The sequence below is a fragment of the Miniopterus schreibersii genome, assembly GCF_964146895.1.
Source record: "Miniopterus schreibersii genome assembly, chromosome: 16".
In the NCBI taxonomy this organism is placed as follows: Eukaryota; Metazoa; Chordata; class Mammalia; order Chiroptera; family Miniopteridae; genus Miniopterus; species Miniopterus schreibersii.
In genome coordinates this window covers 23,599,121-23,709,995 of record NC_138116.1, presented here as the reverse complement: position 1 = coordinate 23,709,995, position 110,875 = coordinate 23,599,121, and the positions used below count along the sequence as shown (strand labels likewise).

At 47.2% G+C, this 110,875-nt stretch overlaps 2 protein-coding genes and 1 pseudogene across 17 annotated transcripts; 1 reads left to right on the top strand and 2 right to left on the bottom strand.

The window, feature by feature from the left end:
• Nucleotides 1–20,925: 20,925 nt before the first annotated feature.
• On the bottom strand, nucleotides 20,926–21,581 carry LOC308568811 (geminin pseudogene; annotated as a pseudogene). Its single transcript has one exon. The product of its transcript is annotated as a geminin pseudogene (transcript).
• A 25,381-nt stretch (nucleotides 21,582–46,962) lies between these two features.
• On the top strand, nucleotides 46,963–61,303 carry ETV4 (ETS variant transcription factor 4). Of its 15 annotated transcripts, none has more exons than XM_081161636.1 (13): nucleotides 46,963–47,050; nucleotides 47,562–47,672; nucleotides 47,853–47,946; nucleotides 48,169–48,216; nucleotides 54,769–54,822; nucleotides 56,052–56,175; nucleotides 56,660–56,803; nucleotides 57,021–57,280; nucleotides 59,079–59,153; nucleotides 59,305–59,373; nucleotides 59,550–59,722; nucleotides 59,992–60,093; nucleotides 60,424–61,302. In XM_081161636.1, exons 2-13 carry the CDS (start codon nucleotides 47,613–47,615, stop codon nucleotides 60,646–60,648), a joined length of 1,428 nt encoding a protein of 475 aa, XP_081017762.1. In that variant the 5' UTR covers nucleotides 46,963–47,050; nucleotides 47,562–47,612; the 3' UTR covers nucleotides 60,649–61,302. The 15 variants fall into 15 exon arrangements, with proteins under 15 accessions (XP_081017762.1, XP_081017758.1, XP_081017760.1 ...); XM_081161632.1 differs by having other exon boundaries at nucleotides 56,642–56,803; XM_081161634.1 differs by having other exon boundaries at nucleotides 56,049–56,175.
• A 1,073-nt stretch (nucleotides 61,304–62,376) lies between these two features.
• DHX8 (DEAH-box helicase 8) lies at nucleotides 62,377–90,261 on the bottom strand. The gene is made up of 23 exons (XM_081161623.1): nucleotides 90,062–90,261; nucleotides 88,374–88,459; nucleotides 87,893–87,965; nucleotides 87,346–87,431; nucleotides 86,167–86,276; nucleotides 85,410–85,775; nucleotides 84,846–84,990; nucleotides 84,549–84,752; nucleotides 83,776–83,863; nucleotides 82,008–82,105; nucleotides 80,869–81,016; nucleotides 79,664–79,845; nucleotides 78,319–78,513; nucleotides 77,823–78,008; nucleotides 77,476–77,686; nucleotides 76,953–77,134; nucleotides 74,676–74,816; nucleotides 71,306–71,461; nucleotides 68,361–68,498; nucleotides 67,570–67,698; nucleotides 67,197–67,393; nucleotides 66,373–66,552; nucleotides 62,377–65,629 (listed from the first exon to the last, which is right to left on the bottom strand). The coding sequence occupies exons 1-23, from the start codon at nucleotides 90,207–90,209 to the stop codon at nucleotides 65,410–65,412; spliced, it is 3,669 nt and encodes a 1,222-aa protein (XP_081017749.1). The 5' UTR covers nucleotides 90,210–90,261; the 3' UTR covers nucleotides 62,377–65,409.
• Between the last annotated feature and the right edge of the window lie 20,614 nt (nucleotides 90,262–110,875).

Genomic DNA, 110,875 nt, shown 5'->3' with positions numbered 1-110,875 from the left:
GACCCTCCGAGCTCTGCGGCAGAAACAAACCCCCTGCTGATGTAATTTAAAAGAATAACCTCCCATTTTCTCATCTCCCTTTGCTGGATACACCTTATCAAATGACAAGAGAAGCCAATGTTTGGCTAAATGGTTCAGAGGTTAATACTCAACAGATGGGAGATATTTTTGCCTTTCCCCCCTCCTTCCAAGAGATCTGGTTTGCTCCTCTTGCTGGATATATGAGGGGGACCCAGGGGTATTCTTCCATCGTGCCCTTTGAGAGAGCCCATTCCCTGCCCCCCCGCCAATCGCACAAGGGACCCTGGGGCACTGTATGGATTGCTCCGTCCAATGTGGTACCACTGGCCACATGAGACCACTAGTGTTTGAAATGTGACTAGTCCAATCAACATGTGCTTGTGAAATACACACCAATCCAAAGACCAAGTACAAAAAAATGCCTAATATTGCATCAATAATTTGTTTTATTGATTACACATTGAAATAATATTTTAGATATATTGTGTTTAATAAAATATATTATTAAAATTAATTTCACCAGTTTAGTTTTCTTTTTTTAATGTAGCTTCTAAAAAATTTAGAATTACATGTGACTACTTTTATTGGTCAGAGATAGTATAGACCATGACTGGGGGTTATCCCCCACAAACTCCAATTCAGAGCTCTGTTTCAGAAAATAGTGTTAAATCTAATAATACGAACGTTTAAATGTACAATATGATAACTATAGCTAACACTGCTGCATGGTATATTTCAAAGTGGGTGCTGGAGGAGAGCTCTGAGGATACCCTGGACCACCAGAAAGACAAACAAGTGGGTCCTAGAGCAAATTAAACCTGAAACGTGGCTGGAGGCAAAAATGATAAAACTGAAGCTGTCCTACTTCGGGCACATCAAGAGAAGGCAGGGCTCTTTGGGAAAACAACAATAATGCTGGGAAAGAGAGAAGGCATCAGGAAAAGAGGAAGACCAGATATGAGATGGATGGACTCTGTAACAGAAGCCACAGGCACGAGTCCACAGGAGCTGAGCTGAGGACGGGATGCTGTGGACATCACTCTTCACAGGGTCGCCTGGAATTGGAGCCAACTTAACAGCAGGTCGCTCACACACACACACACACACACACGCACACACGCACACACACACGCACACACGAGAGTAGATCCTAAAAGTTCTCATCACAAGGAAAAACATATTTCTTTCATTCCTTTTTTGCATCTATATGAAATGATGGACATTAACTAAACTTACTGTGGAAGTCATTTCACAGTATATGGAAGTCCAGTCACTGTGCTGTACACCTTAAACTTATACGGTGCTGAGTGAAGAGCTCTGCTCAAACCTCTTTTTGTTGTTGTTGTTGTTAATTCTCACCAGAGGATTTTTTTCCCATTGATTTTTTAGAGAAGGAAGGAGGGGGAGAGAGAGAAACATCAATTAGTTGCCTTTCACATGTACCCCAACTAGGGCCAGGGAAAGAACCCTTGACCCAGGTACATGCCCTTGATCAGAATCGAACCTGCAACCCTTCAGTCCGCACTGAGCCACTCTGGCCAGGGCTAGAATAACCTCTTATGTGTGCTCCCACTCCCTTTCCCAGCCACTGGCAAGTTTTAAAAGCATTTGCCCAAGCTACACCCTCAAGATGTTAAAATATGGGGAGAAAATGTTTTGAGGACAAATATGTTTATAAAATGCTGCCTAGCTAATCCCTTTCCTGGATTCAATACACACTGCACATCAGCTTATTAAAGGCCCTCAGAAGTCCTATGCCACTAGCTATTCAGAGTGTGGGAGGAAACTGGGGTTGTTTTTCCGATTTCCAACCAATCTGCTTTAGCTGAGCACTCACCCGTTTCCCCAGAGGTCCCCGAGGTCCCAAATGCCACCATTCGCAAAATTTAAGCAGTGAAAATCTGATTGGTTCTCAGCTTTCCCCATGGCTGATGTAAGACTGAGGGGGTTTTCTGTTGTGTATTGTTTCCTCTCCTGGTCTCCTTGTCCTTGTGGGTTTATGGTGTGTGTTTTTAAATCTGTTGTTTCAGTGGGATTTTGGGGTTGGGAGGAAACAAAAGCTGGTGTGCCTGCATTCATCTGCTACCTACATATGGAAGAAGGGCTCTGTGGTGGGGTCGTGTCAGGCAGCGGGGAGGACTGGGAGACAGTAAATGAGAGACCAAGGGGTTGGGAGTAGACGGCTTGCCTGGCTTCCCTAAAGCACACGGGATGGGGGGGGGGGGTAGGGCTGATTGGCCAAGGACTTTAGGCTAGAGCCGAGGAAGGCAAAGGTAAAAACATGGAAAAGCTCCCTCCCTCAAGGGCCTTAGTGTGTGAGAAATAAATGGATTTTTTTTTTAAGTGGTAAGTACGTGATAGAGATAAGCACAGAGGGCTATAGGAGCCCCTAAGAGAAGTGGTTGGTGCAGCCACAGAGGCAGAGCGAGAATGTGAGGGCTTCTGGGAGGGGCGAGAGGACGGCAGCCTAAGGGGTGGGGGTGGCTGACCCGGGCGGTGTCAGCAGGCACTGAGACTACTGAGGTCGAGAGAAGGCAAGGAGAGGACAGAGGGCCTTGAGCACCACACGGGGGCTTTGGCTTTATCCTGTGGGTGATGCAAAGCCACCGAGGGACGACCTGGGAGCTCACTTGGGCAGCTGAGTGAAGGATGGGCCCAAGGCAGACGGCGCTGGAGTCTGGGAGACCACTTAAGCAGCTGTTGCAAAACCCATGACAAATGATGAGGCCTGCACTCAGGCAGCAAGGGTGTCACGACAGATCTTTGGGGACACAGGTGAAATCAGTGGGGCGAAGAGATGAGAAGGACGGCCTCCTGGAAGTTTCCCAGGTTTCCAGCTCTTGTTGGCCTCCAGGGGAAGGGACTGGTTATCCCTACCAGCTCCCCTCCCTCCTGCCCAAAGACACCCCCCAGACCATGAAAAGAGTTCTGGCTCCCCTCCTGCCCCACCTTCCAACTGTTTTCCTGGAGTCCCTGGGGGAGAGAGAAGGAGATGAAATCATGGAACAAAGGGGATTAGAGCCGAATTTCTTCCCTTTGCTACAATGGAAAACTCCAAGTTTGTTGGGAGAGGGGAGACTTTAGGGGGGTTGGGGAGCTTGATGAGGTTATGGTTTTGAAATAGGAGCTGTCTGGAACCACCAATCTGACAGGGTTCTCATATTTCTTTCTTCTAAGTAGAAGCTCTTCTTGGTTGACCCCTTTAGAGCCTCCTCTGCTGGGGTGAGTCTGTCCTATTGTATTCTCAGCCTACATGTGCCCCCTTCCGCTTGGCTGACCATTGGGCCTGGCACCCACAGAAAAGCAAGTCACCATCGCTTAAAAGAGAGGGCCTCCCCACAGCAGGACGGGGGTCCAGGGAGTAGGACAAGCCAAACAAGGGGTTGGAGGGTTTGATTTCATGTCCAAGTCCTACCGCTTCCCAGCTATGCTGACTCAGGCAAGCGTCTTAATCTCTCTGAGGCTCGGAGCCTTCATTTGTAAGTGACAGTGATCAGACCCAGCTCATAGGATCACGGTGATGACTAGACAAGATCATGTCAGTGGGGAGATAAGGGGAGCTTTGGAAACCAGGTCCACTCCTAACAGTTGCAGGGCCTGTGGCAAGAATGGAGGTCCACCTGCATGTGTCTGAACACTTAAAGAGCTAAAAACCAAGTTTAACTCTTAAATGTGTTTCATCTGGGTAGGATGGATTCAGAAAAGAGACCATGCAGGTCCTGGAAGAAGACTTGGAAATTTCTGGATCCCACGTGGCATAGTTAGAAGGTAAGGCTTTGGCTCCAGGTGAGCTCATCCCCACACGTTGCTTGCCCCATGGAAAGGAATATGGTTGGAGGAAGCTGAGCACTCAGTTCAGGGGCCCCCTTTTGCTCTAAACTCTAAAGTGATGGTGAGTAGAGGGATTACTTTGGTTATTTCTCCCCCACACACACCTTGTCTCTCTGATTCTACTCTCTTTTCAATTTTCCTTGGGAAGAACTTAGGGCTCATTTACACACCAGCCAGTCAGAGAAGTGGGATGCCTTTGGGAACAGATGAACCAGGATGCCAGGAGCTCTTGGGAATGGCCCAAAGCCTCTTCTGGCCTCAGTGCTGCTAAGCATCTCCTTTCTCACGTCTCTGGAAGATTCAGAAGCTTGTAATTTATTGTCTGAAAACAGAGAATCCTTAGAACCTTAGACAAGAGCATGGACAAGAACCTGGGTGTGGGGGGAGAGTGCACGAAACACAATGAAAAATGGGCGAGGACATTTGGAGAGACATGGTGATGCCCACCTGGGCAGGAGATGCAGGTCCAAGGCTGGGCTCAAAGTCGTCTGTCCCACTTCCCACACCCGACGAGGTAGCACACCCCGGCCCTGGTGAGCCTGGAGTAGAGAGAAAGAGGCCACAGAGAGCAAGGCAGAGAGGACTGGAGTCTGGACTGAGGGTCAAGAATCAGGATCCTGGGCCTGGCTGAAGGGATGGTGAGATTTAGGGGCAAAGAACATGGATTCCAAGATCCCAGACCTATGACCAGCTCTACTAATCCCAGCTACCACCTGTCTGAGCTCAGGCAAAGCCCCCTTCCTCTCTGAGCCTCAATTTACTCATCCTTAAAATGGGGATAATGATGTTTTCCTCACAGAGCGGTGGTGATGCTTTAATTAGATAAAGTTCGAGATATGCTTCGCACTGCGCCCACCATGGAGCAAATGATGAATAAATGTTAACCATGCAATTGTTACTATGATCATGGTGCCTGGAAAACGTCAGTCAAATGCTAGTTGAACTTGCATGACCTTCAGGGCATAATGTCCCATTTAAGGGTCTCCGTTTTTTCATCTGAAGAGTTTCTTTTATTCTCTAGAAACATTTCACTGTCAATGCCCAGAGTTCCCCTGACACAAATAATAGCTAACATTGCAGAGCATGTGGGGGGGGGCTGTCCTTACACTTCACACATATGACATCACGTCATCCTCCCAGGCACCTTCGAGGCGCCTTCTCTTAGTCTCCATTTGGCAGGTGAGGAGCCCTGGATATAGAAGGCGTGGGGGATTTGCCCATGTCACACAGCAAGGCCCATCCTTCAACTTCGCACCCGTTATCCCTCTGTCCAGGGGGCCTTACCTCTCCTGGAGCCACCAGGAGGTGCGTTCTCACTGAACCCACTGGTCAGTCCACCGACTTTCCCCACACCGAACTAGTTATGAGGCCAAATTGGTCCTTTTGGCACTTGAGTCAATGATCCTGCCTCAACATGTTTAGATTTTCTGACAGTGACATGTCCCTCAGCCTCTGGGCCTGAATCAATGGTAGGAAATACTGATTTTGAATTAAAATGAGAAAACGACCATTCCTGAGATCACTGACATCATCTTAACCAAAGACGTTGGCCCACCTTGTCTCATGGGGTCGTTGCCATCACACAGAGAGATACACAGGTCTGAGACTGTCACCCCATTTCATAGATGAAGGAACCTAGCTAGGGGCAGAGAGTTGCCACCAGTTGCCTGGGATTACACAGCCTGCTGGCGGTGAGGGCAGAGGCAAGATTTGAACCCAGGGTTCTTGATGCCCAGGCCATTCTGCTGGTAACATCCTCAGCGGCCCGGAGCCCCTAAGGGTGGGAATCACTGCAAAGGGTGGGAACGGCTGCAGACCATTTGGCCGGGCCTCTGCCATTTGCTCTGCCTTTTGGCAGTGGTCTGCGGGGTACATTAAGTGTTCCTTTCTGAGTTGTTTGTGGGCAGGAGAAGCCTGGAAACTGCAAGGAACGAAGGCACCTGGCTCCCCGAGGACACTTTCAGAGTCCGTCTCCTCACCTTGTTTATTTGTAAAATGGGAACACAGACACAACGGCTGTATGTTTTACATTAAACCAAATAGGAACTTGTGGCATTTCTGTCTGCACTTGAGACATGTTTATACTGCTGGGTCCATTATGAATCTGTTTAATATCCTCTGAATTCTCCGAGTCCTTCCATCTCTGCAGCCAGGAAGTGGGTAATGTGCGCACAGGGAAGAAATTTCCAGGCGTTCAGACCTTTAGGTAAATTAGGACTTTTTTTTTTTAAGGGGGAAAAGCCTGTTGCAGAAAAATTAAATTCTTCCTGTTCAAAATGGTTTTTCCAATGATCATTTCCTTGTAGGAAATTGCTTAGGTCCTAGAGAGATGCCAAGGAAGCCAGAAGCTACAGGAGTCTGTGGCCCACACTGATCAAAGCAGTGTCCCTTTGCTTTGGAGAGCTGGGGATAGGGACATGGAGGTGAGTGACCCTCCAGGGCTGAGAAAGACTTCGGGGACCACAAGAAGATCAAGGTCACCTGAGGGCTGCCTTGCCTGCTGGGAGCTCCTAGGAAGCCGGGATCCGACAAATCCTGCCGGATTGGGAGCAGGCTTCCCACAGGACTGCTGGCAGGAATAGCTCTCTGCTTGCTGGCAGAACAGAGAGGTATTATTTTAGGGAGAAAAATGAGATTCTTGTTATTGCTTATTCCTCCTGCAGAAATGTTGGTGTGTCCCAGCCAGGGCCAAGATGAGAGGCGAGTCAGTGCCAACAAAAGAGTGAGCTCATCACATGTGGGGATGCGAGGTGTTTCCAGCAAGGCTGTGTGGAAAAAAAGCTCAGGCTCGGAATCCCAAACCCCTAGTCAAAGCAAAACCCTTTGACCTTCCCATCGCCTCCCCCCTCTATCAGCTAGTCCACCCGTCACCTTCGTTCTCCATCATTCCACTCCAACGTTATCTGAGCCCACTCCCATTTGTTCTTTCTACCTTCTTGCATCTCTGACCAAATACTCCTCTTCAGCACCCTTGAGTGTCTGTGTGTGTTCTTGCTTAGAGACTTCGTGAAGGGAAGAGCCCAGGCTTTGGAGTCTGAGAGGCCTCAGTTCAAATCCCAGCCCCACCACTTACTGGCTGTGTGGTGTTGGACAAGGGCCTTCACCTCTCTGGGCTCTGCGGTCTCGTCTTTATCATATTATCTTGCTGCTAGATGAGAAAGCAGATGGGGAAATACCTAGGGCACAGTAGATGCTCATTTAGTATTTCCTTCCTCCCTTCCTTCCTGTGGAAGCAAAAGATGTTGTATAATGAAGCAGTTGTAAGTCTTTGGGATTTACAAATGTCAAATTCCACAGGACTCTGGGAAATATGGGGTCACAGGTAATTTTTTGTGCTTATCACCAGAGTCCTGGCATGGCCTAGGGTTGACACAAGCCACTCTGAACTGAACCCAGAATTAAGAAGAGGGGTTCCAAGGAACTAGAGGAAACTTCCCTGGTCTTGTCCAAAAAAGAAATGGTGTGGCCAGGAGCCCAGGCCAGAGAGGGCAGGAAACAAGTTGATGCTAGTTGGACAGAAGCAGTCAGAGAGCTGGGGAGCAAGAAACTCCATAAAGTGGCCACAAAGTTGTACCAGTTGGAAATTCTGAAAGGTGAGGTGAGTAATGAGTCACCTATGGTAGGACCCAGAGCTCTAAATGGCATTTTGGCTGCCTCAGGCAAGGGCCTGGAACACACCCTCAAGCCGACTCTGATTTTCCATCTGTGAATCACGAAGAGGGTGTTATTAACAAGGGGCCTCTGGAAGCTTCCTATGGAAGAGCCAGATCCCTTTGTTTCTCTGTGGCTAAAGGAGTACTTGTGCGATCAGTATGTAAGTTTTGCAACATTTATAATTTTATCACTTTCTGGAATTATCTTTTTAAATTTCTCATCCTCTAAATTTCTAGTCCCATGGGCAAAAACCCCAGTGGGCCTGCCCTGGTCATGGCTGTGGTGGGGTGAGGTATCCCTGTGATAGAAACTGAACAGGTTTATGCTTAGCTTCCTGGATTTTACTTCTCCTTTGACTTCTCTTTGTAGTTCATGAAATCTTTTTTGTTTTCTTTCTTTTTTTTAAATCCATGCTGTCTCAGTTTTGTTAAGGAAAATTAAGAAAAGAGATTTGGACCCAAACTTTGGTGAATGAGGGACAAAGGGTGGACCAGAAGTCTTTAGGGGCTGGAGTGGGGGGTGACAAAGGGACCGTAAGCAAATGACCTTGTATGGGTTTAGGTACAAGCTAAGATGCTGCAACAAACAAAAGTACAGCAGAGGAGAGAGTTTCACTTTTCTCTAATGCTATGGACAAGGGCCAGACAAGAAGCCAGGGGAAACTCCAACAGCTTGTCTGGGTACCGAGATTCCTTCCACTGTGTGGTCCTGTCATTCCTCAGGGTCTTGTCATCCAGGTGACCCCACACTCCAGCCCAAGACACGGAGGACAGAGAAGGGAGGACAGGCAGCTTCCTCATACAGTCGTCATCAGAAAGTCCTGTAGCTCGGCCCTGGCAGGTTCGATTCCCCGTCAAGGCACATACCTAGGTTGCGGGTTCAATCTCCAGTTGGGGCGCGTATGGGAGGCAACTAATCGATGTTTCTCTCTCACATCAGTGCTTCTCTCTCTCTCCGTTTCTCTCTCTCTAAAACCAATAAAAAAACATGTCCTCAAGCGAAAATTAAAAAAAAAAAAGAATCAACCAATGAATGCATAAATAAGTGGAACAACAAATTGATCTCTCTTCTTTCCCCTCTCTCTCTAAAATCAATCAATAAAAATAATTTTAAAAAGTACTGTAGCTTCTCTGCTTCACCAGTTTGGCCTCGGCTTAGGCACAGGGCCACATCCAGCTGTGTAAGGTGCAGGAGAGGGGGAAGCTGAGCACAGGGCTGTGCAGAATGGGACGGCCAGGTCAGCTCTCCTCTGCTCCCCTTTGCTCCCAGCCCCCACCCCCAGCCCGCCTAGCCATCCAGAAACCGGAGGCCTGGTCCAGGGCGAGTGTTAGGCCCCAGGACATGCTACAGAAGCAGCTGTGAATCACAGTTACTGCACTTTCATAACAACCACCAATACTTACTGAGCACTTAGTAGGTGCTCCAGCACCAGAGGAAAGGCACAGTCTCCTGGAGACGACACTCAGCAGACAAGGGGTAATAACAATAAGACCCAACCTAAAAGTACATCTGTGACTCTGGACAAATCGGGTACCCACACTGAGCCTCAATGTCCTCATCTTTCAAATAACATCCATCTCACAGGGCTTGGGGAAGATTTGACTGGAGCAGATATGTAGCAAGTCTGGTACAGTGCCTGGCACAAAGTAAGCAGCAATCAATAGGAGGCGTCCTTAGCTCACCTAACTTGCGTGAGGCAAGTGGTAAAACCAGATGGAGGGTGCAGGGTTGTAGTGGGTAGTTGAAAGAGCTCAGGCTTAAAGCCCAGCTCTGCCCCCTGCCCATTGTGTAAACCTGGGCCAAGTGCCCACCAGGAGGAGCAATGGGACAGGGACAGGGCAGATGCTGATGATTTGCATTACTGGACTTTTAGGTTTTGCTAATTAGTGTCCCTACCATACCAATGGACACCTTTTATTTTTTAATATGTTTTTATTGATTTCAGAGAGGAAGGGAGAAAGGGAGAGATAGAAACATCAATGATGAGAATCATTGATTGGCTGCCTCCTGCACGCCCCCTACTGGGGCTCAAGCCCGAAACCTGGACACATGCCCTGACTGGGAATCAAACCTCCATCTGGATCGTAGGTTGATGCTCAACCACTGAGCCACGCTGGCCGGGTGGACACCTTGCCTGTTGACTTTTTTTTCTTTTGAATTATTTCCTTTTGGACAAATTCAAAACCCTTTCTCCAACCCTTTCTGCAGTTGTCAGATTCCAAAAAATAGGTAGCTGTAAATCCCACAGCGGCTGAGGCCCAGGAGCTGCCTGCAGTGGGTGACCCACAGCTGCACATTCTAGCTGAGGCCTGTGTGCCAGAGGTGACATCATCAGGAAGGATGGGTTCTCAGCAGCAGGGACAGGAGTGGTGGGAGTAGCAGGACTTCTTGTCTCTTGGGATTGCTACCTCATCCTGAGGGGGAGGAAAATAGATACAAATGCAGAAGGCAAGCTTGCCAAGTGGTCCTTTGAGAACAGTCCAGAAAAGTTCCATGGGGGCACACATATTACATCTCAGAGGAGTTAGAGGGAGCCGAGCATTAGGGTTAGGGCCTCAGCCTTGGACTCTGCTGTACGAAAAGTGCACAAATGAGTGTGGAGAAAGACTGGAGAAAGAGGCAGGCAGGGTCCAAGATGGGGCCTCTCCACTGCATGGGTTTCAGGGGACCCTGAATTCCCCAGAATTATATGCAATAGCTTGCATGTATAATCCAGAGGGAAGCCGGAGTCAGACCCTACAAGGCAGATCACACACTGTTCCAACAAGAAGTGTCCTCAGAGGTTTTCAAACCCTTTCAGCCTCAGCACCCTATGTTCAAACAAAATCTTACAGGAAAACAGACAAAAGGAGGCAAGGAAGGCGGCAGGGAGGAGGAGGGGGAGCTTTGACCTCGAAGACCCCAGAGAGGCCCTGAGGACGGTGAAGACCTTAAGACTCCAAAGTGTACACTTTGCAAAATCCCTGATCTAGCCTAAACAACTAACTTCACAGATGGGGGAAATGAGGCCCACAAAGAAGTGAGTTGCTCAAGTCGTCCAACTAGTTGTGACATCATCAGGACTAGAATGTAAGACTCTCAGGCTCCTGTGGCCAGGTCCGTACGCTTCTCTCTGCCTGGGAAAATGTGAAAACCATACACTCTGCCCCCAAACCTCAGAGTACTCAGTCCCTTCCACAGCCCACACACAGGGGCCTGGCTCTAGTCCTGTAAAACGCCCCCCATGCTAGCCCGGTGGCTCTTCTGGCCTTTCCGGGCAGGACACTGGGGATCTCCTCCGTCCAGGAGAGTATTGTGGAGGAGGAGCTGGAAAACACTGCCTCACTCAGCTGGCAACACGTGTCCCGGCTGCATGTCATCTATCAGGGTCCAAGGAGAAGCCAGTGTCAACCTGGGGCTCGGGGCAGAGTCCCAAGACATCTCACTTTACAAGGATGGAATTTCACAACTTGTGTATTTTAATTAAATTTTTATTTTTATGGAATTTTAGCTAAAGTCCCCCAGTCCTGCAGCTTACTCATTGTTATTAAAAACCATGACCAAATGAGAAAGAAAAAAAAAGCTGTCCAAGCGGGGAAAATGAAGCCACTTTTTAGAAACTATCTGACCGCATTGTACACGTGAAACCCACTCCCAGCCTTCAGATGCTGATTCCGCCCCCATGACTTCACAGATCAGATTTTAAGTCTGTGGCTTATTGCTTTCTGAGCCTCCTGGGGCTTATAGGATTATTCTGGATTTAATCCTTTAATAATTTTTCCTCCCTCCTGTCTGAGGCCTGGTTTTCCAGCTGAAATCAGCCTGGGCGGAACAGCTTGCTTCCAGACTTGATGGACGCCCCTCTCTAACTGCTGTCCACTGTTATTGTAAGAAAATTAAGGCAGGGGTTCTGCAGAAAGCTGACTGCTTCTGGGACTTACAAAGAGAAAGTTTCAGGGCCCTGTTCTGAAGCTCTAATGGAGAGGGGGAGGCAGCCATGCCAGGGCCTGTGCCAGAAGCCCAGCATACAATATCCTCTTTACTCCTTACGATGGCCTTGGAAGGAGGGTTATTTTCCCCATTTTACAGAATAAGAAACTGAGACTCGATGACAACAAATAACTTAAGTTGACCCAGGTGTTAAGAGGCAGACCAGGCTTCCAGCTCTCCCAGTAGACTCAGGAGTCCCTGCTCTCTGAGCCACACCAGCCCCTGAGCACTGTTCCCCTCCACCCCAACCTGTTATCTCTTCCAGCTGTGGCTAGTCAGGGACACCCCTAGAATGGGGGCTGGGGGAGGAAACCCCTCATTCACCCAAACAGCCCTGGTAATTAAAGTGTGAGTGGTGCCCCAAGCCGATCCCCCTCACCAACACACACTCCAAGATGAGCGGGTGCAACCCAGCTGAAAGCACCCTGACTGAGTGCCCACTGCAAACCAAGCCAGAGAACAGAGGCAGAGGAACCAATGAGGCTTCCCACCTGGGGCAGGAACCAAGCCCATAGCAAGCCATAGCAAGCCATAGCAAGCCATAGCAAGCCATAACATAACATAACATAACATAACATAACATAACATAACATAACGACAAACCATGATGTTGCTACCATATGGGAGCCCAGGGGAGCCAGTGAGACTCTGACCTGCACAGAGGTGGCCACATTTGGACTTAGCCTTGAATGGGTTCGTTGCATATTCATGAGCAGAGAAGGAACAGGCAAGCGCTGAGCAGAGGCAACAGCGTGAGCAAAGGTGAGGCGTGAAAGAGACGGTGCGTTTAAGAAACTATAGAAAATACAGTTCTAAGTGAGGACGGGAGGGGGCAGCCTCAGAGGTGATTAAGACACAGGAGGTGTCCTCACGGTTTAGGGCAGGGGGCGAGGTCTGGCCTGACTGTGCGGCTGGAGCGTAAGGTAACGGGAGAGGGGGCTGGGATTTTGACCTAGCTCAAGGGAAGGAACAGGGTCCCCAGTATCCTTTCATCATCTGACATTCACAGGTCTCAGAAGGAGAAAATCAAGCTAAAATCCCGGCTCCTCATTTCTACTTCTGGCGTCTCTGGCTGGCCGCTGAATCATGGGCCTCCTGTTTCAGGCTTTCTGGGAGACCTCCAGGGAGAAGGGTTTATGCACATTCACCTTGATCGGAGTGATCCCCGCACATGACCCTGAGAGCCCCAATAACCCGCCCTCCTGCCCAGCAGCCCCGCCCTGTGAAGATAGCAGCCAGGCCAAGGGCAGGCTCTGTCTGCTCCCTCCTCCCCTCAGTTGAGCTCTGCAACCAGCAAGTTGGTTCTACATCCACAGTTCATTCAATCAACAAACCTCCGGTGCACCACTTCACGGTACCATGTGCCATGCATGCACTGTGCTAAGCACTGGGATATAGAGATGAAAACTTCTACTGAGAGGGCTGGGACTGTCTGAAAGGACAAATAAACAGGTGATTGCAACCCAGCAGGGTAAGTTCTATCGATGGAGATGGTCACAAGGGGGTATAGTAGCATCAGTATTTCCGGGGACCCCTTAGAAATACAAATTTGCAGGTCCTGCTCCAGACCCACTGATTGGGAAACTGAGGGAGGGCCTAGCAATCTGTGTTATAACAAATCCTCCAGGTAATTCTGATGCAGGCTCATGTTTGAGAATCAATGAGCTGCAGGAATAAAAAAGAGAGGGTAGTACTTAACCCTGAATGGAGTGATGGAGAAGGTTTCCTGGAGGAAGAAACTCCTGCAGCGAATCTCAAGAACAAGGAGCCAGATGAAGGGGTAAAGAGTCCTCTAGGTGGATGAAACTGTGTTTGCAAGAGCACAAGGGAGGGGGCCTCTGGGTATTTTCAAAGAACTACAGGGGTGGAGAGTTGGCAGACCAGTCAGCAAGAGAAGCTGGAAAAGAGATAGGAAAAAATAAAAGATCTCAGAATTTCTGATAGAAGGAAAGCAAGGAAGAGAGTTGAGGTGCGCGGTGGCCCCCATGCAGTAAACAACCCATCCAGAGCAGCCATGCGGGACAGATAACTCCAAGGGCTTCCAGCCCCCCCTCGCCTCGGAAACCCTTTGGTTAACCAAAACGGCATGACCTCATGTGTTATGGCTGCAAAGGCACGGGGGAGGCCAAATCCGGTGTTTGTATTGAAATTAATTGGGGGCTTCGTGGATGATGAAGGCTCTGAGGAATGCACAGGCTCCCGATGCGATCCCGCGCACAATGGTGTCGCTTACGACCACCGAGGGCCCCCAGCGACTCACATCTGCACGTCCACAGCCCTTCCTGATGAAATAATAATCACAGACAGATATGAATATTTTAAATTCAAAGCAGATATCTACCAGACACTTGGGATGGGGAGGGCTCCGGTAAGCACCCCCAGAGCTATTTTTAGCCCAGGAAAGGGAGCCCCCATTTTACCAGGGCAGCCACTTGTCAATCAGGAAAATCCCAGGGCTCACCCCCAGCCCTGATTTATGGTGATTCAGAGGGGAGATGCTGCCAGGAACAGGGCTGGGGCCAGGAAAATTTCATCTGTCTGGAATCCGACAGGAAAAAAGAGGCCTGGAAATTTCAGAGGAAGCCGGGATCTGTGCCGGTTACAGCGCCTCTGTTTGTGTTCACTCAGCTGGCTCCTGTTAGCGAGTTAAGGGTCCGCTGAGGAAAAGCATCAGGCCAGGTTTTTCCATCACTGCAGAACCTTGAGCTTGATCCCCAGGCAGCGGCTGCTCTTGCGACCCCTGACCCCAAACAACAGGAGCCTTCACCAGGTTTCCCTTGGCCCCCAGTCCTGGGCTCTATCTTAAATCAACATCTTTGTCTTTTTCTTCTTTCTCTTACTTAAAAAAAAAAAAAAAAGCAAAGTGATTCTATCTTTTTTGTTGTTTGTTTAATCAGATTTTAGCACACTCAAAAAGCAGGGTTCAATATGAACACTAATTAATTCAATTTAGTTTTAATTTCCTCCCCTGGAGTGGCCGAGCTCTCCCAAAGTGGCCTTCTCATTTGTTCTCCCTGGTGCTGGAGCGCCACGAACCCCTAACTTCCAAGCCTGATGCTATGAGCTCTGCAATGAAGCCAGGGGTTAGGGCTCTGTTCAGAATCTTGCTGTGTGACAAAGTCTAAAGGGGCAAACAAGATTATGTATTTCCTATTCATGCATTTATTCGCTCAGAACCTATTCTGTGCCAGTCCCCATACTGGGGGTGTGGGGATGGGGCGGAGAGGGATGGACATAAAACAGGCATGACCCTCCCTGGAGCTCACAGTTTGGTTGGGACACTGCCCTGTAAATAACTACAGTGCAGAGGAACACACAGTATAACCAAGGTTAGCAGAGGAGAGTCATGAAGCAGAGAGAAGTCCCTTGGATTGGTCCAGAAGGTAGACAAGAGGGGACAAGGCATCCAAAGACGTGTGCAAAGGGTAGAGGGAAAGGGAAAGAAAGGGTACATACACACTCATATCCCGAAGAGGCTGGTATGCCTGGAGCATAGATAGGATCCAAGGGCTGGGCTGGCTCAGGAAAAGGGTTTGTTTAGAGTGTTGGGACTCACGTCCAGAGCCCTGGAGAGTTTATTTAGGGAACACTGGGGTCAGATGTGCATTTCGTGCAGGTGACTGTGTTGGCACTGTGGAATCTGGGATGCAAAGGGGTGAGGCTGGAGGCAGGAGGACCAGTCAAAAGAGAAGACAGGGGCTGATACTGCAGGGCAGTGGGGATGGAAGGGAGGGCAGGGTTTAGAAGACATTTAGAATCCCAATTCCGTTACCCTCAGTGGTGGGTCGATGGTAGCTGTTCAACAATGAAATACCAATGGGTGAGGGGAGACTTAGCTTCTGAAAGAACCCAGATTGAGGGAACCCACAATCTCTGAAGGGAAGGAAGTGTCCAGGCCTGCAGCTACTTCATGCAGGCTGCTTGAGACTCTGCTCAGCCAGGGACCCAGCAGAAATGAGCCCCAGGGGCCAGGCACTGACCTGCAGCTTGCCCATCTCAGAAGCCAAGTTTTCCAGGACACTGGAGAAAGCCCTGAGAGGCCAGTGAGGCACTTTCCTGGGGAACAAAATTTAAGGGGAGTCCCTAAAACTCAGAAATCAAGATAGATAATATTTTTATTGTTGACAGTATTAGATGCCCCCATTTCCTCCCCTTACCCCCCTCCACCCAGAAGATAATATTTTAATGCAGTATTTTAAGTCAAAATTAATGCAAAAACTCACAATGAACAAAATACACAAATTTCAAAAGAAACAAGATTGAACCTTCATTACTCAATGCCCTGCCTCATCCACCTCACCTTAATCCCAGCCCTGGTTCCAATAAAACTTTATTTTAAAAAGCAGACAGCCAGTGCATGGGCTATAGCTTACTGATTTTTTTAACACTGTGTTAAATTTTATTTCTCTTGATTACTGAGTTTTGTTGATGCCCCATTACATTTTGGGCCTGTGGCAAGTACCTCACTCCTCTCACCCTAGACTTGGGCCTGCCCCAGAGGGCCCCTTCCTGGAATACAAGCCTCATTGAAAAGACCTCTTGCCTGCAGAGAACATGCCTGTGTGAATTTGGCTTGAGAGAGCTCTGAACCTACGTGTATTGAGGGCTCCATGTGGTCAGCAACTCCTAACCAAGGGGCCCTGCAGACCCTGGCACCCTGGCACTTGGAAAACCTGATGATGCCATGCACCTGAGAACAGTTGTGCAAGCTCTTAAACTCAGTTGCCTCATCTGCAAAATGGGAAGAAGGATATTCATGTGTTGTTTTTCATTTCAAAGACATCTCAGTCGGCCTAACCCTGAACCTTTTCTACACCTAACCCTCCAACCCTCCGAGCCCACAGCATGTGCTGGGCACTGTCTCGGGGAGATGGAGATAAATAACACGTAAGAAATGTATTCCCAGCCCCTAGTCATCACTGCAGTTTATACCCACAGATTAGAAAGAGCTAGGTCCAAACAGACCAAAATCATTCATCCATTGTTTGTTCACTCATTCATTTCTTCAATAATAGACACCCACTGGATACCTATATATGCCAGGCGCTGCCAGGCATTGGGTGAATCAGATGTGCTCCTTGGCCTCAAGACCCTTATAACCTAGCAGAGTCAGATAGACATAGAAAAGTAACTGCCATCTGGAGTGATGTGTGCTCTTTAGAGACAAATAAATATGGGAATTTAGAGAGGACAACTATTTAAGTGACGGTAGGGGAAGGTTTTGCAGAGCATGGTCTTGAATTCCTTACAAATAAAATTGTGCCATGCAGACGGACTAGAACTTTTCCGGCAAGTTCTCATCTTAGTTTGTTCAGACTGCTATAACAAAAATACCATAGGCTAGGCAGGTGGCTTATGCACAACAGAAATTTATATCTCACAGTTCTGGAGGCTGAGAAGTACAAGATCAAGGTGTCACCAGACTTGGTGTCTGGAGAGGACCCACTCCCTGGTTCATAAATGGCTGTCTTTTACTATGTCCGGTTGTGGCCAAAGGAGCAAGGGAGCTCTCTGGGGGCTCATTTAAAAGGACACTAATCTCATCATGAGGGCATTGCCCTCATGACCTTATCACCTCCCAAAGGCTCCACTTCTAAACACTATGAAACTGGGGACTGGGATTTCAACATGAATTTTCAGGGACACAAATATTTAGCCCATAGCAGACTTGTATGTGCCAAGGCAGAGCATGAAAGAAGAGAGTGTGATTAGAAACCAGAAGAGGCATGGATGGCTGGGCAAAGCGTGCAAGAGAGGGAGCGTCCGGAGAAGGAAGTAGTAAGATAAACTTGGCACAGGCCAAGAAAAGCCCTGTATGCTAAGATAAAAATTTAGATTTTATTTTGTTGGCAATGGGAAGCCACTGGAAGCTTTCAGGCAGAAAATGGCATTTTCAGTCTGTTTTTAGAAAGAGAATGCTGGCAGCCATGGAGAGCAGGGATTAAAGCTGGAAGTATCTGGAAACCGAAAAGTCAGTTGGGGTATTTTGCAATAATCCAAGGGAGAAATGACAAAGGCCTAAACCAAGACTGTGTGGTAGGGATGCAAAGCAAGGACTGGAGTTAAAGAGATTTCTCATAAGAAGGTATATAAGTTGGTGGCTAGGTAGATGTACAAGGTGAGAGAGAGGGAGGAATCTAAGTTGATTTCCAGGTTTCTGATTTGGACAATTGTGCATCAGCAACAGCAAACAAAATAGGAAAGTACAGGAGCAGGGGCAAGTTGGGGAGCAGAGCATGTGCTCAACTTTGGACTTGACTCTGAGTGAATGGGAAATGTTCAGATGAAATGACCAGATGAGATACAATGGGATTGGGGATGAGAAAAAGTTTAGGCTGGAGATATTGCTGTGTAAGCAATATGGGCTCAGAGCTGAGCCAGAGAGAGGCTTTAGAGAGAAAAGAGAGCTGAAGATGAGAGGCCGGCAGAGGAAGGGTAGAAGGGACTGAGGAAGACCAGGGGCCATGAAGAAGATCTGGGAGGAGGAAGGGCAGGAGTGACATCCAGGGGACCAGGAATAAACTAAAGGAGGAGTAAGGGTCCCACACAGCAGAGCAGTAAGGGCATTAAGAGGGAACCAAACCGTAGTCTAAAGGCAAGGTCAGTGGTGACTTCAGTAAGAGCACCTTCAAAATCAACCCAAATCTCTGTCTCCTTTAAACCCGTGGGCTACCACATCTGCTTCCACGGAATGGTGGGAAGGACGTTGAGGAGTTCATGGGAGGGGAGGAAGTGGTCAGATCCTTCAAGAAAGTCTGGGGATGGAGAGAGAAGGTGGTGTGTGTGGGACAGGCAGAGTCTGAGTCAGTGAGAAAGTGAGTAGATCTAATAGAGATAGATTTGAGTAAGGATTTAGGATTAAGAGGAAAGGCAACAGAGAGAGAAGTGAGCCCGGCCGGGCGTGGCTCAGCAGTTGAGCATCGACCTAGGATCCAGGAGATCGAGGTTCAATTCCTGGTCAAGGCACATACCCAGGTTGGGGGCTCGATCCCCAGTCGGGGGCATGCAGGAGGCAGCTGATCAGAGATGACTCTCTCAACATTGATGTTTCTATCTCTATCTCTCTCTCTCTCTCCCTCTCCCTTCCTCTCTCTGAAATCAATAAAGATATTTTTTTTTTAAAAAGAGAGAGAGAGAGAAGTGATATCCCAACTGGGCTACACAGGAGTCCCATGCTCAGGCCCCAACCTTAGAGGCCTTTGTTCAACTGGTTGTTTCAAATTCAATACTCATTTTCCCATGTGGTGCTTAGGTTTCCCAACCAGACCCCCAAAACTTATTTCACCCACAATCCACCAATACAAGTTATGCATGAGAAACGCATTGCTTGTCCCAGCTCAGAGCTCTACAGAATATCTCACCATCTTAAGGATGCTAGAAGGAGGCAACTGGGCTCCCAGGAGTGGATAAGATGGACCTATCTTCTGGTGTGGCTCGTTTATCTGCAACGAACAGAGGCTCACTTAAGTCACTGTAAGAAAAGTGGAGTTTGTGGCAAAGCTACATGTAGTCAGAATGCAAATGGAAAAACCAGAGAGAAGGTGGCAGCATTTAGCCCCTGTCTTGTGGTGGCTCTATTTCTCCCTGGGCATCTGTTCCATTGTCTTTTCTCTCCCAGCCAGCTTCCTCCACTCTGGTTTTTAAGCTCCCTTCCAACTTTGGTTTGCATGAGGCTTTGGCTTTTTACCCCCAACCTCATGGAATCCCTACCAGCTGTTATCCCAGCCGCTACCATATCTAGCTTCTGTTTCCCAGCTGAGCTTCAAAACAGGGATCTGATTGGCACAGATCCTGGTTCGGGCAAGGCCTTGGATCCCTAGTTAGTCTATAATTGCCTGTCTTTGGGAGCAGTTATATTGCCAGTCACTGGGAGCAGTGGTCTGGGACCTAGGGACCCAGAACAGCTCCACTATTTAAACTGGCACTTCCTACAGAGACTGGCATGAGGGATGGGCAGACAAGCACCCCAAAACCCATCTAGCACAATAAATCTGTGCTCCTCTCTAAACCTGCTGATATGGCCTGAATTGGAGGAATGACTGGCGGGGGGGGGGGGGGGGAGAGGTTTCAAACCACCATTCAAAGGTTTTTAAGGCAGCGACCACCTACTAGGTACCTCTGAGGTTATCACATACAGACCAGGAAGTGGATCTGCAGCAGATAATTATGAATGGGGATGGTGGTGAATGCCCATGCTCCCTACACACCCAGAGATGAGAGGAGTTGCTCCCTTAATGCACTGGTGTCTGTGGGGTCAGGGGACCCCTGTGCCCAGTGCTCTCCTGCCTGCTGACTTGGTGCTGACCTTCTGCAGGCCTTTCCCTTCCAACAGTGAGAGGCCTTGGGAGACCTGGGGTGGAAGTCTGAGGGTGTGTCATGAACCTCTGACTGCAGGCCCACTCAGCAGGGTGTACTGTCCCCAACCGGGTGTGAAGGTCACTTAGGCTTTTCTGTCCATCCTAGCCTTCTCTTCCTCCCTCTCCTCCTACCTCCACCCAGCCCCTGACCAAAACAGACAGCATGCAGAGAGCTCTCCCCGAAGTCACTGGCTATCCTTTCAAAAATGGGAAGAACTCCAAAGCCAAATTCCAAATACCTTACCTCCCACATTCTCCCACAGCCCCACCAGCTTGTCCACCTCTTGGAGCAAAAGGAGTTAGAAACCCAAAGTGCAGAAAATGACATCAGCAGACATTGGTCAGAAACCTGCACACCAGAAGCGGAGCTGTTCGGTGGAGGGGCCAAAGAGCAGGGACCTTAACTGACCCGTGGTCCCGCCTGCATTCCAGCTTCTTTCTCCCCTGGCCCTTGGAGCCTCCAAAGCCTTAGCTGCACAGGAAGATCGTGTCTTCCTAAAGCAGGCAGAATGTTCACCTCTGCTATTAACAGAACATCCGGTAACATTTTAATTGAAAATTAACTCTAATTATTCCACCAGCTGACCAGGAATATAAGCAAAACCAAGACCAACTGTGACGCTGCAAATAGATACACACGTGGACAGATGGGGTGAGGGAGAGAGACAAAGACTGAGGACCAATAACCAGGGAACCCAGGACAATCCTCCTACTCTCAGCTCAAATATTGTGTTTCTGCCTCTCAAGAGACCCCAGGCTACCACCTGAGACCCCCAAACACACTCACGTACATCCTTTCCCACCTGCCCCTCTACTGTCCCCAGCCCTATGCGGGCCCAACGATCACTGTTTCTTGTTCAGATCAGACCTGCTGTCATAAGGGTTGTTGTTGTTGTTTCAATAGAAGATTGAAGTTTATTTATCATATACACAAGTCATGTCTGACATTTGAGAAAATGCTATCTGCACAAAACACCATAGATTAAAAATACATAGTATTTGCGTTTTAATGCAATAATAGGGCCCCAGGATTCAAATAAGGAAGTCGGACTTCAGGTCTGCAGTACATAGTTCCTCGCTCCGCTACAAAGAACTACAGTGGAGGGAAACTTTGCTGGTGTATTTCTCGAGTCAAATACTCATGAATCTCGTATGCGTCTGTGGAGGAAGATACAATTTCTTCAGCATGTGCTCCAGTTTCTGAACCTTGCACTTCAGGATCCTCACCAGTTCCCTCTTCAGAATCAAACTCCTGGGATCGGGTGACTTAAAGTTACCCAGAGGCTCTCCTCCGTCTCTCTGGCCTCCGCCACCTACTGTGCGCGCTGCTGCTCCTGCCAAACCTCGGTCTGCTTTTCCAGGCGGGCACTGTCACAGTCACATTCTTCTCGCGGTCTCCCATTTTTCTGAAGTGCTTCACAGGGAGCCTTCCTCCGTTTTTCCGCCTCTTCTTTCCAACATTGAGAGAATGGATTTTCCGTAACCATAAGATCAAATGCTTCTTGGGTAACTCCGCCAAGATCTTTATTTTCGCTGTGTGCTGGCGCGATAACTCCGGAGCTGGAAGTCTCAGATGTGAACTGGTCGTTCCAGCGTTTCCTCTTGGACAAGCCTTTAATCGACGCATTTGCTTTTCCCACAAGAGATCAGCTGCGGGAGGCTGATCGGTCGCAGAGTCCTTCTCGGGACAGGACTATTCTTCACGTGCCTTTGGGTCTCTTCTTGTTTCTGCTTCATACTGGGATTCATTGTGCGTGGGGACCCCACGGAGTCACCGGGGGACCGATTCCAACGAGAGGGAGCGTAGCGGCTGCCGGGCAGCCCCCGCTTCACCTCCTGCCACCGCTCTGGCTCGCTGGAGGGGACCGCTCGGGGACCGCTCGGGCCCCGCAGCAGCACCTGGCAAATCCCCCCCCACCGGCGCCTGTCCCCACCTCCCCAGCCAGTAGATTTTAATGTTGCGAATCCAGGAGATGACCCAAGACTGTCCTTCACTCCCCACAGGTATGCAGTAGGGCGCAGAAGAGCCTGAGAAGCCACAAGAAACAAATGTGATGACATTCATTTACTGGAATATTTGGCAGGAAGAACCTTTGTTCTCACATAAAATCAACCCAGATAAATTATGAGGAAGAAAGCGACACTTGCACACACTTTAAAATAAAACACCATTCTCAAAATCATGTGGGCCGACTACGATGTGGTATCCAGGATTAGATCCTGGGACAGGAAAAGGACATTAATAGAAAAACTGGCAGCGTACAAATAGACTAGAGGTTAATTACTAGTAAGGCACAATGTTAATTTTTCCATTTTGACAAAAATATGTTGGTTATACAAGATGTTAACACGAGGGGAAAGTGGGTAAATGGTGTACAGGAACTTTTACTATCGTTGCAACTTTTCTAAAAATATAAAATTATTCCAAAATAAAATGTTTACTTTTAAAAAAAAATCATGTGGCTGCTTCTGGCTTCCTGCCCCCCACCCCCCACCCTCCCACCGCCACCACCACCAGGCAGCATGAGTTCACATTGCTCCAGCAGATTTCCTTGAGTGGTGACCGCTGAGAACCGGGCAAGGATGGGCTGGGACCAGTGGCAGGATGTGTGGTCATGGGCAGGTCTGAGCCAGCTCCAACACTAGGGAATCAGTCTGCAGAACCACAGACAGACCAGAGCCCTGGAACTCCAGACCATTCCAGATCTCCAGGTCATTCGTTCATTTCATAAGTGTTTATCACAGCATGTGCCAAGCACCGTGCTGGGCTGCTGTGAGAACAGGAACGAGGGGGAAGAGGGTCCCCGGTGCAAAGATGAGTAAGACCCAGAGAAACACGCAGTCTCCTCCCTTAAGGAAGCAGTGAGGGAAACAGATGTGCTCCCCACACAGTGACAATACCCGGCAGTGACTGGAGGGCCGGGATATGCGCAGAGCCTTCTGGGGTGATCAGGGAAGGCTTCACAGAGGAGGTGATATAAGCTCCAGCAACTGTAGCCTAGTTGTTCCCTGTGACCCAAAGATAACCACACCTGATCCTCTGGCTTGGGCAACTGGAAAGAGGAGCCAAGAAGTAGGGTGTTGCTCTCTGCAAATATCAAGTGCTGCAGGCATCATAAAATCATCATCATCATCACCACCACCATCAGACTCTGACGGCCCAGCGGGAGGTCCAGGCCCTGAAAAGGGCCCCGGGTGAGGAGAGCACAGGCAAGGAGGAGGCCATTCCTACAGCTAGCAGGGCCACTTTGGGACAGCAGGGGCATGTTGACACAGCTGGGAAGAAAGTCTTCCTCTGCCTCATTAATCACTTCTGCACAGGAGCTCTGAGGGAGGGGCGCCCCAGGGGCACTGGGCTAGTTCTCACAGGGGCTCCTGGGGGTGGTGGGAGGGGGCCTGGCCTCAAGCCCAGAGCCAGAGGAAGGTTTGATGGGGCCAGGATGGCATGGAGAGAGGCTGCCAGGCCCCAGGGACCCCCAAGCCAGGGGATTTCCCAGCCAGGATGTTTGTCCAAAGAGCAGCAACCTTCCTGCCCGGAGGTTAAAACCACTTCCAGCCTGCGGCTGGTAACCCCCTAACAGGCAGGTCCCAGGAGAGGCATTTTTTCCCCTCTTATTTGGCCAAACCAATGTCAGCTGCTTGCCATGCAGTTCCTGACCCTTCCTAAACCCTGCCCAGGGTGTGTGTGTGTGTGTGTGTGTGTGTGTGTGTGTGTGTGTGTGTGTGAAAGAGACAGAGACAGAGAGAGAGAAAGAGAGAGAGAGAGAGAGAGAGAGAGAGAGAGAGAGAGGAAGAGTCGAAGGCATCAAGGATCACCAGCCTTTGCTGAGAATAGAGAGAAGATCTATTTGAACCAGAGGGCCGCTCTGAACGCGACAAGGGAGAAGATGGGGAACCGGCAGAACTGTTTCTTCATCCATTGTTCATTAGTCATTCCACAAACACTTGTGGAGCACCTACTATGTGCCTGGCCCCATTTTGGGTGTCCAGGAGACAGCAAAGAGCAGAGAGATGAGGTTGTGCTTTTCTGCAGCTTATCTTCTAAAGAGAAGGGCAGAGAGCAGAAAGCAGTGTGCTCACTGGAGTGGTCAGGGAGGCCAACACCCTGAGCTCAGACCTGGTGTCCAGAATGACTCTCCCTGGGCACCCCCTTCCCCTCTCCGGGCCCTCACAGAGGCCCCTCCCCAGCCTGAGCCTGGAGGCCTGAGGCTGGAGGACATGAGACCTGAGTTATTGGGCTCCCCTTAACCTGCGCCACCTGCCCGGCAGGGGAAATCGGGAAGGCAGTTTCGGGCACCTCCCCTCCAGTTTAATCTGAAACCCTCTAGACTAGCAGGTGGCCAAGTGGGCCAGGGCCTCAGCCCTCTCTTCCCGCCACCTTGGGGAGCCAAAGCGTGTGTACCCTCTGCCTCGGCCTCTCGCTCACTTCTTTCTCTTTCCCTCACGCAATTTTTCATTCTTTCCCCTCTTTTCTTCCCTCTCCTCTCTCCCCTCTCCCCACCCCCTGTTTTCTCTCCCCCCCGCCCCCTCCCCTTCTTCCTGTCTCACATTTTCCTGCCCAGGAATCTAGACCCCAGACAGTACCTAGGAAGTCTGCGGCCTTGCCTAATAGAACCGTAATAGTCCTCGGGGAGGCGTGATAATGACATCCTCCTTAAATACAAGGACTTAATGGAGATTTCCCAAATTTGAAAACCACATTTCCACTAGCAACCTATTCAGCAAGTGACTGCTCTGGAAAGGAGCTTGTGGGAAGCTGCAGTGGGAGGGGGAGAGAGGGAGGAGAGAAAGAGTATGCAAAGAACATTCTGCTTAGGTACTTCCAGTGGCAGGACGAAGGCCCTGGTCTGAGGACACAGGTCCTAAAGGTGGGCTGTCTCAATCCTCCCCCATCCTACTGGGCCAGCCCAGAAAAGAGCAGAAGCTCAGAATCTGGACGTCCCACGCGACCATGAGTGCGTTACTTCGCTCTCTGAGCCTCAGCTTCCTAAGCTGTGAGTTGGGTGTAACTATCCTCTCCCAGTGTCACCCAGTAAGGGTTGGGCCATTACCTAGCTCCTGACATGAAGCAGAGGCCAAAACAACAACAGGTGGAGCCTTAAACAAATACAGCGGGACCTGGTCCTCCTAAGCCAGAGTTGGGGCACCCATTCCCCCTGGATTTAAGAAAATGCCAGACTGCTGCAGGGGGAGGAGGGGAGAAATGGCTTTCTCATTGCCTCTGTCACTAGGGTACTAATTAACGCTAAGGGAGGTGCGGAATATGTAATTAAGATCTTGGAAAAATCTGGGCTCCCTAAATGTATTTCAGGTCATCATGTAAACCTTTTGGGGGGCTCCTGAAAACAACCAAAGGCTCTCAAGCCCACCTAATTTCCCCGCCCCCCACCTGAGTAGAAGAATAATGGGAAACAGCAGGATGACAGAGGTGTATTGAATGAATGAATCTGATCAGGAGTCCTCAATGGACCATGAACCCAGCTCTGCCACTGACTTGCTGTGTGACGTTGGGGGAAGCTCTTCCCCTCTCTGGGCCTCCACTTCCCAAGGTGTAGAATCATGGCATTAGGTGATCTCTAAGAGCGTCCCCATTCTAAAAATAATTTAAATGGGAAGTCAAGTTCTTCTGACTTTGGGCCTCTCTGCTGCGCACGGGAGGTGGTGTGTTTGCCAACACTGCCACCTTGTGGCAGAAATACATACCTCCTGTCTGAGGCCTCGACTTGGTGCCCTTGTGGTCAAAGCCACCAAGGTGGGAAGGGTCCTTGCAACCCACCCATCCTACCCTTATCCCACAGCGGAGACCATTCTTAGCATTCTTACCAACAATGATTCTGTTTCAAAAAAGTATTTCTCCTCACTTTGTATCTATCATTGGACATGTTGCAAATATGATCCTGTTTAGGAAAAGGAAAGTAACTACAATTTCCAAGCTCCTACTATGTGCCAGTTACCATGGTAAATATGTTGCACACACATTGTCCTGTGTGATCCTGAAAACAGTGCTGTGGGGAGGATATAATTGTCCTTCATTTCACAGGAGAAGAATCTGGGGCTCAGAAAGGTGAAGTGACTTGCCCAAAGTCGCACAGCTAGAAAGAGATGACCCCAAAACTCAGAGAAAGTTCAGTGGGCTCCAAAGCTCAGGCTACCTCTTCAGGAATAAGTAGTTGATTTTTCTCAGCTATTTCAGGCCCCATTTTCACAGGCCCCTTAAGCTGAAGGAGAAAGGAACGAGGTCTGTAAGGAATAGTTCTGCCCTTCTCCTGGGGTGGGAGTGGATGAACCCTTACCCAAGGCATGGGGCTCACTAGGCAGACTTGGGGCACATCAGAAGTTTTCAGAATGTTCCCTGAAATGCCAAAGAGAAACTTCCAGATCCTAAAGAGGGCATGAACCCATAATTCAGAGAAACCAGAAACTCCACTCATGTATCTGTGCATGTTTGTCTATTTATTCTGTCACCACTAATGGAAACCCCCTACCTCCCAGAGGCCATGGCCAACCTGAGGTGGCAAATGAAGACAAAGACCCATCCGGTCCTCATATGCTCAGGAAAAGTGATTCTCTTCTTGATGCATTCCTGTGCCTTGGGAACAGGACAAGCCCAGCTCCAAAAATTATAATTTCATAGAGTTGCTGATCAGTTACCTCCTCAAACACAGTAGAACATTTTTAACAATCCCCAGCAAATGTAATCACCTCCACTCCATAATGACTGACACCCCACAGCAATGTGGGCATCATCAGGAGAGACATAAGGAGAGGCTGCAAGGATGACCTTACCCCTAGTCTAAAGATATTGTCTATAATTGTCTCATCCAGTAATCTCATTTTATTTTTGTAGGCTTTTGACTCAAATAAACACCCACCCATGGACCCTGGAAATGTCCCAAATAGACCAAGACATGCCAATATCTCCTCTGATTCTGGGTGGCATGAATAATATGACTCTCTGACTCTACTCCTTCCAAAACAAGACTGCAAAACTCAAAGATTAAACAATAATAATAACATGTAAGAGATGCGTATAATCACTGGACAAGGAGTTAACCAGCAAAAGGCTCTGTCTAAAGGCAAATGAGAGGAGGCAGAACACAGCCAAGGTCTTTTTTTTTCCCCTCCCACACCCTCCTCACAGCCAAGGTCTTGCTCCCTGCAATCCGCCGCCACAGGCCAGTCCATATCTAGCTCACCCCAATTCTACATAAACATGTCCCCTTTAAACTTTAGCACTTTCACATTTCTTCATGATATTTCAGCACATCCAAATATCCTTTATCTATTGAGCATGATACGATGGTGGTGTTCCTTAACAGCAGCCCTCACTCCGTGAAACGTGCCCAGCAGCTGCATGCACACAGAGAGGATGCCAGCAGATCGGCACTGGTGGCAACATGGGTGTGGGACAAGGGCCTGGGGTGAGCTGTGCGACATTCCGGGACCCAGCACACACCATCCTGAGAGCTTCCCTCCTGCCCAAGCATTCCCGCATTTTTCTGGATTCAACACAGCTTTACCCTGAAACCCCAGCAGCCCACCACAATGGCCCCCATCCCCCACACTGCTTGATCACAGGGAGCCTGAAGAGTCCCTGGAGGCCTGTGCAGACCAGGCCAGTTTCTTGGGGATAGCTTTTGTTTCTTTGTAAGCTCCAGAGGAGTGAAGCCCTGCTAATTGGCAAGGTGGTGTCAGCAGGCCTGGCCCAGTTTGAGGCATTGCCCTCTGGCTCCCACACCCAGCCCAGAGCAGCTGTTGTAAATGAGGGAGCAGGGACCCCCCAGCTCCTTTCTCTATGGTCCAGGAAGGTGTCATCTCTAAGGGCAGCACCCCAGACAGAACCTCGGACCTGCTGACCATCTAACAGGGAACCCCCCCCCCCCCCAAAGGATCAGGCTTGACCGGGCAAGCAGCACAGAGCTCAGCATAGCTCGGGCTCCTGGATTCTACCGCCTGGGGAGACCTGGGCCAAGCGAAGCCACAGTAGCTGCAGCCCCTGCTGCTGTCTGAGTTGGGGCTGAGGCAACTCCGGCCTTGAGAGGGTTAAAAGCCCTCTCTCACTCCATGGCTCTGTTCCAAAGGGTCTCCGTTAACACCAGAGGTCTCCCGATATCTCACTCACTTTAATAGATTTTTCCCATTGACGTCTCAGTTTATTGACTATCATTTCCTTTTCTACAGGGGAGCTATTTTCTGGGTCACTGATCCAACCAACTTAAAAGGGGTTGCATTGATTAGGTTTTATTGGTGGTGACTTGCACAGAGATGAGCCGACTTGCTCCTACCTGCTAACAGCTCCTTTGTTCCCCCCTCCCAGCCCCCACCCATTCTGTTGACTTATGGGAGGGACAAAGTTGGAGCACTTAGGTGGTGAGCTTTATGGAGTGATGGGGAACTTCTGGCTGCACTGCCTCCAGCCTTAGGGTAAAGGCCGCTAGAACACACGCCCGCAGAGGATTCATGCCAGCAGAACTTGGGTAAAGGTGGAAACTAATCCAGAAAGTCACCCACTCATTTAGTGAGCATTTAGTGAGTACCTACTATGGGGGACAATCAAAAATAACGTCTTAGTAACATTTACAGCTTGCAAAACTCTTTTGAATTTATTATCTCACCTGATGTTCACAACTCTGAGCCATAAACAGGATGGTTATCCTGTCCTTTACCCTGCTTCAAGGATAAAGGACTGGAGCCAACAGGACCTGCCCTAAATCATACGGTTAGCTGGTGGCAAACTCAAAATTTTAACCTTCCATTCTCTGACTCCAGAGTCTCCATCCTCTCATATGGAGAGCCCAAGGGGATTCCAAGAGGTATCAGGCAAAGTTAATATTTAATGTAAGTATATGGTTATTTATGTGTGTGCAGTGCATGTGCCACTAATAGACAAAGAGGGGAGCGGAGTAAGAGCAGAACCGGAAAGGCTTCAGGAACCATTTAATTCAATACCCCGCCCCTCAACTTACAGGTGAGAAAATGTGAGTCCCGGGGACATCAAATAGCACGCCCTATTCATGCAATAAATTCATCCATTCATTCATTCATTCCTTTTTTGTGTGCCAGGTGCTTGGATGTGTTCTCACTAAAGCAGTACATCTGAGTGTAGAGGAAAGCAAGCCGGTTGCCTGTGGGAACACTCATCCATGCAGAGATAGCATCTGTCCAGGCCGCCTGTGATCCTTCTGTATTCTGGTTCACTGATCTAACTCTTTTCCCCACAGGCCTTCCCACCCCAGCCCATGATCACAGGCAGAGCAGCCCATCTCCGCCAGAGCCCCAAAGCACCAAGTCCCCCGACTTGGTCTTGGTCTCTTATCAGAATGTCCTTCCAGTTCCATCTTTCACTCTCATCTTGTGCTGTTTTAGACTCAGATAGGCCTTGTCTGAAAGGACGGCACTGCTACCAGGGGCCCTTCTGAAAGCAAAGTGCCAATTGTGCAAAACAAGAATTGAATTTAACACAGCAGCAGAGAGTTAGGGATGTGGAGCGTGTGTTTTCATGGGCAAATATTTTCGTGGTGACTTCTGCACATGAGGGCTGGCGTGGTGAGGGGCTGTGTACATGTCTGTGTGTCTGTGACTGAGGCCTGTGGAGTTTGTCCTGTCCGTTTCCCTGCTTGTGGGCTCATCCGTTCATTCAGGAAGCTTTTATACGCCCAGCATCTCCTCTGTGGCGAGCCTGCACTGGGATCTGGTGATTCAGAGATGAACAAGGCACAGTCTCTACCCAGGAGGAACTTGTGGCCGAATGTGGGAGAAAAATCCATGTGCAAAGAATTTTGGCTGCGTGTGGTGAGCATCCAGTCAAGATAGTAGCAAGGGAGAGGGGTCGGGAAAGCATCTCGTAAAACACAATGTCTGAGCGGAGTCAAGGGCAAACAAGGGTTCCCCAGGTAGGCCAAGGGTGAGGGAGGATTTGCAGGTAATAGAGAGAAACAAACTGGGGCATGGTGTGCTCTTGGAACTAGAAAAGTCAAGTTCAAGGGAGGGAGAGAGAGGTAGGCAGGGATGGATCAGGGCACTAGGGGAGCTCAGTGGGCAAGTGGGTCCAAGAGGGTGACAGTGGGTGGAAAAACAAGAATGTCCTTTCTCAGATCTGGCCAACGAGATCAGCTCTTTTTCACAGAAAGGCTGGGAAGCCAGGCCCTTACCCTTTTGGTCCAAGTGTGAAACTCCTTCCCGTGGAGAGAAGTTCCCTTCGAGCTCCAGCTGAACTCTCCCTCGTTCAGCCTTCTTCCTCGCTCCCTCTCTCTCCTTCAGGCTCCTATAATGCAAAATCTGTGTTTTGCTGCCTGTGAACGAGAAAATTAAATCATCTGATTTAAATAAATTAAATAAATTTCTTCTCTCAGGCAGGAAGCTTGGCACATTTCAGAGATTTCCTGCAAACCCTCCAGAAACAAATAGATGGCCTGAGATCCACCCAAATGAGCTACGGCTAAAAGGGTCGGTCAGTTACCAGAACCCATTTTCTCTGCATAAATCTGCAGCAATCCAGGGCCGTGCATTACGAAAACACATAACGGCCGTTTGCCGGAGGAGCAGCAGCGTGCTCCAGACACTCCACCAGAGAGATGAGTCCAGCACCTTCATGTGTGACACACACTACACGCATGTGTACACACGGGCCCCTGTTATGTCCCAAATCTCAACTCCAAAGGGAGAGAAGAGCTTCTGGGCCATGTGTAAAGTGGTGCTTGCACACTCACACACACACCAACATCTCACACTGACACAACACAGTCAGACTCATTTGTTCATACACCCACGTCTCACATATCACACCTATGTCATATACACATACACACTCACAATCACACCCATGCATAGGTACATACACACCACATCTCTCTCACACACACACACTTACAAACACAATCATACCCACCCACAGGTATACACATTTACACAATCATACACACACATCTCACAACACATATACTCACACATACATTCACAAATATTCCCACTCACACATACACCAACATCTCACACACTCACTCACACACCCCCACTCATGCACTCACAAACACAATCACAGCCACTTACACACCACAAACATCTCATGCCACACAGATACACACACACTCACGAGCACAGTCACGTCCACTCACACATGTTCACATGGCCACACACGCATACACTCACACATTTCCTGTGCCCGAGAAGCAAGACTAGTGCCTCCTGTGTTAAGGGAAAGATGTATAGGGGTCAGTGAACGTCTGGGCTCGTCCGCAGGCTTTTGCAGCCTGGTTTTTCGCTGCCAGCAGAGCGACAGGGCTCGGGTGACGCCAGCACTGCCCGCCTGTGCCCAAAACGAGACTCACCAAAAGTTCATTGTTTTGCTGAAGCGCCTTTGCAGCTATTTTATGTACAGTGTATTGGAGTAGAACATCTACACAGAAACGTGCCCGGATTGTAAGTGTAGATCCAATGCCTTTTCACAAAGATCATTCTCAGATCAAGAGGTAGAACATTTCCTGAACCCGGAGGCCCCCACGTGCCTCCTTCCTGGGGTAACCACTCCCCTGGCTTCTAACTGCACAGATTAGCTCTGCCTGGTTTTGAACTTTATAGAAATGCAATCAGAATTTCACTCTGACGCCCCGTAACACCCACATCAAGAACTTCATACCACTGACATTGAGACAAAAGAAGACTAGGAAACAGTGTAGAGTAGCAGGAGGGAGGGCCTTGAAGAACAAAAATGCACTCTGCAGATGCAAGGGGCTCTCTGATCCCTCAGGCGAAACTAGCCGCCCGGAGCCAAGCCAGACTTCTTGCTGCAAGATGGGAGTCCTGGAGCCCTGGAAAAGGGGACGTGAGATACAACCTGACTCTTCTCATTTGGGGCATTTTTCAAAGTGGGTTGAAATCACCACACTGAACACAGACTCAGGAGATCTGGGTTAGAGTCCCAGCTCTGCCACCTACTCCCTGGTGGCCCTGGGTAAGACATTTTGCCTCTCTGAACCTCTGCTTTCTCACCTGTACAGTGGGGGTCAGAGTGATAATATTGTTAAGCTTTCTTGAGCAGTTACTATGTGACGAGCACTGCTCCAACTCAGTTAATCCTCTAGCCAGGGGTCAGCAATCTATGGCCCTCGGGCTAATCCAGCCCCTACTCCCCCAGTTTCTGTATATCCTGCAAGTGAAGAGTCATTCTCATGTTTTTAAATGGTTTTGGGGGGAAATAATACTTTGTGACACATGGAAATTATGATATTCAAATTTCAATGTTTATAAATAAAGTTTTATTGGAACACAGCCATGCACATTCATTTACATCATGACTGCTTCCAGAGTAGCTGTGACAAAGACCTTATGGGCCGCAAGCTGAAAATCTCTGTTATCTGGCTCTTTATGTTAAAAGTTTGCTGACTCCCACTCCAAACCACCCTCACCCTGGCAACTCCTTTTATCATCCCCCTGTGGCAGACAAGGAAGCTGAGATCCAGAGAGGTTAAGAAAGCTGCCAGGGGGACCCTGCAGGGAGTGGGAGGTCTGGGCTAAGTGCAGGTGGCAGGTCCAGTCTACCCACCCCAGGGAGCTGCCCACCGTACAAGAGGCCCCCTAAGGAAGTGGGCATGGTGGCATTGCTTGGCAAGCTGCAGAAAAAGAGAAAGGCGAGACAGGTGCCTCCTCTGCCTCCTGGCAGGCGTCAGTGATTGAGTCTACACTCACCCCTCAGATCAAAATATCCCATCACCTCACACAAAGCACATCCAGCCCAAAGACCTCCTGATTAATTAACTAGTGAATTTCTGCAAACTTCTAACTCAGAGGCAGAGGGTTCAGTTAACCAATACTCTCCGTTTATGGCCTGTTATCATAATCAGTCTTTGCAGGGCCCTGCTCTCGGTTTTCATTCGTTCATTCATTCATTCATTCATTCATTCATTCATTCATTCTCTTTTATCCCCATAGCCTGTGTCCATATGACAGCGTCCTTTTGTTGGCTGAGCTCTTGCAGAATGGGTGGTGTTGTTTCATACGCATGTGGTCTTTTATTTACATAAATGGTAAATGGTGTCATATCTCCTTGTTCTCTACTCCCCCCCCCCCCCCCCGCAACATTTTTCACCCTGTACTCTCCTATTGAGGTATAATACACATAAAGTGTGGAATTGCAGTGGTCTTAAGTATAAACTCTGTGCTTTTTCTCTGTATGACACCTGTGTAATCACCACCGAGATCAAAATAGAACACATTTCCAGCACCCCAGAAAAGTCCCCTTGGGCCTCTTCCCAGTCAATAAACTATCCCTTCCCCCTTCCGCTGTCAGAGGCACTATTCCAGCTTCTGTCACCATCCATTATTAGTCCAGCTTGTTCTTGAACTTCATCTAAATGAAATCTTACAGTGGATTCTCTTTCAAGTCTTGCTTCTCTCATTCAACTTGTCTGAGAGATTCCCCCATGTGGTGTGGGCAGCAGCAGTTTGCTTTTTTTACTGCTGTGGAGCACTCAGTTTTTAAGATCTAGCCACATTACACCTGAAATAATACAAAATCATATTGAATGTAAACTGTAACCGAAAACATTTTTAACTTAAAAAAAATAATAATAATATGGAAAAGCTACCTAGCCACGTGGCTCTGCGTACATTCAGTCCTCTGCTCCTCGCTGCTGCTCAGTGGCATATCCACCCCATTTTACCTTTCCACTCTCCCTGCGAGGGACACTTAAGATGCCTTGGCAATCGCCCTCATCCATGTCCCCTTACACAGTTGTGAGGACACTTCTTTGGGATGAATACCTAGGAGTGGAATTGCTGGGGCACAGGGGCTGGGCAAACTGACACTGACAATTCTACCAAAGCAGAAGGAACCTGGAGAAGAGCTGCTCTGTTGATCCTTGACTGATCCCACTCTCCCCTCCCCCCTTCCCCTCCAGGAAAACCTTTCAGCTCCTCCTCCCTGTCCTCTTCCAGGACCCAGCTAAGCACCTCATTCGCTTCCTGAGTGTCACTACCTCCGTAGCAGCCAGCTCCATCCTGCTACATTATAACAAGACTATAATCAATGAACTGCTAACTCTATTGCAATAAAGGAGCGAGCCCAACCTTATATAATTCTTTTTAATTGTTTTCTCACATTACAAGGGTTTCTTTTCTCTTTCTTTCTTTCTTTTTTTTTTTTTTTTGCTAAACTTATTCCACCATAAGTTATGTCATTTAATTTCTCAAAGTGCTAATAATTTAATTGCTTCCTTCCTGCGCACAAAGTGCCTGTGCCGTCCTCCCTCCCTGGCGCAGAGATTATAAAACGGAGTTGGCAGGAATACCTAAGAGGGGAGTCTTTTGGCGGCAGGATTTGATGGGAAGCAGCTTTCTCAGAAGTCAGTGTGTGGGGCTGGGAACCTGGCTGGGGACTTCAAAGGGCCGTGGGGCCCAGCCAAGCCTGCCCACTGCAGGGGGGGGTGATAATCACAGGGGAGGGAGCAGGGAAGGGCCTGAGATTAGAGGGGCAGGATGAGGTTAGGGAGCGTCAGCGCAGAGCGGGCCCTGGCCCTGAAAGGCTGGCGGGAGCTGCGATCCCCCCGCAGCAGGAGGCGCTCAGGTCAGCTCGGCCAGTGCTCTGAGCTGCTGCCTGGGCCCGGGGCGGGGCGGCGACATCTAATAACAAGAACTAGCATTTGTTGAGCCTTTACTGACAGCCTGGCACGATGCCCCCTATAGCATCTCATTTGATCTTCCCCCCCAACTCTCTGAGGTAGGTACTATTATCGCTGCTTTTTTTACAGATGAGGAAACTGAGGCAAGGAGAGGTTAACTTGCTCAAGTCCCCGCGGCTTGTTGGTGGCAGAGCAAGAAGAGTCAGCCCGAGACCGCGTTCTTTATCGGCCACTCGGCAGTGCCTCTGCCGTCTGTCTGTGTTAAATGATGGCTTCGTGTCTTATATGGCAAGAGGTGGGGAAGTAAAGGCCTCGAGACACGGTCAGGGATGAGCTACTCTGGAAGATTCCAAGCCAGTGCCCTCCCTCCTTGCCTCCCTCTGCCCAAGTCTGCTTTAACACCCCCAACACCCACCCCACCCCGTGACTCCTGCTGTCTGTAGGACACAATCCAAGCTCCTAAATATGGTCTCCAAATGTCCACACTCCTCAGCCCCACCCTCAACACCCAAACTCATCACCACCCTGGGACACGTATTTCCTTTGGGGCTTCTAAGCCTTTGCAAATGCTGTTTCTTCAACCTGGAAACTTTTTTCCTCCCCCACAAATGAAATCTCACTCATCCTAACAAGGCCCCCTATCAAATGCTTCCTCCCCACTTCCCCAAGTGGAGCCCCCTCTCTCAGATCCCCCAGGACACTCAGAGTGCCCCTTTCAGAGAGAGAGACCTGCTCTGCTGAGCTGACTCATCTGCCTCCCCTCACCACTTACTAGCTCTGTGACTATGGGAAAGTTACTCAACTTCTCTGAGTCCCACATGTGTATGATATGGAAAAAGTAACACATGTAAAACACTTAGCCTGGCACGTGGGGAATGCCGAAAGAAAGATTTGCTGTTATTTTTGGCTGTCACTGACTATATATTCCCATCTCCTAACACAGTGCTTAGTATATAGCTCAATAAATGAGTAAAATGGATAAAATAACTAATTAATGAATTACCTTCCACCTCCTACCCCCACCCCAGCCCCCTACAGAAATGCTGCTGTTTGTCCAAGTTTGAGACCCCAGATGGAGCACCTACTTTCTGTTTCCATTAAGCCCGGTATTTTCTCTGGAAAACAGGGCTCCAAGGGTTCCAGGTAAATTAGCCCCTTGTCCCACCTGTACTCCACCCCAGGTAGCAGGCAGCAGAGGGCATCCTGAACCAGCAGCCCCCAGGCACAGAGCCTCGGCCAGGATGTCCTGCCTCCAGATGGGGAGATCACAGAACTTTGTCACCAGAACTTCCTTTTCACTTTCCTTGCTCTGGCTCTCATTTCCATCTCCTTCATCTGAAGCCAGGAGTCCTCAGTTGGGACTCTCTACCTCTTTGCCCTGCTCCTCGGGATGGGGGTGCCCCGGAAAGACAGGCCTCATGTCTCCTATTCTCAGTCCACTGACACAACGGAAAAAACACTGAACAGACAATCAGAGCAGTTCATGCTCCAACTGCCATTCCTGGCTATGTGACCTTGGGCAAGTCACTTAACCTCTCTGAGCCCGCAGGCTATAATATGATAATGTAGAGAGACGGGTAAGACTCAGCAATGTAAAGCCTCAAAGAGATTATTCTTTTTTGAAAATGTGTCTTTATTGTTGAAAGTATTACAGATGTTCCCTTTTATTTCCCACTGACCACCTCAAAGAGAACATACTGACTGGCCTGCTGCCCTGCGACAGCTGCCTGCCCTGGGACAGGGGAAAGGAAATGGGGTGAGCTCAGGGCTGAATGCCTTGCAGACCTCCAGGGTTTGAGATCCTGAGGAGACTGGGGAAGAGGGGTGGGAAACAGAGCCACCACCATTACCCTGGCCACAGAAAGGTGAATAATTTGGAGGGCATAAGCAGACAACCTGCCACCAGGGAGACCCAAGGCTCAAGGCTGCCATGTCTCCCCCTTCTAATGCAGTTGCTGGAACTGGATTTGAGCAAAAAGCACGACTCATTCCCCAGCACTGTCTGAGCAGAGAAAACAAGGTTTACTATCTCCTGGAGGGGGCCCAGGGGTGGACCCAAAGTCACCAAGTCCCCCCTCCCTCCACCTGCCCTATCAGTGTGTTTCTGGAGTCTCCATCCTGAGCAGAGAACAGTAGAGGCCAAATAGGGCCCCACACCCTGAACTGTGGGTATCAGGGGCACACACAGAAGGACCTCCAGGAATAGCCACTGTTGAGCAGGGCAGGGAGCTCAGAGTCTCTTTAAGCTAGAACTGGGGACACCCCCTCCAGGACTGGCTCCCCCACCCTTATGTTGACATGTACCTCGCCCAGGTTGCCTTTCGTGCCTTTGAGTTATGAAATCTGTTGTTATTAGTATACTATTACATGCCACTCCCCACCCACCTCTCTGACTAGACAGGAAGCCTCTGGCAGGCAGAGGCCTGTTTCCCACCTGCGTGGACAAACCCCTTCCCCCAGCACCCACTCAACTTCTTCCTTCATCCACAAGTATTTATTGAGCACTGATGTAGGTGCCAAGGACCTGGTTGGATGCCTGAGGCTCATTTTGGGGGGTGTCTGCTGCTAAATCTCCCATTGGGTCCCCCAACTTTGGTCTTCCAGGTTCCCCCACTCTACCCTAGAGGGAGGCAGTGGGTCCAGAGTGATTAGAAGCCACAAGCTGCATGCTTACAAAGTTCCCTCTTTCTTCTTTCCTATGGTATGACAGCCCCATGGGAAATTCACAGGCAGGATCTGGAATCTCAGCAGGGGAGCAAGCCCCGGCTCCAGGGGGGAAATCCCAGCACTCAGACCAGGCCTGAGCCCTGGGGAATGCGTTCAAGGCTCCGGGTTTGTGCAAGCCTGGGCAAGGTCAGGGCCCACCAGAGCCTCTCTTTCTCTCACACCGGCCTGGAATTTCTCACTCAGCTTTGTGGACAGTTAGCATAGACATCAGGCCTGAGGCCACAGAGCCAAGATTCCAAAAAGAAAATTCCAAGGCAAATAGCTCAGGTTTTTTAGTCTCCCCACAACCCCCTTTCATGACACCTGGAGTCTTCCTTCACCTATCTAACCTGTGCTTCCCTGACTCCTGCCTTTGGTCCTGATATCCCCTGAGCCTAGAATACCCTCCCCACAGCCCCATACCCAAATCCCACCACCTCTGTGCCGGCTCCATTGCCGCCTCCTCTGAGAAGTCTTCTCTGATCATCCCAGGGAGGAAGATCTCTCTCCCCTTTGAACACCCAAGTTCAGGCTGTGGTTAGGAATTTTGCTTTAGATGCTCCAGTGCTTGTCCATCCAGAGAGCATCCCCTGGTCATAAACTCAGTTCCAGGGGCCACACAAAGCCTCAGCAGGCAGACTGCAAAGCCTTGACTGTTGGGGGGGAGGCTAGGCACCAATGTGGGGTACAGAAAAGGAGTGAGCCACCCAGCTTGCCCCCAAGGAACTTCTAATCCAGTGAAGGGATCCAAGACAAATCTGAAGAGGATTCTAATACAAGGTCAAAGATGATCGACATCATGAGAGAGACCTTACCTTGTCCCTAGGGCAATAAATGTACCAAGGAAGATTTCAGGGCAGGAATGGTATTAGAGACAGACTTGAAGGAATAGGAACTCCAGGACTGAAGCTGCCACCCCAGCGTCTCTTCCTCCAGTGAGAGGGAGCCGCTGGCTTTTGCACAAATCATTGAGGATGTATAGGTTCTCCCCACCCCTACCCCCACAATCCCATGACCAGATGGTGGGCTCCTCCAGGCAGGGGTAGGGGCCTGACTCATTTCTGAGCCTCTGGACCCCAAGAACAAGTTTTTGCGCAAAGTATATTTTGGAAAAGGCTTGCTGAGGCTGAGTTGAAGTTGGGGTTATGGCAGAAGTTGACAAAGATTTCTGATGGAAACAATAAAATAGATTGGGTTTTCCTCTATTTTATCGGGCTCCCCAAGTCTCCGAAAGACATTTCCCACGGAATGTGCCAACTGTCTTGAGCACAACCTTAGAGTCTGTTAAAGGGGACTCCTCATCGGAAAAAATTACTGCAGCCTTCTGACTTCTTGGAAATGAGAAGTAAAGCAGTGACCATTATAACCTGTGTAGACACACACACAAGGACCCACAATCCTCCTTCCCTTGACAGACACCTCCTGCCTTTTATTTTTATTTTTTTATTTTTTTAAATATATTTTTATTGATTTCAGAGAGAGGAAAGGAGAGGAGAGAGAGACAGGCAGAAACATCAATGATGAGAGAGTCATCGGGGATCGAGCCTGCAGCCCGGGCATGTGCCCTGATTGGGAATCAAACCTCGATCTCCTGGATCCTAGGTCAATGCTCAACCTCTGAGCCACATCTGGCCGGGCCTGCCTTTTAATTAGAGTCCCACTTCTCTGCAGAATAAGGTGGGGCCCCTTGTCACTAGAAGCTTAGACACACCACCAGCCATTGCAGACTAGGCCCTGGGGGCCTTGAAGCCACCTCCCACAGAATTCACCAACACCCAGTATTGAGAGAGGCCACTGCCTCTAAGCTGGCACACCAGAACCATGACTAAGCAGGTGCCGAGGCTTCCCCAAGGGAGCAACAGGCAGAAGAAGGGAGTGAGAAAGTCAGGGCTGAGCTCCCCCACCCACGGGGGCCCTGCTCTCTCCTCACCCTGGCAACCTTGCCTGACTGATCTCCTGAGAGGAGCTCTCAGGTTACTGGGCCTCAGCCTCTGCCCCCATGGGTGCCTTTGATCCTGTAGCTAGCCCAGCACTGCCAACAAGACCTGACACCCCATCCGAACATCAGCCCCACACTCAGAGAGCAGAGACACCTAAAGTGGAGGAGGCAGTGAAGTGAGGATGTGCGAGGGGGAGGGGATGGGCGCAGAGACCTGCACGTGTGCACACACAAGTGCACACAGAGAGATTCAGAAGAGGCTCGTTCCTGTTAACTCGGCATTGACAACACATTATCCCTAGTCCCCTCACTCCTACGAGGCGACTGAAATCGAGAACCAAGGTAGATCTTGGCCCTGGCCGGGTGGTTGGTTAGAGCTTCGACCTGATAAACCAAGGTTGCGGGTTTGATGTCCGGTCAGGGTACATACGAGAATCAAGCAATTAATGCATAAATAAGTGGAACAACAGCCAATGTTTCTCTCTCTCTCTCTCCCTCTCTCTAAAATTAAAATTTTTAAAAAGAACCAAGGTAGATCTTATTGTCCCCATTGCACAGATGAGTAAGCTGGGGCTTAGAGTGATTAACTGACTCATCCAGATCACAGTTATTCAGAGGCACAAGCAGGATTTGGACCTGGGCTTATCTCCAAACCCATGCCAGGTAACCCCAGTCAGACCAAGATTGTGCTCAGGCCTCCATGAAAGTAGAGGCACCAATTTTTTTATTAAAACTTCAGTATTGGCATCAGGATGAAAATCCTGTCTGAACTTCCTCTAATTTAGTCGATGGCTTATATTGTCTTTGTTTTTAGTTTGTATGGGAGATGAGGGAGTGGGCACAACTATCCTAACAGTACATAGAACAACTTCCAGAAGTTCTAGTCCAGCTGCATACATGGCTTCTTGACCTATATGTTCTCTGGTTACACCAGGCTCAGTCAGGATGAGGTTCCTTTGGCTCTTGATACGTTCATGCCACAGTGCTCACAGTTCCACACCATTCGTGTAAACAAAGGAGAAAAAAGGACTGATGTGTGTGTGAGGTCTGTAATTGTTGTGTATGTATATATGGTCTACGTCACCAAGAATGCACAAGACTTTGCATATCTTGGCTCCCTCTGGGAAGTTCAAATAAAATTATACCGGAGATCATTATATGACATTTTATACCATGTGGCTGTCACTGCTGCTCAAGATGTTCACCTTTCTCAAATAAAGAAAATTTCACAACATTTACAGCCTTGCTTTTAACAAAAGCAGCACAAAATGTGAATTCAATAGCTCCTGTTTTCAACTGCAGACATAGCTGGGAGGAGAAAAACAAATGTCTGGTTACTACCTTGTAGTAAGGCAGAAAGAAAAAGAGAGAACCAAATACAATTTAAAATCTCACCAAATGAGAGCCACGCAGAATAAGAACCAGCCTGGGAAGCCACACAGGGTCAGAGGGAGGGAACTGGGTAGGGAATATCTGGGTACCGACTGGGGAGGTGGCGGAAGGGGCTCCAGAGACCAAGCCCCTCCCAATATGAGTTTGCACTGGGGGTTGGGGGAAGGGGGAGATATTTAAAGAGAGAGGAGAAGAGCCAAGTTATTCCTCCCTTGAGAGACAGCAGTAAGTTGAAGTGGGGAAGAACCAGTCCCTCGCACATCACTGGAACTTCCGGGGTCCCTCCCCCAATCTGAGACTCAGTTTCTTTGTCTATAAAATGAAGGGTTTGGCCCAGAAAGATCTCCAGGTGCCTCACGGCTCTAATATTCTCTGATTTGATGGCTGCAGCCTTCTGCAAACGTGCATAAAATAGATTAGTTTTAGCAGTAGTAAAAACAAAACTGAAAATCAGATTTATCATTTTAATTAAATATACTTTACATTCTCAATTTCTAGGGAGCAAAATGCTCCACTACCGCCACCCTCCCATCAGTTCTCCCTTTGTGGGAGACATTCACTTCTGATGTGCAATTTAAGAAAATGCCGAACCACCCCCTAAGAAGACACACAATTAACAAGACCCTAACAGGTATTTCTTAACAGGAAAGTGGGACTTGTAGATGGGGAAAAAAGAACATAAAAAGGGAGGGTCAGGTGGGGTGAGGCTATCAGAGGACTGGGGGTCAGGCTGGTAAGAACATGCGCTTTCATCTCTACTTGGCTCTCAGAAGTGGCTGCCCCTGGAGCTGATGAGCCCTGGAAAGGGGATCTGGAGGTAGTTTGGTCCCATCTCCTACTCCCCCACCCCTGGGTGACATCAGGCAAATTGCTCTCTGAACTTTAGAGCGCTTGCCTATAAAATGGAACTAAAAATACCTACTTGGAGGGATGCTGGGGAAATATAATAAGATAACATTATCTGCAGAGGCTTAGGGAAACAATCAAGTGTAAAGCATGCGTGCAGACACCTTATTTTGGAAACTACAATCGGGATACAGGATGCCTGACCCTCCTCTGCTCAGGTATTGTGTCCTCTCAGCATGCATCCCCCCAAAGTCCTTCCTTTCTGCCCCGTTCTTTCCCACCTAGGTGCTTGGTCCCCACGGAGTGGAAAGAAAGCCTCGCCCTCACCCAGGAGGAGCACCATTTCCTGGGGCCAGGGCTCCATGGCCCTGGCTCGTAAATTAACACCTGTGGCTGTAAATTACCAGATAAATCTGGGCTGGGGTCGCCAGCAAGACAGGTGAGAATCAACAGGAGAAGTAAATCTACACAGCAGCTCCCCAGGGGAAGCCCTGGAGCCTCAGGAGCAGTCAGGGGCTGGATGGGGGAGGGAGCAGACGGACAAAGGAGGGAAAAGAGTCTCTGTTTGGGGGGAAACAAAATACTCAGAAATAAAACCAGGGATCCCCATCCCCCCCCCCCCCCCCGTCATTCTCTGGTAAAAGAGTCCAGGATGAGTGACGTTCCCAGGCTTCTGCCAGCTATGGGGTTCCCTGCAGGTGCCTCAGTGAGCTGGGGCACCCACTCTATTGCCATTATTCGTGATGACAAGAGCAAATATAGACACTCTCAGGGAACTGAGGAGGGAAGAAATGGAGTCAACGGCATTTAATCTTCGAAGGGGAAAATCGCCTTCCTTTGGCAGAGCCCCGCCCAGGGGGAGCTGTGGTCCTCATAATTCAAGTCCGCACTTAATTAGAAAGGGGAGCATCCTGGACTCTGCCCAACTGGCTCCGACTCCATTCCAGTCCTTCAGTCGGCTGACATTTGTCTGTTTGTCTCTCTTTGACAGAAAGGGGAAAACCCCAAAAAGAAAAAGAAAATCCTATATCCTGCAGCTTTCAGAGAGGGCCTGTCCTTGAGCTGGGGTGCTCCGTCTAAAAAGAGGTTTGAAAGCCAAACCAATAAGGGAAGAAACAACAGGACAAGGGAGGCTTTGCACTTGGTGGTGTCCTGAGCTGCTGCAGGCAGCAAATATGAAAAGCTGAGGTCACCGGCATCCTCAAAAAATAACAATTGCTTTCTGAGGGGCGCCCTTGATCTCTCTCTGGCCTCATAGACTCTTTTCCCAGCATCAGGCTCAACCTTTCCTCCTGGGACAATATTCAAGATGGAAGGGGGACAAATCTATCTATTCAGCCTTGTTTTAAAATATTTTATTGCTCCTCATTGGATTTCTGGCAAGTTCCCACACAGCCCTCCAAAAGGTGACTCCCCAAAGAGAAATCCTACAGTCAGCCCAGGGGTTGGCTCGGCCCCACGTTGGTGTCATTGTGTCCATCACTCTCCTCCTGGGAATATCGTAGCTGTCAATCCAGATGAGGGACCAGAAGCTCCTGCCTCAGATTCCTGACTGCCCGCTCCATCTGCAGTAGATCCCTTGGGAGTCAGGCTGGGAGATCGTCTCCTCCTGGTTCTGCCAAGGTCCTTGAGGACGTCCCACCCCTACAACACAAGGGAAAGAGAAGCCCAGTCTCCATCCACAGCCTCATCTTTCGGTCTTTTCTCCTGAGACAGGTCTCCTCCACCAGGGTGCCCTCTGGTTGAGCAGGGCCCCGGCTTCCCCTGTACCTTCCCTCTCTAGCCCGACATGCTCCTGGCCAGCTGCCTGGAGGGAGGGCCCCCTTTTCCGTGGGATCCCAAGAGAGAGCTCAGGTTAAGTAGAAGGTGGAGAGGAACAAGGGAAACCATTGTTCTACCCTCCTCACAAGCACATTCTCCAAGGATTGCCTTGCCAACCTTTTTTTTTTAATTAATCCTCACCTGAGGATGTTTTCCATTAATTCTAGAGAGAGAAAGGGAGAGGAAGAGAGAGAAACATCGGTGTGAGAGAGAAACATCAATCGGTTGCCTCCCATACACTCCCAGACTGGGGATCAAACCGGAGACCTGGGTATGTGCCCTGACCGGGAATCAAAATGAGACCCTTCAGTGCATGAGATGTTGCTCAACCAACTGAGGCACACTGGCCAGGGCCAACCATTTCTAATAATATTGATAAGATCTATGATCTTGCAAAGCCATCTGTGATAAAAGACATAGAGCAGTGGTTCTTCACAGTCCTGCTCTGTGATGACCCATGACAGACCCTCTCCTCAGCAAATGCACTCACACACACACTCACACACACACACACACACACACACACACACACACACTGATGCAGGCAGTTGGTTTCAGGGGGCTACACATCCATTGTCGCTGGGTCCAAAACCGTGGCACTTCTCTTTTCTTGGTGGTCCTGATTCACCTGCCCATGTGAAGACCCCCTGTTCCTCCATCCCCACCGCCTGATCCTGTCCTCTGGTTCATTCCACCTGGTGATATTTTCAGTCTGGGAGATACTAAAGGATTTATAGGATATCACTTAACCCTGTTTATCTCATCCATCTGGCCTTACCAGCTGTCCCAGGGTTACCCTCTGAGCTCCACCCTTTAAGCCTTGCGACTCAGCTCTTCCAGACATCAAGGAAGCCAGGCCTTGGAAGACATTTCTGTCCTTCCTACACAGTCAGGTTGTGCAGATCACCCAGCCCCTTGCCACTACCCTATCTGAAGGCCCCCGGGGGAGAGCCTGCTACTCTAATGACTCCTGGGCCTCTGAGTCTGATCTGAGAGCCTCAAATAGCTTCCCCTTCCTTCACATCCCAGAGCTAAGCCTCAGGCTGCTTTGGCATGAACATCTGCATATCTGAAACCCACATTTACATTTTATAACTTAGACTCCTGGGAAACTGGTCAGAGTACAGCTCCAACATACTAGAGGGAAGGAAACATTTACCTATGCAACTCCCAACAAAGGTGTGATGGGAGGTGTCAGGTAGGCTGTTGTGTGTGTCCAGGAGGGTACCGTGAGCATCCTTAATCCAGGTGTGTCCTTGTTTACTCCCTGGCTCAGGCTTGTCTTCCATCTGACTTGTTGTGGGTTCCCTCAAAGTGTAGTCTTTGTGCCTGTGAACCGATTTGGGGTGTCCTCAGTCTGTTGAGTGGACCCTTGAGGTGAATGTGTGTTTTTGAGGCCTTCGTTTCCTCATTTATAAAATGGGGGTGACACCTCACAGGACTGCTGTGAAGGCTGCATAAGTTAATGCAGGGCCAGCCCTTGTAGCAGAGCATGGCAGGTAGGTGTTGGTCATTGTAATGTGACTTTCAACAGGAATCTCCAGCCTCTCTATTCCTTCTTCTCCCCAACTACCTCGAGTCCTGGAAGAAGCTCAGATGTTCTCCCTGGAGATGTCACTGTTCTGAGCCTGGGTGTTGCTGAATTGGAGGCCAGGTGACAGCAGTGGCCAGCATGCTGAGCCAGAGCCAGAGGAGGAGTTCCTGGATGGGAAGTGGGGAGGAGCAGTTACTCTCTAGGGAGCCAGGGGCCCTCTCTAAAAAGTAAGAACTCAGAACCAGCTGGGGAACCCTAAAGAGCCCCCAACTGGACAGCCTGCTCTGGGACCCACCAGAATTTTCTTCATTGTCATGGAAAAGATATCAGAGCTGCCTTCAGGAAGAATCCTGTCCTCCTCCCCCATTTCTCTTGGCCCAGAGACACAAACTAAACTAGTTCCATCCAGCCCAAAGCTGGGATTTGCTTGAACTTGTCTCTCCTCCCTTGGGCAGGGCTCCTGCTAAGTTACATTAGTTTCATCTTTCCTGTACCTATTCATCAAACAAGTATTCCATGGGACCCTCATAAACATGAAGCAGGCCGGGGGAAGAATTACAGAGACAAATGAGATCTCTTCCAGGTCCTGGAGAATTCTTCATATCTAGGGATGAGGCAGAATAAAAGACATCCACACCACAGATATAGGCAAGAATTTTGTGGGTCCTTAAGGAACTGATTCAGACTATCTGGAAGGCTTCCTGGAGGAGAGGGGCAGTAGACATGGGCCTTAAAGAACATTTCAGCAGAGAAGAGAGGGAAATTTATTTTCATTTGCCCAAGATGATCTCATGGAATGAGCCCTAAACAGGATGGAGGTTTGGTGTTTTAGTCCCAGCTCTGACCCTGACCAGTGGAAAGAGCTCATATGTATCATTTCCTTCTCTGAACCTCCACTGCCTCATCTGTAAACTGGGGTGTTAGATCAGATGGATCTGAAAGCACCCACTGCTGACGTGGGGTTTGGCCAGTCTCTTGTGTTTATCACAAGCAGGCAGCAAGCAAAATCAGGCTATCCTCAGGGAAGGGCATAAACGTTAGACCCAGAGAATTGTCTCAGAAAAAAAGCCGGGGGAATTTCATGTCCTGTGTGTCCCCATGGCTGCCACTTAAGCAACCCAACTCCCAAGTGCTTGTCTTGGTCACAGCTGCTTGCCTGGCACCCAGCACTGTGTCTGGCACAATAAATGTTTATTGAATAAAGTGAATAAATGAGGTGACAGAGATGATGACCAGCTTTTTGGCTAGAACTGAAACAAGTCCTGCCCTCAGATCTTCAGAATTACAGAGACAAGGAGCTTTTGCCCCTTAATACCCATATTTGCTCTCAGGATAAGAGGAAAGATGGCTGAGAGGAACTGTCCTTTCAGAGGTCCAAGCTGGGGCCTCTGCTGCAGTCAATAGAAAGTGGGTCACACAGCTGCTCTGCAGAGCACAGACCCTTGAGAAAAAGCCTGGATTCTGTGCCAGCTTACATTTGTTGAGTGTCTACTGTGTATTAGTTGTTGTCACATAGCTTTAATTCATTTAATTGTGGCCTCAAAGAGCCGTGCAGGAGAACGTGGGTGATCAGGAACTGTAAACCCCAGCAGCTGACTGAGTGACTTCAACCAAGTCACCGCCCCTCTCTGAGTGTTCATTTTCAATCTCTGAGAAAATGGAGACAATAGAGCCACTTCGCCAGGTTGTGGGAATTAAATGAGCACGCGGAAGAGGAGCGCTAGTTATTATTGTTCCTCTGGGCGCACAAGTCCGCTCACCTCCCCCCAGGGCGCGCACACAGACATGTTCACACTCCCACCTACATGCAGAGGCACAAAGAAGCGTGCAGACGCCGGCCGGAGGAGCTCGTCGAGCCTCAAACCCGGGGCCACCGCCGAGCCCACAGAGAAGCCATCGAGTCCTCGGCGTCCCTCCTTTTCTCTCAGCTCTTTCTGAATGAACTCCGGCCGCGAGTTTATTTTTTTATGAATGAGAGCCCAAGCAGTGAATGAAGCCAGGAAGCAGACCCTGCGTTCTGATTGGCCCCCGCCGCTGGGAAACTCCGCCCCCCGGCTTGGCCAAGCGAGTCTCCGGATTGGCGGGCGTGCCCGGCCCTGGGGTTTCATTCACAAAAGTCAATGAAACAAAGGGAATGGGGTTGGGGGGGTGGGGGGGTAAGAGAGCCTGGGCTGAGGCAAGGGAAATGCACCAATCAGCGGCTCCCCCGGGCTCACAACTGTCCACGGCGCCCGGAAAACTAGCTCGTGCGCTGGGGACCCGAGGCCACGGCCGCCCGGCTCCGGCCTAGCCCCGCGGCCCTCGCTGCGGCCCCAGGGCATGCTCAGGACCCCCTGCGTCTCCAGCCCAGAAGCCCCGGCCTCAGGTGAGGCTGCGGGAGGAAGAGGGAGGGAGAGTGCCCGCGATTCCCCGCCTCGCCTTCAGCACGCCCCACACTCTCACTGCCACCTCCGCAGATTCCAGGGCGGGGGTGGGAGGCGCTGAAATTCAGGGTTGGAGGGGGCGCGGGAGTTGTGGGCGTGCGAATGGTGCGCGCCTCTCCCGCTCCTCTGCGCGCGAGCGCACACACACACACACACACACACACACACACACACGTCTTATGTAACCGAGCTTGGGTAGAGCAGGGCTGCAGAAAGCAGCCGAAACGGCGAGCCCGGCTCCCAGGAGCAGGTGGGACCTCCTTTGGCGGGAGGGGAGTGGTGACGGCGCTCAGCTCAGAAAGCGAAACCCCACCATCGCCTGAGTGAGTCGGAGAAGTTTTGCCGTCGGACCCAAAGCCTGGGGACCGTCCCCTCCCCGTCGCCCTTACCCATCCCCACCCCGCCGCTTTCCCTGGACGGTGTGCGAACGCAGCCCCACCCCCCACCCCCCAGGTCTCTGCCCCCGCGCGGGGCCCGGGCCTTGCGGCCGGAGGGAGCGGCCGGATGGAGCGCAGGATGAAAGGCGGATACTTGGACCAGCAAGTGCCCTACACCTTCTGCAGCGTGAGCGCCGCGCTTGCCTCCACGCCCGCCCCCGCCCTGCACCCCGCCCCACAGCCCCTTCCCCGCGGCCCCAGTGGAGTCCAGGGTTGCCCGGCCCCTAAGTCACCCCGAGAACCCAGTCCCACCCCCTAGACCAGCTGGCCTCAGGGTGACTTCGGGCATTCTTCTCCTTCCCGGTAGAAATCGCCCGGAAATGGGAGCTTGCGCGAAGCGCTGATGGTCCCGCAGGGGAAGCTCATGGACCCGGGCTCCCTGCCGCCCCCCGACTCCGAAGGTAAAGAGCCGCAGAGAGAAACCGTGATCCTCCCCACCACACTCACCCGAAGGACGGATACTAGAGCCCCCACCCTTTTGCCAAAAAGACTCGCCCTCCAAGGGACTCTGATCATTCTCGGCCCCTGTCACCCCAAGGGGGGTCACCGGGCTCGCTGGGGCTCCCTCTCTCTCCACCATCACTTCCACCTCACCTTCTGCAATTCCATTATTTACCCCTCAGATCTCTTCCAGGATCTAAGTCACTTCCAGGAGACGTGGCTCGCTGAAGGTGAGTAGTTTTGTGACCTTTCCTATTACTGGAGTGGGGGGTGCTCTCTACCTCTGCCTTCCAGCCTAGCCCACTTCCTCTCTCCCTGGCCTCAAGAAGCTCTCCAAGGCCCCCTCCCCAAGTCCCCTGCCTCACTGCTCTCCCCAGCGCCTGGTATGGACACTTATATTGATATTTATTTTCTCTACCCTGAGCCGGGCTTGTGTAACTAGGCCTGGGGATGAATCAGACCATTGTGTGCGGTATTTGCTTATTTGAATGGAACTTGGCCCCAGGCCCGTTTTCCTGGTTGAAATTTTCATTTGCAAAGTTTGTTTGGCAGCAGCCACCAGGCTGAGGTGTGTGTTGGGGTGTTTGGGGGGAGGGGTGTGAGGAACAGGAAGATGAGTTGAAAGAGCAATTACTTTGTTACCTATCTTCAGGAGCTGCCAAAACATTGATTTTTACCTAAACCTTTGGTTTCTCTACTTCCCAACTCCCAGTGCCAAACAATTTCCTGTCTGAGCCAAAAGAACAACAAAAGTTTAAATAATTCTTTTTTGCAGCACTTTGTCAAAGAGAGCTTAGAGCTTCCCCCTCCCCCGAATAGCCTTGATTGTAATTCTGATGGCAACTGACCCTCCTCCTTTCCTCCTGAATTCCTCCACCCCAGGCAAATTCCCCCACTTGTTTGCCAGGCAGTTAGCTGTTAGCTGCAAGCTGGCTGAGGTGGGGTCAGTCGCTGGGCCTTGGCTCACTGGGGAAGCGTGTTCTGGGAGGTCTCTTGGTTGGATTCATCGGTGGGGCCTGAGGGTGTCGCTGGTGGGGCTGCAGGTAGGAGGCGAATGGTGTTTAGATAGTCTATGAGAGGGAAGGGTTAACACCCCCATCCTAGGGTCCCTTTATTTTAACACTCGGAAAGCCAAGAAACCACAAGAAATACCTTTTCGAAGGCATTTCTGTACCTTAGAATCTCCCCAACCCTCCACCTGGGTATCCTTGGTGATTTTTAAATTTTAAGCTCAAACCCAGCTCCTCTGGAACCCTCTATAACAGCATGGGGTAGAAGGGGAAGACCCCTGATTAGATCCTTGGAGTGAGACTAGATCTGTCTTGACCACTGTGGTATCCCCCCAAATATATATGTTAACAGAATGACTATTTAGCATAGAGCAAGTGCTCGAAACATTTTGTGGAATTCATGGCTCACCGGCTACTTGGGTGCTGGAGGGATCTGGGGGTTCTGGGGATATTGTGCACATCTTCCGGACTCTGTAAGCCCTGGGTGCCCAGCTCCGAGTCACAAGCAGAACTGTGCCCAGTCTGCCCATCCTCCCGAGGTTCCGGAGCTGGGCTGGAGCTGAGGAACGCAGAGGTGTCAGTTTCCACGTCTCTCAAAGACTTCCTTTCCCAAGGCCTGATTTCTGTCTGGCTCGCCAGGCTCCTTGTCTGTCAGCTGAGGGTCCCTGCACTCCCCACAGTGGGCAGCTCCCAGGGCTGGGATCTAGGAGTAGGCACAGAGGTTGGCATTTTGGCAGCAGCTGGTCCATTTGTGCCTGGGTTTGGAATGGGAAGGAGAGGAAAATGTTCTCATCTCCTCTCAACCTTGGAAGCCCCACCCCTTGGCGGTGGGGGTCTAGAGACTGTACGTGTGTCTATCTGCATGTGTCAGTGTGACAGCGAGTGTGTGTGTTTCATGCTGCTGCTAAGTCTCTGTAGATTTAAATCCAGTGGGTGGGGAGGTGGGGGTGGGGATCGCAAGACGGAGGGGGGGCAGCTAGGATCTTCTTGGTTCCCTCTCCTTCCTTCTGAGGGAGCAGCTCAGGTTCCCAGCTGGCGATGGATGGCCAGGCCTGAGGGGGGGATGCTGAGGCCGCTCGCTCCTTCTCACTCTCTCTGCGGAGACAGATGCAGCTGCCGGGGCCCTGTCCCCCTGCACCATCCCAGCACCACCCCATCCTCCTCTCCTGCCTCTTCCCACCAGGTCAGTGACCCCTGCAGCCCAGGGGGAGCTTTGGGGTGGCAGGGAGGGGCTGGCTCCTTTGGAAATTTGCCAGTAATGGGACACGCCAGTAGGAATGGGGGCTGGAGTCCAACTGCCCTTCTTCAGCTTGATTTTTTCCTAAAGCCCCAATTTGGAAAGAAGCAGCAGGTCCTTGTAGTGTGAGTATGTGGAGGTGGGGTGGGAGATTGTGAAAAATGCAATGGATGCCCAGGTTGGATCCAGACTGTTGTGATTGTGGGTTCAAGTCCGATGTCTGAGCATCATTGCAGGTGAGTGTGAGCGGAGCTCTGTAAGGGCAGGTAGTTCAGATATCCTTGGGGTTGGGGCTTTTCTAGACAGTGGAAGGGGACAAGGTGAGTCTAAGAGGACATGTCTGGTTTTGGGGTGCCTGGGATCTGTTGAGTTGCCGGAGAAAGGATATGAGTGCTGTAGAGAAAAGCAGACTCAGGAAGGCTGAACCCAAGCTGTGCCTAGCTACGGTAAAAGGTGTGCTGCTTCTGGTCCAGGGTTCCTTTCCTGGCTTGTGGGGAACCCTCAGGGACAATGACTTTGGTCTATTTGGTAGTAAGGAACATTGACTCTGGGCCATGTTTGTCCTTTGTGTGAGGCTGGGGTCTGTGGACACCCAGAAGCTCTGCAGATAGGTTGCAGGGGTCCTTGAGCCCTCTAACATTGCAAAATGTTGGGGTGCACCACACACAAAGGAATGTGGATTTTCTAGAAAGAGAATGATCCATACCTTTTATGAGATTCTCAAAGAGACAGGACTCTGCTCCCCTTTTCATAAGAATCGCGGCTTCCCAGTCCTCCTCCCAGGTCTCCAGTCCCCTTGCCCTTTGGTTTTCCCCGTTGTCTTTGTAAATCCAAAGGAGACCCTTTGTGTGAAGGGTGTGCATGGGGGCTGTGTTTCACTCGTGTGCTGCTGTGAAGTAAAAGGAATTAGGGGGGTGTGAATCCGTGTGTATGCCCGCCAGTGCCTCGGCATGTCTGCGGGGAGAGATGAGATTAATTCCGTCCCCCAGTCTTTTAGCTACAATACCTCCTCCATATTTTTGTTTCCTCCCCTTCTAGAAAGCTCTTGGGGACACTGTCTCCTCCATAGATAGAGAACTGGTTCCTTCCAGTGCAGAGGCTGCCAGGGTGGGGGTGGGGTAAGGGTAAGAGCTGAGGCCATTGGTGACACAATGGAGCAGAGGCTCTGGAGAATGGGTCCCTGCCTCACCACTAGGACTCCTTAAGAGGCCCATCACCCTTTGGTTGGACCCTAGGAAGGGGAGACGGAGATGGTGTCGGTGGGTGGCTGATCTGGGGTGGGCTTAGCTACTTGGCTGGCTTAACCTCCCAATCCTGTAGCCCTGCTTGGGAAGTCCCCAAGCCCCTCCTCTTCTATTAACCCCCACTCTCCTCTCCTTAGAGGAACATTCCCTAAAATTCTCTCTCTTTAGGCATTTTGCTGGCTTGCCACTTTTCCCATCCTTCATCACCTGCCATGTCCTCAGGCAGGGAAGCTCCACCTTAGTGCCAGGATGGAGTTGGGGGAAGACTGGCACCCTGGCTCGGCAGCCAAAACTCAGCCAAGTTAACAAATAAAGAGAGTAGCGTACACTCAAGACCAAACATGGTCATTAGAAATTCTGCTCTCCAGGAACATGAGGCACAATGTTACTGTTCCTATTTCTATCTTTGTTAACAGTTTCTGAGCGACTGAGGCCCTGTCCTGCCCTTTTGGGAGAAGCCAGTGTTCTGGGGAAGGGTTAATCAGGGACTGGGTTTTACAACACAGCCCATTTTTGCCTCCACTGATTTCCCCTGTCCCTGGGAGGATGGCACCACCTCTTCTGGGGCTTGGTCTGTGTGCTGGGGATGGCCTCCACTGGGACTGCGGTGGAGAGGAGGTCCTGGTCAAACCTTCAGACCTGAGGCAGAAAGGAAGGCAAGGTGACCCCTAGAGTTCTCTAGTGTCACTTGAACTGGCCTGTGACGCCAGCAGGAGATGCCCCCAGCCTATTACCTCAGTGGAAAGCAGCAGTTAATGAAGCCCCAGAAGGGGCTCAAGTGCGTCAGCCTCCCCACGGTCCACACCCCCAGCCCTCGGGACCTTCCTTGCCTAAGTAGCAGGGAGGGAAATGTTGTGCATCCTGCTCCCATCACCCCCTTCCAGCCACCTGTGTGGCTGGGCCAGAGGACACAGCATGGATGAACGCAGGCCTTGCACCCCTGGGAGTGTTTTCCCAAACCTGCCTATTCTTAAGGGCACTTGCTAAAAATAAAGACTCCTGCACCCCACCCCGGGCCTATGGAATGAGACTTGGGGGTGGCTGGGAATCCATGTTTTAACAGTGTCCACAGATTCTTGATCTGAGCCAGTTTGGGAATGGTTGTCTTTGTGCCTTAGAGGCGCTTCTGAGGAGATGAGTGCTGCCTGTGTGTTTTTGTTTGTTTTTGCAAAGGGATTTCATGCCCACTGCTTTATTTGATCACTTTGTTTTATGCTGATGTTTCATAAGTTCTTTAGCTGCTGGTGACTCCTGATTCTTAAACCCCCTCAGCCCAATCCCTCTGTCAAGAAGTCAGCTATCTATAAATGTATATTTTAAAACACTTGGTACCTCTAATATTTAAAGCAAGTTGGTGAAGAATTTTCCTACCACAGCCTAAAAAGTATCTCATGTAAGATGGGCTTTCCCCAGAAGATCTGCCTCTTTTGTTATCTGGTGGTGGAGACGGGAGCCCTCAGTGGGCAGGAAGGGCTGGTTGGTTGGGATCTCTTCAGTTCTGGCTCCCAGGCCCACCAGGCTGGCTCCCACCAGCCTGAGGACAGAGGCCATTGTATGTTATTCAGAGTCAGCAAATAATGCACTGAGTGTCTCTTCTGAGCCAGACCCTGTTCCTGGGGTGCTGGGGAATCAGATGAACAAGACAGATAAGCCCCTCCCTTAGCAAGCTTAACTTTCTGGTAGAGGAGATGGACAATAAACATGTAAACACAGTAAATTCAGGTAGCCGATCCATACATGCTGGGGAAGAAATAAAACGGATGTGAGAAAAGGCTGGGAGGGACCACTTTGGTCTGGGTGGTCAGAGAAGGCCTCTGAGGTGACAAAGTGAGTTAAGACTTCGATGACCTGAAAAAACAGGCAGGCAGAGAGCTGGGGAAGAGAGATCAAGCTGATCAGCTTTGAGGACCTGAAAGGAGACCAGAGCTCCAGAGAGTGAAGGGCCAGGAGAGGCAGGTCAAAGAGGTAAGCAGCATGAGCCTTGGAGGATCTCGGAGGATCACTCGGGATCTTGGAGGCCGAGGGGAAGAGTTTGGGATTCATGCTTTAAACAAGGGAGAGAAGTGATTTGACATGTTGCTCTGACAGCCATGTGAAGAAAAACTGACTATAGGAGGTGAGAGTAGAAGTAGGGAGTTCGGATCAGAGGCTGTGGCTGAAATCCAAGGAAGAAACTCTGGAGCCTTTGCCCAGGAGCAAAGCAGTAAAGCTCGGGGTGTGTATTTGTACAGGCTAGGATGAGTGGGGATGTTCTGCAGCTGTCTCCTGGGACCCTCACCAGTACCAGCCATTCCTAGTTCTGGTCATCTTATCCATCACCTTCCCCATTGTCTAATCTGAGAGTAGTCTCTTTGGGTTTTATCACCTCACCTTTGAGCCACTCTCTTCCTGGACTATCGGGAAGTTCTTCTTGGTGTCTACCCTTCCCCTTCCTGCTGTAATCTATTCTTGAGAGAGGGGCAAAAGTGGGCAAAGACTCTGGGATCAGGGGAGGTACTCAGCTGTAGACCCTGAAGGAGTTGGCGAGGCCAAGATAAGAACTCGAAATGAACCCAGATGTCCAGGTGGAGGCCATGGGTGAGCTTCTGTTCTATTTCAGTTTTGCTACCTAATCCCTAAACCCAGCTCCACCCACGCTGGCACCCTGGAAATGCTGCTCAGACTTCCAAGCTTGGGGAGTCCTCCTCTCTTCTAACTGCACATCAAAGAGATGAGGCACCTGACCCCCTAGTGTCCCCAGCCTCTTCCTGTCCCATTGCCATCCGTTTTTTTGTTTGTTTGTTTGTTTTTTACTTCTCTAGAACCACCCTCTTTTCTCCATTCTGTCTTCTTCCCCAGGATGTAAATCTCTAGATTTCACCTTGGAGGTTGTATGAAGTGCAGATTCCTGGGTCCAGCCCAGATTCAGAATCTCCCACGTGATTCAAAGTCCCCAGGATCCCACTCCTTGTAATGCTTGCCCATCCCAGATGTGACTGCTGTCGGCTTTGAGAGAGCTTTGTAAACTCTGAGGGGCAGGGCTGTCTTCACTTCAGAAAAATGGAGGGAATAAAAGACTGGAATCTGCTCAGACAGGTTCTGGGAATTTGCAGCCTCTCCTCTCCAGGGTCTTAATGGAGCCCGGAGATGGAGGGCACTAGGACCTGGTATGGAGTTGTCTTTATTCCTAGGAAGGCTGTTTTATTTTGGGGGCAGGTGCTAATCTGCTGGGCTGCCTTAATGGTATCTCCCTGCAACTGCCATCCAGGGCCCCACCCCCACCCCAGACTCACCTTTGACCTCTCTCCGCAGCTCAGGTACCAGATAGTGATGAACAGTTTGTTCCTGATTTCCATTCAGAAAACTGTGAGTAGAGGGCCCTGGGTAGAGGGAATGGGGACTGAGGGAGGGCAGGAAATGAGTCATAGGGACAGAGAATCACAAAAGATCAACTTGTTCTCTCCTAAAGAACGGGGTGAAGGGCAGGGCTCCCCATTCTTGGGTTTGGACTCAAAGACCAAGGCGGTAACTGGCAGATGAAGGCCTTGGTTCAAGTACGGGTTTTCTCCATCCTAGCTGTGTGACCTTGGAGCAGACACTGCAGCTCTCTCTGATCCTCCCATTTCCTTGTTTCTGAAATGGGGAGCTTGGACCAGTTCAGCAGGATCCAGTTCTACCATTCTAAGTTATTTTCATGCATCTTGGGGGCTATTCCCCCCACATGTGGCAGTGTTTGTAGACATTTTTGGTTGCCACACAAGGTGATGCTACTGGCATCTAGTGGGTAGAGGCCAGGGATGCTACCTAACGCCCTACAATACTCAGGATAGCCACCCCCCCCAACATAAAATTATCTGGCCCAAATGTCACTATGCTGCTGTTGAGAAACCTTGCTTTAATGTCAGATACTTTTCTCTCAACTGTCTTCCCCAATGAAATGAAACAGGGCACCCAAAATCGAAAACAGCAGATAACAGAATAGTTGATCACAGGCATTTGACCCAACTGCAGTAAGACAGAACCTCATTCTCTGCTGACTTGGACCCAACTCCTTGCTGCTCTGCCTGGTGGCTGGAGTTTGTGGACCCACTAGGGGCCACAGGAAAGGCCAGTGTTCTTCATAATTAGGAGCATGTGTATAATGTTCGTCAGCTGACATGCAAGTGGCTAATATCCAACCTTAACCAGAGAAAGAAAGATTCTTTATACCCCCAAATAAGAAAATATTTCTCTCCCTTGGAATTTTCCAGGGCACTCAGGAAAACCACAGGCCCTAGGTTGAAGGTGCTCACCCCCACAAAGGCGTTTTGCGGGGGGGGGGGGGGGGGGTGTAACATTAAACGTTGAACTTTAGACAGTTTCTTTGGTTAATATTAGACATTCGCCTGATGTATAAAACTAGACATAATGTAAACAGTCAAACTTCTTAAAATTGCCTGACTATGAATCTCTGAAAACTGTCACCCAGAGAGGGGATGAGTCTGTACCAGTCACCCAGCTGGTCCTCAGAGGAGAGCAGAAGGTGTTGGAAGCTCTTACTGCCTCTTCTGTGACACTCTCTGGTCCTGCTCTGCCTCCCCCAACCCCCGCAGTAGCTTTCCACAGCCCCACCACCAGGATCAAGAAGGAGCCCCAGAGTCCCCGCACAGACCCGGCCCTGTCCTGCAGCAGGAAGCCGCCACTCCCCTACCACCATGGCGAGCAGTGCCTTTATTCCAGGTAGGATGGAGGAGGGAGGGAGGCAGGCACTCACGAGCAGAGGCCGCAGTTGGGATGCAAGTGAAACAACAGAAAGGATTTCCGAGCTCCTGTAAGGGAGCAGTACAGCTCAGGATTTCCTGAGTAGTCAAGATGAAAAATGCAGCAGGGGATTCAAGGGATGTGTGTTAAGGCCCGGGATGGGTAGCAGCGAGTTTGTTTCTACTGAAGAAGCCACTGTCCCACCCTACCCAGTGGCTCTGGGCTGGGGAGAGGTGTTCGCAAGACTACACCCAGTTCCAGCATTTATGAAAGAAAAACAGTTCATCTGGGGCCGAGTCTGGCTTAGGCCATTCCTTTCCCAGCATCCTCTCCTCTTCCTTGTCATAATCCCTGTGCTCTCGCTTCTCTGGGGATGGATAAAGGGTTCAAAGATGTTCGCCCAGCTTCTTTGCCCCCCTCACCCCTGTCTCCCCCTCAACTCCAGTGCCTATGACCCCCCTAGACAAATCGCCATCAAGTCCCCAGCCCCTGGTGCCCCTGGACAGTCGCCCCTGCAGCCCTTTCCCCGGGCAGAACAACGGAGTTTCGTGAGATCCTCTGGCACCTCCCAGCCCCACCCTGGCCATGGGTACCTCGGCGAGCATAGGTAAGGAGATCCCCAGAAGTGGTCCCAGATCTCAGCACCTTTTCCTCAGTCCCTGAGTTTCCTCCACCTGCCCTTAGGAGACCTGGTGTAGGGGGAGGCAGGGAGGAAGGGATATTGACACTCACACCCACACTGGAGCCCACTCTGCAGCTCTGGGACGGGCAGGCAGGAGAACTTAATCTAATACTCTCTTCTTTCCCCACCTACCCTTACGCAGCTCCGTCTTCCAGCAGCCCTTGGATATTTGCCACTCCTTCACATCCTCTCAGGGAGGGGGCCGGGAACCCCTCCCAGCCCCCTACCAACACCAGCTGTCGGAGCCCTGCCCACCCTACCCCCAGCAGAGCTTCAAGCAGGAATACCTTGACCCCCTGTACGAACAGCTGGCCATGGGCCAGGGTGGGGTCAATGGGCACAGGTACCCAGGGGCGGGGGTGGTGATCAAACAAGAGCAGACGGACTTCGCCTATGACTCGGGTAAGAGACTTTTCAGGTGGGAGGCGTTGGGGTGAGATTGCTGGGTGGGGTGGCATGTGATAACCCCCAGAATGTCTTTCCACAAGTTTTTGACCTTTCTATCCTTTTACTAGTTCATAAATCCAACCCATTCATTTTTTTAATAGATTCAAAAGAATTGTCATTTTTTCCATCAGCAAACTTACATTCAGATCAAAGATAAATGGGATGTAGGTCCTTGCCCTCAGGCAGCATGCGACAAAATAGGGAAGTTAAGGCATTTCTTTCTACGTCTATTTAGCAGGTGTTTGGGGTTTTAATTACCTGTGGAGACCAAAGTACTGTTCAAGGAGCATGAGCGTGTGGGGTTGGAGGATACAAAGATGAATCGGTTGCTCTCTGTCCCCACAGACACTTAAAAATACGAAGGGATTTGAATGGAGAGAAACATGAATTTGAAACTAGCCAAGCTCATAGTTCCCAGTTGGGACTCGGGGTTAATGTGTGGTTTCCACAACCTGTTCAAGCTTAAAAGGTTGATGGATGACCCACCATCCTGGCCAGAGCTGGGCACCGGAAGTAGGGACTGCTGTGAATTCTAGTTCCACCGGTGTCCCACCTGAGTGAGTTGTGCTCAGCCGTATTGGTAAATAGCTGTAGTTCAAAGCCCCAAGTCAGAGGGAGGGCCCTTCTCAGTTAGGAAGGGCCCAGAAAACCTTGGCTTGTTACACTGTTACCATCCCCACATTTGAGTTTCTATGCAACCTTGCATGAGAAAAGTAAAATTCAGCAATTAGAGTAGGCTCAGAGCTGGCCAGAGCTTTGGAATTTCCCTTTTTCTGATGCCCAGTCTTTCAGGGGCAGGGGAATGAACCACAAACCCCCAGGCTGCCCGAGTGAGAACCAGAAGGGTGCACCTCTCCTCAACCCCAGGGCATAAGCCTGAGCCTTGCCTGGCCGAGAGATGCAGGAAAGAGGAGGGAGCCGCTCTTGCCGCTGACCTTCAAAGGATGTAGACCGGAGGAGATCGTGTTACATGCCCTTGAACTCCTGCCCCTCCCCCCTTCAGCTTCCTCTGAATGGAGTCAGGAATTCCATTCACAAAATGGATGCATGAATGAGCCCACTCTCCCGCCTCCTCCTCCTCCTGGAGGTGTCAGGTTTCACCATCTCATTTTTAGGTGGGAGGGGAAGGGGGTAGGGCAGAAGGGGCTGGAACTTGAACGGGTGACTTCACACAACCAACTGCCTCCAGGTGGAGTGGGGAGGTTTCAATCCTAGGGAATGAAATGAAACGGAGTGGAATGTGCTCTGCTGGCAGACCTGAGAAAAAACGGCCCAGTGCTCACTGCCTCTTCCACAGATACAGATACATGCGGTCTCTTCCCCCCGCCCTCCTTTTCCTCCATTCATTCCTCCCTCCCTCATATAACACACTAGGCAGGGAATCTGACCTGCTGACCGGAGGTTAGCCCATTCCAAGGGAGTCTTAGACATGGACACTGTACACTTTCCCCGGAGGTTCATCTCTATCCCTCCCTCCTCCCCCTAAACTCAGGAAACAGCTGCTCCCTGGAATCCTGGGCCTTGTGGAACAGCTTTACCCAGCCCCAGCTGCTACCATCCCTGCCCTCTGGCTCAGCCCTCAAGCTGAGGGGTTCCAGCCTCACATCCCCTCTGGGTGAACTTCCCCTGGGACTGGTGGTAGGCAGGCAGCTGGGAACAGAGCCGGAAAGCAGGCTGGCAGGAAGTTCTTAAATGTGTGTAGGCCTGCTGCCCCCAGCCACCTATAACATCATCCTTCTTTCTCTACCCCCAGATGTCCCTGGGTGTGCGTCAATGTACCTTCACACAGAGGGTTTCCCTGGACCCTCTCCAGGTGACGGGACTATGGGTAAGGCAGCCCCCTCCTCCCTGCCAAGTCCTCCAAGTTGGAAGAGGGTCCTGCCATGGGGGAGGGTCTCCTGGCCAGGAGTCCCTCTGGACACCCTGGGGTCTCATCAGTGAACCCCCAGATCTGAGTGACCCCCAACTTCCTCCTCAAGGCTATGGCTATGAGAAACCTGTGCGACCATTCCCAGATGATGTCTGTGTCGTCCCTGAGAAATTTGAAGGTCAGAGACGTGACTGTCCATGAGAGGGTCAGGGTTTTGTCCATGCCCTCTGACTGTGTCACCCGGGAATCACATGACATTTCATGAGGAAGGGCCTGGAAAGACCCCTGGGAGAGAAGGTTACCTGGGGGACCAGAAGGCACAAACCCTCCACTCCTGTTTCCTGTGTTCCCCAGGAGACATCAAGCAGGAAGGGGTTGGAGCATTCCGAGAGGGACCGCCCTACCAGCGCCGGGGTGCCTTGCAGCTGTGGCAGTTTCTGGTGGCCCTGCTAGATGACCCAACGAATGCTCACTTCATTGCCTGGACGGGCCGAGGGATGGAGTTCAAACTAATTGAGCCTGAGGAGGTGGGCCTCTCAGATGTCCCCATTTCTCCTTCCAAAATCTTTGGGGCCTGGAGATGAGAGAACCTGGGAACGGGTGGCGTGTGCCTTCACCAACATCATTGCTTTACCTAACCTGAATTCTTACCAAATCTGGGTCTGTGAGCTGGTGCTTATTTGCCTGACCAGCTTAGCATTTTGCATGAAGAATCTCAAGTGCTCTTTCTGACCTGTGCCCCATTTTTCCTCTGCTGAGTTAGCATCACTGTCCCAAAACTCTCCTGTTCCCCCAGGTCGCCAGGCTCTGGGGCATCCAGAAGAACCGGCCGGCCATGAATTATGACAAGCTGAGCCGCTCACTCCGATACTATTATGAGAAAGGCATCATGCAGAAGGTCAAGGGCTAAGGGTCCAGGGACAAGAGGGTGGGGGCAGGGGACAGAAGAGCATTCTCAGGAGTTTGTAGGAGCAGAAAATGAACCAATCAGAAGGGACAAGAAATTGTGGACAATCCCAAGATTACATTCTCCCAAAAAAGTGCTAAATAGTAACTGAGAAGCCCAAAGCATGGTGAGATTGAGATCAGAGGTGAACCCCAGAATAGACTTGCTGCTTAGAGGGACAAGGATGGGAGAGAAACATACCCCACACATCTGCCTGGACCCATTCCCCACCCCTACACTGACCTGGAGAGAGAGACTCACCCAGCCCCTCTCTTCCCACAGGTGGCTGGCGAGCGTTATGTGTACAAGTTTGTGTGTGAGCCTGAGGCCCTCTTCTCTCTGGCCTTCCCGGACAATCAGCGTCCAGCTCTCAAGGCCGAGTTTGACAGGCCGGTCAGTGAGGAAGACACAGTCCCTTTGTCCCACTTGGATGAGAGCCCTGCCTACCTCCCAGAGCTGGCTGGCCCTGCCCAGCCCTTTGGCCCCAAGGGTGGCTACTCCTACTAGCCCCTAGCAGCTGCTCCCTTGCCACCCAGGTACTGCCCTGTGTACATATAGATGAATCTGGTGTTGGGGAAACCCTCATTCTGAGACCCACAGATGTCTTTGGAGCAGATTTCCACTGGCCTGTCAGTCGCCCTGGCCCAGACTCTGAGCTGCTCACCAGAGTCCATGGGAAGGAAAAGTGGAGACACTGCAAGTGCAAAGGTGGAGTCTTAGAAAATCTTGGGGGTCTTCCTCTGGCCTCTTCCTAGGTCTACCTTAGAGGCCCAAGCCCTTCTCCCTCTCCCCCATCACACAGAACAAGAGTTTGTTCTGTTCTGGGGGACAAAGAAGGAGCATCCCCACTTTATCCTGGTGGGAGGATGCATTGAGCTCCCCATATCTCCCACTGTGGGGAGGCAGAAGCCTAGATCTTGCACTCCACTCCAAGCTGTGGCCCTGGAGGGTCCTGCTTGTCAGTTCTTGGTGCTCTGTGTTCCCAGAGGCAGGGGGAGGCTGGAGGAAGGAACCTGGGATGGGGGTGGGGTTGCTGGAGGAGACAGGGAGGGCTGGCTTCCTGCTCTGGGGGCCCTTTGCCCATTCCTAGGCCCAGGCCTGGGATCTCATCTCCACCTCCACCACATCTGCCAGACCCTAATAAAGGCCCCTGCTTCTCCTGTTCTGTGTCCTCTTTGCTGCCATGAGAGAAGGACCTGGGGTTGGAAAGAGCTCCACCTTGAAGCAGATGACCAGTTTGGGGCCTGACCCTGACACTTAAGTTACCAAATGGGTTCTTGGGAAAAGAGGTCACCTCTTTTACCTCTGAAAAATGGGCTCATGGGCTCAATGATGCCTGTTCTTCTCCCCTCCCAGGATTATTGTGTGAGGGTCCCGAAATAATGTACATGGGGTACTTCATAATCTAGACCACTGCTTCTTGGGCACCTGCAGCATGGTTCCTACAGCCATCTCCCTGTGGGGGTGAGGGGCGGGGGTAGGGCAGGTAGAGCTATGGAGCCTTGAGGCCTCCTGGGGCTTGCTCAGGCAGGGTTTGGCCTGTGGTTTCTGCAATTACTGTTGCTCCCGTGAGCTGCTACTCACATGTACCCTAACAGTGTGTCCCATCCACCCCCTCCTGCCGTGGCTCCAGGTTGCTGTTTCTACTGAAGTTGGAGACGAATTTGGAGAGGATTTGGAGAATGGGAAAAGGTACCCAGACAAGAAGGTGAAGGGAGAGGCTGGAACAAGCCCTGAGTTGTGGCCAGTTTAGGAAAAGGACACTAGATCTTTGGGGGAAGGGGAGTGGGGAATGGCTCAGATTCTCCTTGCCCAAACCTGGGGAAGACCAGAACCCTGGGGCCAAGTTTTCTGGGGGGGTGGGAAAGGCAAGGCTGGAAAAGTGGTGACACCTAGGGAGTGTGACAGAGTATGACAGGGATAGCTGTGGAGGTAAGAGGGCCATTGTAGACCAAGCCCCTTTGCAAACAGCTTCCCAGGAGCCAGGCACTCTCCAGTTAAATCAGAACCACAGCCATGCTGAGACTGGACTGCCCTACCCTCATAAATGCCTGCCCTACTTCCACAGATAGTCCCTGCCCAGTACTAATGCTAAGACCCAACAGCACAGGAAGGGATGCCTCTCAACCACTACCCACAAATAAAAAGCAACATTTTTTTCCCCTAGAAACAACATCGATATAGTGCTGTTTTTACAATTTAGAGCAAGGAAAAAATTTTTAAATACAACTTTTTAAAAATATATATGATTTAATTTCCATATTAAAGCCAGGTTATTAGGGTGAGAAGGTGTAAATTTTGAGCAGAAACAGATCCTGAGTACCACATATAAGAGACAGGGATTTAGGAGAAACAGCATCACGGAAACAAAACCGGAAACCGTCTCATAGGCTGACATGTGACCTCTGCCCTCTAAAATGTTCATTAACAAGCCACTCATCACGACTCTTTGTTCAAAGCCTTAAACTTGGAAGAGCACCGGTCAGAGGAGACAGCTACAACAGCCTCGGGAGGGAATTCTTTGGGCTGACAGAGAGGGAGCCAAAACCAAACCATGCTCCAGATTGGATGAAGGTGAACCCGGGCCGAGAAGCCTGACCTAGCAGTAGAGCTTACACATGCCCCATGGGGACGGTCCCCTCACATACACAAACAACTACAGACTCAGCACATGTGCAGGGGCAGGAAACTCCTGAGCTAGGCTCCCGCAGGAGTGCAGTGAACAGAAGACTTTAATGGCCAAGAAGATTCCAGCTCCCTGCATGAGACCCACATCCTTTCCTGGGCTGTCACTCAACCTCGGGTAATATTGGTTCAAGGAAGAGAAACAAGGGCCCCATTGTGTGGGAGCAGCAGGGGAGAGTGCTTCCGAATCTGGCAGGAAGCCCCCTTCTGTGCAGGCTGGGCAATGCGGCCTGTATGCTGGTTCCCAATGGACAGTCAGGTCAGACCCCACCATGTGACAGAAGTAACCCCAGCTCCCAGGGGAGATGTTCAAGAACACCCACAGAGCTAGGATCCTTTTATTTGCATACCAAACCCAGAAAGACAGCCAGTCCTGTCTCTCACCTTGGCCTGTTAAACATCCCCTTCTCAACCTGAGCTTAAATCCCAAAACTCCATCTTCAGGGACTATGATCTCAGAGGTGCCAACACATCAGAGCTTGTCACTCAGCTGGGACAGGTGGGCTGCAAAGCCCACATTTTGTTCCTGAACTGGGGAGACCTGGGCTGGAATTAAAATTGGGGAGTTGGGCCCTGGCCAGTGTTGCTAAGTGGTTAGAGCGTCAACCTTAGCACTGAAGGGTCACGGGTTCGATTCCCAGTCAAGGGCACGTACCTAGGTTGTGGGTTCGCTCCCCGTGCAGGAGGCAACTAGTGGATATGTCTCCCTCACAGTGATGTATCTCTCTCCCCTCATCTCCTACTCTCTGAAGAGCAATGAAAAAAATATCCTCGGGTGAGAACTAACAAGAAAAAGAGATTGGCGAGCTGGGCGCCCAGCCCCTGCTGCCCTTTTTGTTTCCTCTGCCAGCCCCTACACTCTTCTACCCATAGGCTTTAACTGTCAGCACACAAACACCTCCCTGCCCTTAATTACAGGCCCTGGCTTCCTGAGGAGCACACTCAAACAGAATCAGAGGCACACGCTCAGCTAGGAAAAAGGGGCAGGGACCTCAGTCGGCTGACTCCCAGGCCTGTATTCCTCTCCTCTGGATTCTCTGAATTGTCTTTAGGGTGATTTGTCTGCTGCCCAATGACAGTCTACATTCCTTCATTTCCTAGAATGCCGTATAGTCTCTTCTGGTGTCTGGTGTACAATTCTATGGTAGTTCTAGTACTTACATCACTTCAGAACTTACCAGAATGGGGTTGGGGAGACAGTGCAGGCAACATACAACGCGCCCAATTGCTCAGGAGCTTCTAAACAAACTCCATGTCCAGAGGAGCTTTCTAGACATCCCACAACCTGGCCTGGCAGCATCTGTCTGATGTTCTTCCTAGTTAAGAGCCTCCTCAAAAACCGTGAGAGGCCCTGGCCAGGTAGCTCAGTTGGTTAGAGCACTGTCTTGATACACCAAGGTTTCAGGTTCAAGCTCCAGTGAGGGCACATATAAGAAGCAACCAATGAATGCATAAATAAGTGGAACAAAAATCTATGTTTCTCTCTAAAAGATCAATAAGTAAAATTTTTTAAAAATAAAAAACTTTGGGCACTAGGAGGTGGTTATGGCTAGGAGAAAACCACCTAGTGTGAGACCCAGAGCACAGATGCTGGGCAGCACAAACCGGCTCTAAGGGGTATTATGCTGGTTTTCTGTTTGGGGCAGGGGAGGGGAGGCTTTGACCATAAAAAACCTTTGTTAAAGTTCATCGAGGACCTCAGGGGAAACAAAATAAAAGCTTTGTCGAATGTTTCAAAAGGAAATAGGACACGCTGCACATGGTGAGTGTGGTGGGAGGGAGGGAGCCAGGGACAGCCTCTGTATTCAATATGTGGCATCTGTAACCACTCAGGCACCCAGAACTGAGAGCCTGTGCAGTGGATGTGGTTAATCATGGGGCGATTCGCAGCAGGGCTGGCCTAGCGTGGGTGCTAAGACTGGAGGTCTGCACTGTGCATCACCTTTCAGCCTAAAGAGGCCCTAGGCTCTGGTTTCAGGAGACTCTCTATCACATGCACCAAAGACACAGATAATAAATCTCCCCACTGGTCCAGAGCAATATCCTAACCTTTCAGCTAAAAGAAACCTTCACAGAAAACCATTTTTGTTTCCTTAAGAAAAATAAATATTTTCAGGTCAAGGGAAAGTACAGGGAATGGACAGGAACAGGAAGTGGGGCCAACACTTTCAGTGAGTATCATGGCTTCCTCCTCCACAGAGTACCAGCCCAGGCATCAGGGTCCTCACCACGTCCATCTGTCTGCATGTCCAGGTGTAAGATACTTGTGGCCCATTTCCCATCCCAGTGCTGCATGAGTTGCCCCATTCTTGGAGACGATACAGTGGACCCCCGTGCTAGCTGTGAGCCCCAGGTGACTCCAGTGACTTGGGATACTGGGGACTGTAGGCTCTGGTCAAACCAGGCGTAAAAATCCCTGTTTCTATTTTACCACGAGAGAAGAAATGCAAATCAAGTTCGGAAAATGTCCAGTTAAGATACTCAGTCACTGGACAGCTGTATCCTCAGGGTCAGCTTTTCACCAATAAAAGGGAGTCCAAGCCCTGGGCCAATGCTGCAAGAGAGGCAAACAAGTCTTGCCTTTCAGCGCCTCCGGAAAGCCCGGGATATTCTCCAGGCATTGGGCTCCTCATAGCGGTTGTACAAGGGCTCAAGACGCTGCTGCTTCTTCTGCTTGCTTAACTTAGTTGGGTCGGAGACCTTGAAGAAGGCAGGGGCAAACTCCACAAGCCACCGGGGGTCGATGGTGGTGACCTCACGCATGTACTCCTTCGTGGTCAGCACCAGCTCATGGTACACCACCCTGAGAGGGGACAGAGACAGGATCAAGCCTCTGATACAGGCTCCACTCCAGTCACCCTGCTCCCTGGTGGCCCACAGCTGAGTTTGCATTTTACCCTCTTACCTCTCCTGCTTGAGCCCTCAGGAGACTACAGTCTCTCTTTACAACAACCACACTCCAATACTGAGGAGGCTGCACACTTCTAACCATAAGAAAACTGTCAGAATAATGTGTTCTAGACTTGGCTCTGGCTCCAACTAGTTAATTAACACAGAGTCAATCATACCACTTCTCTGGACCTGTTTCCTGCTCTGTGAAATGGGATGGTGGTTTTTCAGGCTGTTTCCACAGAACTCTAGGGCCCTGAAGAGGAGCCTCAGGGGCTGCCACAAGGAGATGGGGGAAAGCCAAGCAGGCAAGGCTCTACATCTCCAACTTTTCTACCATGGTGGCACAGCAGTTTTAAATCAGTATTATATTAGGGTAGGTAAGATTAAATTTTTAAATGCCACTTAAAAAAAAGTTTTTTTTTTAAACCACCTCACTAAATGATCTCTAAGAACCTTCCTAGCTCTTACTCCCATGATTTTTTTCTCTCAAAAGGGTCTGACTAGCCTAATTCAGGCTCCTGCTGCTCTAGAAATATAAGCAATGTTAGAATAAGAAGTGCTGGGGGTGGGTGAAGACACAAACACAAAGTACCAATAGATTTACAGGTTCCCTCTGCCCAGAACAGCTCCCAGACCTGAGGCCTGCCCACCTACCATTCTGGCTGTCTGTTGAAGAGAGCACTGGAAGGATGGATGTAGACCACTTGCTGGTCGATCAGTGTCCGGTAACCCTCCTGAGGGTCTTTCTTGGCAGCATTTCGGAAGAATCCACTGCAGATGGCCTTCTGTACTCGGACTGTGGACTTACCGCAGGAAACCACATCCAGCTTGTGTCTATCAGGAAAATAAATCAGGAGAGAACAAAAATGTGAGACAACTCTGCTTTCAGAGGTTCTATCTTCCAGAATGATGGCACCTAACACCCCTATCTTGGGTCCCCAGGGCCCTTCTTCCAGCCCTAAGTGTATTACGGGGGTAGCTCTGCCCAGTGGGCAAGATGGACACAATTAGAGCCAAAGACTTAATTTAATTTGACTAATAATGTTCCAGATACTTGTAAACAAAGAGTTTTTTAAAACAATTAATAAATCATCTTTGTCTCAGGAACTTTCTTTTCTTTTTAATTGATTCAAGAGAGAGAGTCACTGATGTGAGAGAGAAACACTGACTGGCTACCTCCTATATGCGTCCTAACTGATGATCGAACCTACAACCTGGGTATGTGCCGATTGAGAATCGAACCCATGACCCTAGGGTGCACGGATGACACTCCAACCAACTGAGCGACACCTGCCAGGGCTCTCAGGAACTCTCTGAAGTGATTCTCAGCTGTGTGGGGAGGAGTATAACAAAGGTGGAAAAGCTGGAGGAAAGGGTTATGCGAGGGGTCGAGAGCTCCACAAGTATATACAGAGATGAACAGACATGACATTCAAGGAAGTTCAACTCAAACATGGGGAAAAGACCCCAGATGTTACCTGTCCATTATGCCCAACATCTGCTTGCGAATGTCCTGGGCCCGGCGCAGAGAACGAGCCTGGATGAAGTTCTCATAGCACCATGGGTTGGAGAACTTGTTGTTCTTCCAAGAATTGTACACGGCCAGCAGCGTAAGGTGGTCTCCTTCAGTCTGGTGGAATTTGGCCTTCTTCTGATCAGCGAGGGCTTGTTTATCCTGCCAAACAGTGTGAAAGATCATCTTCCTTTTAGCAGCTACTAATTGAACACCGAGCAGTTCCAAGGAGCCCTACATGGTTCTGTCAAGCATCCACATTAAACACTGGAATGGCAATGGCTGATTTCATGCAGCTTCACCACATCCTCATATGAACGTGGGTCTGAATTCCCTACCTTGGGCCTGTAAAAGACGTTCTGCACAGACAGCATGGATACGATGGTCAGCATTTCCTCACTGCAGCCCAGATGCACAGACATGATCAGCATTTTGCACAGCATTGGTTCCAGAGGGAATTCTGCCATCTAGAGGGAGAAGAAGAAATTACACTTGCTTCCCCATGGAAGACCCATCTGGACTTGCCAACATGAGACTCTGGTCAGAGTGGTCAACAGACCATAGGAGGTTTACCAAAGCATGATGATGTGGGATGCTTGTCTCTACCAGAAGATGTTGGTTTTTTATTTCCCAAAGAAACTCCAACGAAATATATGTGACCAAGAACATAACGACTGTTGAGGTAGGTAGAAATTTGCAGACATCAAATTAAGGCTACACTCAATAATATATCCCAAGGTAAAATTGACTGTGGATAAAATTTATTTTTCTGTAAAGAAACAGTTTTAAGCCCTGGCCAGTGTGGCTCATTGGTTGGAGCATCATCCCGTGCACCAAAGGGTGATGGGTTCAATTCCCAGTCAGGGCACATAACCAGGTTGCAAGTTTGATCCCAGTTAGTGAGGCAGCCAATCAATGTTTCTCCCTCTTCCTCATTCTCCCTTCCTCTCTCTAAAGTCAATAAAAATAAGTAGTTTTAAGTGATAGTAAAAAATCCAGGTTAAAAAACGGGCATCTAGAATTGTACTCAAAACTTATCCAGGGTGTCGGAGCTTGATTTTGCACAAAGAGTATAGAAGATTGGCCGGAAATCTTCCCAAAAGCAATGGAAGTTAAGTGTGTCCCCTACCCTGCGGCCCAGGCGAGTAAGCAGGCCCTCATCATCCAGGGCCCCCAGTGTGTACAGCTGCTCCATGGCTGTGATCAAGGTTTCCATTGGTGGGGCATCCATGAAGTCAAAGGACAGCAGGTCATTAATGCCCATGGCCTAAAAGAGAAGGGAAGAAAGTGTGTGATGGGAGGGTCAATCTTGCCAGTGTTAACATGGAGAGAGACTACTTATTGCTTTCTTTCCTATTTCTTCAACTGCAATTAGGAAGCCATCAGCAAGATTAGCAGCAACCTCCAGGGCTGAGCCACACATAACTCAGACTAGTAGAAAGTATATAGTTTCTCAGAAAACTTTAAGAACACTCACTCAAAATGACAGTACATACAACTCAACAAAAAGACAATTAAAAAATGGGCAAAGGACTTGAATAGACATTTCTCCAAAGAAGACATAAAAATGGCCAAGAAGCACATGAAAAGATACTCAACACTAGTAATTAGGGAAATGCAAATGAAAACCACAATGAGATACTACTTCATACCACTAGTATGTCTATTTAAAAAATAATAGCAGCCCGGCTGGTGTGGCTCAGTGGCTGAGCATCGACCTATGATCCAGGAGATTGTGGTTAGATTCCTGGTCAGGGCACATGCCTGGGTTGCAGGCTCGATCCCTGGCAGGGGGATACAGGAGGCAGCCGATCAATGACTCCCTCTCATCACTGATGTTTCTATCTCTCTTTCCTTCTCCCTTCCTCTCTCTCTGAAATCAATAAAAATACTTTAAAATAATAATAAGCTCTATCCAGTTTGGCTCAGTGGTTAGAGTGTTGGCCTGCGAACTGAAGTGTCCCAGGTTCAATTCTGGCCAAGGCACGTACCTAGGCTGTAGGCCTGATCCCTGGCCCTGGTGGCTGGGGCGTGTGCAGGAGGCAACCAATAGATGTGTCTCTCTCACATTGATGTTTCTCTCTCTCCCTCCCTCTCCCTTCCACTCTCTCTGAAAAGCAATGGAAAAAATATCCTCGGGTGAGGATAAAAAAAAAGAAAAGAATAAGTGTTGGCAAGGATATGGAGAAATCGGAACCCTCATACATTACTCGTGGGAATGGAAAACAATTTGGTGATTCTTCCATAGTTAACCATAGAATCACCATATTATCTAGCACTTCCACTTCCAGATATATACTCAAATGAATTGCAAGCAGGGTCTCAAACAGATACTTGTACACTAATGTTCACAGGGGCATTATTCACAATAGCCAAAATGTAAAAACCACCCAGATATCCATTAATGGATGAATGGATAAACAAAACATGGTTTATACATACAATGGAATATTATTTGCCCTTAAAAAGGAATGAAATTCTAACACAAGCTACAACGTGATGAACCCTGAAAACCTTATGCCAAGTAAAATAAGCCAGATACAAAAGGACAAATATTGTTTGATTTCACTTACATGAGGTAAATTCATAGAGACAGAAAGTAGAATAATGATTACTAGAGGCTGCAGGGAGGGGAAAAGGGATAGTTTAGTTGAACGGTACAGAGTTTCTGTTTGGGATGATGAAAAAGTTTTGGAAATGGATAGTGGTGATGGCTGTACAACACTGTGAATGTAAATTTTACATTTTAAAAAGGTAACAATGGTAATGTGTTTTGTATTTCACCATAATTAAAAAAAATAAGACAATACACCAGCTTGTCCTGTCTCTTGCATACATTATTTCTACCGTGTATCTAGGAAGTGCCATCCATGTACCATATTCGGTGGCAGGGATATGAAGATGACTAGGAGGCTGCCCCTGCTCTCAAAGAGTTCATAATGGTGAGACACATGGACACAGAACCTCAACAACGCAACAGAATCTCAGTGCCTGGCACAGAGCAGCAATCAATACATTTGTTAGCTAATTTTATGAATAAAAGAAACAAATGAATGATGCATTAACCAAGTGTGTACACAGGGTGATGTGGTAGAACCTAAGCTTTCTGTGTCTTTCCCATAAACTGATTGTGACCATAAACACAGCAGGTGTTCAATAAATGTTTATTGTATGAATAATAACTATAAGAAATTATGTTAGCAATCAGTAAGCTAAGTGTGCCAAGTACCTTTACCTGCATTATCTCACTTATCTTCACAACAAATACTATTAACAGGACCCCCTTTTGAGAGAATACAGAACAGAGGGCTGAGCAGGTAAATTTGTCAAGAACACACAGCCTAGAGCAGAAGTTTGAGCCACAGATGCCTCTCTGTTCTCACTCTACAGACTGGAGCAAGTTATTTTCTGAAGCTCTGCTTTAGCCTCTCTTACAGGGAATGAATAATAAATTACAACAGAGCAGTCTGCACCAGTAAAGTGCCAGGGCTCCAGGGTAGCATCAGTGTCGGGGGAGGAGGGGTGCCATCATCTGGAAAATTACTCTTGCGGCTCCCCCTGCCAAAGGAGAATGAAGGTCCTCACTGGGGACTGAGAGAGGAAGAGCAATGATTCAGAATGAAAACCAAGCCCCCAGAGGGCCAGTCTGAAACCTCTACTGATAGCTCCCTCTGCAAAGTTTTTGGACTGGGAGTTTTGCTTCTGTTTTAAAAGAACAGAATTGGATCTGAAAGCTAAAGGGATGAATGAAGTGTGTTTGTTCACAGTTTGGCAATGATGAGATTTTTTCTAATGTCTTTTTAAAAAATGCTCTTAACTAAAATATTTTATAACCAAACATTATGCTGGTAATTATGGTAAGAAAAAAATGTGTGTTCACAGCAGACATGCCAGCTTAGCCCCAGACCCACAGTGGAAAGGCTGTTATCACAGCCATCTGCATTTCACTGAAACGGACTGGTTCTATGAGGTTACTAAAGTATTTAACAAGGTTCATAAAACTGAGATTCATTTACTAAGGCCATAGGATTGGGCTGTTCCACCAACCCATTCTAGTAAGACAGTGATTTCTACCTTGAGCGAGAGCACTGTGCTTGCTAAGTTGGTTCTCTGGATTTCTGGCACATTGGTGGTCAGCATTTCATCTCGGTAGGCACGTTCTGTGTACAGCCTGTAGCACTTCCCTGGGCCTGTTCTCCCAGCTCTGCCAGCTCGCTGCTTTGCCTGAGCCTAGAGGGGTGAGCACATAAAAGTAACATATCTGTTAAACATCGTCTAACAGCCTTACCCAGGAAATCTGTTAAAAGAGGGGCACTTAACTACTGGCAAAATCCAAAGTGGGGTTTATTTCACTTCCCTTAGGACCATTTCCAAGACTACCAATGTTATTATCATCCCCTCTCCAACACTCAACATTTCGGGAAAGTCTGTTCAAGTGAGGCAAATATAGAAAAAGGAGAATGTAAAAAATATTGTAAAGATCACAGAAATACACCTTCAAAATAGTATGACACAACATAAAAGACAAAGCATAAAACACGATGACAAAATGCTATCCCCAGTTACAGCCAAAAATGTAAGTGAACTATAAAACTGTTACTATACCAACAATGACTGTAGCCATTTTAAAAATCAGGTTTGAACTATGGAAAACAGTATAGAGGTTCCTCAAAAAATTAAAAATGGAGCTGCCTTTTGACCCAGTGATCCCACTTCTAGGAGTATATCCTAAGAATCCTGAAACACTAATCAGAAAGAATATATGTACCCCTATGTTCATAGCAGCACAATTTACAATACCTAAGATCTGGAAACAGCCCAAGTGCCCATCGGTAGATGAGTGGATAAAAAAGTTGTGGGACATTTACACCATGGAATACTATGCAGCTGTAGAGAAGGATCTTGTACCCTTTGGGAAAGTATGGATGGACCTGGATAAAATTATGCTAAGTGAAATAAGCCAGGCAGAGAAAGACAAACATCACATGATCTCACTTATATGTGGAATCTAAAGAACTTAATAAACTGATGAACAAAATAGATTCAATGACATAGAAGCATGGATCAGACTGACGAATGTCAGAGGGATGGAGGAGGGCAGATGGGTGGAGGGGGAGAGAGTAACCAAAGAATTTATATGCACATGTGCACAACCCAAGGACATGGACAATGGTGGGGAGAGGGACTGGGAGGGGGATGGGACAGGGTGGAATGGGGCGTTGGGGAGAAAAAGGGACATCTGTAATATTTTAAACAAAAATTTTTTTAAAAATTTCAGGTTTGAGATGCTCAATGCCAGAAGGAAATGTTCATTCACATAGGTGAAAAAGCAAGCTACAAAACAATATAATGCTGATTTTGTAAAAAAATCTTTATGATATAGTATAAACTACCAGAAGGAAAAAGCTGGGGAAAATACCCTAAAATGTTAACTGTGGCTAACTCTGACAATTGGCTTGCAGATGGGTTCTATTTTCAAGGTCCAATATTGAACACGTATTACCTTAATAATCAGGAAAATTAAATACTTAAACAAAAAGATATACAAAACATACTTACTAGGCTACTAGAATTATAATCATGAAAGAAACAAACATGAAAAAAAAGGGCAAGAAAAACATTAAAATAATGACTGGTGGTGGTAGGATTATGGGTAATTTAAATTTTTTCTATTTCTCAGAAATAATGTAATATTAATTCTGTTCTTAGGGGAGAGTGGTGCTAATTTTTGAAATTAAAAAAATTTATATGTAGTTTAGCCATAGGTTGCCAGGAAACATTGAATAGCAATCTGAAGAGGGCCATTTTTTGACAAAACCATCTGTCTTACAGATAGTATCAGGATTTACAAATTCCTATGCCAGCTCCAAACAAAGCATGTAGTATGAAAGGTCACTAACCACACAAAGGCAGGCAGCAATCACACAAGGTGGCAGACTCCACAGCATTCTAAGATATCTCTCCAGCCCTGGCCAGTGTTGTTCAGTGGTCAGAGCGTTGGCCCGCGCACTAGTGTCTTGGGTTGGATTCCCAGCCAAGGGCAGATACCTGGGTTTCAGGTCGATTCCCAGCCCTGGTCGGGGGGTGGAGGAGGCAACCAATCGATGTGTCTCTCTCGAATAGACACTTTCTCACTTTCTCAAAATCAATGGAAAAATATCCTCCAGTAAGGATAAACAAACAAAAAAAGGTACCTCTCTAAATCAGAGAAGGCAAGTGTAACTAATTCCTCGATCACTGTGAGTTGCCTGCACCACCCCAAGAAGTGGTACACACTCTGGGGCCAGACTGCCCAGGTTCAAATCCTGGCTCCACCAGCTGTGTGGCCTTAACCCCTCTGTGCCGCAGTCTCATCTGTGAAATGAGGGTAATCATGGTATCTACCATAAAGTATCAACACAAGAATGTAAAGAGTTCCTGTAAGTGAAAGTGCCCTACAAGTGTTAGCTACTATTACTTAAGTTTCCAAATGAAAATAGCCTCATGGCTTTTATAAATTATGAAAGTAATCCATGCCTTTTATAATACTAAAACAATATAATAGCATAAAGAAAAAAAACATACTTCACTGCATCAGCCCAGTAACCAGCAGCACCAGCAACTAATAACCTCAACTAACATTTCGACTACATGCTTTCAGGTCTCAGGCGGGTTCACACACACGATGCACAAGTGCACCCCATCTATTTTTAAACAAAAATTGGATTATACTACTCCTGCTATTTTGTAGCTCACTATTTTCAAATAATATATCAGTTATACGTTTAAGTCATTAAATATAGATACACACCACCACGTTAATGCCACATAACATTCTATGGCATGGATACATCATATTTTATTAAACTACTTCCCTTTTGAGGGAATTTTTCCAGGTTTCTTCTAATATAAACGGTCCTTCAGTGAACATCCTTTTGCATCAACTTTAGATATGTATTCAACCATTTCTACCTTTCAGATATATCAGAACTGTTAGGTTAAAGAGATGATCGTTTAAATTTTGGATACGTTGTGGCCAAACTGCCCTCAAAAACGATAATCAGGTTATTCATTTTAAAATATAATTTAGGCAGGAAATTACTCCATAGTTACCAAAAAAACCCCACACATTATCATCTCAAGAACTGTTACTATGTCAGATATCTCTGGCTAAGTATAATACTCATAAAATATGTTCTTACTACCTACATTAGATAATCTGTGGTGGATTCACACATTTAGGATTCAAACTTTTTTTTAAGTTTAAATTTTATGGTGCTTTTTAATGTTGAAACACTAAAGATTAAAAACAAACAACACAAAATCTTCCTTATCTCACGAAAGCACCCAGTATCTTAAAAGTTCATCTTTGAAACCAATAAAGTTCAAAATATAAAACCATACAAAATTTCTGAAAGGCCCTCAGCAGGATTTTCAAGAAAGCTGTTGGTAGAAGCTGCCATACCTGAGAAATAGGAGTCACCACAAGCTGGTCAATCCCTGTCTTGGAATTGTAAACTTTCTGCTTCACAAATCCAGGGTCCACCACATAGTAGATGCCGTCGATAGTCAGCGAAGTCTCTGCAATGTTGGTAGCAATCACAACCTGCAGATGAGAGGGACACAGCTGGATTGAGCTAACTAGATTCACCATGAGGTATGAAATAGGACCTCTGAACTCAAACATCTTCCCAAAGGAGTGTGCGGTAATCTTCCTCTCTAGAGGATTAGAGAGCACTTAATCTCAGTTTGGCTTCAAATGAGAGGAAGGGGAGGTGCCTTCCTCTTAAGGGTTAGCTTGGGATGGAGGGTAGGGTCCTACCTGAGAGGAAAAGTGGAACAGGAAAAAGCAAAGGCCACTCAAAGCCAATTTCATTTGGTGAAAATGGCTACATATCTCATTTTCTAGATCCAATGTTCATTACTACAATTTTAATTTTCTAGTACCCTGGGAAAGCAGACACTTCCTGGCATCACATGTGCCAGTGCAAAATGAGATTTTTCTTCCCCCACGGGGACATCTGGACTACAAAATGGGCTGTTTGTGTATGTGGAACAAGAGGGAGTTATTTTTTTTTCTAATCATAAAATGAACCACAAGGCAGCAGAGGAGTTTCACGGTTTGTGTGCATGCAGCAGTATCTGTGATCTAGAAGATTATTAGTCTCAGCTTGGCACTGCCACTGCTCTTCCACCCAGAGGTTCAGCTAATAAAACACAATTGCTTGGAAAAATCATTGCTAGGAGACACCAGAACATCTCACATCATGCCAGTACCTTACCGGCCCTGGGAGGCTTCTACCTGCCACAAGCTGCAGAAGCCTTCTCAAAAAGAAGTTTAATCATCAGGAACAGAACAGAGAGGGAATCACCATCTTTCCCCCCAAACCTGCTCCTCCTCCATGTTTCCCTCCTCAGCACCATCATCCATCTAATCCAGCTGCCCAAGCCAGAAACCTGGGAGTCATTCCTTACTTCTCCCCTGCCCTTCTCCCCTACACTTCCAGGCACCCACTACGTCTTATCTAGTCTAACTCTTTAATGTTATTCATACCCATCTGCCTTCCATTCTGAAAGAAATGAAAACATATGTCTATACAAAAACTTGTAAACAAATGTTCATAGCAGCATTATTCATAATAGTTAAAATGTGGAAATAACCCAAATGTCCATCAACTGATGAATGGATAAACAAAATGTGGTACATCTATATTTTGGATATAGAATAATATTCTACAATAGGATATTATTTGGCAATAAAAAGAAATGAAGTACTTATACATATTAGAACATGGACGAACCTCGAAAACATGCTACATCAAAGAAGCTAGTTACCAAATACCACATATTATATGATCCCATTTATATGAAATGTTCAGAATAAGCAAATCCATAGACAGAAAGTTGATTAGTGGTTTCCAGAGGCTGAGCAGAGGGGTGAATGGAGGGTGACTGCTAAAGGATATAAGGGTTTTTTTGGCGGGTGAGTTGATGAAATTCTTCTAAAATTATAGTGATTAACAGTTAACAATTACCATTAATAATGGTAACTAATGATTGCACAATTCTGTGAATACACTAAAAACCACTGAATTGCATACTTTAATGGGATAAACTGTATGGTACGTAAATTGTATCTCAAGAAAGCTGTTATTTTTTTAAAATCCACCTGTTTCCTTTCCTACTGCCATACACACACTCACATAATCAGTTCCAGCTACTGGAACTATACAACTCCCTGAAATGGCCACTCTCTCTCACCTCTGGGCTATCACAGGCTATTCTGTCTACTTAGAACACGTGCCCCCCTCCCCTCCTTGCTTAGATGAACACCCACGTGTTCTTCAAGACTAGCTTAGATCCTTACTTCCTGTAAGAATACTGGGTTGGGTGCTCCCTCTTTGGGTATCTAGAGGACCAGTAGCACTCTCACACTATACATTAAAGGCCTGTCCACTGGTGGATGCCTCACAGTAGAGAGAGGCCTGCCCTCAGACTGCCACCCTGGTTCTACCCCGAAGCCTGGGAGGTGCTCAAAAATATCTGTCCAATGATTAAGGAAAGAAGAGGAAGACAAGCAGGGGTCACATACAAAACTCACATTCCTTAACAAACTGGCTGGACCAGTCTCTAAAACATAACAAACAAGACTTACATACATCTAAGCAATCCCCATTAGGGCCAGCTGAATGCACCACACGGCTCCAGAGCACAAGGGAGCATCCTTTCTGCCCAGGGTTACCTTCCTGCTGCCGGGTGGAGCGGGGTCGAAGATTCGGGTCTGCATCTCACTGGGAAGAGCAGAGTACACAGGGAGGATAATCAACTCCGGGACGTCAGGCCCCAGGGATTTCATTCTTTCATACAGGATCTCACAGGCAGTGTCGATCTCTTCCTGACCAGTCAGGAAGACTAGGATGTCACCTAAGAAGCCAACAGGAGCATTAATTTACGTTCTGTGTGTGTTCTATCCAAAGACCATAGTGACATTAACAGAACTCCACTGACAGAAAACACACTCAAATTCTGGCCTCTAATAACTCAAGAGGCTTTCGCCTGTCCGTGTTTATTCTGTTTATTCATTTATAATTTGCGTCTGTGTTTACATAGGTGCATCAAACCCTGCACACCATTATTTACATTTTCAACACCATTTCAAACATGCAAGCCTGAGACACTATTTAAAAGGCATTTTTAGAAAGCTGACTGAAAAGATACCCTCATTAGGACTTTTGGACTAAGGAAAACATACTCTTTCCCCCTACCTGGTGGTTCTGTTAAATGGATCTGCATGACAGTGATCAAGCTGGCATCCAGATAATCTGTCTCAGGTTCCTTTGTGTACAGTATTTCCACTGGATATGTTCGACCGGGGATGGTGAAGATGGGAGCTTCATAGAAGTACTGAGAAAACTTCACTGCATCCAAGGTAGCAGAGGTGACAATCAGCTTCATGTCCTGCCGTTTCTGAACTGTCTAAAGGGAAGTGAGATGTGGCTTACTAAAAAGGACTACCCAAAAAAGGACTACTTACAAAAAAGGACTACTCAAATCCAATTCCCAGAATTCGGTTCCCAACAGCCAAAAGAGTCACCAAAGAGCACCCAGTTACCTTCTTCAACAATCCAAAGAGCACATCAGTGTGAATTGTTCTCTCGTGTGCCTCATCCAACATGATGATCGCGTACTGAGTGAGGTCGGGGTCAATCAGGCACTCTCGGAGCAACATCCCATCTGTCATGTATTTGATGACTGTTTCGGGGCTGGTACAATCCTCAAATCGAATGGTATAGCCCACCTAAAGCAGAACAGAAATCAAAACCTTAAAAACAAACCTCTCCTTTGTGCAATCACCAGGCAAGATTTCAGCCCAGTCAGACTGTTACCCATAATCTTAATAGACAAGAATTTAGTCAATATGTACAATGTTTTCCTCATAGTAAAATCAACCTTGGACTTGATCCTGAACAGATCAGTAATGACAATGAGAACCCTCTCTCCCTCAGGAGAAACCTGAAAAAAGGTTGCATTTTCCCATTTTATAGACAGAGATCTGGGCCTTTACCCATTCTTCAGGCATTTACAGAACAGCTTCACTACCCACTTACCTCTTGGCCTAAGCAACAGCCAAATTCCTCTGACACTCTTTTGGCCACCGACATGGCTGCCACTCTTCTGGGCTGGGTACATCCAATCTTGCCCCTGGAAGTGTAGCCTGCCTCTGCCAGGTACTGGGTGATCTGTGTTGTCTTCCCAGATCCTGTCTCTCCAATAACAATCAGGATCTGGTTGTCATGGACAGCCTGAAAGCAACAGAATACGAACACGGTTATTAAAATTTGCCACGCATTACTCTGGAGTAAAATAATTAATGCTTACATTCTAACACAAAAAAGGATACACAATAGCTAGTATACATATAGTAAGATTACAACCAAGGTTTAAATTGTTTTTAAATATGCACAGAAAAAATTACTAATGATTTGCCTACGAGCAATGCTCTTCCTTATTTTAATTGCATGTATAATCTAAATTAAAAATGTTAAACTTTATGGGTATTCTTTTTTTAACTGACTCAAATTTATTTTTTTTAATTTACTGGTTTTCTCAAATTCATAAAAACATAAAGAAGATGCTAAAAGCATAAACTATCACCCAGATCTCCCTTATACATACAATTTGTGTAAGTATTACATGCACATGGTTAAAGAGTTCAACACTAAATAAAAAGGTATATATAATATGCCTTTCTAATGTCACTCCCAAATCTCCAGTGCCCTACCCCCAATAGTCATCTTATTTCTACACTGTTTGTAACAGCAAAAGATTGCCATCAACCTATACATCTAGTAATACAGGACTAGTTAAATAAGCCGAGTACATCCACATAACAAAGCACTAAAAAAAAAAAAATAAGGAACAACTTCTGAGCTATAACATTAAAAGAAAAGCAAGATGCGGAACAGTGTATATAACACAGTAACACATAAAACATATGTCTGTATGTGTGTACACATACTTTTTTTTTTTGTACTTGCACATATACATATAAGATATTGTTGAAAGGATTCACTGGAAACTAGTAAACTCAGTTGCCTCGGGAAATTTGGTGGTCTGAAAATCAGATCTCCAGAAAATGGAAATAAGTACCTGAAGCAAAGTGTTGCCTCTATGGTCTATGCAACACAATACTCTAACCACTTGGAACTGCTCTAGGATCCCCCAGTTGAAACAGATTTATTTCCAAGTAAGAAAAAAAAAAAAAGTATAGACTAATATATATGTATTTTAAAGTACTTGGAAATGTTCTGGATTTCTTCCTATCCCCTTTGGAAAAGCGACTTTGAATGTATACATACCTGTCCAGCTAATTTCAATTAAAACATGTCACCCTTCTCTTAGAAAACACCCCTATTCCCCAACCAATAAATACATTATAAAGAGGCTTCTCACCTGGACCAGCTGCTCCTTCAGTTTGTAAATGGGCAGGCTCTCTCTCTGCTCAAGGATTGACATCTGGGTCTTTTTTCCATAAGAAGCTTTGTTGCCCCCAAAGGCATGTTTCTTCCACTCGGGAATGTCATTGGGCATCATCCCAATACCCCTCATGTTGGCAGCAATCTGCCTGCCTTCCGCTGCAAAGGAAACAAGTAACTTAGCATTGTCCTCAAGCTAGCCCGTTGCCCCCTCCTCCACATTCAACAAATCAGATTTCTCTAGTACATCCCTCCTCTCTGTTAGCTCTGTGTTCAAGCCACCATCCTCTCCCCTTTGAACTATTATTATAAAAGCCTCCCAATTCATCTCATGTATCTACTCCTGCCACTCCAATCCGTGCTGCAGGGTACCCTCAAAACCCTTTGGAAATGCAACTCTGACCATGCCACACCCCTGCTTAGAACTTTACATTTCCCAGTGACCTTCAAAATTGAGCCCTAATTCCCAATACCATCTACAGAGTCCTGGCCTCCCACCCTTCATCCCCCACCACTCATCCATACTCTCTGTATTCCAGCCACACAAGTCTTCTTTCCCACCTCACAGCCCCAGCAGAGGCTATTCCTCAGCCTAGAACACACTCCCTAACCCCCGCCCCATCCCCCTTAACAGACTTAATCCTATTTAACCTTCATTTCTCAACTTTCCCAGGGAAGTGACCCACCGCAGCCAACTATACTATCTGTACTTCTTCATATAGTACCGGTCATGATTTAGTTATTTGGTAATTATTTGACAAATATAATCTTCCCCACTACATTGTAAGCCTCATCAAAGCAGCGATGCCGTCTAATTCACAGCTGTATCCCCAGCTGCCTAACATAAATTAACAAAATACTTGTTATGACTATATCCAACAGTAGTTAATATTTACTGCACAAAGAATTATACGAAAAGAGAAGTTTCAAAGCTGTATTATTTTTTAGTTATTCAGAAGAAAAACCCAGCCAGTCTAATAATTTGACCAGGGTTACTAAAACATTTTTGATTTTAAACGTTTGTTTAAAAAACAAAACAGAAAACATGCTTTAACTGAAGGGAAAAAGCAAATCACCAAAGCCAAGGCTAAATCTTTGGTATGTGCTGGCAGTGCCCCCTCCCTGTGTACCTGAAGGGTCAGATTTTTTTTTAAAGTCCACACCTCCCTCATAGGGTCCTACCATCAGGCAGAGGATCAACCCAATGTTTGTTGAGTCCCATGGGAATAGAATCCATCTCAGCTTCCCGCTGGGCCTGCTTGAGTTCCCGTCTTTCTTTGGCCAAGGCACTCTGCATCATAGCTGCTTGGGAGAGGGAGCCATCTGGGTTCTAACGCAACAGAGGACAAAGCAACATTGAATGGGATCTCAGCATGCCTTAAATGTCCAGGAAATAAAATGCAGATTTGTTAAACCACTTGAATCTAAAGAATGAGACCCACAAGAAGGAAGTTCATACCAACATACCAGGCTACATGAAAGAAAGAAAGAAACTAGCAAATTCAGAGAAAATGAACAAGGACAGTGACAAATCACTGAAGGAATTAGGGATGTTGGCTTAAAGATGAGAACCCCAAGAGAGCTAGGACATATAAAAAAGGGATAAAAATTCTTCTGGATGGACCCAAAAACTAAAATGAAGACCAATGTGGGCACTCAGTGAGAGAGATTTCAGTTCCACCTAAAGAACTAATGATCAGATCCACCTGAAGACAGAATCAGTCTCCTTAAGGACTGGTGAATTTCCTATCACCAACAATATCAAGCAGATGAGAGATGACCACATGGAGGAACACTGTAGAAGGATACATGGGTGGATTACAAACACTGAATGGGTGGCTGAGCTGAGAGACCTTTAAGATAACCCTTTTCCAAACCTAAAATTTTACCTTAACTGTTCCATGAATTCCTCTCACAGCTCGGCCCTCCACAACACCCTGTGCTATCGCTGTCTGTTAGGGGCCAGCAGCAATTGGTCAAGTGAACCCTCCCAAATCGCCTTAGAATATGCAAGGTAATGAGTCAAGCCCTAAGGCCTGGGCAAAAGCATTGATGGTAGATCAAGCACATATCTTTATCTCTGCTTCCTCCCAAAAAACACTAAAATGAGCCAAAAGAATTAAAAAGGCAAAAGCAACAAAACAGGGTCAATACCCCTTTAAAAGAAAAATATTCTAGACCCTAATCAACAGCCAATATTACCTCCTGTGGCCTGAGCTCTGCTTACACAGATCTAATAACCTGCTCTGAAAAACTGAATTGGTACATTAAGAAAAGAAGTTCATTTGACAAGTCCAGATTAGAGTCCCAGCATTTCTCACCTTAACGATTTTAATAGGGCTCATGTCCATGCTTTGCTTGGTGTGCCCTCTCAGGAATGGAGGCTCTTCCTCAACCAGTTCGATCTCAAGGTCCTCATCTGAAAGTCCCCCCAAAAAGAATTATTAGTCAAAAACAAGAGAAGTGACCAATCATTTTCATCAAAATAATTAATTTCCATAGACACCAGCAATCTTTATCACAGCTGGTTCCCAAGGTCAAAAGGACAGCAATGCAAGTAAAACCATAACCCAGGTGTCTGTTCCCTCAGCTTTCCAGGCATTTCTAGGGCATTTGTGCTCCAACCCAATAATTAATCAGAGCTACTTTCAAAAGAAGTTAAGCTGTGGAAAAATGCTGCTCTGATATTCTTCTAGATGGTACTAAGGCATGTGCCATCCAACTTCATTATAGAATTTACTCAACCCACAACAGAGTTGCAAAAAAAAAGAAGAAAAGAAAAAAATAAGTTGGACAGTGGAACAATACCAAATGTTGGCAAGAATGTGGAGCAACAGGAACTCACTCACACTTATGGTAGAAATGTAAATTGGTATAAAAACTTTATAAAACAATTTGGACTGCCTGGTAAAGTTGAACACGCATATTTCCTACCACCCAGTAATTCTTCTCCTACGTATTTAGGAAAAAGGAGAAGTTCTTGTATATGTGCAGTAAGAGACAAATATAGGAATTTTATAATAGTATTATTCATAAAGGTAAATAAAAAACCCAAAATAGCCCACATGCCCATCAAAAGTAAAACAGATAAATTATGGTAAATTTATATAGAGCAACACTCTATAGCAATGAAAATGAATGAAATACAATTATAAAAATCAACATAAATAGCAAAAGAATGATAATGAATCAAAAAAATTAAGTTCGAAAACAGACTAGCCAGGCCAGTGTGGCTCAGTGGTTGAGCATCGACCTGGGATCCAGGAGATGGCGGTTCAATTCCCAGGCAGAGCACATGCCCGGGTTGTGGGCCCAATCCCCAATCGGGGAGTGCAGGAGGCAGCCGATCAATGACTCTCTCATCATTGATGTTTCTTTCTCTCCCTCTCCCTTCTTCTCTCTGAATCAATAAAGATATATTTAAAAAACAAAAAACAGACTAATGTTTAGGGACAGATATATAAATGGTAAAACGCTGAAGAAAACTGAGGAAATGATTAACACAAAATTTAGGATGGTGGTTACATGGAGGAGGAAGGAAAAAGATCTAATCAGAGAGGGCATGTAGGGGCTTCAAAGGTGCTGCTAAAGCTCTACTTAAGTAAAGCCCTACTTTACTGGTCGGTGTGCAAATGTTCATTTAGTAGGTACTGACTTATTATTGTAATATAAATTACATATGTTCCACTATAGGATTTATCTCACAACTTTTAAAATTGTAAATGGACTGAGTTAAAATTTGTTCCCAGGGCAACTCAGAGTTAACCTAAGCGGACCCAGGGTTTTCAGAATAATTACTAAGAATATGTGAAATCAAATTTAATCCCCAAAGTACAATTATAACATTTTATATACTGAAAACTTATTATAAGCAACAAGCATAACAATATACAAATATGTGCCAGAAACATGAATTTTTTTGCTTCCATCATGGAGGGACCCTTGTTCCTTGAAATGAGTGGTGAGACCCAAGGAACAAATGATTCAGAACCACTGGATCGAACTACAAATAAACCACCTTGTCCAATGGCTCAACTTGCCAACTATCCTCCCGATTCATTATTCTGCTCAATACCAGTGGCTAGTTACCTTCTTCATCATCCACTTTAGGGAGAATGCCAGTCTCTTCATCAAAATCTGGAAACTCTTCTTTGGAAAGAACATTGGCAGCAATCATCTAGCCAAAGGACAAAAGGCAGCATTTGTAAGTTGCTAGGCTCAAAACTCTTCTATGTAGAAGAATCAATACAGAGGTTTCATGTAGAAAACAAGGTGTTTTTCTCCTCTGACCCAGGACTGCAGAGCCTCAAACATCATAAATCCCATGCCTGGGGAGCAAGAAATATGGTGCCCAAAAGCCTGGCTCAAGTGTCTCTTCCCCAGGAAGAGTTATCTGCTAACTCTGCTTCTTCCCTTGGTTCCGTAAGCATTCTGCACATTCTTTATTACATAATATGTAAACCTTCACATTTTTTTGTTTCAATTTGTCTCCTCCACTGGACTTGGAGTTCCTCAAAGGCAGGAACCATGTCTTTGTAGCCCTGCATCTACACAGTACTTGGGACACCATGGTTCTGAGGTTTACTAACAAATGATAAAAAGGAACAAAAATTCACATAGCATTACCATAGGCAGGCACTAACCTAAGAGCTTTGCTTCTAGTAACTCATTTAATCCCCATGAGGCCACCACCAGCTATTTTTAAGAAAAGCACACTTTGGCACAAAGGAGGAGAGTAACTTGGCTCAGAATCACACAGCTAGTAAGTGGCCAGAAGTCACCCAGGCCATCACGCTCCAGGGCCCACACTCTTAACCACTATGCTGAATGGCTATCCGGCCATAAAAGCAAACAGCCCCAACCTGTTTGATCTCCCATTTCTCTGGGTCTGAGATGCGGGTAAGGCGTTTGCGCTCCAGCGAGTCATCCTCTACTTCAGGGGCACTGACAAGGGAGAGGTGAGTGGGTCTGTCTGGATTCCTCATAGAGGTCTCCTCATTGGTCTCCCCGACAAGATTTCGCCGTCTATTTGGGTTTAGATCTTCGCCAGTCTCTTGATCCACATCCTAAGGCACAAAAACAATGAAGCTAGCTCACTTGCTGTCCTCTTATGTGTCTTGGGCCACCGGATGTGGTAACAGGCTGGATATCTCACCTACCTTCATGCTCAAACTGGTCTTGGTCCCAGTGAAGGACAACACTTTGACCTTGACTCTCTGGCCTTTGCTCACCACATCAGCCACATTAGCCACACGCCCTTCCCGCCGGAGCTCAGAGATGTGCACCAGGCCTTCCCACCGCTTCCTGAGGGAGAGTCAGACACATTTGGAGCATGTCTAAAATACCTTTTCCCAACAGATTTCCACCCTTGTTGGAACTGAACAAAAGGAAATGGTCTTAATCTCAAGGGGAAAGCACCAAGAAGATGGTCAAACAATAGAATAGCATTATAGTATTACCACCCTCCCTCCCAAAGACATGGGGTGAGGGGAGGTATCACAACAAATTCTCATCTGTCTCAACCAGCAAAAGGGCAGATCTCCTGAAGGTAGAGGAAAGAATGGCCCTATGACACTTCGAATATAAAGTCAATTTCTAATAACCTGATATGGCTAACTTGATGTGTAAGTGTCATTAATCATAACTTTTTAGAATGTGAAAACCCCCAGTGATAAAAGAAATTTTGCCCATTACTGGTGTGAAAGAAGAACACCAGCCATTACCTTAGTCCCTCCAGCTGCACAAAGCATCCAAACTGCATGATGCTCGTAACTTTGCCATTGTAAATGTCCCCAATGGCAGGCTCTTCCGGGGGAGGGCGGTCCACATGCTTATCCCGCCATCTGTCCAGATTCCTCTCCCCATACTTGTCTCGGTCCTTCCGGTCTTTGAGGGGACTCTGACTTCTGCTCCTGGACCGATATCTAGACTTCCCTTTATTCTTCTCCCGGGTCCTGGAACGTGATCGAGAGCGGGACCGGTGTCTCCGCTTGTGGTCTCTATCACGGTCTCGTTCTCTATCACGATCACGGTCACGCTCTCGTTCTCGGTCCCGGCTCCGGCTCCGCTTCTTCTTCTTTGTCTTGTCCCTAACAAATCAACAAACACCTGTTTAGAAAACAAACCAGCCTAATTTCACCTTTGCATCCCCAACCACTCAGCACAGTGCCACATGCATGGTTGAGCGCCTTCTGAAAGTGAAACTAACTTAAGAGTTTCACTAACTATGACATCCCTGCAGGTCAGTAAAGAATGAAGCCATAAACATATTCAGCCTCTAAGCCCAGGCTTCTATCTTCTGAATATCTGAGCATTTGCTGCATAAATATTCTTGACAGGGAGCAATAAATACAGATCCAACAATACAGTAACGGACAGTCTAGATTCTGTAAACTAGCCCCAAATTTTGCTTGGCTGGTCCGCAAAATTCAACCGTCACAGTATGCTAAACCTCCAAAGGATAGGACAGCAAGGACAAACCGGTGCTCAGCATTTCTCTGTTTCTCCTGGCCTGCTGCGCTGGGCATTAAAGCCTCGAGTTCTTTCAGGACATCCACGGCAACCTTCACATCGTCCTCATCCAGCATGGTCTGCGGAGGCGGAGCCAGCAGTCAGGGGAAGGGGGAAAGAAAAGCACTCAAGAGTCTGTACTCCAGGAGCATTTCAGATCTTGCTTCCCAACACTGTCCTCAGTTTGGCTCAAATAAACACTTGTAAAAGTAAAATAAAAAAACAATCTGTACTTCAGGTACTACAAATCTGACAGCCCCTACATGGCTGACCACTTATGTGATGGAAGTGGAAAGGGGACGGAGATTTCCAGCACAATGGGAGACGGAGGCAGAGGCATGAGCAAAGGCTCTTAGAAGTCATTTCTACACTTGGCAAATCCCTTTGTCCTTAGTGCAAGGCTATGGAAGGAAATAAGATATCACTCCTTCTGTGAAAGCATGCGAGTGATGATTATAAATAGGAAATAGGTGCTAAAATTTTTAAAATACAACTCTCCCTCTGCACTTGCTTCTTCCCTTTCAGCTGCTTGATTTTCTCCAGAGTTCTTATCCCTATCAGCCATATACACTTACTTATCTATTCCTTGTCTCCTCTCTGCTAGAGGAGTTTACATGTTTATTTCCTGCCCCAATATTAGGATGAAATCATCTCCAAGAGGGCAGGAACTCTAATCTGTTTTGTTCACTGCTGTATCCCTGGTGCTTAGAACAGTGCTTGGCATATAGTAAATACTCAATAAATACTTGCTAAAATAAAAGTTAAAAACCAAAACATTTCAAAAATTAGACATTCTAACAAGTAGTGGAGCAAAAAACCTAATTTCACACATCAGGCATCTGTTCCAGAACCTTAAGTTATTTCATACCCATTTCACATCCCTAATCACTGCTTTCCACAATTCCTAATCTCATTTCCCTCAAATATCATTCTCTGAACCCTTTAACACTATTCTATACATAGTATGTGCTCAAGGAGTGATCAAACAATCTCACTTTGAAAAATACGTCACAATAAAGGTAAACTTAAAATTAATAAGTGATAAAAAAAGAAAGAAAAAATTTAATAACTAATGAGACAAAGAAAAGGGACAGGGTGGGGGGAACATGCAGTTATAGTAGACACTGTCAAAACGGTATAAGTCAGTACCCGAACAGAAGGGTTGTCTGGTTGGCAAAGGACTGGGAAGAGTTCCTTCAGTTTTTCTTTTTCAGTTTTGGGTTTAACAACTGGATCTTGTTTCATTAAAGAACATGAAAGAATTTTAAAACACAAAAGAGATATATTTAATATTCTTAATGGTTAACAAAAGAACTTCAACATTAGATATGCATCAAGCTAAAAACAGAACATGGAACTTTTCTACATATTACTCATATAAATTATTATAAACATAACTTAATTTTCTGAAAAAACAATGATTACGAAACCCTCAAACTATCTGTGCACAGGGAGGTGCATCAGTATTCATTTAGTTGGCTGTCTTATAATTCTCACAATTTTAATCTTGTCTTAAGTCATTTGAAAAATTTTACTAAAACATTTACTTGTTTAGCAGCTGCTACAAGAGAAACACACACAATATTCTAAATGGTTAGTTAAAGAACTTCAATACTAGATTTGAATCAAACTAAAAACAGAATGCTTACAATCTAAACCATTCTAGAGGCTAAGCTCAGCTAGAAGCTCTGCTCACCTTTGCTAGTAGAAGGCTTTGCTGGAGGCCGCATGGTTTGTATGAGACGCAACAAGTTACTAATAAGAGAATCCTTTGAAAAGAAACAGAACAAAAATTGTCAGCTCCTGGATCAGAGCTTAAAGACACTAAGAAAAGGGATGTCCTTTAGAGAAGGGTGGTTATTCCTGCCTGTCCCATTTTCCTAGAAAGGTGTCACAGGAAATCCAGTTACATCACCACTACTTAGTGGCACGAAAACTTTAAAACATTACACTTTGGTTGTCTAACCACTACGGCTGTATATCTGAAACTGACAAAGAATAACATTGAATATAAACTGTAATTGAAAAATAAAAAAACATTACACACTTAACGTTGTATTTGATTGGTACGTACAAATCATCTCCTTTCTCTATCAAAACCCTCATAAAATCCCACCTCATAAAACTAAAATCAATAGTAACACTAAAATAAAACAGGGGTCTCCAGACACACATACCGTGAATTCTGCACCATTTTTTACCAGAGAAGTCTTAAAAGTATCAAAGGTGGTATTTTTCTCAGCAAGACTGATCACAAATTCAGCTGCAAATGAGAAAAGGAGTTAAAACAAGAAGAATGGAGACCTGAGCAAAAAAATCAGTTTCAAAAATGTTATAAACAAAACTAATTAGGCTATCCAAACTCATAAAAACCAAAGACCACCACTTAATAAGGGTAAAGAAAGAGAATTTAGACTACTGAGATTATACATGTTCCAGTTACTTTTTTTAAAGATATAATTGGCTTTACTGAATGATTCATAAATCAGGCAGCATCCATCCCCTCTAGTAAACAGAAAGGTATTCTTGTTCTAAAAACTTTTTAAAATCCTCACCTGAGAATATGTTTATTAATTTTAGACAGAGAGGAAGGGGTGAGAGAGAGACAGAGAGAAACATCGATTGTTTGCCTCTGGTACCAGGGATCAAACCTGCAACCTTTCTGGTGTACAGACAACCGCTCCAACCAACTGAGCCACCTGGCCGGGGCTCTAGTTAATTTTTATAAATGAAAATATATAACTATAAAATGGCTCACCAGGCCTTTGAGTGAATTTAAGGAAGAACTCATTGTCCTCTGTTATCATAATCTCATGAAACTACTATCAAGAGGTGACAATGTCTGAAAGCATGAGCCCATGTGTGTGCATGCGCACACACACACACACACACACAGACTCACAAAGGACGCATGCATAGGATGCTTTCTACAGTTTCTGGAAAGGCAGACTCTACATATGAAGGCGAGGCAGTTGCCGGATGGTACAATCTCCAACTTGATGACTCACTAGCCCCCCAGATTTTTCTCTGCGACTCAGCCTAGTCCTTGAAATTTCTAATATTAAAGCTATTTATTAATTAAGAGACTTTCAGGAGAGAAGTGCATTTTACGACAGGCTGAGATAATATGCCTCAAACTGTGAGTCTTACAAGAAAATCTGAATGATTTCATTTGGATTTTAATCCTAACAAATAATAACATGGAAGATCTGAATAAGGAACATAAACTAGTCCTACCATACCATTTCCATGCTGGAATTTGCCTTTACCTTTCTGATGACAATAAGTGAAAGCCAAATGCCATCAGACTACAATGGATATAAGTTAATAACAGGGCCAATGGCTAAGACTTTTGACCATCTACTACACGCCAGGCACTATGCCAAGTGCTTCACATGGATTATCCCATGAGCCGCACAACAACCCTCACAGGTAGGCACTGTCGGGGCGAGGACAGGTCGCCCCAAGACATTCCACAATGGCATACTGATTACTTTGCATTAAAGCTACTCAACAAACAGCCGGAGCGAGAAGACTAGTGTCTACCATTATCATCATCATCAACATCATCATCATGCGGCTGCTGCTGTTGTTAACGCTGTTTAATTATCTGGGGCTGGAAAAACAAAAAGGAAAACAAGCAGCAATGGCTGCTCTGGGTTTCACTGACAGCCCTGGAAAATGGTTTCTAACAACTCCGCCGAGAGGGTTCTCATGCGGAGGCCACGGCCACAGGTTCCCTGTGCCCAAGTCTCTGTGACAGAGAGAGAGAGATTCAAACGCACACACTCAGCCTCAACCCCATTTCTCCTTCCGCTTCCCTCAACCCCAAACCCAGAGGCCGCAAGAACTTCTCCGAGCTCACCTAGATCCTTGTCGTTGATACCCAAGTGATTATCCAGCTCGGTGCAAACCTTGGACACTAAAGACAGATACTCGAGTTTGGCGAGTTCTTCCGCGGGGCCTAGCTCTGTCCCATTGACTGCTCCCCCCAGGGCCACAGCCACCGCCATGGCCGCGGCTTCGGAGCTACGCCGGCCCCGCTCCAACCTTCACTTCCGGGTCGGCGCGCTGCCCTTTGTTTACAGTAAATTGAAAGCTCCAGGAACTTCTCGTGACGTAACCGGGTGGATCATAGAGATCAGACAGGAAGTGTTTAAGGAAAAGACAGCCGAGTGGTTACTCTGCACGCCGGCCGGCGCCCTCTACAGGCCAGTGAGCTTCTTGGCGGGTTCTCGGGCCTGGAAACATTCACTCTCAGCACGCTCCCTCCTTTCGTCGGCAGAGGGCGACCGTGGCCTGCGCAAGGGGCGCCGGAGGAGGTCGCGACCCACCCGCGCCTGCGCGTTAGAAGCCTTGACAAAGGAACCCAAATTCAAGGGGTAAAGGCGCAACTTGCTTTACAACAGATCCCTGTATTCCCAAGGCTTTGCCTCTTCGTGGCCGATGACTATCTCAAGCGACTCCGGAACAAACCAGCAGGCAGTGGAGTCTAGTTCTGTTATTAACTCATTTTACAGGTGAGGAAACTGCCACTGCCGCTCTGCAGCTGAGTGACCTTGGGCAAATTAATCTCGGGGGCCTTAGTTTTCTCTTCTGTAAACTGGGATAATGTTGCTCTGAGTTTAGGTGATGACTAAGTGAGATAGTTATGCCAGGAGCCTGACACGTAGTAAACACACTACAAGTGGTGGTTGCTACCATCCCAAGGCCGAGACAGTGGTCACCGTAAAGTTTGTCAACCACAGGTCCCCTGTGTGAGTCCCCAGAATGCCACCTGGCTCCTCTCTTGTGAAAACCACTCCTCAACCCCTGATTTTCCTCATGCTAATGATGCTAATGCCTTCAGTCCTCTCAGAACTTGTCCCCCAAAATATCTGCTATGCTGTGAACCCAATGTCATAAGCTCAGGTTTCCCAACGTCTACTTCGGGTCCCCTTTTCCTTAGGTAACTACGGTGAGGCTGCATTACACTGCTGCACTTTTGGACTCTGGTCATCCAACATCTCACCATGCACTAAAGAATGGCAGAGGGAGAAAACCCTGGACCAGAAGTTCTCACTGCCTCCAAGAGCTCCCTGTTCCCAGGTTCCTAAGGAGTCAGTACTGTACCCTCTGAGCTCTTCCAGCTCCTCACCTTTCTCTTCCTCCTTTCCCCCATGAATACAAATGGAAAGTCCTGCTCTCAATTCCACGCGCTCACCTTGCCAGATTGGAATTAGGATAGCAAGGGCTTATTCCATTTTGCTTCCTTTCTTTGTGCTTCTTTGCCTTTAAAAAAATTATATTTATATTCTGCTTTCCTCCACTATTTAACTGGAAGGGGGGGGGAAAAACCTGGAGTTTGTTTTGTTTTAAAAGCTCTAGAAAAAAAGGCTACAGAACCATAACATGTAGCAGGAGTAACAGTATAAGACTATAAAATTATTCTAATTGTTTGAAAATTATTCAGCATTTCTCTCAATAGTAAATATTAACAGCAAAACTTATTAAATTTTAATTACATATTCCACTAACTGCACATTTTCCAAAATGAAAGGTTTTTGTGCAACGTGGTTCCTGTAACACCACAGAATTTTTTTGAAGCTAAAGGAAAGCAAGTAAATACATAGGTACTGGTGACTTGACAGCCCAAACACAGATGCACACGGATTCCTACTGTGGATGGAAAAGGGGTGCTGTAATAAATTATAAATTCCTGACTGGACAGGTCATGGGGTAGTCATGACCCAGGCCTATAATTTCTCTAAGGAAAGGTTTTTAAGCCAGCCCTCTCCATTGTTCTTGTGCATCTAGGTTAATACACCTTTGAAATGCCAGGATTAAAACCCCTCGAATGTGTAAACCCCCTCAAGAGAGCACATAATCTTTTAATTCAATCCCTGCCTTGATTTCTCCCACCTTCATGTAATCTTCCTTACATGTTCCCTCCTTAATTTCAAATGTATCAAAGAAACTGTGAAACTCATTCTCCAGAGCATTTCAGATCTTGCTTCCTGGCAACTGTCAGTTTTGGCTCAAATAAACTCATAAAAATTCTCGACAGGTTTGGACATTTTTTATATCAATACTACTCTCTCTTCCCATAAAAGATGCTGAACCAAATGCAGGTCAAATGTATTCTAATTGTCCTTTGGATATTATATTTTTAAAAATTATACCAGATATAATTAATTGCCCATTATTATTATATTGCCTTCCTTGGCCACCTCCATGTGGCCCTTTTAACACAGCCATTGATAGTTCCCAGTAAATAATTTACCTTCACACACAAAAAAACACATTGAAACAAATAGTCTATGCTTAGTCACTACCCACAGCACTACCCGTGGTGGATAAGAAATTATTTCCCACCACCCTCCTCAGAGTAACAAGGGCTTTGTTTTTCTGCTTATTCCCAGACTGATCTATGTGTTCAACCCTAACCACAATTCTTACATTACTTCTGCTCTGTCCCAGAGAATGCTTCCAGCTGTGGGCAGTTGGGTAAGAACTTGGGAGGCAGGAAGCAGAGAAGAAAGTACTAACCTCTTAGCAACCCTAGATTGGATGGGGGAGGGCAGAAGTAACCTAAGTGTGTGTAGCTGAAAGGTGGCATCCTCAGGGAGGTTGGTGAGAAAAATCACAGGACTTCCTGTCACCATTCAAAATGGTGTTGCTGCAAACAAAACAGCCCTGGCTTCTTCTGCGAGGATAAAACTGAGACCTGAGGGGAAACACCTCTGCTCTGGAAGGCAAAATCAGAAATGGTTTGCTTCTAAGTATGTAACTGCTGCTCAACTGTGCTTGTTATTAATGAAGAGAGACTTCAAGGGGGAAATGGCCCCCTTTTCACTGCTCCACTGGAGCCCTGACCCAACTGGAGAGTCTGGGAACCAATCTAAAGACATTGATGAGAGGCCTGAGCCCTTTCATCTGAGGCCCTCACTGATAGGGACAGGACTCCAGAGAAAATAGAGTAGTGAAACACCCCTCACTTTTCACTCTTTGACTTTTCCCCCTAAATTCTTCTCCAAATTAAATTAATCAAACACATATTGAACATCTACTTTGTGCCCAGGCACTGTGGTCGGTTTTGGAAAGGATCATTAGGGGTCTGATAGGTGATGGAAAACCATCAAGGAAGAACTAGAATATTCTGAATGCCAAATTCCTGGCAGGTGGCAGAGCTGTGTTTATAACTCTGGCCACTCTTGCTGCCTTAACAGGAGGGCAGGTAATTGGAAGACAAAAAACATATTAGGTGTGCTCCCTGAGGGCAGCTGGGAGGAGGGGAGGGGTCAGGGTCATCTCACAGGGCAGTTCCTCCTGTTGCAATCCATTATTTGTCTGCCTTATCTTCTAATGCCCAAGCACAGCCTCAAATTTGTGCAAAATGCCCCAGACCTGAGATTCTCTTTCTTAAGCCATCAACCTGCCATCAGTAATGGATGCTTTGGGTTCTAAATTCTCTAAAGCTTTTCAGTATTAGGCAAAATATGTTCTGCCTCAACTAGCTTTTTGGTGTGTTTTTTTTGCGAGGGTTCACAGTCAAGTTCTTCCTTTCTCTCTCATTTTAAGAGCTGTCTTTAAAATGCCAGGAAAAAACAAAAAAATCAGACACCCTATGATGTAAGAAAATTTATTCTCCCATCGCACCGCCTCACCTTCCCTGGGAATTTTCACATATTTATTTATGAGTTAATCATGCTTTAGCATCTAGTTGGTATTTCTTAGACTTACCTTAGGTTGGTTTTCCTTTAAAAAAAATTTTTTTAATCAATATTACAAGTATAGGTGACAAATAACAAGTTACATTGGGCTCCAGTTTCCTGCAGTGATTCTTAGCCCCCGCCCCGGGGGGAGGGTATTTTTGTAGCCTCTGCTTTCTGTTTAAGGTCATTCTTTAGGAATTTTTTAAAACGAGTGTATAGTGAAAGAGAGTTTATAGTGAAGCAGTGAGACAGAGAGTGGCTACTCCACAGACAGTGCAGCTCTTTAGGAACTTTTAAGGCTTTCCTCAGGAAAGATGCAAAACACAAGCCAAACCAAGAAGTGTGTGGATGGGAAGAGACCACAGAAAAGAGGGACTGGCATTCTGTTTGCAAGCCAAGCATGTAAACAGCTGTGCAGTTAGCCCAGGGCCAAAGGTCTGTGTTAATCTGCATGCTCTTGCCACTAACGCAAAAGAAACTGTTCCTCCATGCCCTGGCTGGTGTGGCTTAGTTGGTTAGGCGTCGTCCCGTGCACGCAAAGGTTGCTGGTTCCTTTCCCCATCAGGGCACATGTCTGGGTTACAGGCTCGATCCCCAGTAGGGGGTGTATAGATGTTTCTCTCCCTCTCCCTTCCTCTCTCTCTAAAAATCAATAAAAATATTTTTAAAGAAACTGCCCCTCCAGTAACTCCATTTCTACCCCCAACTGAAGAAAGGCTAGTTCCCAGGATGCCCTCCATCCCAACCTGAGGGTGCCGGGCAGAGCAGCCCTGCGGGAGTCCTCCTGGCTCTGCGGGCCCTGGGCCTCAGGGGGAAGAGCTGGGGTGGAGGCCGGAGCTGCTGCCCGGTGCCGGGATAGCTGCCTCTCCATCTTGGGATTACAGCAATTATGGCGATTTATGCTTCCAGAGTGAAAATTAGCAATCTGGTGAGGTAACTAAAAATGAATGCATCTCGTCCGAGAGTTCACTCTACCCAGCTGAGCCACTAAATAAAACCAGCATATGGGACTATTAGAGAGCTGAGCTCTTGCTTTCAGAGCCCAGCAGAAAGAGACAGGGTTCAGGAGCCCCAGTTCCCCTGCCTCATTCAGTAATGATCAAAGGCATCCCGTAAATCTCCTTTGATTCTCAATAGTGCCCCAGTCTGCACCCTCCCATAAACACCAGACAGTGGGTTTGCCTTTCAAACAAGATCATTTGTTCCACGACATCACCATCTTACCCTCTTTTATTGCAAACTGGCCGAGGGAAGAGAAAGGGGGAAGTGAGAATAAACCTGTGTCACATGGGTATGTGTGAGACAAAGATATTTTTTCTTCTTAGTCATATATTTGCTTTTACATGACCCAGAAGGACTCTGACCTTCCCTGACTCCCATGCACACTCTCAAATATTAGAGTGGATAGAATTTGTACCGAAAAATTTTTTTTTGTTAATCCTCACCAGATTTTTTTTTCATTGACTTTTAGAGAGAGTAGGAAGGGGGGGAGAAAGAGAGAAACATCAATGTGAGAGAGACACATTGATTGGTTGCCTCCTGAAAGCACCCCGACCCTGGCAGGGGATGGAACCCCCCAACCCAGGTAGTGCCCACGGGCTGACACTCTAACCACCAAGCAACACAGGCCAGGTCTGTACACAAAATTTTGAAAGACTTAGAGATCCAATATTGATCGATCACCCTCACCACTAACCACAGGCAGAAATCCCCATTTGTATTATCCCCGTGGACTTGGACCTAATGGGACTTCACATGTAACAGGTTGATGGATAATGTAAACGAACTTGCTCTGATAGATCCTGCGTTAGTTGGTCTGAGTGTGACCTGGGCATCAGGATTTTTTAAAGCTCCCCAGGTGATTCTAATGTATAGCAAAGTTTGGTACTAATCTCCTAATGCTGCAATTTTCAACCGTTTTCATCTCAAGGCACACATAAACTCATTACTAAAATTCTATGCACACAGAAAATATATTTTTTGTTGATCTGACCAAAAAAAAGGTATAATTTTTATTGATTTACAAAAAAATAATAATAGTAATTACCTACCCTTTTTGCTCCAAAGTGACTTTTTTCAATTTTAGATAATGAATATAATTTTTAAGATCTATTTTTTTAACCTTTATTGTTGAAAGTATTACAAATGTCCCCTTCCCATCCCCCATTGGTCCAGGTGCCTATACTTTATATAAGAATTTCTGGTACCAAGAATTAACCAATCAGACGTAATCTTATTATGTGGCACCATGACCAATAAAATGCAACTCTATTACATGACCTATATATTTATGACTCAAGACAAGGCATTCACACAGAATCGCGATTGTGTTGGCTGTTGTCTTTTTTTTTTTTTGGTCATTTTTTTATTTGACAATCTATGGGAAAAGAGGTCAGTGCCCCTGACTAAATAGTCACGTATTGCATGTTTTTAAAATTCTTGCGGCACAGTGGTTGAAAATCGCTGACCTAAAGCAAGGTTGCTCAACTTCAGCAAATTGACATTTGGAGATCATTCTTTGTTCTTGGAAGGTTTTTTCTAATGCACTGTAGGTTGTTTACCAGCATCCCTGGCCTCTACCTGCTAGATGCCAATAGCATCCATTCCCCCCAGTTGTCACAAGTGTCAAAAATGTCTCCAGAAATTGCCAAATATCCCCTGGGAAACAAAATTCTAGCTGAGTGCCACTGTTTTAAGGTCTTTAGCTCTCACCGTCCTTGACCAGTCAGTAGCACTGTGAAACCCCTCCTTCAGAAGACCCTGCCCCCTTATTTGGCTTTCACAGTACTGCACTCTGACTCTGCATGCAAGGACATATTGATATTCAAAACATGTTTATAAAGTGGACCTGGAAGCTGCTCACATGTCTTTTGCTCACTTCCCATTGGCCACTTATCTGCAAGGGAGACATGAAATGTAACCTTTATTTTGGGCAGCCATGTGTCTAGTTAAAGAATAGGGTTCTGGTCCTATAATACTTTCAGGTCATGTCTTTTTCCCATTTTCCCCACTTCCCACCAGCTGGAGGTACACATGTGGTAACATTGAGTCACCCTGGACCATATGAACAAGGTCATGGCCCTGGGGTTGGTAGAGCAAAAAGAAAGAAGGAGCCTAAGTCTCTGATCTTTCAGAGCCACCATACCAGCCCTAGACTGCTTACTCCTGAATTATTATGTGTGAGAGAAAGAAATACACTTCTGTCTCATTTAAGCTACCATTATTTGGGCACCAGTATGCTATCAGCAGAATCTACACCTAATCAATACAGAGCCAATCAAGTTCAACTATCACTTCCAGCAACTCTCATATCTATAGCTCCAGCCCCTGAAGCCTTTCCAAGCTCTAATCCCACATTTCAGTTACCTATTAGAAGCTCCAGCTGGATATCCAACTAGGATATTAAACTTAGTATATTTAAAACCAAAATCATCATTCTTTTCCTCACACTAACTCTTCCTGCTATGTTCCCTAATGCTGTTTAAAAGACATCTCCAAGTCACCCAGGTTCCAAATCTGTGACACCTGCCTCCCTTATGACCACTGTATCCAATTAATAGCTCCCCAAAAACCTTAGCTCCCCCCGCTCCCCTACATGTCCCATACACTTAAACCAAACCACTTGCTAGTCCACCCTCCTAAATATGCCCTAAGCTTCCAGAACTATTGCAGATTCTGTACTTAACTTTTACTGAAAGTCCCTACCCAGCATGCCCTTTTCCCTAAAGGCCTATCTGACTCATCCCACAGAAGTCCATCCCAAAGCCTAGCATGTGGTAGGTACGAAAATATTTTTCAAGTTGAAGAAATCAAGCAGCTTGCCCAAAGCCACATGGGCAGTTAGAAATGATGAAGACAGCACAAACAGATGATAAACTATATATGTCCTGATTTTTTTATTGGGCCAACAATGCCATGAGGACATGGACTTCTTAGGAAAAGGTAGTGATTTGAGAAATTCTAAACTACAATTTAAATCAGTGTTCTGCTATTTGGAGCCTTTGGCATACCCTACACTATAATTACATCTGTGCAACTGTGTAATGCAAGATAAAATATAAACATTTTATATATTTTCATGGTCTAGATGTGACTCTTCACCCAAACATGCTCTAGCCTGCCTGATTGCTCATGGGCCAGGAAGCATTTAGAATACTGAGATATTTTTTAAATTGAGAATCACTGTGGGACCCTTAGGGTTAATTTTAAACAAATCGGTGGATACCATGGTCAATATCTGAGCCACATAGCCTACTCTTGCAACTAAATGTCTATAGCTAACTTTGTTTATGTGCCCATGATTTTTTTTAATGTTATAACCATATGTAATAAAACAGTAAATGGATTTTCATGACATAAAAGGAAACTAAAAACAATAAAATATAACATACTTGTCTTTTTGACAAGGCACAAGGAAAAGGGCTTCCTTAGATATTGGGGTTCCCCAGCATTGTGCCCATGATTTTTTAAAAATAGTTTTAAGCCATAGAAAAAAGAAAGAGAATCAGTGTTTTTTGAGTACCTGCTTAGGCATATGGCCAGATACTTTAGTCATTAGCATTGCAACACTAGGAGGTAGGTAGGAACTACTACAAGGTACAGGGAAGTGGGGAGGGAGGCAGCAGGGCCATCTGGCCAGGCCTCCTCATTTGAGGCCTCTGATTTCTGGTGCGTTTCAGAAGCAGATTTGAGCAGGGTTGGTTTACACCTTGAACTGAATTTTTCAGCTCTTTCTAAGAACCATATTGCCCCCAATTGCCTTGGCTTGAACTAGTCATTCACAGCTACCTGTAAATTCCAGCTGGGTTTGTGATCAAGAAACTGTCCCCTTGGCCACCGAGAGACAGTGCTCAGGTTATTATCACTCCTCACAAAGAGGCCTTTCTTCCTCCAGAGCACAGGAAACATGCTCTTTGGATGTTACCCAGCTATTTCTGTAAATATAAAAGAAAAATGGATTAATTGCACATAGTCTTATATGTTAAAATTGCGTGTATAGTATGTCTTATTAATGCATTTATTTATTATAGTTGTAAACTTCTGATTGATTGATTGATTGATTGATTGATTGATTGATTGATTTTTAAAATATGTCTTTATTGGTTTCAGAGAGAGGAAGGGAGAGGGAGAGAGAGACAAAAACATCAATGAGAGTCGTTGATCCGCTGCCTCCTGCACGCCCCCTACTGGGGCTCGAGCCCACGACCTGGGCATGTGCCCTGACTGGCAATCAAACCTCCATCTCCTGGATCCTAGGTCAATGCTCAAATGCTGAGCTATAATTGCATGTATAATATATCTTATTAAGGTATTTATTTATTATAGTTGTAAACTTCTAATTTATTAAAAAAACTATTTCTTATCATTTTCTACATTTTACCTTTCCCTTTATTAGTTTCTTTTTTAAGTATAGGGGAGAGCAGGAACACAGTCCCCCACTGCCACACATTATGCAGGGTTGCCCACACTTGGGGAAATTGCAGGAGTCAGACACCCGGAGTACAATGGGTGAGCCTCGCCCTGGGAAAACCACCTTTGTGATCGTGGTATCTCCCCTGCCATGGAAGTATCCTTTGTTAGTTTTAAATCTGGTTTGTATAAAACAGAAAGATTTCACATTCAATTATTTTCTTTTATGCCTACACTAGTGTTTTATGTCTTTTTGTCAGTTCTATAATAATACTCTTCAGATTAGCCTACATTTTTAAATAGTCACAGTGTCATTTACCTTTTTTAAGAAAATGTTTTTATTGATTTTTTAGAGAGGGAAGAAGGGAGAGAGAGAAAGAGAAATAGCGATGTGAGAGCACATTGATCAGCTGCCTCCTGCTTGCCCCCTACTTGGGATCGAGCCCACGACCTGGGCATGTGCCCTGACCGGAATCGAACCAGCAACATTTCAGTGTACAGGATGACACCCAGCCAACTGAGCCACACTAGCCAGGGTCATTTACCATTTTTAAAGGTATTATTTAATTAGACACTGAATTTCAGAATTTAGGTCTTTCCTAGGAAATAATTTAGGTTTAAAAGTAACTGCTTTACACACTTTTGGTGTGTGAAATAGATATGGTGTGCCACAGAACTTCTTTGTATTAATAAATTAAAAGTTTTTCTGGTTTGTCTCATTATTTCTCAGCCCCTAGAACTAGCTAAATCTAAGATTAAAATGTCAAAATATGAGAGCTGTATACCTTATTGTGGTATTGGACCATATTATTAGTCCCATTTTGCATACGAGAAAACTGAGGCTCAGAAAGGTGAACTAAGTGGGTTAGCTTCCAGACTCGCAGTGAATTCCCCAATCTCTAGGAATGCTTTTGTCTCTGTGATGTGACCCTCCCCCCGCCAACCCCTTGCCACAGTTGTTTGGTCCAGGACCGGACATCTGACCCAAACCAAGACAATCAGACTTCTTCTCCAAGGATTTTTGAAATTGGAATTGAAGGGAGTGACCAGGACTTCTCTAATGGTAAAGTTATGATCCATGAGACACAAGAGCTGCCAGAAGCTATGATCCCCTCTGGGAAGAAAGCTGAACTAGTGAATGAACAAAGCCAACACATGAGTGGGGGCAATGGGGGGAACAGATTGGAGAGAGTGTTGGGGGGGCGTTTAAGTCCCTGAGTTCAGTTATCCCTGATTCTAGATGCCCTAGGATCCTTCCATTAGATTCCCCTTTTTGCCTAAGCTGGCTGGAGGATCTTTATACAAAGAGCAAAGAGGTCTGGATTGGAGGGTCTAACTCCCGAGCCCCTTTCTTTTTGCTGCAGGGACCAAGTGCGTCTGATTGCTCAGGTCTTGTCTCTGACAATGTGGGAATGAACAGCACGAAGGTACCGAGCCCTGCCCTTCAACTTCACATGATTCACACACATATTCAGCCTCAATCTAATCATGGCATGTGGGAAACTGGTGTTCCCACTGATGTTGTACATTTAGAAATGACACGTGCACCTAAGGGCATGGGTTTGGAAGGAAATGCTACACTCCCAGCTATGTGTCTACACTGGATTTGGGTGACATGGCGAATAATCAGCTCCATGAAGCCACACCCAGGCAAACTCATACAGATTTGGAAGGATAGGAAAGGAAAAAAGAGGAAGTAGAAGATCTGAATTAAAGCCAAAGGTAACAGGCCTCCACATGGTCATATTATTTGCAGCTTCCAAAGTACTTTCCCACACAGTACCTTGTTTTGAATCCCATGGAATCCCTGGAAGGATAGAGAACAGGTACAGTATTACCTACATTTTACAGAGAAGAAAACTGAAAAGGCACCTACCACAGTGCCAGGAGCATAGCAGGTGCTCAATAAACCCATTCATTCATTCATTCCATGTGCTACCAGTGCTCAGTGACCATTTGATGAATGAGCATTCGTGGCTCAGGGGCATTAAGTGACTCACCCAATGTGACACAGCTAATAAGGGGCAGAGGAGGCGCTTAAACTTGAGTTGTCTTGCCCTGCACTTCACTTTACAAGCTGCATCTGAAACTGAGCGATTCCAACCCCTCCATGAATTCATGCATTGCACGTCCAGCGGCCTTAATTCCCCCCTGCAAGAGAGAGGCACTTCCAATACCTCCCAGTCCTGTAGAAAGTTCCTCAAATAAATGCTTGTTTGTTGTCCCTAGAAACAATTTAGATGTTCTAGCATTGAAATGTCTTGCTACTCAAGCAAGCTGTTTCAGAAATCTATGGCTTGAGCACAAAAACGCTCAAGAAAAACAGGGTGATTACCTTAGGAACTAGTGAATGATTTATGGCTAAGACACAGAGCTCCAATCTCTTTTTTGCTGCTCTCAATGACATGAAGCTAATTCAAGGAGACAGGAGGACATTGTCTGTCCTGTGGTGGTAAAAACCCTGCTCTTCTGTTAGTAGGCCATGCCATCAGTAAAACACACACACATACACACAAAAACGACTTCTCCCACTGAGCCCATGAAGATGATTGAGGTCTGATGCTTTATGCCCTTGTCATCAGAAGAATATCAGTTCAGAAATCACATGCAGAAAATAGATCAAAATTTAAATAGGGGCAGAGGCATAGCTGTCACTTGGGGACTCTCCCCGGGCTGAAGTTGCAGAAGCTCTTCCTGTAGTCACTGACCCGCCCCCAGCACCTGGCAGACACTCTGTTCCCTGGGCGGGCAGAACCGGCAGGGCTCCAGCCTCTTCCCCAAATCTGTCCTGGACAATCAGATTCCTGGCTAGATTCCCACCAGGCCCAACCCTGGAGCGATGAACCGGATAATCCCCAGGGTGAGATGCTTTACCTCTTAGGGCTAACTCTCAGGTTCAGCCAGTATCAACATGAGGCGGCCCTGGGCTCTGGGGAAATGAGAACTCAGATTTACCCCAGGCCTCGGGGTGGCCCTGGGCATTTGGATATTCAAGCCAGCAATCCAGTGAGCAGTGAGCAACTGAGGGTTCAGGGCCAAATGCTGGGGGTTGGGGGGACTTAAGCTGTGGCATTCAGCCCTGGAAGTATGCCCTGAGGGTGTTTATAATCCACGGGAGAGTTAAATTACATTATGGTTATATCTGTACACTTAAAAATGGTCAAGAAGGTAATTTTATGTATTTTACCACAATTTTTTTTATTTTTTTATTTTTTATTTATTTATTTTAAATATATCTTTACTGATTTCAGAGAGAGGAAAGGAGAGGGAGAGAGAGAGAGATAGAATGATGAGAGAGTCATTGATCGGCTGCAGCCCGCAACCCGGGCATGTGCCCTGACCGGGAATCGAACCCTGATCGCCTGGATCCTAGGTCAATGCTTAACCGCTGAGCCATGCCTGGCCGGGCACCACAATTTTTTTAAATGCATGAAGCTAGCTACCCTTCCATTCAACTGCGTTTACTAAATCACACTTTACAAATCCATGAAATCAGAGTGTTGTGTGTTTTTTTTAAACAAATGGTAAGAAAATAAAACAAAAGCCTACCCCTTTTTTATTATTGATTTTAGAGAAAGGAAGAGAGGGAGAGAGGGAAATATCGATTTGTTGTTCCACTTATTTATGCATCATTAGTTGATTCCTGCATGTGCCCTGACTAGGAATCAAACCCACAACCTTGGCATATCAGGACAACACTCTAACCCCGCCAAGGCCCTATCCCCCCCCCTTTTTTAATGCATTCTGACACCAGAATCAAGGACAGTCACTGGGATTTTGACAGAGTAGGCCCACTCTCTCCGCAGAACAAAATAAAATTTTCTTCCTATATTACCCAGCTCTAAAGAGATTTTTTCTTCTTATTACATAGTACTATTTATATTTTTATTTTCTAAATTTTATTTAATATATCTTTATTGATTTCAGAGAGAAGAAGGGAGGGGGAGAGAGAGAGAAACATCAATGATGAGAGTCATTGATCGGCTGCCTCTTGCATTCCCCCTGCTGGGGATCGAGCCCGCAACCCGGGCATGTGCCCTGACCGGGAATTGAACCCCAATCCCCTGGATCCTGGGTCGATGCTCAACCTCTGAGCCACGCCCGGCCAGGCCATAGTACTATTTTAAAAGGAAAGATTTCTGTAGGAAGGGAGGACCCATTTGTAAAGGACCAGGACAAATAAAAATTAACTGCGAGCCCTTGAGCGTGACAGAAATATGACGCACCAAGGGGAATAAAATGGAACAGCGGCCCTTCCAGAAGGGCCTGAGCGCAGACGTCCTAACAGCTTCTCCTGCAGCATCCTACATCTGAGGGTAATTGTTTCCATGTTATCTCATCAGTCACTAATTAACATCCAATTGTCTGGCCAAGTCACAGAGCAGATGCCTGACTCTTGCCAACTCAGAAAAAACAGGGACATGCGGCACGTCCTGCATGTTAAAGGAGTTTACTGATTGCAGGAAAGCAATCTTTTCGGTGAGAGAAAGGGACATGGGACTGGCACTCCGGCCCTTATCCTGATTTCCAGTTTGAATCTGAGTGGACTACAGGTCTGGAAAAATGATTCTGTCCTCAGAAATTCTGGAAAAGTTATAAGGAGGAAACATTTTTGAAAAAAATGTTGAGCCAAGAACAGGCAGAGGCCGCATTCCCTTTCCCACCCAGAGGCCAGCTGCTTCCTTTGCTATAAGGGTTCTCCTCACTTAACTTCCTTGAGCCTCAATTTTGTCATCTGTAAAGTGGGGGAATAGTGCCTACCTCACATGATTGTGGTTAGGATTAAATGAGTTAACACGGGAAAAGTAATTAGCACAGAACCTGGCCATGGCTCTTGACCAGTGCTAGAGGTAACACCGCTGTCACCATCATCACCTTCACTATTGCAGGTATTTCCAATTGTGTCCTCGCCTCAGTCACAGCCAGCTCTTTGCCAACCCCATTCTCTCTCAGTCGATACTTATTGTTGACTTGGAAATATTTTCCTTGGCTCCTGTTTTGCTCCTCTCCAGAGATCTTTCTCCATATTTACCCCGTTAACTTTAACAGCAAGAGCCTTACAAGGTCATTTTCACAATCCCTCTGTTGTTAGGGATCAGTGAACTGGATGCCACACAGGCTAGAAGCCGACTTTGAAAGCTGTATTTGAGAGGCAAAAGTAAGGTGACCAAGCATCCCAGGTTGCCTGGCGCTGAGGGGGTTCCTAGGATGTGGGACTTTTGGTGCCAAATCAGGAAAATCTTGGGCAAACCTAGACAAGTTGGTCACCTGGACAGAAGAGCATAAAGTAGGCTCTGGGGTCTGGATTCAAATTCTGATCCTGCTACTTTCTAGCTGTGTAACCTTGGACAAGTCACTTAAACTCTCTGAGCCTCAGTTTTCTCATCTGTAGAATGGAGATAATTAAAGTACCTACATAGGGTTGTTGTGAAAATAAATGAGTTGATTAATGTAAACAGCTCGGGATAGTGCCTGGCGTATCGCCTGTGCATGATATATATCACCTATTACTGATTCTAAGTTGTATAACATCAAAGCATAATCCAAATGTACAATAAAATCTCTATTAACCAGACACAATCCAACCTGGATCTTCAAATGAATTTTGTTTGTTTCAATACTTCCCTTTTAACTGGAAGTACAAACGCAGAACAAGCCAACATTTTGTTCCTCCCATATGTAAAGTCCAGGCTTAATCTTCTGTGCAGTGTTGGCTTTAGCTCAAATCACCTACACACTTTTGCCGTACGAGTCTATCATCACTGGCCGGGAGCCGTCGTGGCTAATTTGATCATAGCCATTCCCAAGCAAGCCCTTGCTCCTGAGTCAAGAACAGCCAATCACCCTTACTATACTGTACTATTCTAGCATCGTGGACCAGGACAATGTAGCCCTCCTTTAACCAGAAAACACCATTCTTCAGAACCTCTTCTACTCACCAACACTGTAGTTTATCAAGGAATTCCTGTACTAGAAGAGCCAGGCCTCGTGAGGCATTTCCATCACAAAGGTAAGACAGTTCTTATGGGTTGAACTGTGTTCCTCCAAAAGATCCTGCAGTTAGGGTTCTGCAAGGACTCTGCACCCAATTGCAACGTGTGGGCATTTTCCCCCACACCACTGGATACATCTGTCTGTCTCCTGTTCTTTCATTGAACAAATGCTTATTGAGCATCTTTATTTTATGTGGGGTTTTTTTGCTGTTTCTTTCTCTTATTTATTGATTTTCTTTTTAAAATTTTTTTTGTGTTTTTTGTATATTTGTTTCTTTATATTGAGCATCTTTAAATGTAAGGCACTCTTGCAGGCACTGATGGTAGACATTGGAAAACAAGACAGAAATGTCCCTGCCCTCATGGAGGTTCTACTCTAGGCAACACACAAGCAGGTAAGCAAACAGGGTGATGTTTGATAGCAATAAGGGCTGTGGGAGTATAAAGCAGGGTGATTATTTCATTCGATGTGGATTCAAACAAGATGTACAAGCATGTGCGATGGGCCAGGCACTGTGCTAGGTGCTGGAGATATGTCAGTGAGCAAAACCTGACGGAGACCCCCGCCCACTGAACCTAAGAACCAGTCGTCAGGGGGAGCCCCTTTGAGGCTGAGACTTTTGAGCTGCAGGGGAAGTCTCTCTCCAAGAACCTGGCGGAGAACAGCAGAAGCAAAGGCCCTGAGTCAGGAAGGGGCTTCCAGGAGCAGAAAGGAGGCCAGCGGAGCTGAAGCCACGCAGTGGGGAACTGACACTTTCTGTAAAATCCACAAGCTCCCAAACTTCCAAACTGTAGTTGGGCAGGGGCGTCCTGGGACACTGGGCACGGGAATGGAGAAAGATCATGGGAAGATTTTCACTTTCTTCTTCCACTCGCCCACTTTTCCTGTGCCTGGAACAGAGCCTTGAAAGGGTTCAGCTAACCTAATCCAGAACGCCAAGGAAAGTGAGAGTTTAGATGCGGAAAAACTAGTGCGACACCACCCACCAAGCAAGGGGCCAGTCATCCTTCAAACGCTGGAGGCTTCCTCTGCCAGATGCATCACCTCTCTCGCTGGAGGGAGCTGAGACACCCAGGCAACCTGCTCTAATTGTTATGTTAGATTGTCCAGCAGCCAGGTTCCGCCACCTCTCACTTCTTTGCCTCGTTTCTCTCCCCCTCCCCACTTTTCTGCTTTGTTAGAGCTCAGAAATGATTTCTGCCCCCAGGTGCAGAACCACTGAGATAAGCTGTGCTTTGATCTGATTTGATTGCTTCTGTTTGTTTTCTCCAAGTAGAGAATTCCCTCGCCCCCAAGCAACCTCGACAACCCCACTTTCATTCTTGTGTATTTCCCACCGCTGGGTGTGAGGCTGTCAGGTCCAACAACTGGCAAAAAAGGCATCTCCACAAGGGCAGCCTCTCTGCGAAGGTGTAACAGGAGGCTGTTTGGGGTAATTTGCACTGGAAGTAGATGGTGGAAGTTATTCTTGATTTGCAGCTCACTGGGATTTCACACATGATAAAACTCACGGGTCCTCCCTCCCTCCCTCCCTCCCTCCCTCCCTCCCTCTCTCTCTCTCTCTCTCTCTCTCTCTCTCTCTCACACACACACACACACACACACACACACACACACACACACAGTGATTTGCCACCATCTTTCCTTTTAGTTCAGAGGAAAGAGAAGAGTTCATAGCCACAAGCCCAGAGCTGGCAGGCAGGTACAGGATGGGTCAGGACCTTCACCTCAGTCATCAGACACTCCTGATGGGGTAAGAATGAGCCACCCTCCCTCGCCCCAGGCCTCAGCACTTCCTCCGCTCTCCAGCGGCTTCTGGGAAGGCTCTCCTACCAGGGAGTGCTGAGAAACTGGCTTCATGTCTTAAATTGCAAGAGCTCTCACTCACCGGGATGGAGAGGTGCCAAGGTGAGAACTTGGAAGAAGCCCAGTTTTAAATTAGGTTGGACAGCTGTCTCTGGAAATGGCAGGTTTCTAGAGGCCAGTGGAGTCAATATTGTCCATTCTGATGAACAGCCATGAGAGGGTGTTGTACACAGAGAAAAAGAGAACCCAGGGGAGCAGAAACCCCAGTTCCTAGTCCTGGGAAGAGATGTGGGGTCAGCAAAGGATGGCTCAGAGAAGCTTCACCCATCCCTGGAATCAGCCAGGCCTGCCCCCTGGCTCTGATGAGGACTTTTGATTGGTATTGACCGCCTCCCAGTCTTTCGTAAAGGGCAAGCTCCCACTGCCACCTTCCACGCAGCTGCCCTTTAAGATAAAAATTTTGAAGCCACACAGGTAATAATAATAATAATAACAATAATAATAATAACTCAAAAATCACTCAAGACCCTCTGCCATCCATACTCTCAACCTCAAAATATTTTATATTTGTAGAACACTTCACAGTTTCCACAGACTTTCCCCCATAACTTATTGTTTTGAGTTTCATCACAAACCCTTGAGGTAACAGGTAGGGGTTATTGGGCCCCCCTTTTTAATATGTTCCTATTGATTTTGAGAGAGAGAGGAAGGGAGAGGGATAGATAGAAACATAGATCTGCTGCTTCCTGCACGCCCCCTGCACCTGGGCATGTGCCCTGATTGGGAATCAAACCAGTGACCTCTGGTTCATGGGTCGACACTCACCCACTGAGCACACTGGCTGAGCTATTAGCTTCTTTTTCCTGCAGAGGAAATTAATGCTCAGAGAGGTTAAGTAACTTGTCCAAGGTCAGCCAGCTAATCCAGGAAGTGCTGAAATAAGCACACAGCTCCATGCAACCACCAGATCATAATGGTTGGTAAACAGGCCTCGCATGTGCTTAGGTTGGCCAGGGGAGACGTGGAACAGGCTTTCCCACCGGGGGTGGCAGAACGTGCTCTCAGTGACAGCCTCGTTACAGTGATTAAATCGTGCTGTGTCAGTGACAGATTGAAAGATTGGGAGGCAGGTGGACTATGAACCCAAGAGCACCTCTGGGACAGCCCAACCAATGTAAGTCATCCATCACCAGGAGCTGGCAGGACCCGATGGGCTCCTCTAGCACCACTGGGGACAAGACAGTGGGGGTGCCCTGCTGAGCCAGATGTTAGCTACAGCCATTTGCATCTAAAGTTCCTCATCTCTTGGCATGAATTGATGGGGGAGGCATAAAGGGGAGGGATAATGGGGTTGGCACTTTTGATTCCTTTTTGACCCCAATTTAGAGCAGCCTCGAGGGAAAAGTTCCCCAAAGGTTAACTGACTTAAGATGATGAACAGGAAATAATTAGACAACTCAGCCAAGAAGCATCAGAGGCCTGTGGAGGACGATCTCGCAGAATCTATCAAACTTTAAACGAATGAATGTATCCTACAAATATATGCTTTCATGGGCCACAGAAAGCATTCACAAAGACATTCATTGTAGCATTTGCCCACATACAGGCACACCTCTGAGGTAGCTTAGGTTTGGTTCTAGACCATCGCAATAAAGGAAGTCACACAAATTTTTTGGTTTCCCAGTGCATATAAAATTTATGTTTATACTGCACTGTAGTCTATTAAGCATGCAATATAGCATTATGCCAAAAATGCTATACATACCTTAATTTAAAAGTATTGCTAAAAAATGTGAACCATCATCTGAGCCTTCAGTGAGTCCTAATCTTTTTGCTGGTGGAGGGTCTTACCTTCAATTTGTAAAATATGTAATATCTGTGAATTATGATAAAGGGAGAGAATAAGAGGAGGTATGCCTGTATTGAACAAATATCAATTAAGCACTGAAGGTAGAGCAGGAAATATGCCCAAGCAGCTGCCCTCATGAGTTTTCATTCTAGAGAGGAAACATTTATTCATTCATTCAGTAAATCTTTACTGAGCACCTACTATGTGCCAGACACTCTTCTAGGACAGAGTTGCCCAATAAAATACAGGTGTCCTACTACATTTAAACTTCAGATAAACACAATATTTTTTAGTACAACTATGTCCCAAAGGTCCTGCCCTCTTGGGACATAAGTATAAAGCATACTTATATTTAAAAAGTATTCCTTGTTTACCTGAAATTCAAACTTAACTGGGAAACCTGAATTTTAATTCGATAGCTCTTGACAACCCAATTCTAAGAACATTGTTTGTAGGAGCAAAAGTTCAGAAACAACCTGAGTGTCCATTAATAGGGGACTTATTAAGTAAATTATAATAAATCCAAACAATGGGAAATTGTTGCCAAAATAATAAGGTAGATCTATATGATGATTTGGAATGTTCCAAGATGCACAGTTAGCCAAAAAAAAAAGAAAGTTCAAAACACTGTAAAAGTTATCCCACCATCTGGTAAAGAAAAAAAAATATGGAGATAAGTACATATATTTTCATCAAAGCACAGACTCTCCGGAGGGTACCCAGAGATGGGTGACAGTGCTTGCTCCTGCAGGAGGGGAACAAGGAAACTAGGGAATAGCAAGGGTGCCACACCGTACATTTTTAAATTTTAAAATATATCCACACATTACTTATTTTTAAGCAAATTCTTTATCTTTTAAGATATCTTGGCTGGTAGGGCTATGATTCTTGGACAGAGTCGCCATAGCCTCCCTGGGGGTGAGGGTCTTCAATAGTTCGGATTTCAATGGTCCTGGAGGCAGGAGAAAGGACTGAATGACCTTGGAGGGTCACTTGAATTCAACATCAAGAACCATGGCATACCCACAGGATCAGATACATAATTTTCAGGGCCCAGTACAAGATGTTGACCCCTTGTTCATTAATTAAGAATTTTGAAACGGTAACAGCAGAGCATTAAATCAAGAGTGGAAGTCCTTCTAAATATGTGGCCCTGCTTGACTGCACAAGCCCCACACCCATGGAGGCAGCCCTGCACACACACACGCGCACACACACACACACACACGCACGCACGCACGCACATGGTGGCCAGTGGGGGGAAAGGGGCAATTTTGCTGCAAGGCCTCCCAGCCCTGCAAAGTAGAGAAAACCCACGGCAGCTGGTAGCTTTCCTTGCATAAGGACACACAGAACATAATTCCTCACGGAGCCATTTCCCCCACACACCACTGCTCTGTCGTGAGCTCAAAAGAGAAACCAAAGCAGTAAAATAAACATAAATCAAAGGCAACCATGTTAATAAAATGGGTCCAAAGGGTCAGTGTGGTGTGGCAGGTGGGACATTAGAATTCAGACAGCTTTAGGATCTTCCTGGACAGATTACACAAATTGCTGTCAGAGGTATCCCAAAGTTCTCACAAAATATGCCTCCTGACTCATTTACCTCCCATTTCCCCAGCAGTGAATTATTAACTGAACAAGCTCGAGCTGGTACAGCTGTTGTTCCAACATAGGCCTTATGTCTGCACAGAAACCTTGCTCAATAACCTGCACTGGAAGCCAGGACCCATCTCTCCCTGAGCAGCAGCGCCCAGCTGCAGGGCAAGAGTCCTCCTTACGCGTCCTACTTCCTTTTGGAGGGGGGTGCAGAGTCCCCACTGAGGCACCAAAGGCGGCCCTGCAGCCTCCTTAACGCAGCAGTTCATAGCCCAGCCCTCAGTGACCTCATAAGGCCAAGGACACCAGAGGGGCCCACGGAGGCCTC

What these genes read in the sequence shown, in the direction of transcription:
- ETV4 (XM_081161624.1), top strand. Translation starts at nt 47,613, where the DNA reads ATGGAGCGCAGGATGAAAGGCGGATACTTGGACCAGCAAGTGCCCTAC. An exon ending in GAGCAGTGCCTTTATTCCAG is followed by an intron (nt 56,176 to 56,641) that starts GTAGGATGGAGG and finishes CCTCAACTCCAG; the next exon opens with TGCCTATGACCCCCCTAGAC. An exon ending in AACTAATTGAGCCTGAGGAG is followed by an intron (nt 59,723 to 59,991) that starts GTGGGCCTCTCA and finishes CTGTTCCCCCAG; the next exon opens with GTCGCCAGGCTCTGGGGCAT.
- DHX8 (XM_081161623.1), bottom strand. Translation starts at nt 90,209, where the DNA reads ATGGCGGTGGCTGTGGCCCTGGGGGGAGCAGTCAATGGGACAGAGCTA. An exon ending in TGAAGGAGCAGCTGGTCCAG is followed by an intron (nt 78,514 to 79,663) that starts GTGAGAAGCCTC and finishes TGTTGCTTTCAG; the next exon opens with GCTGTCCATGACAACCAGAT. An exon ending in ACGTCTTTTACAGGCCCAAG is followed by an intron (nt 67,394 to 67,569) that starts GTAGGGAATTCA and finishes ACTGTTTGGCAG; the next exon opens with GATAAACAAGCCCTCGCTGA.